The sequence below is a fragment of the Thunnus maccoyii genome, chromosome 15, assembly GCF_910596095.1.
Source record: "Thunnus maccoyii chromosome 15, fThuMac1.1, whole genome shotgun sequence".
Classification (NCBI taxonomy): Eukaryota; Metazoa; Chordata; class Actinopteri; order Scombriformes; family Scombridae; genus Thunnus; species Thunnus maccoyii.
In genome coordinates, this window is record NC_056547.1 from 23193665 (window position 1) to 23337189 (window position 143525).

Sequence of the window (143525 nt, forward strand, 5' to 3'; positions counted from 1 at the left end):
TTGTGTTTGATCAGCAGCGGTGTGTTGTGTCTTGTCATTGTAATTGTGCAAACCTGCATTTCACGACACTTCTCTCACTGCCTCCAACTTCTCTCTGCTTGAGTGCTGAATGAATGCATTGCACAGCAAAAGATGTCCATCAAAATGTGAGCACTGTGTCATTTCAAACAGCTCACATTTTCATCCCATCCTCCTCTTGATCTGATTAAGATAATGCATAAATGTGCCACAGATCTATTGTAAAATAATTAGCCCACGATGTAGCTCACGGGGCGAATGTGAAATGTAGCGCTGCTGACATCAAGTTGTGGAGGCAGGGAACTACAACTGAGTCTGCTCCTGATACACTTAACTGTCCATGTGGGGAAACTTTTCTGGTCAATATTAATCAAACTCCAGCTCACTAAGAACGTGAATCATAAGAGATGCTCAATGGGCCGATTTCACAGAAGACATCTTGAAATGTCACAGAAGGAAAAGCACAGGTGTAAATTATAAAATTAATGATGGCTGAATTCCATTTAGCTGATTCAGTTTCACCATCCTGGTATTGTGCTTGTTGGCTCATTGTCACACTGTCATGCCTCACTTGGACACTCAGAATACAACGGAGCCACTGTTAATATTATTAACACCTTTGCTACTATGACAAGTCAAAATGCCCACTGTGAGAAAGGCCTGCTGTATAAAAGCAGATAATTGCTCTCAAAATAAATTGCATTTTGATATGTCATAGACAGAAGGAAAAGCACAAGTGTAATTAATAACATGTGAAATTGGCCCTTATCACTCATGTGGCTTACTGGGACACGTAAATGGACAGACCTTTTTGTTACACTTGTGAACAATTACATCAGTCTCTCATCAGTTCCAAGTGAAATACATCTCTTCTGTGTTTTGTTTTAGACTTGAACAACCAGACACAGTATGTATAGCATGTTTCTGTCTCAACATTGTCTTTGAGTTGAAAAAACTCTTTCACAAATTCCCACACAGGCCACAAAATGCTGGGGGTTGTTGAAAAGGCTTCCTGTGAAATGTAGGAAATCAGTCACTGCAGTAGTTTGCAAAGCAGACTGAGGTAAAGTGGGCACAGCCAAACACTAAACAACTGATTACAAAATAACTCTGAAGTAACCTCTGATGCACAACGTATTCAAAACCTTTTAATGCATAACATGGGTCAAAAATGACCCACATTCATTTTCAATATTATTTGATATATAGCTAAATGTTTCATTGTAATATCTTTGAAGCAAAATCATGTCATCACCCAGGATTTTAAGAAATAATCTTTATATTCATTTTTAAACTGTCTGGCTATGTAGAGAAATGTTAATATGTTAAATTTGCACACATGGGTAAAAAATGACCCGTCAGGATGGAAGACGACAGTATTGTTTTGGGTTTTTTTTCAAAGAGCATTAAAAAACATAATCATACTTGTTTCAAATTTATTGTTTTTACAATAATTCTGATTATCCAAAACAATTAGTGCTTGAAATGTATTCATTTGTGACTTTCCCTTTACAATACACATCACTATATCACATCACATAATTGATTACAGTGTTATTGATCTGGACAGCAATTTTAATAACCATTAAAGGTTGCAAAGCAGTGTGTAGAATTCAGCGGCATCTAGCTGAATGGACTTGGCATAAAAGGAATATAACATCCATAAGTATGTTTTAATTAGTGTACAATCACCTGAAAATAAGAATTGTTGTGTTCTACAGAGGGAGCAGGTCCGCCATGTTTTTTACAGAAGCCCAGAACAGACAAACCAAACACTGGCTCTAGAGAGGGCCTTTTGTGTTTTCGCAAGTTTAGTGGCCAGATTCTCCTGCACTTGGAAGGGGAGGGGGAGGGGTATTCAGTTGGTTGCAATCTGCAACGTCACCGCTAGATGCCACTAACACTTGTACTTGTCCTGCAAGAAGCACATCTATAACCATGTCGCACAAAAACCTGTCATGATTGCAACCAGCCATGTCAACTGTCATGTCACTGGCTTGTGACAGTTTGATCTGACAGGTCAATGATACTGACATGTGAGGGAGGTCATAAATTCTGACCTATGACTCAGTTTGATTGGACAGTGGGGCATTTACTTTGACCCATGACCTATATTTGCGTAAGTGGCAGGTCGTTTTGTCTCAGACTCAGTATTGCAGGTTAAAAGAAAATACTGCAAAGTTCAACTTTAAAAAACTGGAGCTTCAAAGGAATACTGCTTTGAGTCACACCACCACTGCTTTGAGGCATTAAGTCTTACATTGACAGCACTTTGGATCTTGGTGCTATGACAGTTATTCTTAGTTTGAATAAACATAAGTAATCATAGACATAACCACCACTATGTGCCCGTGATATATACCTTTAACAATGTCTTACAACAGTAAAATGAGACAAAACAGTTAAATAACACTTAGAAACACTAAATGACCCGGTGGGTCATTTTTGACCAATGTCTGCAAATTTAAGTTAGATGTGTAAACAATGTTTTTTTCTCTACATAGCAAGACAGAAAAAATTATATAGTGACTTATAATAAAAACAAAATAATCATTTCTCAGAATCCTGGTGCTGACATGATTTTGCATCAAAGATATTACAGTGAAACATTCAGCTATGTATCAAATAAATTTGAATATTAATGCGGGGCATTTGTTACCCATGTTGTGCATTTATGGGATAGTGATAAAAAATGTTTTTTATGCAAAAATAAAATAAAATAACATCAAAATAAGTAATTGTGATGTTAAAAAATTACTGAGTTGAGGAATTCATTGAATATTGACTAATAAAATGCAAAAAATGCAAAGATATTAAACAAAGTCATTCACTCGGGTCACTTTTGACCCATGCTGTGCATCAGAGGGTTCTGCGCAGGAGCATAATATTCTTATATACCCGGCTAAAGTGAAGTTGAGCAAAAAGCTGAAGTTTGTGTAGCTGACCTCTGACCTCTCTAATGGCATCCAAGAGACTCAACCACATTTTTGAGAAAGGTTTAGTTGCAGCCTTGAAGACTCACCCTAACCCTTTATGACACATCCCCTGATGTTGTCACCCTAACGGCATGTTACATGACACACCCCATCTGACCCCTAACCATCTCCCTCCTCATGCCTAAACCTAACCAACTGGGTGTGTCATGTGGTAAAGTGGGTGTGTTGTATAGATACTGCACGTTCATGCTGCAGCTGGATATACTTGACATTTTTTTGCTTTCTTTCCTGTCGTCTCCACTAGGTGGGGATGATAGCCCACTGTGTGCTTATCCATGTGTACAATATATACATGGGGGTGAACCATTTTGTTTTTGTTAAATGTTTTGAAAAAGTCCTATATATATCAAATTGAAACAGGGGAACCATTTCCTGAGGTCTAGAAGTCCACCACTAAAAGCTTTTGTCAGAGTTAACACGCATTTTAATCATATTATATTTCTGATATTACTAGGTCTATATGTCAAGAATGGTTTATTAGCATTTCACTGAAAGATTTTCAGGTCTTGATTGTTTCTAATTACAGCTTGTATTCATGGTTTATCTTTTGCCATTTTAACAGATCAGATGTTAGAAGGGTTTGAGGTCTGCTGTCTGGAGACTGAAACTGGCCTGAATTCAGGTCAATTAAAGATCCTCAAAGGTTTTTAAACTGGTTCTTCCCTTCCTGTGAAAGTCATCAAATCCATAAAAGAAAAAAAAGAAAAAAAAGAAATCCCTAAACGGTCTTGGGTATTATTGTTTGAATGTAGGTTTTCTGTATTGTTGCACTGACCAAGAGGCTGCTCCTCACACAAACTCAGGATTAACAAAAAGGAGATACTTTGCTGTCTGAATTCTTCTCTAAAATTTTTAGTGCTAAAAGCAGCAACAAAGCATAAGCTGTGTTACTTTATGGTACAACTGCTGCTTGCTTCTCATCCCCCAGTAAAACCACACAGTGACTGTCCCAACTAGTTTCAGACTCACTATGAGGAAACACAGGATGCCTTTGTTTTTCTAACTTGAGCAAATTTATCTGTTTATTGTGTCACTTAGGTGGACTCACACTGTGCGCTCATTACCTCATGTCCCCTTTGCTGGGAAACAATTAACCAGACTGAGAGAAAGGCATCACTCATGTACTGTGAAGATGTTGTGGATCACATGTGACTTATTACCCTAGAGTTCCAGTAAAGCTTTAAGATCTGTGATTTTACGGCTAAATTGTCTGCTAGGTGCAAATATATCACATTCAAAAGGCTGAGAGGGACTGAATGCAGCATTGACACACTTAGAATAATATTTAACATTGTGCAGGGTGTGGGCAAAAAGGAGTCATGAATTGAAGTCAAGAAATACAACTTTATTGAAGTGTAAACAAAAAAACAACAAAAAAACTGCATAGGAAATGTTTAAAGTCCACAGAGTACAGAGAGAGCAGCAGGTGGCCAATATATTATAGTCTCCTCTGCCTTATTTAAACTTAAGACCTGACATCTGCACTTCCACTCAGCACAATGTATGAGTGTGTGTGTTAAGAGGGAGGGAAGGTGTGCTGGCAAACACACATACACAAGGTTAGACTGATAAACACATACATACATACATACACACACACACACACATACATACACACACACACACACACACACACACACACACACACACACACATACAGCGGCCTGGATGAGGAAGCGCCAGCAGCACCCATCTAAACTCAGCTGGCCACGCTGGCTCGCCCTGCCTCTTGGACTGTGAGGAGGATACATTCAGTGGATTTCTGCTCAGACAACACAGATGCAGTGCACAAACACAGCGTCCACTGCGCACAAAACCGGCTGCTGGACAAACAGGACATGACAGAAACTGACTGTTACCCCCTCAAGCCAAACGCCTCCCAACCTTGGAGGATGTTAAAAGCTGCTTTATGGACACAGTGCTGCATGTTCCACTACAACCACATGATTCCACCTAATAGTCTAATAAGGTATTGCTGGTGTGGAACATTTAGCACCAAGAGATGGAGAAAAATGTATTTTCTGTGGTCTCTGTTCTGTCTTGTGTTGCAACCAGCAGCTGGCTCTAGCGAGTGAGCATCAACATGATCCCATTCAACCCTTTTCTTCACAAAATACATTCTAAAAGGGACGATGAGCATCAAGTGGTGTGAAGTATTTGTACTTTTTTTTTTGTAAAAGCAAGAAAAAAAAAAAAGCAAAAACAATAATTAATCAGGGGAAACTAATCAAAAGCATTACTTTTTTCAGATTGAGAAATAATTTGTTTTATAATATGTAAATGGACACACAAAAGAATCAGACTAGTACTGAGAGGTCATAACGGGGGGTGGGGGGGGGATCACTACATCATCACTACGGGACACGTTTCAATGAGACACCTGCAGGGCAGGGCTGCTGAGAACTACCTGAGTTTTATTTTTTTTCCTTTCTAAATTTTCCAACCTTTTTTTTTTCCTTTCTTTATGAATATACAATCATTAAAAGGAGGTCTATGACCTTGCACACGTCACCTGGTGCGGCTTTGCTTTTTCTCTCTCTTTAAGCCGTGAGAGGCCAGAAATAAAATGGTGGACAGAAACCACAGGGGCCCAATAAAATAAAAAACAAACAAAAAAAACCCCAGCCGAACAGGAGTGCAGTCAACCGATCACGTGCTCAGCAGCCATCACCACACTTCCTGGATTCTTGTAAAGATGAGGAGGGAAGCTGATTGCTAGTTTTGTGCTGAAGAAACCTAGCTGCTTCTCACATGACAGTGAGAGAAGAGAGTTCCCGTTACTAGGTCCAACACAAAATGGCCGCCGTATGGATTCATCATTGTTGGAAAGGTAAATCTATGCCGAGTAGGAAGCTTTTACAACTTCCTAAGTCACAGGGTTTGAGCGTGGAAAGGACAATATGTTAATATGTCTACCCATATTATTAATATTAGCAGGAGCTAAAGAAAATTAAGCACTAATGGTCAAGGGGCACACCAGCCTTCTGCATTTATTTGAAAACTCTGCCTCTATTGTTTCTCAGGAATTGAGGCACGGCCGGCTGAACAGGTTGTGCTCTGCAGAGCCTCTAGAGAACAGGAAATACAATCGCAAAGGTCAAAGGTTAATTCCATCCAACGCAATCCTAACACACACATACACATCTTTGGGTATATATTTTGGTAAAAACCATCCCAATAGCCAGCTACCCACCCCATCTGAGTTTTTCAACACCTATCTGAGAGACGTCAGTATAATACAAGGACTTTTTAAAGCATGCAACAAAATGAAAAACAAATAAAGGTTTAAAATACATTTTTCCTCTTGAAGAGTGAAGACCTAAGGATCTTAAAGATAGAATTTTGCAATCTTAATTAAAAAAAAAAAAACTGATGCAGACATGAATGAACATTTCACAGAGTAATACTGAAAAGCAAAAAACAATCTTACAGGTGAAACTAGGTGTTGGGTTCAAAGCAGCAGGGTCTGTGGACTCAAACTGGCTTGCCATCAATGTGCTAATAGCTCCACTTAAATAATAAACCTTTGATGTTTGTCTAAACCACAGTCAGAGTGGTTGAGTGTAGACTTGTTTCGAGGTCCTCCACAACCAACATCAAGCATCCTAAAATCCACACTGAAATATTGGTAATTTGTGCTGAAATTAGAGGTCATTCTTGTGCGTTTAAAAGGCGGACTTGTAAAGTTCTTAATTCTTTAAAAGAGGCTGTTTCCTCTTCCCCTCACCCCTTGCGCACAGTAACAAAGTACAAGTGGAATCTGCATGTTCATCATCATGAGGTAAAGATAATTGGGGCCCAGCCCTCTTAAGTGCATCCAATCAGAGCGCGAGGATTTATCCTGAGGCGCTCTGATTTAACATTTGTATCTCTGATATAATGGTCCAGTGACGTTTGTCGTCTACAACAGCGTGGTCCAGATGCCAACCCTGTTTGGCACAGAACTCTCAGAGATCATTTTGGCACAATGCTTTCATCTGAATATTTGGTTTCTTGGTGATAAAAGGCAAAGTTTACCAGGCAATTTACAGTAGATTCAACAAACCGAAAGCTGTTCAGGGCTGCAAGATGGAAGATGACCATAACACTAATTTTATTTCGGCTTGAAACAGTACCATGATCTTTGGTCCTAGAGTTATGGGACATGTACTGTACTGTAACACAAGAGTCAAAGAATGAGGTATATTTGTGATGTATAAATATCTGATGAGGTATGCTTAAATACAAGAGTAAAAATGAGGTATTCAGAATGAGAGTAACAAGTTGAGGTATTTGAATGTTTAAATGCACAGTAGCTATGAGTGACATACTTGAGGTATTTTGCAGTTGAGGTATACGAGAAAAAAAAAAAAAAAAAGAGGTAAAACGACCATTGAGGTAAAGGATATCTGAGATATGAGGATGTAGATCCTGATCATGTGCAGACGGGCCCTCTCCTCAGAGGTGAGAGCCTGTCGGTGAATCTTTTCATAGGTCCCAAGATTCTTTGCTAGGCTAAGGAAGTGGCTAACAGAACCTTCATGGTCTAGTGCTGCCAGTGGGACACAGATTGAACGAAGGGCAAGGGGATTCAAAACCCCACAATGCTCCCACAATGCTTTCACCACAAAGAATTAGCATCAATTTGCTTCTATAGTAATTAGTTTGGGATACAAAGGATAATTTGAGATGCTACTTTGAGTCTACAGGCCGCCTAATATTAATAAACACGGGGTATTGATCTGGGGCATTGTTTGATAGGATGAGGCAAAAAAAAATGCAAGGGGTAGAAAGGGGTTCTCTTTGGTGCGGGTATCTTCTGTTCTCCACACAAACATCTCCGCAGACAGATGAAAGGATCTTCTTTCAAAACCTGCCTCTCACAGCGAGGGCCTCATCTTAGCAGGATGTGAAAGTACTCATGCACAATAAAACTGTGACCCAAGCACACTAGTTTTAAGCCTGACATGGACAGTGCTATGACCTCTGGAGTTTTGTGAACTTTAGACTTCCCAACAACAATGATTATTTTTAAAAATGTCTTTAAAGGGTTTTTTTTTTTGTTTCTTTAATTGCCAAATCTACTGTTGGCCATTGTGCAGAAATTCTAACTTTGGTTGACTCTAGTAGTTGGTCTAGAGACCTTCATCTTTAGAGTACTGGTCTACTAGCGCTCGATCTGGAGAGGTCTCCTCAACTCCAAGCATCAATATAATAGGGCAGGGCTTTGTGATCGCGCCCTCTCATTGGACTGGACTAAATCCTAGGCCCCAAGAGCCAAAAGATGTGGCTTTCAACCACAATCTACATCCAAAGGATTGTTGAGTTAGGCCTTTAATTTGATGTCATTAATGTCCTCTGGACGGCCAAATTAGGTGTCAACTTCTGAGGCTTTTGTCACACATGCCTCATCGAAAAAGGTGTCATTCAATTCTATGATTAAATCTCTACGTTAAGATCACTAATAGATCCAGATCTTGGAAAATTCATCTCCAATATCCTTTGGTGGGTCCTCCCTTTTGGAGGAGACACAGCTGTTCTTGCATACTAATCTTTGCATCTTAGTTGTTCATGCAACTGACTGGATAGTTATGCCACAGGCTGTCTTATTTTATCAAAAACATTAGTTTTTCCAGTCTTACGAGACACGATTTTGGGGCCGGGGTGTATGGATGATCAAACACTTTGGATAAATTCATTACAGGGTTTACATTGGGGATCATTTTAGGGATTATTTTGGAGATTATTTCCTAAACTTAACATTTTTGCTCATCAGTGAATTTATCAAATCAGCATCCACTATTAATCAATTAGCCAGTAAAGCTAGAGGGAGATTCTGAAAAGTACTGATCATTTTAATCAGTCCTACCATGACCTGAGCTAATGTTGATTCTATCAAGTTTGGCATGGCTTTGCGCTTTCTTCTTAGGCTATCATGATACTACAAACTCTGCAGAGCCACAAAGAGAGAGGGTCAATGCAGAAGCAAAAAACTAACTAGCCTAAAAACATGAAAGGACACTACTTTACCCACGTTTCCTCTCTGAGCAAAGCCTTCTAATGAGAATAAATCATGCAGCCTCTACAGCGGTCTGAGTATTGTCCCAGCAACAACATTCAGGAGGTTCACTTAACTCATATTTCAAAATGCACAGCAAGAATTCCATTAATCCTGTGCAAATATCAACTGAAGAGTCTATTCTTTTTGTCTCTCTTAAATAACAAAGTATAGAGGTAGACTTTTCTTCTTTGTAAAACTTCACGGACTAAACCTCTGCTCATTGACTATGAGTACATTCATAAAGAGCTAAATGAGGTAGGTATGGAGCAGAGGGTACAAGATTTCAAGAAAAGTGAGAAATTCCCTGAGAAGGATACTTGAGGAAAGCTTCCAGAAAGGATTAAGAGCAGCTGAGACTGGGGAAGGGAAAAATGGCTCTTTTTCTACTGATTATCAATTTGTAGAGGTCCCCTTTGTCATACATACCACAGATATCAGATTTGGAGAATATTAATGTAATGAAGAAAAATAATATTTAGTTTTAATTTCCCTTCACATCAACATGCTCTCAATCCTCTAAGAGCTCTCCTCCCGTTGTGTCTGTTTTCTGATTCATTCTCTCTCCTCCGTTTCCTTCATTGAAAAAACTGCAAAAGGGCAAACGGAGGGAGAGAATGCAAAAATACATTTTTAGAACTTGAGGATGCGATTATTTCCAAAGTCAACAACCACAATGACTCCGTCAGGCGTCACAGCCACACCGGAGGGGCGATCCATCTGTCCGAAGCCACTCCCCTGTGTTCCAAATTTGCATAAGAAGTTTCCGTTGGGCTCGAATACTTGGACTCGGTGGTTGCGGGAGTCGGCCACAATGATGCGGTTCTCCTGGTCCACAGCGACGCCCTGGGGCCTCAGAAACTGCCCGTTCCCAGTGCCCTCAGAGCCCAGAAAGCGAGCTGACTGGCAGTCCGGCCGAATGACCAGGAGCCGGTGGTTGTTGAAGTCAGTCACCACCAGGTGGTCTTCGTGGTTAAAGGCCACTCCTCTGGGAGAATCAAAGTGTTTCCACAGAGCCCCTTCAAAGCCGTACTTGTTGAGGAAAGAGCCGTCAGAGGCGAAGAGCTGGACGCGGTGGTTCCTGGTGTCAGAGACCAGGATCTTACCCTCAGAGTTGACAGCCACATCCCAGGGATAGTTGAACTGCCCATTCTTGGTACCCTTTTCCCCAAACTTCAGCAGGAACTGGCCCTCAAAAGTGAACACCTGTCAGACAAAACAAATGTCTTAAGGCCCAACATGTTTACATTTGGAGTAGAGAGAGTAAGCATGAGGAGCTATGTGTTTACACGTGTTATGAGCTTACATGTTTAGAAAAGTCAAGACTTATTTATGCTTTTTATAGCCTTTGGTAAAACTTTCCTGTGGTTTTGGACTTTCTGATACATGTACAAATGTAATGGAATTCCAGCTATTGTGCAAAATAAAAAGGTTGTTCAAATAGGTTTTCATACCTGCACACGGTGATTGTCCTTATCAGCCACGATGATTCGTCTCTGACTGTCACATGCAACCCCAGCTGGACGATCAAACTGACCAGGCCGAGAACCCAGAGAGCCAAACTTATGGTGGAAGGCACCACAGGGCTTGAATATCTGGAGAGGGAAAGAACAAAAACTTCATGTAAGGCGTCTTCTTTAGTATTACAAGATGTACCTGCTCTACAGTGATGCTCACACAATAATGATCAACTTCAGTTATATTGTTCAGTTTTAACAGAATGGTCCACAATGAAGACTCTCTGCTTGCCTCCAACGGACACACAGCTAACATTTTCACTAGTCAAAGCAATACACATGTGAGTATTGCTTAAGTAAATATGTAAGTAGTTAGGACCTTCCTTGTATTGTAAACTTTTTAGGATGTTTGTTCCTTTAAATAAGTGCTTTTTTTAGTTCATCCATTTACACACACAAAAAGCCCTTTCCGGGACAAAACATCACTGTGACTATGATGTATACAAATGTGTGTGTGTGTAAGGGTGAGAGGAAAAGAGGAGGAAGTACGCTTCACTCACTCTTCAACACAAACAGACTTACTGCTACATAAATATTTCTGCCCAAAATCAACAGTGTGAAGTTGGCATTAACTGATGAGTGACTCAGAAGTTAAATATAATCTCTCTACATCTAATTTAAGTGCAGATTTCTTTGGTGCTCATATGTCAGACTGAGTAGAGACTCTACAGACAGAAAGAAGAAAGTGTCGACTGAAGGGCCTCTAATCCAGAAAATAATAGCTTTTTTGACATTTGCTTTATCCACATAAAAAGTTCATTTACTTCCATCATCTTTTAAAGTTTTGTAAATAAAAATGATGTTTGACACTGGCAAGGTACAGAGAAGTAAGGCTTGTAACCACTGATTCAATGACAGCACTGTGGTAACAGGGAATGAAGGACATGCTCTACCTGTATGCGGTTGTTGCTGCGATCAGCCACCACCACATATCCCTCCTTGTCCACGCTGATTCCCCAGGGACGACATAGCTGACCATCTCCCTCGCCTTCGCACCCAAAGGATGACACCTGGGAGCCCAGGGACCCGTAGCTCCGTCCTGACTTCACGATTACCTTGAAGGGGCTGCCTTGGATGTGCTGGTTACACACCAACACTGACACAAGGTGCTCCCCCTCACATTTGGGCAGGTAACTGACGGTGTACGAGCCATTCTGGTGATCCGTTACCTCCGCTGCAGACAGGTCGCCTTCGGCAACGGACATGACTATTGCAGACACCGTGTCCCCGCCAGAAAGACGTGGCTCGCCGTCATGGTCGTATCCAATCACAGTAAAGGAGGCAGGCTTGCCACGAAGCGCACTTTTCAGACCCTCACCATGGGCTTTGGTGACCGGGGCAAAGGCTCCGCTGCTGATCAGGCCCATGGACTGGATGGCTATGTACAGAGCCTATGAGAACCATGATGGAATATGTTCAGTTGCTTTGTATTTCTTAAAAAGTTTACATGTAAACTGAGAATAGATTTATCATCAAGGGGAACCATCATCATCAAGGGGAACCAGGCACATTTATACTCCTAACTACTAACATTAAATCAGACTTAAAAACATAGGAATACTTCTATAATGTGAAAAACCCTTTAGCCTTTATGCCCTGGCCATTTCCACAGTGCCTACCTGGTCTGGAGGAGTGAACATGAAGCGGTCGTCCTCCTGTGGCTGCAGCAGGCCTCTGAGGGCCTTTAGTTCATGGATCTGGGTAAGCATTCGCTCCCTGGCCAGCAGCACGTCTAGGTGGCGGCCCTCATCCAGCACCTGGCTGACAGCAGCGATGGTGCTGTCCAACTTGGTCAGACTCTGGTGCAGTTTTTCCACCTGCAGGTACAGAGACTTGGCCTTCACCTGACGGATTTTCTCCACCTGAAAGGGGAGAGAGAGCAGAAATGCTTAAGGAAGAAAACAACCAGAGCGTATATTTACTATCATTCACGGGAAGTGTGTTAAACAAATAGCAGATTAAGCAGGTGACAAAGACACTTTTTGATCCTCTGTTGAAATGATGATGTTTTCGCAGCAAAGGTACAGTTGGCAGCCAAAACACAAACATGGTTGCACTACACTTTAGTATTTCATTTGGTGTCCTAAGGTATTACTACTGATTGGTCACAGCAAGTCTGCCCACAAGATGGCAGCAATGTGCTGACCATGCCAAGTCTGCCATGCATTCAGGTGGAAGAAGAAGAAAACTGGTTGACATGCAGCTAGTTGCCTGTGCATCTATTTAAATAAGAGTGTCAGTGTGTCAATATTAACCAATCCAGTAGAATTTAGGTTAAGTGAAGGGAAAACAGGTAGGAGAAGACTTCAACTGTCTGAGAGCATTAGATTTATTTGAAGTTGAGTTGTTTAACTTGATGGGCATAGAGGGGAAACAGGACCATAGTGAGTCTAACTCCAACTGTAGATTATTGACAAAATGTTAATTGATTCAGTAATAGATTGTTTTCAATATAAAAGTTCTTCTATTACTTAAAATAACACATATTTCTGTGTAATAATCATGAATGTCATAAAGAAAGAAAGATAGATATTATCTTTACTGGGGAGTTTCCCTTCCAGATTATTATGTTTCCATGATTACATTACATACTTCACATGTGGCAACCCTACAATATTAAATGACTACTATAACTACTACTGGACATCTTACATATTTGCATTTTTCATTGTGATGTAATATTTCATAGAATGGGAGACATTATTTATGGAGATTTTATGAGAGCTATGAGGGTTGCTGTTAGTCTACTTTTCATCACAGGGTTACCTGCCGTAAGCTATGGTTTTGGCTTCTTGCCAAAACAATAAAACAGCAGACAATAAGGAAACAATGTCGCACACAGTACAAATTGACTAAACTAATCTTTTAAAACTACAATAAATAAAAAAAGAGTAATAAAGTCAAATCATCAGCTAATCGTTAAAAAAAAAAGAAAAAAGAAAAGTCAGACCATCACTTAACCGCCACACATTTGTGATACCGTGTGAAGACAGATAAAGTTACAGTACAGTCAGTGAGAATAAAGCATTAAAGAGGGTGGCAGAACCTGAGAAGCAGGGATTGGGCTGTTACTTACCGTCACCTAACAAAAAGAATATAACACAATAGCCTGACTGCCTCTATGGTTAGAAGGACTTTTGATAGTAGGGAGGGACTCTGAAAGAAACAAAAAGTCCAAAAGAGAGGGGTCTTTTGTTAATCCTAAACAAAAAGTGGAACTGAAATTTGCATCTGTGAGACTAGAGTTACACTTTATAGTCACTGAGGACAAAGATTCAAGTTAGGCTTTCTGATGGACAGACAACTCGCTTTAGTTCCTTGGTGGAAAACAGGAGAATGGCAGAGTTGGTGTGTATTTCACAGAGTTACAGGGCAAAAATCCCTGAGACACAGAAATGAAGGGAGACCTTGATGTTCAAAAGTTACAACATCACATTGCCGGCACACCTTCTGCCCAACACATTCATACAACAACATATACAAGACACACCGGACTCATAGCTGTCAAGAGTCTCATGTTTGACCTGAGAGTCACAGTAATGCCTTGAATCTCTATAATTTAGTGACACAATGCTGAGTCACTGTAGCGCAATTCTAGATCCAGTTTCTGTTTTCCTGACAGCGACGTCAGCACGGGTGACCGTCACACTGGCTAGCAGTGCAGGAAGCACCAGCAGAGTAATTTCCAATAACTTGTGTGATTCAGGAGATTTACATCTCACCTTGCAAGCCTTTTGCACCTGTGCTGTTACAGCAGTGGAGCAGAGCGGCATGTAGAAGCAGGTAAAGAAAGTGCATCAGAGCATTGATACAGCTTTCCATCAATGCAACACTATTAGGCTGAAATGACCAAATCCCTTTAAACCGGAAGAGTGGACTCACTATTTACTAGGTTGACCATTAAGCTACAATTCCTCATTAGTCTGTTGATTTAATTTTTTGATTAAATAAGTAATGAAAAATGCAGATCCCAGTTTTCCAGAGCGCAAGGTGCCATTTTCAAATTATTTTACAGACAACAGTCCAAAGCCCAAAAATGTTAATTTTACAATAATATAACAGAGAAAAGCACAAATCCCTACATTTCAGAGGATAGAACTAGCTAATGTTTGGAATTTTGCTTTATGACTCAACTGTCAGCAATCAATTTTTGACGATTAATTTTCTGACTAATTTTTTCAGCCCTATTAACAGGTATGCCCTCCTATTACAAACAAAATTACTTCAATACAAGTAGTAGTGAAACAATATCAAGTAAGCCTCCTACCAACTTTGTAAGTACTAACTGATAATCGTATATAATCCATCAGCACCACCCTACTTTACATGTACTGTAGCTTTCATCTGCCCCCACTGGTATTCCTGAAATTCTCAACATCATTCCTCCAAGTACAGTAAGCTTAGTTGAAGAAAGAAATCAAGCACTGCAAAACGCAAAACTCATCACATAGTTGCATACTCGCATACAAGAGGCAAAGCATCTACATCATTCATTACACGTGTAAAAGTCAGTCAGTCGATCGGGAAAAAAAGATATAAACTGTGTGTGTGTGTGTGTGTGTGTGTGTGTGTGTGTGTGTGTGAGGGTTATGGTTGCCTGTAATGACTTTATCAGGTCAGGGATGAAGACTGAGTTCTGTAGTCGTGTTGGGGGGGATTAAAGCGGGAACATGGGTAAGTGAAAACCTTCTTTGTGACACTTTGACCAGCACACACACACACATACACACGCAAGCAGTAAAATGTGAGGGAGTACGACACAGGTCAGTTTTTACAATGTCACTGAGCCTGCTCTGAGGGGAAGGGGAAAAATAAAAGTGGTGGGTGTTAAGCTAAATTAATTGTTATGCCCTCTCAAAAGAAACTAATATGTACATGTACAAACATTTTACTGGATTCACATTTGCTTTGTTTGTTTGTTTTGTTGTTGTGAATGTGAATTCATGAACATTAGACACACTTGACTGGTACGATGCATGCAATAATACAGCCTCCATTTTATGCCATTTTATATCTGTACTCAGTATATGACCAGAGGGTTGAAAACACTGTTAAGCCAAGGCTGAGGGGCCTCAGGGATGAGGGCTCTTTCTTTTGCCCAGAAACCTTCTTATTCTCTGGGTAACCTTAAACCTGGGAGGCCCTCGCAGATTGTTCCCTAAGTGCAGGCTTCAGGCCAAACAGATCTTTGTTTTTAGTTGGTTTAACCAAGTTTAAATAACCAATGCTGACAAGTGTACTATGTGCTCTGCTGAAAGCACACATCCCTCTCCTTTCTGTCAAGGTACAGTCTCTCTGGGTTAGGAAGCAGCTGCCACTTTATTAGGCACATATAGATAAAACTAATGTAGTGTGATACAACAGCCCTGCAATAAATCCTATCTTCATGAAGGTTATATTGTCCAGTTTTTGTTAATACTGTTCTGTTTCGTTTGAGCTTTACAGCTGTTTTGGAGGCTGTAGTTTGTGGTGTGACGATGTCAATGTTATCCATCTCTCATTATACAGTACATTAAACCTATTGTAAAAAAGCCTCTGTTGCAGGCTACTCAAAAGTGAGTTTAGGTATGGATGTACTGTGGGTGGCTGGGTAAGGGGTTGAGGAGGAGGATGTACAATAATGGTTCATAATATGTATATTCATAAAGCGAGTGTTACATTTGTGCTCAAGTGCGTCTTCTTGAATTTCATTTGACCAGCTTATTATGAACCTCCTATACAGAGAGTCTCCAAATAAAGAGGACAGTCTTCCTTTGTTCTGTGAGTGTAACTGTCACAGATGGTAATGCAATAAACTATTAATAACACATCCAACGTGAGAAGAAGCCGTGTTGTTCTTGAGAGTCAAGGTGCCAAAAACACTTGGGTGAAAAGTAGAGAAAACACTGTTCCTGATAGTTATTGAGCAATAGTGCCAAAATTGGCCACGTTTGGGCTAGAGGCCTCTGACTAACACAACGTTACATTTGTAGTGAAAACTAATACTGCCAAACATAACAAACAGTGACTAAAAGTGGATGAAGATGAAGGTAGCAGCTCACCTTCCACAGTAGTTCACACTCCCTCTCCTCCAGCGCTTTCTTGTGTCTGAGGACAAGGGCCTTCACTTCAGTCTGCACCACCTTAGCCTTGATTTCCACCTGCTCCGCCATGGCCTGGACCTTCTCCATGCTTAGCTGGGGACACAAAACAAACACACTGATATGATCTTGTCTGCTTATTATAGCCAGGATGAGCTGAAGAGAAACAGAAAAGGCTGTAATTTAAAAATTGACCGGTACCAATAAAAAAGGACCAAACAGTGAGACAGAAACACAGAGACACTAGATGTGGAGATGAGTAAAGACAAATAATAAAAGGGATGTCTAACACACCACCACTGCCTGGCCTGTTTTATTACTCAGATGGGATACAGATCACCTCCAGAGACAGGATGCAGAGGATCAGGAAGCATTAAAAGAAAGGACACTCTATGTGACATCTTCCTGGCAAGTGAACAAACACCTGCTGAGTTGTTGTGATCTATGCTTCTCTCACATTTAGCGGCTTCTTTGGAGGGGAAAAGGAAACACGGGTCAGGAATAGGAAGTCACTTCACACTGGACAAAATGATGTAACTTCCTGCCAGGCTGAACCCCTACTCAGTCATCTTTTCAAACTAGGCATCATAAAAATTACGAGCATATCAAAGCGTTAAATTTGAAAGTGTTTTTCCCCTCAGCATGCAGTAAGGCTCAGTAAAGTTTAAAATCACCCAGCCCTACAGAACAGTATATATAATGTGCAAAGATATTACTTTTGGCATCATTTACAGAAAAGACTGTCTTTGTATTGTACAGGAATCACTTTTTCTTAAGTGATATATTTCTAAAGAATATTGTGAAAAGATGATTATAAGTTCATATGTTCTAAACGTATTGTCATAAATATTTCTCTTGTAATTATTGTAACAATTAAGAGTGATGATATTTTGTATCTAATCACTTTGAAGAAAGGGTTGATCATGATGTTTTGCATATATGGTATTTATTGTGATTTGTCGGTCACATGGGGGATCAATTAACTGTATATAAAGGAAACAGAAGCGGCATCAGACACCACCCTGATGAAGGTAAGATGTGTGACATGTTTTCTTTTTGCAGGAATCACTCTACAATTCATGTACAACAAAAAGAAATCATCCTTTTTGTACCTTTGTAAATTCAATCCATAAACAGCAACTGTATGACATAAACTTGAAAATCCCATCTTAGAAGGTTTTAGTTTTTACAGCCCACAATTTGGGCTAAATGCACATTTTTCTCTTTGTCTCTCTCCCTGCCCCCGTGTGTGTTATCTGGCTTTTCCTCTGGCATTTCTGGGAGGTCACAGGGTGAACCGGACCTCACAAGGACGAAGGGGAGGTGGGATAAGGCTTCCTTTGTGATATTGGCCGTAGGGATCAAAGGTCACCCAAACCTTATAGGTCGTGATCTGCAACCCCTGTCTTAAGACACATACCGCCCACCCCCACTGCACCCCTGCAAGAACAAAGCCTGGCAGCAGGGTCCTTTTCTCTTTCGCCTGGCCATTGGGGTGGGTCTAAAGACTCAAGGGTCAACTAAATCAGGCCTCCAGAGAGGGAACAGCAGGGAGGGAATCAAGAAATTTGGGGGAGGGCTGTTATCAATGCGTAATGAGGAAGGAGGCAGGGTGAGATTTCATAGCCACCAGTTTTCTACAGTTGTTTCTGTGTATTTTATAAGATACTCATGTTCCATTTCTAAAGATCATACTAATTTATTGTTCTCCGATTTTTTTTTTCCTTTCTCCTTTGATTCTCTCCCCTTTCTCTCACTCCAGCTCAGTCTTTCTTTTCAACACACTTCTGTCTGCTTCTTGGTCATATGGTCTCCATCTCTGTCTCTGTGTCTCCAGGTTCTCTCTTTCCATCTTTCTTTCCACATTCCCAGAACAGCACAGCTTGGAACACAAAGAGGGTCAAACTGACCAATCAAGCTGCAGAGGGAAAGAGCTCTGGCCAACCAGGAGGTCACAAGCTCAGGGTCAGGGGTCAGGGAAGATAATGGGTGTGGAGTGGGCGGAAATTTCCTACCTCAGGGGACAGGAGTGCGTGTGGTATATGTGTATGTGTGTGTGTGTGTGTTTACATATTATCTGGCGTCAGCATTTACTCCTGTGGTGACCTGGGACAAAGTGGACAAACACACACAAACAGCAGCACAGCAACATATTGCCAGATGGTAGGTGGTGTTTCTTTTGACCCAGCTGCATTCATTAAATAAAATCGGACTTTGTCAATATGATTTGTTGCACATGGCTGAGAGTTTGTCATTTAACTGAGTCAGTCTGTGTTGTGATATTAGGGGTTGGAATTTCAAGAACACCCAGAGTGACATAAGCACCTATCCATTGAGGTACAAAGTGTGACCCAGTCACACAAAGGTCAGCAGAGAAAGGAATAGGTGAGGCACAAGCTTCTCCTGAGGAGATAGTACTTGCCAGCACATCACATGACCTTAGTGGAGCTAGTGTTTCATGTTTTGGGCGAGTCTTTACCAAGGTCGTAACACCTCCCAACCTTCCAGGCAAATTAGACAACACTAGTGTGTGTGACCTAACCATGTTAGCTGCAGTTGTTAGACTAAAAACTCTTAGCCAATCTACACTTTTATCAGTTTTAGAAGTAATGCTGCAGTTGAAGGAGTATTTCATTTCTGATTTTTTTTTTTTTTTGTTCGATCGTAAAATTGACTATAAAAAAATGTTTCACAATTTCAGAGTCCAATGTCTTTACATTGCTTGTTTTGTCTAACCTGTCTAAAAAAGTTGGAAGGAATTAGGACTAACTAGTTTACGTGGGTTGGCGCCTCTTCTGCCTTACTTGACTGACATGCTAACTTTATTGTAACGGCTGTGTTATGCTCAAAAAGAATATGCTCGATAGTCGTTGAAATAGGCGGATAACGTCACATGTTTTCAGACAGTCTTTCCTAGAAGGCACTGTTTTTTTAATTCATTTTTATTTAACTTTTATTTAACCAGGAAAAGTCTCATTGAGATTAAAAATCTCTTTTACAAGACAATCCTGAAAATAAAGAATACATTTCAGAATCATAAAATATTCATCAATATTCATCCCAAGTCATCACCGTCAGGGATCAAACAGGGGCAATATGAATCAGGCTCCAGATTATTCAGGTAATTTTGCAACTGATTCCAAGCAGAGGGAGCTGCATACTTAAACGCCCTTTTTCCCAGTTCAGTACGGGCTTTAGGGACAGATGGTAGGAATAAGTCCTGGGAGTGAAGCACATCAAGAATAGCCTTATAAATAGGAACATGTCAATGGTTGAGTCTTCAGGTGGATAAGACGGATCATCCAACAAGAGTATACAAAGAGCAATGGTGAGTAAAGTAAAATTTGTAATAAATCTCAGTGCTCTATCTAATGGTAGACACTATCCAACGCGTGTAGGCACTGCGCACAAGCATCCATGTATAGAACATCGTCATAGTCCAGCACAGACATAACGGTGGCAGCAAGTCTTCTTTTGGCCTCCAATGAAAAGCTTATAGACTTATTTTTAGAATAAAAGTCCAATTTCAACTTCAGTTTTTTCATCAATTGCTGAATGTAAGGCTTAAAACCAGCTACTGTTTGGCAGTTTTTTCTTAATAACTACATGAATTAATATAATTGCTTATCAAAATAGTTGGCAATTACTTTTGTCTCAATCTACTAATTGTTTCAGCTCATCTAAAAGCGTTCCCTTCAGGACGTGACAGCAGATGCAACTTATCTGGTGCTGTTACACATGGCTGCTGAGTCATTCTCTCTTTACTTGTGCATGTTACACTGAATAAGATTAATCTAAGAGGGGTTTAGGAGGCTTTTACCCAAACTATCATTACGTAAATGAAGAGACATGAAGAGTGTGAGTGTTTGTGTGAGAGTGAGAGCAAGAGGTGGAGGGGAATGAATGAGTGAATGAGTGAATAGGGGGAGGGCAAAGTCTTCCACTTCTTTACAAGAGGAGGGGAGTTTTCTTTTTTCTGAAATCCTTTAAATACCTCATCTACCCTCCCCCATCCTCCTTTCCACTCCTCCTCCCCTTTGACCTTCAGCCCTGCCCCCGCCAGACCTCACCCTATGCGACCCTCCCCCTTTTCAGGGCCAGCTGGACACCTCTTAACCCCAGGCTTCACAGCAGAACAGGACTGGTCACTCTCAAACATATTCAAGCTGATCTCTCTCTCTCTAACAGCCGGTTGCATTACGCAGAGGGACGATGGAAAGACACAGCTGCTCTCTTCAGCTTCTTCTCCGTCTTACCAGGAGATGGATGAGTGTGGATTTGTGTGGTTTGACCTTTGTAAAGATAGTCTTTTTGTCAGACCTAAGAATTGTGCAGGAGAGCGCTTGGCTTTGTTTAGTTAAGACTTATATCAGTTTGACCTATTTAAGTCCTGTGGAGTGACAAGACAATTTTCTTTTGATACAATAAGAACATCTGCCCTTGTTCTCGCTGAGATTAATTGTTTTCTGATTCTACATATTGTACAACAAAAAATAAAACGGTTAGTGTTAATTTATGCAGATTTAATGTGTTGCCTCACGACGACGCAATCAAAAGCATACATGAATGAATGACTGAGCGATATTTTCCTTATTATCCACTTTGAATGCGTCTTCCCGGGTTCCTGTCTCACCTGCACGGCCTGTCGTCCCTGCTGTGCATCTGCCAGCAGCTGGATGGTGATTGCCCTGCAGTCCTGTACAGCGTCTTGCAGGTAAACGAAGGTGTGGCCCATATGACGCCCCATGCTGCACTCTCTACAGATAGGCACGGAGCAGGTTTCACAGAAGAACAGGAACACCTGCGGAAACAGAGAGGTGGATAGACAAATTATTTTTTTATGTGTTCAAAACAGTGCGAAGTGAGTCTGAACCAATTATCAAGGCTGGTCATGCAAAATGTAAATACACCATATATAATAAAATTAGTGTAGACCTCAAGTCCAATTGTGATTTCAGTAGAAGTGTAATGAACTAGATACACAGTCATATCTGACATTATCTCACGTCAAGTCATTTTTTTTACTCTTTATACTCATGAATCACCAACCGTTGATGATGAAATAAGAAGGATAGATGTCTCTCCTTAAACCCAAACTGTACTTTGTGTAACTGCATGGCTGTAAGCAACACACACACACACACGTTGTTCTAGGTAACTTTCGGGGACATTACATAGATTTACATTAATTTCCTACATTCCTTACATTCATTTTTCAAACCATTTAAAGGACCAGTGTGTAAGATTTAGTGTTATCTACCAGTGAGGTGGCAGATTGCATAACTCATAACCCCTCGCACTTCCCTTCCCAGCATGTAGGAAAACCTGCAGTGGCCGTGAAACTTGCGAAAAACACGAAAGGCCCTCTCTAGAGCCAGTGTTCCGGGCTACTGTAGAGACATCGCGGTGCAACATGTCGGGCTCCATGGATGACGAGCCGCTCCTTATGCAGATATAAAAGGGCTCATTCTAAGGTAACGAAAACACAATTCTAATTTTCAGGTGATTATACACTAATGAAAACATATCAAAATTATATTCCATTTTCACCAAGTCTGTTCCGCTAGATGCCACTAAATCTTACACACTGGTCCTTTAACCTTGTAACCAAGTTGGCAACAGTATCAGGCTTGTTCTGCTTGAGAGTTTTACTTAAAAAATACAATTTGCTATATAAAGATAAATTGTACCCATTCTTCCTTTGGTTTTGTTAGATTGAAATATACTAATATGTGTCCCATTCATTACTATTATTCTGGCAGAAATGCTTGATTTACACCTGATGGATGAAGTAAAAGCGGCACTAATCTCAGTTGACAAAAAAAAGTCCCTGTCCCTCGGGATGAGAAGGAAAAAGTCATTTAACCTTTGTTGCTAAAACCTAAGCTTTGCTTCTGAATGCTGATTGGTTGTAATGAAAGGCTAATTAAATATGCACTGGCCATCATATCCCAAAGAGACACCAGATCAATGGCCTCCAGCAGCAGGAGACCTGAGTGGATGGGGAGGGGTCTGCAATCAATCCATCAATAATGCCCCCCCCCTCCACCCTACACCCCCACCAGGGAGCAGCATAATCTAATGAGACACACACACCTCCCCCTTTTTCTGATTTCCTCCTCCTTTCTGCCTTCTCTTTAAGTTCCTGTTGGATTCTTTTCTTCTTGCCCTTTTCTTGCCGTCTCTCCTTCTGCTGAACCCTGTCCTCTACTACAGTCTCTGCACCGCTCTGTCACTCAATACTCTCCTCTTCTCTCCCCTCTTGTCCCATCTCGCCCCCCCCCCCATCGACATCTCCTAAATTCCAAGGGGACGAGACACACAAAAGCAAGGAATGCAGCTGGGCTGGAGTGGAGGAGGAAGGTGGAGATAGACGATGATGGACACAAGGGCTGGAGCAGTTGGGGTGAGGGACAGGCAGATTGATGGAGCACAGACAGGATGGATTCTGGTGAGGGATTGAACCATGGTATCTACAGGGCTGAGATCTGCAGCACTCCGATCATCAAATGAAGCGGTTCCAATATTGGCAATTACATGACCAGTGGTTTATTCAACTATAACTATTTATGGTGACAGGAAAACGGCTCCCGACATGAAAATGCTGACTTGCTTGGTTACCATTTGTGACGTTTGTGGACCTAGCATCTGTTCTTTAGAAGTGGAGCTTCGGCTAATGCAAATGAAAATGCTAATCAGTTTTATTACACACAATCTGCCACACAAAGAGCTGCGCGGCAGGTTGTGTCTAATAAAATTTGTTAATTTACTTAAAGCTCAGCAGAAACAGCTGAGCAACCAATTTAGACAAGTGTCGACCATTTCATCATCAAAAAAACCTTAAAATCCTCAACAAAATCCCCCTCCTTCAGTGTAAATACTGTAAAAACTCAATCAGAAACAGTGAAAGTAAAAGTAGGTGTAGTGTAAGAAAGAAAAAAAAGCTGATAGCGAGGAGAGAGAATCCTAGAAAGACAGCAGGTGCACTACAGACAGTGTTTAGACATGTAAATACAGTAGATTGGGTTCAGAAAACAAAAAGATGTTTATTCTCTCTCATGTTTAAAAATCAGAGATCATTTTCTATCCAGTACTGTACATTACCTCGTTAATGTGCAACCCAAATGTCTCTTTCACAAGTAAAAAACATAAAACTGACATGTACTGTTGAAGTTGTTCCACAATAAATTTCACAATTATCACTATATTTGCTTGGTGTCGTTATTTTTTTACAATGGGAGAATCTTATTGTGAGCGACGCAACAAACTGCAGTACTGAGCTCTTCCATCATCTAATGTTTCCTGTAGCAAACAAACAGCTGACCAGCTACAACCTTCTACCTACTGTTCACCATTTATTTGGATCTGTTAGCTGTAACTCTGGCAAAAACTACTATTTATGAAGCCCATATAATATAATAAACCAACAAATTTTACACTTACACCGCATACTCAATTATCACAACTGTACCAAACACAATAAAATCTAAACGACATACAAAACATTAAATTGAACAATTGACCAATAAAAAAAAACTCACATATTACCCATGGCATTTTATATGATCCATACAGAAATCAATAATATCTTATAATTGTTACTCTTCTTATCTCATGCTTTCAGTCACCATTGGTGAATGTGGAAACAAAATGAAACACAAAAGGATGACGAGCAGCCTGTTATTGAAAACAGAGGAGTCCAATTTCATGGAGCTAGATCTCATGACAAATAGCTGCGAGGAGCCTCAGATATCTTTAATGCTATCTGCTGCTTATGTGTTGTCAACAGCGGTCTTAGAGGTGAAGCACACACACTCATACACACACAAGGTTGTAGATTACATAACACACCTGCCTCTTGGAAAGCTGGTCAATATTATTGACTTACACAGGATACCGGCTCTTCCCAGAGGTCTTCATGGAAGGAGGATGTTCCCTCTCTGCCTGCCTCTGTCTTTATCCGTCTCTCAAACCCATCATTAACAAGCTTTAAGTCGTTTGACAAAAATTTTAAATTCAGCGTACAAGACCCAAAAAAAACCCCCAAAAAACACACAACACATACAAAACAAATTCTTTGCGAGCCAGAAATACAGCTGCTCTGTTACACATGTTCATTTAGAACAGACCAGGCATTTCACAGCCATGCCATACGCTGGACACGCCGGATACCCTCACACATGCAGGAACACACCAGACACTTCCAGCGCACACGTGACGCAGAAATGTGAAAAACAACTTAAAAGATGTGAAATAGGCGTGGTGTCACGCTAAAGTTGTAAATTCCACAGACAACACCCCGGAGGGGAGGCCTGTAAGCAGAGGTGACTCTCCCACAGAATTTATTTTATTAAACATTAACATGCAGCACGCTCAAACAAAAGCACACAAACTGAAAAGCTAACTAAATGCATGCTGGGTGTTTGTTTTTTTTTTGAGAGGGGTTGTAACCAACATGCCACCACCAGCTATAAAGCTCTGTGCAGCAGGCCTCGGCTACATTGGGGGAAGTGAGTTATTGTATTTCATTAGTGCACCGGATGTTGCTCCCTCTCCCTCTCTGCCCATTACACTCCTCCATTATCAATTTACACCCAGACACACCCACAGATATGTTGGAGTGTGGGTTTGACAATGTCATAAACCGAACAGTTACTTCTTAAGGACTATTTTTGTTTATGGCACCACCTTGGATCCCCTAAAAATGTCTGAAGAAGAGAATTAGTCAAGAAATTAATTTGTTTCTTAACATAATTTTTTCAGTTTAAGTCATTTACTGATGATTACTTGATTCTTGATGTTCTTTCTGTTTTATATCATTTCAGATTTAACACCCTTTGGGTTTTGGTCTGTTGGTCGGACAAAACAACCTACTACAAGACATCGCTTCAGCTCTGGGAAATCATAAACTACACAAATAAGCTGTCTATCATAAATACAAATAAGAGAGTCATCAATAATGAAATAATTGTTAGTTGCTATGTTTTAGACTAAAACTGCACAAGCAACGTGTGTTTCAGCAGAAGACTGAATTCTGAAACGTTTCAGTAATTTTTCTTGTCTTAAGACCACCAAATAACAAAAGTAAAATTGTTAAATGATGAGGAGTACAATCATTTCATGGATAATTATAAACTACAGATGACAGGAACATTATATAAAAAGTGTGGGAATTACTCATATTTTTTTAATCTGCTAGTTGCATCTATAATGTGTATGACAGCATCACACAAACAGCTTGACAAGAGCAAAATACTGATATCCTGAGGAAAACAACATTAGAGAAAATGCATGATGACTCTGAGCTGCCTGGCCTTGTGCTCACACAGCAGTAGGATCAGCCCCCTCTCCTCCCTCCCCTTGTAGGCACTGGGAACTGGGGGAGAGGGCACGAGCCCAACTAGCCAGTAAAATCGCTCCATGCAGCATTCGCTGCCTGCGTGCACACCAGAGTGGGGGGAAGGGACAAGGGCCATGTAATGTCACACTGTGGTGCCAGAAAAACCAGGGCTGCTCTGGGAACTGTGAAAGCACGTTCTCTCAAAGAACTAAACCACTTTTCACTGACAGTGAGACGCTTTAACATCTGCAGAGGTCATGTCCAAATGCTATTTTTCAACTCTTTCCGTATTACTCTATACATTGCAGTGTCACATGCAAGAAAAATGTATTTCACATGTACTCAGAATATGTTCTGCAATGCATTTCAGAATCATGGCTTTCGTTGCTTGAAACTTGATCTAGGACAGGAAATAAATAAACCGCACATGTGATTAAAAACAGACTTTCAGAAAACAAAAATGTTGTTGATGTTGGATTTACATGCAAATGCACTATTTAAAGTGATTTTGTGTAAATCTTATTTATCAAATTGAGAAGACACGACTGCCAAACAGTTATTTAGCCATTGTATACTGTATGTAGGTTACACAGTTACTGTTTATTTTTAAAATTATATAACAGCAATTTAATATTTATTTATAATATTATTTTATAAACTGAAATAAATCAATTACATCCCTTTAGAGCGAAAGTACTTTAAGTAACCCAATCTGAAGACAGTAGGAAAGATGCAAGCTTATTTTTAGAGATGAGATCAGACTGTGTGTTTCTGGGATTGTATTTTTCTAGCAGCAGTATGCAGAGGCTATGGTTGGAGGGATCAAAAAACTACTAGATGTAAACCCAAGAAAAAATACAAAAAATAGTTTCTATTAAGGGCTGCACAATTTGAAAATGTGGTCTTAAATTCCACTAAGGACGTCCGTTTCGGTTAAATTTGTTTGCGACAGACCGACACCCATTAACTGCTAACTAACCGGTTTATTTTTAGGAAAAGCTGTGACGTAGCTTTCATTTGTGAGAGCTGTCAAGCAGTAGGTGGTCAGAGCTAGCTTGACTTTTATCTCATCCTGTTTTTCAAAGCGTTTAGTCACAGTAGCTCTCGACGGCATGACATACTTGGGCTCGAGGTACAAATATAAATAATACTGTGAATATAAGGCGACCCTGATTATAAGACCACCTCCCTTTTCTTTTTGAGCTCCTTATCAGTGACGGTGGTATTTGGCAGCTTGACATATTTCGTTTCCACATTAGAGACGTCAGAAGACGCTTTAAAACTCGTTTTCATTCGTCATGAATTTATTTAGTCCGTGGCAAAAAAAACACGTTACACTCACCTCCAGAATCTCCTGCAAGATTAAACTGGACTAACGAAAGACTTTTAGTGCTGACTGACTCTAACACACTCACTATAAACAGACTGAAAGACACTCGCTAGCATAGCAACATTAATGCTACAAACAACCCATAATGTAACACTCTGTGTAGGGGTCAGTTTTACACCGCTACTTTATCCATTCAAAAGGAATATCAGTTGTTGTGAACATGTAATTGTCTAGCTATTAGCAGAGTGTGTATGCAAATTAACCTATAGACCGACAGGTGTAGCTGGTCAAAAATATTCTCAGCGGTTAATAATTTATGGTTAACCGCTGACATCCCTGATATTCACCATTTTATAAGTATGGTTTTTGTTTTTTGTAAGAATGGGGATACTCAATAGACTGTTTTTCATAATCAATGTAAGTGCCTCTGGCCTAGGAGCTCTTTACCGACCTGTCAACAGACAGAAACAAGAAAGGTCAGAAATTTATAAGCCACAAACACTCTGAGTCAACAGACAAGAAGCTGATGTTAGATGTAGGTGTGTTTGCAGCTTGAGACAAACAAAGTTCCTGTTTAAGCAATAAACACATCTTGCTTAATAGAGTCAACATTAAATGTAGTAAACTTATAGACTTCGTGTCTGCCTATGGCTCTTTTAAAGCAACTTTTTCTATCCAGTGTAGGTTTATTGATCATAAATTTTCAGTAGGCTGCTTCCACTCATTTTATTACACACAATCTCACCTGTGAGACTGAAAAGACGGTTGGGCAGTTGGCGGTTGAGTACCTTGCTAAAGGGCAGATCAACGGTCAGTAATGAGGGAGGAGCACGTACTACTCTTGTTATATAAACCCTTCCAGCCCAGAATGATAGTCAAAAACAAATACATGGCCCTCCAATTTATTTAAGGAGCTACTGTACAATCTTTATAACTGACATTAGGATAAAATGTCTAATTATCAGCTTCCAGATTATAATTTTACACCGACTGAAAAGTGTTGGATTATTATAATCTTATCTTATCTTTACTTTACTGAGTCATGATGAGCCAAAAGTGTGAGCTTTCTTTTTACACTTTACTGGGGCTATAAAATTATTTTAATATAATACTGAAATTACAATAATAACTGCAGCCAATTTGAACCACATATCACATCTTAGTCCTCAGTGAGATTTCACGTCAAAGAGTCCACACATATCACATGTATCACAATGTGTTGCACTTTTCAGGCTCATTTTAGTCAATGTTATGATCCTCATTATAAGTAAAAGCCACATCAGGTAAGACTGCTGAGCATTTGAGAGATGTGATGACAGACGCATAACACCGACACGCCTCATTCCAACACATCAGGCAGAGGCAGGTGTCAGGAGGCTGAAAAAAAATGTTCTTCCGCTATGAAAAAATTACTACAGTGATCATATTCTGGACTTAGAAAAAGCTTTACCAACTGCAGCGGAGCATTCCCAGCACAGCAAAATGGATTAGGAAGATTAATAATGTGCAAATAACCAGCGTTCCTCTATGTTTGAGAGGAAACTTGCTTCGACGTGCGTGTGTTATTGTTGGGATGAAGGGTTGAGTGCAATGGAGAAGAAGATAGATTGGCAATTTAACCCCACTTCTAAAAAGGCCAAACATACAGCACCAGCCCTAAACCAGTCTGGTATGTCCAGGCCGGATAATCTGTGGAATACCCAATCCCAACATTCCCAGCAATCCCAGTAAGACCATCTGCCAGCCAAAGCTCCTTTTATGGAAGCCAGAGACACCTAAGCTGAGCCTGAAATCACTCCCTCCTTCACTCCTTCACTGCTCTGTTTATAACAGGCACAACAGAAAGAAGTGTTATGTGCCTACTTTTTCATTCAACTGTGGAGTTTTTTGAGGACACAATATAGTGTATACATATATATTCAGACAGTCAGAGTTCACACGTTTAACATAGTGCACTATATAGTAAGTAGGGAGCAGCCCTACTCTCATCTTTTCCAAGCACCCTCCATATCTTGCTCACATAGTTTTTCCCTTCCCTCTCTGTTCCCTCCATCACTCTCTTTCTCCTCTCTCATTGCAGTTTTCCTTCCTCCTCCGCCGCTGCCCCGCCCTCTCGTGGCAACCCCTGTTGGCTTGTTGCCACGGACACAACATGCACACGGACATGCCTGTAGATGTTTTGAAACACTGCCAGATACGACATGGGGGGCGGTGGCTGTAAGCCGACGATCTGATTGGACGGCCTTAGAGCGGAGAAGGAAAACAAACCACAGTCAGCTGGCCTCCTTACCCAGCGAGCATGTGACTGACTGTCTGTGCTTAATACTTGAGCTGTAAAAAAAAAAAAAAAAAGAAAAGAGAAAAGGAAGTGAAAGGGAGGGAGATGGGGGCAGATAAAAATCAGGGGCAAGAGAAGAAGAAGGAGGTTGACAACAATGAGAAGGTGAAGAAGAGAAAGAGGGGGGAAACATGAGAGGGAGTCGCAGCTTCGAGCAAACAAGGGATGAAATGAAGAAGCGATGTGAATGAAATGTGGAGCAGCTGAAATGTAACAAATGCGGATTTGTGTACAGTCACAAACCAGCTATTCTTAGTTACTGTGACATTAGCGAGCATAATAAACTCCCCACTTACTTAATTCACACTCCCACATCAAGCGCTGGGTGACCACAAATACAGTACATTCGCAGGACAGATTACAAACATCCATTGTTTTGTATGCTGCTCTGTCCTGAGGCCCTCATATATTCATGGTCTGTTTGTCGTGCATATACACACACATGTACATGACAGGCATACCAACTTGACGGCCTAAAGAGCGTGACCTTTACAGGAAATGGTCTGGTTATACAAGCCCATGCAGACATCAACAAAAGCAAATGCCTGTCACATGTAGCATCGCCCATAACACAAAGAAAACAAAGTTCTCTAACAAAAAAGGGACACTGTCTGACAGACAAAATAAAGGAGTAGCCAAAACAATGCATTGGTGGGGCTGTACTGTTTCAGGTACAGGTGAGACAGTTAAATGTCATCTAGGAGGGCAGGTTTGAGTAATAGACCCATGAATTTGAAATACAATTGGCAGGTAAACAACAGAAATATGACACAAAAATTGAGCCAGTTTCCCTTACTTTGATGTATTAAACTTCTCTGGCTGCCTAAAACAGTAAGAAAAATGCATATAAAAATCTAAAACTGCATCCAAAAATGGCTAGCAAAAATGTAGAGCTACTCCTTTAACAGCATCTTGAGTGTAGCAATCTGTCTGAAGCTTGAGTGCACAGCATGGCTAAACTACAGCAAATGTGCAACTGCTCCCGACCAGCATAGTCTTGGTCTAATATTAAAAACACTTAGGATGGATGGATTGTGGCTAGAAGCTGTGGAGTGTCCCCCCAAACAGGGTTGAGAGTTTTTATGTCAAATGTGTTAACAGCACAATCACGTTGAGTGGGGTCAAATAATGGCCAATTAAAAGCCCATTTGTGCACGGCCACGGAGTAGGAAGCGGCAGGTTCCAGCTTTGAATGGGTTTTAAATCCTGTTGCCAAAGAAAATGTGATAAATGCCTTCCTTTCTGTCCATTAAATTTATATGGCTCAAAGTGCTCAAATGGACATCAAAGCTAGGACACACACACATACACACTCCCCCTTAGCCTACATGAAACACATTCACAACACACAGGAAACAGGGAATGCTCTCTAATTACTGGGCACATGGTGCGCATTAAAACCCTGGAAGTCCAACTTCATATAATCCAACTCTGCTGGCTGTGTAGAAACACACACACACACTAAAATCCTCTTCAGAGGATAACTACCTACAGATGGGAGATGCTATTGGAAAAGAAAACGCTGCTGCCACACACTCGCACCGATACTTCCAGGAGTGATGAAAAGTAATCACTTGCCCCTCAACAGCAACAGCTGCTAAATCATGTTGAGGAGACTTTCTGCATCCATAATGTCCATTGTCTCTGACACAGAGCAGACAGAGAGCGCTGATGAGAAAGGCAGGAGCCAGCAGAGGAAATACCCAGTGTGTGTATGTGTGTGTGTGTGTGTGAGTGAGGGAGAGAGAGAGGGAGAAGGGGAAAAGAGAACCCAGGAGGTATAAACTCAAGTTACAGGAATTCCTCTGGCCTTGTATCAGCGTCAGTGTTGGCTTAGGTTTCCTTACAAACATTCTCTGCTAGCGAGCTCCAGAGAGGGGGAGTAAAACTGGTGATCACAAAGCCAGCCCAGCATATGTTTTAAGTGATAGTCTGCCTCTAAAGAACTAGATAATGGAGCAGTAAAGTTCCACAGAAAGTGGAAATGTGGAAATATGTGATAATCTACACAAAAACTGGACCTTCTACTGCAGCTGAACATCCCGCTGTCTTCCTTACGCTAGACAAAAATGATCCCCGAGGAGACAGAAGAGCATTAAACTGATTAGTTCAACTTCACCTCATCCTTATACTATGATGCATTTTAGTCTCTCAGCACCCGGCAACCACTTTCTATCCGCTCTCAGCCTGCTCCAGTGACCCCCACCCCCAAGACTATTTAGTGTGCGAGTGTGTGTGTTTGTTGTTGAGAAGCAACGCACGTGCACAGCCGGACGCGTAGTCACGGTGACGACAATTTAATCTAAAGCACAGAGTGACATTTTGTAGGATTATCATATCATTAGCTGTCTTTCAGAAGGAACTGCGTATGTATTCGTATGTTGGAGGGTGACATCACAGCGAGCAGAGGGCACTCTTTTGATGTAATCCAATTTTCCCTTTCCACTTCACACACAGCGTGGGACACACTCTGACTGCCAGTGCTACAGATGAGTAACAACTGACATTTATGCTGTTGAAGTAGGCCAGCGTATTCGCTCGTGTGTGTGTGTGTGTATGTGTGTGTGCACACCCTGTAAATTCTTGTCAGTGTGCAGCCTACTCCCTTTGTAGGCCAAGGAGGCTTATCTTCTAACTGAAACCTTCAGCTTTACCAGCAATCTGGCCACTTTGCTTCTGTGTCCATCATTTGTGAATCAATGAGGTTGATACTTTTGATTCCCAAATTGTCTTAAATTTAAGTGTGAGATAACTAATTAACAATTAGTTATCTCAAAATTATAGATTATTTGTGTGAACAGAAACGGAAGAAAGCCCAAAGTTTTAGAGGGATAAAAACAATAACTGCTCTCTCCATTAATTAAAAATCAACTGAGGGATTTAGAAATTACTTTTAACAATATCAGTCTTACCAGAACTCCTAACTTTAACAGTGCTATCGATTTCCAAAAACTGAATCATGCAATACATATGTACTTATTAAACAGGACTCCTATTTTTAGCCAGCAACTGCCAATGTCAGCAGTTGTCGTTGGCAAATCTTATCAGCTGTAGTCAATTAACATGATACTGTACATTGGCCAGAGGACAAAATGAAACTCTCAGCTGTTGTCTGGCTAGCATGATCTTTGCAGGCTCCATCACAGATAACTTAGAGAAAGAAACTGTTTTCTCCATAGTTTTGTTACTAAAATGAAAGTGTCTTTGCAGTTCAGATAGACGATGTACAACGTAGCTGACAGACATCAACTGGCTCAATTTCTCATATAAGCTTGCACTTTATTTTCCATAGTGTAATAAAAAGAATAAAACAAGCAACTGAAGACATTGCCAGGACATTTTTTATACGTATTTATGACCTTTTTTAGTTTATAGACCAAATAATCAATCAAGACAATGATCAGCAGATAAATCGATCATGTAAATTAGCAGCCCTCTATTACATCAATATTTTAATATTAACTGGGACTTCTAGGATTCACAGTTGTGAACGTTGGCTCAGACAGCTACAGTGTAGAGCTTCATCAAAAATCATTCAGGGGTCACCGGTCTGACATAATTAGCTTTAACATCATCAGACAAGATCTAAAAGTTATTTGTCAGCATTACCAGAAGCTGCAGCCCACAGCTATCAATACCATCAGCTCGTCAGTCACATATTATTACAATGACATTTTACACTGTCAGAGATGACTTACTGTATGTCATTATAGACTCTTTTCATAGCAAACATTTTTTTCATTGCAGGATGGGCGCAGGTGTAGCTAATATTAGTTAAAACAAACATGCACAACAGCTCACTTTTTTTTTGTACATTGTTTAAATAATTAAGCAACTGGGTTTTAAATGCAAAGTCCTTTTACGTATGTTCAAAAAGAATATTTTACATAACTTCCGCAGGTTATATTTACTACGCTAATGGTAATCAGGCTTTCCTTTATTTGTTGTTGCACCCCTTTACAATCCATGACCATCGCCTCAGACTCCATGTTTGTGGGTCAAACATCCTCAATAAAGAGGGACACAATTAGCCTTTTTATTGGGCCTTTTACTGGCTTTATTCGGATTCTGGTATTCCATTTGGACACAAGGGACTGAACTCTTCATTTTCACATTAACCCAACAAAAAAGATTGTTCGGCTGTCTAGGTGAGCGCAGTGAGCAGCAACCATCATCACCACCATCTCCTGAGAGAGGAGAAAATTCCTCGGCAGGCTTACATAACACTGCAGAGGGGACAGACCCCAGCTCCTGGAAAAGAAAAAAAAAACCTCTGCTCCCTAACTCACACAAGAATGTCTTCTCATATTGGTATGAGGGCCCCGACACACCGAGCCGACCTCAAAGAACTAGCCCAGACAAAAACAAATGCAGCACCTTGTGTCTTCTGTTAAGAGTTGCACTTGAATAAACAGCGAGGCTACAGCTGACGGCCAGCTGACCGCCGACATGCGTGCAAGCTCTGTGCCTGCACGAGAGGAAATACCTGGTCAGTAGTTTATATGTTCTGAATCCAGAACGCAAACCAGCCAACCATTTCTACACAACCGCAAAACTGATTAAATAGCATGACATATAATTAAAATTAGGAATTACACATCGCACTGCAGCAACACTGAGACAGAAAACAGTTGTGCTCAGACCCCTTACTGTGTGCAATTAACCAGCTCTCGCAACAAAACTCTCTGTGGCTTTCTCCAATAACCTGCTCCCACAAGCCATAAAACTAGCAGGCAGAAATATCTGGTTGGAGCTCTGCTGGACAATAGCATTCAAAATAGTAACAAGGTCTTTTCTCTAACTATTCGCACGACTGTTTGAGACAATGTGGGCTAAAACAATACAGTGCCGACACCCGGGGCACGCTCAAACCCAAGGGAATGACACGTTTCTGAATAAACCAGCAGGCTTGTGAGAAAGACAAACTAAGAAACTGTAAGTTGTGTATTTAGGAAATTTGCATGAATCCATGACACATCATTACCAAATATGAAACGACTGAACTGCAAACAGTCTGGTCTTTCTGACAGAGTGACTGGGAGGACCCATTTTAACATATGATGGATGTGGAGCTGGTTGACGGACAATGACTCTGCTTGCTCAGTGCTCACAGGTAAAGAAAGACTAGCCTTCTCCTGTGTCATTCCCTCCCCCAGGGCTGGAGTGAGTGAGTGAGTGAGTGAGGCATTACTGGGAAATGAAGCTCTTACTGGAAAAGTGAACCCACCCACCCATTTACTGGCATTGGATGGGGGGTGTGCATGAGGGAAAAGGAATGGTTGGTGGTGGCGGTGGTGGTGGTGGTGGGGGGGGGGGGATCCACTAAAAAACTAAATTGGAAATCTGAACTGGGCTTTGGTGATTGGGTGCTTAGTGCTGAATTACTCACTTCTTGATGACTGATTATTACTCAGCAAAGTGTTTTCATGCATCGCAGCACGTTAAAGTTATATCGTAGAGAACTAGGAAGCCGTTGACGACGACGATCGGCTTTTCTTTAAAAACCAGCTGGACTGAGGGTTTTTGTGCGAGCGAGTCAGGGTGTATTTGCATAAAGGTGAATGTTTCTCATCATTCACATGTCACACATGTCACAACACACAAAACTTGAATGGCAGTGGCCGGCGCCAGCAAGTTTTTCAAGATTCAGTTCACAACAAATGGCGTCCTGTCAAGTCTCCAGTGTTTGACTCCATGTTTATTAACAGGGTGTCAGGTGTACATGTGCCACTGTAACCTAAAGGACTGCTGTGTAACCCAAGTCTGTTAATTGGTCATGCGAGGAAGTTAATATGACTAACTTTTGCGGTAGCGTTGCACTATTTCATTATAAATGAATTCTTAAGTGTTTAAGCAAACGTTCTGTGTGAAACTGTCAATCTGCACTGAACATTTACTAACTTTACTGGCCACATTTGCAGATATAACAACACCAGAGCTTTTTGATAGGACACTGATTGATATTTTATTCACGCTCTAGGGGCCTAGTAGTGTATTATCCAGTGGCAGGGAAAACTTCCTTGAGCTCCTCAACAGAAACCAGAAGATAAAATTACATTCCAAGACCCCCTACTAATGCTATTTGTTATTCTTCCTGACCATATGACTAAACCAAGAAAAAGCTGGTTTCCTGTTTTATGGGCCTTTGTAGTTTCCTTTTCCCAGATCACATGGTCCGAAAAAAAAAAGAACTTTGGGCCCCGAGTTCCAACTTGTCTTTCCCATTATCAGAGAAAAGCTAGATCTCTATAATACGTCCATGCATAGGACTTCTAACAGTCATAGAAACATGTGTGCAGTTACTACAGGGGCCTCTCTCTGCCCTGAATGGATGGTGTGGTACAGATTAACCAGACTCTGCATGTGTCTATGCATATAAGTGTGTGCGTGCATGCAGTGTGTGTGTGTGTGTGTACATCCAGCTAAGCACACGTGCCTGTTCGTCTCCAGGGAACTAGGTGAAGAGCCACTCAGCTCCCTTTGAACCTAAGGCCATATGGCCCCCAGTATGGTTCTATACTACACACATAATACTATTACACTATAGTGTGTGTGTGAATGTGTGCGTGTGTGTTTTGCACAATAAATATGGTGTTATTAGACTACAAACACCAGAGAACCAGTGGGGTAGGTTTAGATGCCAAGGCACCACTAAATGTGTCAAAATAGATTAAGTACTTGTGTGTGATGTGCCTTTATTTCAACTATTGGTTAATCATATGAATGAGCACATGCAGCTGTGTTTCTATCCTCTCAGGTTATGTGGTTTCAGTGTTATTCTTGTGCTCCACTCACCTCATTGTCATGGTGTTGGCAGAAGCTCATGCGATCCTGGAACAGAGACAACAGGGCGAAGTTGTTCTGCAGGGACTGGGCGAGGGACACCGACACCCCAGGCTGGCCCGGGTTGCTGTTGGCGTTGACCCGACCCAGGTGGAGGTTCTCTCCCAGGCGCTCAATGAAGTGGTCCTTGGTCAGCCGCACCCGCTGGTGTGCCCGCACACAGTTGTCACACAGGTACTCCTGGCAGTCGAGGCAGTGGGAGGTAGCCTGGTTCTCCTCATCACAGGAGCTGCACTGAGGCTCTCCCAGGTGGTGCTGGTGCAGCAGGCCTCCATGGGGGTGATGGAAGCCGGAGGAGCCACCACCTAAGCCTCCCCGGTGGTGATGGTGGCCGTTCTTGTTCTGGATCTGCTCCTCGGAGCTCACCACCACATCTAGCAGGTTGCTGAAGAGGAAGTTGGAGGAAGGCAGGGAGTCCACCCCGGCCTCTGAGATGGACACCTTCTGGTCGCAAGTGGGGCACCGCAGCTTCAGCGGGTCCCCGGGACTGCGCTGGCCCTCTAGGCACTGCCTACAGAAGGCATGGAGGCAGGGCAGGACGTGAAGCCTCCTGGTGGTCTGGCTGGAGGAGGACGAGGTATGTGAGGACGATGAAGAGGTAGAAGAGCTGGAGGAGATGGGAGCAGAGGAGCCGCACAGCTCCTTGCAGAGCGGGCACGTCTGCAGGTCCGAGTCTGGAAACGAAGCCATCTGCAGTGTGACTGAAACACAGGCTCAGTTTACAGTTGAGGTATTCATTTGGGGACACATCGGCCCGTTGTGTTATGTGGAAAACAATCTGGTATTTGAGGTAGATTCATGAGGTATTTAAGTCAGTTCAGTGAAAACGGAGTTCATCGACTTACAGATATTTCTCTGTATTATATAACTCAGATCTGATGTAAAACAAGGAGGTAGCCAGTTCTCCAAAACAGTTATTTAAAGATTGAGGTATAAAGAAGATACTTAGGCTGCTGAGATCATATAAAGGCGTTGTAGCAAGAAGCATCCGCGTCATTCTTACATGACCAACAAGATGACAATGGGTGATGTTGGCGCTTCTGAGGGGGAAAAAGTGTCGGATGGTGTTTTGTTGAGGCTCATAAAATAAACCCGCAACTGGAGTGACACTGGATCGGCGTCGAAGTACTGGGGGCTCCGTCTCTCCTCCCCCACCGGCTCGGCAACATGACTACGGAGCTCCGCGCTTCAAAGCAGCACCCAGACGAGTACTGAAGAATTATTCTTTTTTTTAAAAAAAAAAATCTGCTCTCCAAATTTAAGTCCGTGTTGAGGTTGTGGCTTTTCACTCTAGTCCACCATCGGGGCCCGTTCAGGCGGCGTCAGGCGCAGCCAGCGGACGCTTGGCAGTCGCAGCGAGAGCCTCGGACCGAGAGACCGTAAATTATTCATCAAAGCAACGACCTCATAATGTGCTGTGGGTCATTAGGGCGTCAAAAACAAACACAGAGTCTCAGATAGAGCCAAAACTACCAGACAGCACGTCTGTAACAAGCTGCTGCGGGTGAATTGAGGGGTCCACCGTGTGAAGAGGCCGCTTCCAGCTCTCCTTCCCCGTCCACTCTCTGGCTCTCTGCGTGGAGGAATGCGCACGGGGTTTTTTCCTCCGACAGCGCGGAACAACGGCGCCCTACAACCGGTAAAAAACTCGGTCCAACGACCGTATGGGTCTCTTTTCCACGTCCCTTACTCCGCTGTTGTTGTAGCTGTTTACTCTCGGAGAATTAAACATTCACATAAACATTAAGGTGTGCGCTCTCGTGGGCGCGTGTTGCTCGGGCTGCAGCTCCTCGAGCCGCTCTTATCCGACTGAGAAAAAATGGACCCACTTCCGCCCCAGGGAGGGAGGGAGGGAGGGAGGGGGAGGAGAGGGGCGCTCGTTCCCGATAGTGAGGGATGGGGGGATGCGCGTGCATGCGAAAAGTTCTCAAGCGTAAAGTTAAAGGAAATTAAATAAAGTTCTTCTGCGTAACGTTAAAGGAAATTAAATAACATGAAATGGGATAAAACCAGGAGTCATTAATTGTATTTGATTTAGCGTTCCCTAAGGATATCACCCCTACAGCACACAAAGCTAATTATGATTGATGTTCATACTGTACACGGGGAATACTGAATCCTGACCCTCCAGCTGGTGCATTAAGGTTGGCTAAATATTACTGAAGAGTCTTACTGGAGACTCAGAGTAGGCCTGTTTTCTTAATTTGTAAGCTGTGGTGTTAAGTGACGGATAAAATGATAAAGATATTGTTCCAGGAATGTTCCATATTTTTTCATCTGCATTGGAGGTGACAGGATAGCCATGGAAAAAGTGAAACTTGACTGTCAAACTTGAACTGATCACACTGAAATTAAACCTTATTGTTGGACCTCAGCAAAAATAATTTTCAACAGTGAAAAGAGAGACATTTCAGACAGATTCTATATGAATATTACAGCATAAATAACTATAAATCTCTGTAGGAATATACAGCATACAAACATCACATACGATGCACATATATTTAAAGCATTAAGATCACAATAAACTATCCAGTGAGTCAGATATTATACTTGGCTCTTTTTTTGTTTGTTTGTTGTAAAATAGCTTTTTTTTGCCATTTTAAAACTTGTTTTGGAAACCACCAAGTAGAAATACACATAATGAACATCCATGTTTTTCTCATATTTGATGCTCAACTTGCATCATGGTGGAGTTTTAAATAGCGGTTTCTGAAACAGAGAGTTGTAAAGTATTCATGGACATGTTAGAGTCCTGGGATATGAAAGAGTATCGATCTGTTGCTCATCTCAAAAAGCTTTTAAGTTATTATTCACCAGCAGAGGCCTATAAAACAAGCATTTGAATGAATAAGTTATGAAGCAGGGATGAATTTTGCATCAACACATCTTTCCACCGTGTCACTCCACAAGTTGCATCTGTCTCTGTATTTATCGTCTCACATCTTGAAAGCATATGATTAGGCCACACCATTAGCACGTGTCACGCTTCGTGTTATTTACATCTGGGGACACATCATGTCTGCATTGGCTGGCTGACAATAGGAAAATGAATAAATGGGTGACTCACTTTGCAGAGAGCATTTATTTAGAAACATATTTTACAGGGCTGACTAATCACCTAATTGTGGTGTGTCATATGTACTCACATCCACAGTAAGTGCTCTATATCCTGTCAGTAGTCTTTTTCATAATATCTGTTGCAGTAATGAAAGAGCTGTGAATCACTACAGCCGTTGGCAAAAATTTCCTTTGGACTTGTTTACCAATGCAAAAGCGATCTGACATCCATCCTGTTAATGCCTATGTGACTAAAATGAAAGGCTCTCCTTATGGGAAATAATATAGTCAGACTCTGTTACATACACCCATCTTACATACATTTTTTTTGGACTCATCCATTCTTTCCAGCTGTGGAGAGTTTGTCTTTTCCTTCTTACACACAGATCTCATCTAGAAAAACGGCTATTAAATGGATCTCATGCTGAGATTTTTTAAATCACTTTCTATTTCTAAGGTCAAGAATAAACTCTGAACTTCAGCTTCCAAGCCAACATGGACAAAAAGTCTTTGAAGTGCAAAGAAAACATTTGAACTTCTTGACAACTAGGCAAACTCTAACTCCTGATGAAAATCATGCGGTATGATTGAAAGGTCCCGAACAATTACTAAATTAACATTGTGTTCAGATTGTGTTCTCAATCAATCAATTTGTTTTTTAATTTATTCAACACCCATGCTTTAAAGACTGTCCACTAACTTTAGTTGAAATACTGGGCTGAAGGAATTTGAATAACCTTTGGGCTGTAACTCATAAACACTAATGAGGACGAAGCCGAGGTCAACTACAAAAACACAAGTTACACAAGCGTTTGCAAGAAAGCAACTAGTGCAGCAGAGGAATTAGAAGAAGGGTCAAAGCTGTGGGGTTTGGTAATTATCTAAGTGAGATCATATGAGGCACTTATCAAACTTAATTTGACATAAGGTCACAAGTGTTACCCCATTTATCTCATGGTTAAAGGAAAGAACAACAGAGACTCAGGCAGAGAGGGAGATGGTGGTTGATTTACAGTGACCTCGCAAGGTGATCAAAGTAAGCAAGGGGCGGATAAAAGGATGGATGACTTGCAAACACACTAGAGGTTATGTTGATACGTCAAAGTGAGAAAACACTCCTCCGGATGGAATAGCCTGTGGTGCCTTCTGTTTCACAAAGGCCTTTCATAAAGCCACTGCAGACTGCGCACACAAGCGGATAAATCAGTGTGTTAATTACTATTCTTCAAGTCTGAAGAAGTCATTGTCAGATGACATGTCAGCTCTGAGATGACACAGGCTAAAGTCTGGAGGGTAGTGAAGGTTATTGAGCCTTCAGGCAGGGGTGAATATGATTTAGAGAGCACTGCTTTGAGGAGAAGAAAAAAAAAAAAATCACACAAATGGTTCTGTGTTAGGATTATCTCTATCCCTGGACGACACACACTTTGGCGCCGGTTTGCCCAATATGGTCATTTTCCATTATTTACAGCATATCATCTGACTGAATGGTGCAGGCCCCTTGACAATGTTAACATGAAATAACATCTCAACAGACATTCATGTATCTAGACCACGTGAAGGTCGACCAGGCCTATTTTTACTCTTACTTGCCCCCCAGCTCGCCTCTCAGGACCATCTCACAGATTGTGACGATAGAAGGAAAAACAGATGATCTGCAGTGTTTTGCTAAATGTATGCTGCAGGAGGCTCCAACTAATTGCAATGCTGAATGAGGGTGGGGGAGGGAGGTAACAGTAGAAAGTGATGAACTGTGCAATCATTCAATCCCTCAGTCCATCTGTCTCCCTATCATCCCACTGTCCCTGCGTCTCAAACAGTTGTCTCTCATTTTTCTTGGGTCATCTCAAACTTTGAGGCCTAACTGCTGCCAGAGAAACCCAAATGCAGCAGCTGCGCCATTTTATAAATGACAAAGGAGCTCTTTCTGGTCCATATAAATAGACCTCAAGTTGAAAAGTATCTTGACGTTAAGAAATTGAGAAGTGAGATGATGGGATAGACACTACAGTAAGTTAAATGGCTTGACTTAGATAAAGATCATCCTCTGCTCCAGCTGTTGGAATAAAAGTGTGAGAAAGTGCTAAACAGGAGCTGTCCACTATTACAGCTGTCTTGACAGAGGTCTATTTTCTTCTACTTCCACCAGCATCTTTTAAATTTTATCCACATTTCATTAATTTGCCTGACATCTATATCAAGGAACCATGCCTGCTGATTCATCTCACCATAGTCCAGTACTCCCCCCTGGTGGTTTGGTTGCTCTGTAACACCTTTATATTGGGCTTGTAAAATACATACACATGGCACTGAAACACATATGCGAGGGGCATGATGTCAGCCATATGTAGCTCTTTACCTTTAATATAGATGAAATGAGAAAATGCATTTGTGCCTATGAACAGGACAGATTTTATGTGAAGATGTGTTTGGATATAGTTATTTCAAACACATTTTCTCCCAGCTTTAAAGGCACTGAGGAGCATAGACCTTAAACCAGATAACACTGGCCAGTGACATGTGGTTTCTTAGCTGTCATGGCAGCCGTATCTGTAGATGTTATTACATTTTTAGGCTGTTTCTGATTTGCTCTATGGAATAGGGGGGGAAAAAAGTCTGTGTGCATGCAGCTATTGTAATTTGCATTAAGAGTCTGGAGAGGAGATTTTTCAGGTCAGCTGGACATAAAACAAGAGAAACTTACCATTAAGAAGTCCATCCTTTGTCCAACAAACAGGAACTGCGATGTGTGTAACTTCCATATCAGTCTTAATTATCAGGCCTTTCAGTGTCATGCATCATCAGGCCAGCAGGTCAATTGGTGTCATACTTATAATCCAGCAGGACAAAATGCTTCACCCCTTCAACCTTGATTAATAAGCCAGTAATCAAGCTTCTCAAATCAGTTCCAGGCACTGATAACTGCAGTAGATATGCAGTGATGTTACTTTTTCATGATGACATCCCCCAAAACCAACAGACAGGTGGATATGACTGGAGAGGGTTGCAATATTAAGAGAAACATATCTGGAAAAGGTAAAAGCCACTGGAACTGATTCATGATTTGTACCGCTTACCAGATGGTCAGTTGTCTGGGAACACTATAATGTGATATTGAGTTTCCTGAAACGTGTGTATATGCTCATGGACACCAGGGAAATAATGTTAAGACTACAGGGGAGTAACTGGCGGCATTACATGCATACCATCCTTCTATGAAGAAACAACACAGAGCCAAAGCTTTTGGAGCAGAACAGCGGTTTTATAAAAACGTCATACAAAGGAAATGTAAATTCACAGCTCTTGAACTGGCAACAGTTGAGGTTTTGACAATCACTAATATAATTCAGTAACATAATACTGTCAAAGACTTAACACCATTATAAATATATACCTATTTACACTCAGATGTTATTTACAATTAAGTAAACAAAATCTATAATATTTGTAACAACAACAACAACCCTACAAATATATGCTGGACTTCCCCCACAGACTTTATTTTTTCAAAATAGTAAATCACATAAACACTGAGTGACATAAATGAAAGACAAATGAGCTAAAAGAACTCCTCTGGAAACGACAGGGAATTAACAAAATAACTCCTTTAACATATTTTAAAAGAAATCTGAACAAAGATAAATTATTAGATTTGTAAAAAAACAAACAGTGTAAAGTTCTGGCGTCAGTCTTTGGTGGTGATCTTCTGATTTCTGCTTCTTAGTCAAAAGCTAAATTGAAATAGCACCATTGAGTGTTACAAACGTACAAGCCAACAGAAATGCACATGCGTTCGTTTTCCTGATTTCATTGGTTGTTTTCCCAGAGTCAACTGATGTCTCTGGAACATGAACAGTTTCAGGGTGACTATAGGGGGGAGTAACGGTTTGGTCTAGTGCGTCCACACCTCATTGGCCCACAAATGATTGTGGCGGAGCCAGCGTCGAGCAGAGGGAATGTCAAGTGTGAACACTTGCTCCTGTGAGGAGTTAACTGCTGTGTAGTGAACAATTAGTTTGGGCTGAGGGATACATGCTGCAGAGAGCAGGCGGCTACCAGCAGAGAGGTACTCGCTCTCACAGCTTTGAGTCCTGAAAGAGGAGGAAGCAGGACCATCATGTACATACAGATCACATAACGGAACAAGGGCTTGCTCACACACAAGTACCCATCACACACATACACACGTTACCTTTTCAGAGTGATGCTGAGGCAGGAAGTCGTGGTCTCTGTAAGGTGCACAATGACTGTTGCATTGACAGTGATGAACATTTCAAAGGCGAGAGCCAGCTCAACCTCCCCCAGTCGACAGGGGACGATCAGTGCCATGAAACCAGGGGGAGCTGATACACCTGCGTAGTACCCCACACTCAGAGAGTCTGGTGAACGTACACATTAATTAAGCCGTTGAATCAATAGATGGAACAACTACACTGTTAGAATAACTTGACATTTATTTTGATTGGATAATGTGTTAATGAAGTTGCTGTTTAAGTCCAATAAAGTTAGGGATCTATAACCCAACGTGCGGATGCTTTTTCCTGCATTGTGTTTACGATCCAAGATGAGCAGCCGATAAATTAGAAGGTGATACTTACGTCTGAAGACTTCTCTTGCGCGGAGCCACAAGTTTTGTTTCCCCAGTTTATGTAAAAGTATCTGCAGCACTGCCTGGTCAACTGCCAGGTTTTTCAAGAGCATGAAGTCCACTGTGTCTGAGGCTACAGGAAGTATCTGTCTGTCCATACACACTTGTAGGTGAGAGTTAAACAGGGGACTGTACCTGGAGATATCCACCAGGTCTGAGGAAAACAAAACATACACACAATTACACACAATTGACCTACTGGTGGCACAGGATGAAAAGTCAGGGAATCTGAGCAGCATGAATATATCTGAGGTATTTGACTAAAAAACAAAAATGTCGATTTCATAGTGGCACTAGAGGAAGGGGGGTCATTATCAATAGGATCATGAATATCTGTACAAAATTTCATGGCAACCCATGCAACAGTTGTTGATTTATTTCTCCAAAATGGACGACAGACTGACCAACTGACAGACCAACACTGCCAGCCCTAGAGCCATGCCCTGAAATATGCAGGGTATCAGCTGTTCACAAAATTAAGTTCTGGTTCTGGAGTTAAGTGGCTAAAGGTGACAAAACTGGGAACAGAACTGGTTCTGTTTTCTCACCATTTGGCTCTTTGATTCCAGGGAGATTACGGAGGACCTCCAGCGTGTCTCTGTGAGAGGTTTTCTCAGCCAGACGCATCAGCACACGACTTCTACTCTCCAGATCAGCAGGCTCACATGGCCACAAACACGAACTCAGGAACCATTTGTTTTCTGGATTAACAGATGCATAAATAAACACACAATTTATTGAATCGATTCCTAAAGCATTATTTATTAGCAGTAGAGGTTCACTAACCAAATCTCCACAGCATCAAATGTCCACTAAGGGTGCATTACATGATATTTCAGTACAAAACTCTGTACATGAACAGCATTTCTGTATTAATGAGAGAAGTGACACCTCTGTTGTGTCTCCATGTCCAATCAATAGCACACTGGTGTGTTCATTAGTAAGTCTGCTGCGGTATGAGTTCTTTACTGTATTCATCAATTGATTTTACAATTATGCTGATGTAGGTGATATGACGACTTCAACTGGTTCAATTTTGTGGTTCTTACCTCTGTGTTTCCAGGATAGTTTTGTTCAAAATGGGCATGTATGGTGTTGCAGTGGTGTTTTACGTTACCACTCTTCAATATGGCCACTGTTTCATTGCAAATCACACATGACTTCAGGCAGAATGAAGAACAAGACCAGTCCACTAATGCTTGAATGCACAGTTTTCATGGTCAACCTTTATTTAGTAGTATTGGCTAGTTTTGAGCAAGCCAGAGCGCCAACATCGACTACAACCTTGCTAACTGTCAGCGTCTAGCGAGCAGCTGATTAAAGACAGGTGGGGTGACGTGATAGCGATGTGTCATTCAAAAGCAGTCCAGGTCAGGCTGCAGTGAAATATTGTTCCCAGTCCAGATTAAATTGTTATTTGGTCCAGACTTGGACCAGAGTCCCCCTCTTGAGTATGTATGATTTATAGGGTGTCCTATAAATAAAAAGAACTATGGGGGCTATAATATGGGGTTGTTGATTGGCATTCAAATCAGTAGAGCTTTATTTGTAGCAATGTTTCTAGCTGTGATTGAGCCACATCAGTGTCCAACTCCAGAGTCCTTTTTTAATGAGGTGTTTACTGTCCACAGAAGTAAAAATGTGCCTACTCGCCTGTATTTCAAGTATGCCATAACAATATCTTATGAAAAACAAATTGCTTCATTCCTTTTTCTTTTCCCATAGAGCATCAAGCATACTAGTTACTCTAAATTATGTTTAAAATTTAATTTCTCTGGTTTATATGACAGCCATTTGATGTTTCTGATCATCAAACATAAGTGTTACATATCTTAAAATGAGTGATAACAGCGGTTACCTCGGAGTGTGTTCAGAGCTCCCTCCACGCTGCCACTCAGGAGGAAGAGCTCAGTAGCCACAGTGACCAGGTAGCAGCGTGATGCGCCGTCCTCATTCCCAAACAAACCCTTCAGCATCGAGTAGTTGACCTTTGACAAGGACAGCACCTCCACCACCTTCCGACCCTACATTTACACACACACACACACACACACACACACACACACACACCTAAATACCAGATACATTGCTTAAAATATTATATCTTAAATTGTACAACTTTTTAGTGATAACAAAGATGGGAGTGGCTGCTGTGTTTACATGTTACCATCATATCACAAAGATTCTACATGTCTCACAAAAAGTCCAATTACTGTAACAATTCAATTGTTTGTTTTTGTACAACGTGAGAAATGTCTGAATTGTTTAAGTCAAGTTGATAAAACACAAGGAAACTGTTTCCAGAGGCTACTTTCATTCACAGAGTAACAGATTATAGCTGGCTACATTAGTTTCCTTAAGTGAAGACAGACACATCTAGACAGAAGACAGGCATGTGAAACACACACACATACACACACACACACTGTATTTACCCTGGCCCACTGGTGTGTTTTGTGGTATCTTAACATAAGCGAGACTCCAATTCTGCCTAAGAAACTCCTGATCAGGCTGTCCTCACCTTCACTCTGACACACTAAAAAATGAGAGTAATCAAACCTTCAAGCATCATTATGAATTTTTAAATCACAAAATAATATTAACAGAGAACCATGATTTAGAAACAATGCAGTTAAATAATTTTTATCTGAAGTAAGGAGTTTGGACCTGTCTCAGCCAAGGCAGCAAAGGGCAGTGACAGCTTGTCTTTACTCTCAGACAGGAGCGCTATTGCAACTCGACCGCTGATGTGCTCTACTTGGTTGGGATGTTGGCAGGATTGACAAATGGACTTGAAAACCTCCCCCATCCGCCTCCAGTCCTCTTGCTTCGTACAAAGCTGACCGACACAAAGCATAAAAGCAGGCCTGAGTGCAACGACAGATTAAACACAAAACCATTTCATTCTCGTGGATCAACTGACAAAAGTAATCTACCGAAGAAAAGAACTAACCTCTATCTCCACAATGGCGTGGGCCAAATTCAGGTACTCTGGAAAGGGTGCACTGGTGGACACTGATAACCTTTGATAACAAAGATAGAGTCAGGCAGCTGCTTCTACTGACGGCAAAAAAAAAAAAAACACAGAGAAGAGAGGGTAAATAACCACTTGTATAAAAGTGATGTTCCACTCACTTGTGGTTGCCAGACACTGAAACAGGTGAGTTTGGATGGACTGTCTGCTGGAACTCAGGAGTGTTTTTTACACAGTCAAAGCAATCCAAACTCAGCACTAGCCCAGCAGTGGCCATCTGTCAATACATGAGGAGACATTTATATACACAAAACAACATTCAGATTCTGCTATAATACAGTAAGTTAAGTGAGTAGGAATCCAGATACCTTGAATGTGAGCTGCATGAGTTCAGGTACACAGCCCACCAGACCCTTTTCTCTTACATAGTTGAAAAGAGCTAGCAGGAACTCATGGCCAGGCTACCAAGAGAGGAAAAGGGATAAATGTTCAGAATTTATTTTCAGGCGCAAAAAGTTTACATGCTGTTCATACAAACCAATGTTTTACCATTACAGTCCTTCTCTGGCCATGCAAAATAGAATAAGCCCTGCTTTCTACTGGACTACAAGGTGTACTGTAACTGCACCATGACTTTGTTGTTGACAGATGGATGAAAACCCGACTGACCACTATCTTGTGGGCCAAGCTGACGCTGAGGACTGAGAAGACATCAGACACCATGCCAGCTTTGAGTAGAGCCCAGAGGAGTGACAGAAGCACTGGCATGGAGAAATACACTCCTGGTGGGTTGCTCTGGTAGTAGCCTGTAAACACAGCTCCTGGAGATAAAAATGAAACAGGCAGGAGAGCCAAGTAGAGAGAGAGAGAGAGAGAGAGAGACGTAGAGCAGACAGATGATGTAGCAAAAAGGTAAAAAGATTAAGAATGACAATCAGTTGAGAGAGATAAAGACATTCACACAGACGTGTCACTTAGAAGAAACACATTCACACTGTATGGACTGTGTCTGTTTGAGGTTAAATAATTGTAGACATTGAAATCGTACCTGCTTTCTGGAGGCACATTGGATTTTTGGAGAACCGTGTCACAGTGTCAACACAGAACTGAAAGAGAAAAAAAAAAATGAAATGACTCCACAGTTCTGAAATAAAGTGTGGAGTTACAGATCGGGCACAGCAGAGGGTGATGTTGCCTCTGTGATCAACACCAATCAGAGAGCTTTAGCATGAAGCATTACTCAACTTTACAGGCACCAGCTTTCAATATGACTTCTATGACTGATCTGAAGTGAATTGCTAAATTAAATAAACTGACATTAACTTTTATATTCAAATGTTAATTGTCTACTTAATCTTCTTTACTTGATGAAAGAAAAGGTACAGGTCCGTGCAGTGCACCAGCATATTCATAGTTTAGCGTACTGCTTGCCAAGTCAAGAAAACAGCATAATATCCCTCTGAGCATACCTTCTCATCTCCCTCTACAGGTACATGCTGGAATCGACACATCTTGAACCCGCAGGACAGTGATTCACTGAAGTACTGCCTGCAATACTGAAGGTTGAGAGGAGGAGTTGCTGCATTACTCATTTACCTTACAGTCAACATCATGTTACTGGCAGGAGAATAAACAAATCTCTCTATTGTTTTGGAGGGGGGTGGGGGGGGGGGGGGGTTGTTTGAATCTATCCAAAGTTACAACTAGTATCGTTAATTTCAAACTAAATGTGCTTGTGAGGAAATACACTTAAAATACTTTCACTACTCGTTCTTAAGTACTCTCATATTCTAAGCTCGACAATTTTAGTCTATGGACACTGATTAGGTTAAATTATATGACTGAGAAATAGAAGGTGATTAATGTCATTTATATTCATTTTGATTGTTACATATATCCTAAAGCAGACTTGCATATTTTCTTGTCCTAGTTTTTTTTTTTGTTGTTGTTGTTTTTAATTGGGAAAATCCAAGTCTCACATTGGAAAAGTAGTACAATCAATCACATCAGGAATAAAGAACATTCATTAATATTGCTTTCTTGTTTAAAGTTTAAATTTTTTTAATGCACAAACCTTTTCAACAATAATTCTGTACTAGCATGAATTGTACATATATATTTTGTCTATATCTTATTAGGTTTGGTCAGAGTCTTTAGGATAAGTAGTGGAAAATCTTAGCTAAAGCCCGTAAACATGTTAATAAATGAGGCATTTGTTTTGAGGGAAGACAGTGACTGTTCTTCATTTAATTGAATACTTACAGTGTTGGATTTCTGGCGCCTAAATTCTGTCATGTTTGTTGGGGTTGTGGTCCATGGCCCTGTGTGAAGAGCATCCAACAGAGCACTTATAAGCAACTGTTCAAGATGTTTACTCCACTTTAGAAAACCAAGTGACACCAGTTAAAACTTAAGTCATTATCTATGCTGTTTTCATTTTCTCACCATTTCTTACAGTCATGAATGGAGGGATGTGATTAAGCGTGGAGTTCACTGTCTGGATGGGCTGGTTCCTATTAAGAAGGACGTAAACAGAGTAATTATCACAACACTGGAAGATCTGATTGGGTACAAGAATGTTTTCATCGCGAAATGTGTAAAAACAGGTACCTTTGTGGCCCTCCATTTACATGATTGTTGTTGGCATCACATTGACCCTGTTAAAAAAAACAAGACATATTTAACATTATACAGCGTACCTCTTGATATAGTAACTGAAACTGTTTTTGTCAAGAGAGCTTTGATGCAAGAGAGACCCTGTAAATGCTTTGTTTCTCTACAAATGCAGAGAAGTTATGCTGTTTCCAAGCCTGGTGCCTTGCAGTAAAGTGCTGAAAGATAGTCCTGGGAAGTGTGGTCCACTATATAATACAACGCAGTGTTACTACATTACCATGGTTTTGGTTTGCTTCTCTGTGGCGGGCCACGAGTTGCTTTGCATTTTGAAAGGGGTGCTGCTACACTGAGGTCTCCAGGGCCGGCTTTCACTCTCCTCTGTAAAAAAAAAAAAAAAAACCACATAAAAATACATACAATAAAATTACATGACGATCTTTGGATAAAATATGTTGCATGAAGCAAATTCAAAGCAAGATATATTTCATTGTTCAAAGGACACTTTTTTTTTTTTTTTTTTTTTTTACATATGAGTTTAATATTGGTTGTGGTATTGATGCATGGATATTTTCTGAGTTCTGTCAATCAAAGATGAGGTCTGAGAGTACAATTCAGCATCAAAAATATACAAAAGATGTCTGCTTCTATTGTAGATGATTATAACTTTTTGCATGTCGTGTTGTCGCTTATACTAATTCGCATTATGGCTCTTGGCTGTTCATTTTTGTCTGGTCAGCCACTGGCTCACAGGATTTGAAGCATCGACTAATCTCAAACATCACTTTAAAAATTCTGACTGGTACACTGGGCATACCTTTGATGTCAGGACTGATGCGGTGAAAATCTATATTTATTGCCGTCAATCTGAAACACAAATAACATAACAGAACTTTCATTTACAAAAGATTACACATAATTTCTTTGACTGTAAGGACAGATGCTATCAAATATGAACCCTTACCTTTGTTCAGACTTCACTGATGCTTCATCTGTCCTTGGCAACAGCATTTTCACCACTCCAGTAGGTCTGGTTTTAGGGGCCTCACTAACCCTTGTGGGACCCAGTTTCAGCACACTTTTCTGGGGCAGCTTGTCAAACAGCTCTGGGTCATCCTGGATCACATTCACAAGTAGGATATCTTGTTCATAAGCTGTGAACTCATCCAAAATGTAGGACTGAGTGTCACCAGCTGCCTCTGCTTTAGTTTTATGCCTTTCACCGCCTGCTATTTCAGATACACTTGATCCCTTTTCTCTAGCAGAACGTGGCTGTCCCTCACCATTGAAGGCTCCGCCATCATCTTCTTCACTGCTGGGAGAAGAGCGGGATTCTGTCAGAACACCTGAGGTAATCTTTTCCTTTATTTTAGGATCTGAGGGAACTTGCTCTGATTTACTGCTACCCTGTGCCTCATCATCTTCGTGATCAGTTTCATTCTGATTCTCCTCTTCATTACCATCATCTACATCTTCATCACTGCTGGGAGAAGACTGAAGTACCCTTTGAGTATCATCAGTAAGAGTTTTGAAATGTGACGATACTCCCTTGAATTCAACACCGTGTTCAAGATCATTCTTGCAGCTTTCACTGTTGCCATTCACAATTTGTGGCATGTGATGTCCTTGGAACATTTTTTGTCTGTTGGTGTCTTTGCTCATCTCCTCCTCCCCCTCTTCCTCCTCCTCCTCGTCGGAGCTGCATGGTCTTTGCAACAGGAAGCTTGTCCGTGAGTGCCACTGTGGTGAAGTAACAGGAGAGAGCAGTGGTGGAAGCAACAACATGTTTAAGTCAGTTTCTCTGCACTGTTCAATGGGGACATTGTGCAGTGATCTCTCTTTTCCAACTCCATCATGGTTACAGGGGCTCGTATAATAATAAGGCTCAAGTTTTGGTGGGCTCCTGCTTGTGAGAATGCCTCCATCACTCTCTTGCTCCTCTTGAGGGAGGAGGAGGAAGGAATCACATGAATGAAGGGAGTCGGAGTTGTGTGGAGGAGCGCTAGATGAAGAACTGCATGAAGTCATTCGGGTGTCTTCGCAGCAGAACAATGGGTCTTTTATCATTTTAACAATATATTTGGGTGAGGAGGAAGATGGTGTTGGTGATGCGCATGTAGAATGTGCATCAGGCAACTCAACACCTTTGACTTTGTTCAGCAGAAAAGATGAAGGTGGGAGGGAGGATGGCGTGACCGAGAGGCTGCTCAAACCACCATGTGGGAATCGAGATGACATAGGGGACAAAGTGGCAGTTTCCCAGTCACTCAGGCCAAGCTCTGAGGGGGAAGGGGTAGACATGGAGCTGTCAGTTTCAGGTCCATTAGCAGGCAAAGATGGGGCTGACACTGTTTCAGTACCAAGCTCCCATTGGTGACTAGGGGTGGAAAGTGTAGCAATGTCTGTCAGAGGACTGGCCAGTGATTCTTTCCTAAAGAGAGGTACAAACTCCATGTTTTTGCCGGCCAAAGACTGTGAAGACATATTACCATGTCCTTCCCCCCTTTCTCCATCTTCTTCTCTTCCATGTCTTGCACCACCTTCTCCTTTCTCTTCATTTTGATGAGAGACCTGGTTGGTTGAGCTTACTGTAGCTGCATTTGGGAGCATGACATTGGTTCGGTTGCTGGTTGAAACTGGCTGATTTTGACTTATTGGAAAGTGGGTGTGATCTCTAGTGGATGGATCAATAGGCTCTGCTGGACAGGCTGTGGTACCAGCATGTGCTGCAAGGGTCTGACCACTGTTAGAGAAGGGCCAGGACATGTATGTGCGTGCACAAGAAAAATTTGGTTTTCTGAAATAGACCCTCACTCTCTGGCAGGTTAATGACTCAAGTTCATCTGTGTCCAATTCAGTCCTTTGACAGAACCGCTCTGATGACATATGTGCTGCGTCAGTTTTTCTGAGGTCGCCTATCTCACCACAAGGTTTCTTGAGGACACAGTAATCTTTCACAGCTGAGTCAAAAGCTCTGCAGCTCCTGATGGCAAGTTCTAAACATGACTGGCTGTCAGCAGACATCCCAGAGCATGTTTTCTCTTTGTCTCTAGTTTTTGCTGGGTCATTACAACTAATGCTTTCTAAGTCTGAAGTGAAGGGTAAACTGCCATCTTCAATGCTGTTCCCAAGTTTTACTCTTTTGTCTCTATGCATCTCTTCTCTCATGAGGTCACATCCTGGCCCAGGGTCCTCCTCAACATCTCTGTCCCACATGCCAGTCCTGCACTCCCCCTTGTTTGTATGCTTACCTAGCGAGGAAGAAGCAGAACAAGTTGCAGAGGCTTCACTCGCCCAACCCTTCAGGAAATGACATGAGGTATGAGTGGATAATGTCTCTGCATATGTGTGTTCCTTCAGGTGATACTGGTTTTCAGTCAGACTCTGAGGCTGACAGATGCTCGTCTCAGACTTAACCCTGGGACACAACCCACTATTTTTAGCCAGAGCACTTTCATCATTTCCATGTTTGCTGTGCCCTAAACAACTGGGCCTAAACTGAAATCCAGCTCTCATGTCCCGTTTGAAGCAACGCACAACCTTGTTCTTCAGTACGTCTGGTAACACAATGCCTGAATCGTGATTGGATGCATCATAGTTTTGGGCTACATCACAAAGCGTCACCTTGGGGTACCGGTCTATCCATACAATAATCTTCTTAGGGGTCACAGTGAACATAGGCCGCTCTGCCCCTGGGCTACTGCTTTTCTGCCCTTGCTTACCCAATGTCTTCTGCTGGGGGGAAATGTATTTACAGTCACCACAGAGACTACAGCCAGAGGCTCTGACAGCTCTTCTCAAAGCCTCATCTGAACCAGCCAGTCCAGTGAGGCGTGGATGCACCTTTCGATCAATGTCTGCAAATGGAAACAAAAACGTGTCAAATAGTGCAAAAGTTCCAGTAAAAATTTGCCATTTGGAATTGTTAAACACTAAAAGGACACACCTTATTACCATGGTAATGTGTTGTTTTGTTTTACTTTTTGGTTCATCAGTAATGGATTGTCCCATTCACTGCATGGGAGACAGTCCCAGGCACTTGTTTTGAAAAGGGGCTGTGCACTGCTCTTCATTGGGAGTGGGTAAGTTAACCACACATGCATTTGCCAAACCAACCAGTAAATCTTCATCACTGGAATCGTTTCCCTTGTAAAATCTAAAAATAGGCTATTATTTGAAAAAGACTCTGATAAAGCATAAATTTCACCTTTGTGTAGCTTGTCCAGGCAGGGGCATTCTGATGCACCAAGCTGTAATCAGCTCATTACTGTCCCCTGAGCCTGGCAGTTGGAAAACAGCCACTGCAATGGTTGATGAGAACCACAGTCTTAGTGGTTGTTTTTATCCCCATCAGCCACAAGGAACAACAATGAGCATTTATAAGCCACTCAAAGATGAGATTTATACTTTATTTCAAGTGTTTTCAGACAGCACGTTATATATTATCAGAGAGAAGGTTTCACTAATGAGGATTAGTTTGGCAGATGCACTTTTGTTTAACTTCCATATCTCGATAAAAAGCAGCGCACAGCCACTTTCCTATGGAAGTATCCATGACAATCTCCCATACAGTGACAGTCCCAAACTGGGCAACACTAATGTATACCCAGTACCATTACACAGCATTTTAAATCCATTTTTTAACAGTGCCATATCCCACTGCAGGGGTTTAATGAAGAAACAATGCTGAAGTTAGCTTCCAATTTGCAGCTTCACATTTGGGGTTAAGGGAGACATAAATATTTAGCGGCTGATTCTCCATTTTTGCACCACTTATACTTGTGAAAATGTGTTAGAAATCATAACAAAAGCCTTAACGCTGTTTAGGCAGTGAAAGCAGTGAAATTGCCTTTTTTCTGTTTACATAAGCAAAATAAAACGTTTCACAAATTTGAAAGTGGGTTTAAACAGTGGCTTTTGCTATGATGTCTAACACTTTTCACAAGTGTAAGTGGTGCGAAACCTGAGAATCAGCCGCTAAATATTTAAGTTTGCCTTAACTTTCCCCTCAACCCCAAATCAGAGGCCAACTTCAGAATCCTAATGGAAAATTGGAAAGCAGAGAAGATTACACTATCCCAGTGGAAATATGTAACCCCCCCTACCCATTTTGCGCTTTTTTTAACTAAGCAACCAAATTCATCCAATTAGTAAACCCAGCTCAGTCTATCTGAGTCCCTGCAAACCTCATGTCTAGCACTGCAGCTACTCAAAAGCACACAGTAAGTAGGAACCTCCAAAGGGCCCTGAGCAAGCTGGGGTGATCTGCAGGGCACTTGTGAGCTGATCTAAAAGGGATGCACCCAATGCCATTAGCTACCACATATTTAATTCTGCATCAAAATATATCAAGGGGTCGTTAATGCCAATTTTACATGGTGCTTGGCAATAAATTTTAAGAATCCCCTGCACGTTATTAATTGAAAAAGGTACTTACGGTAGTTAGTAAAGACAGTTTAGCCGCGCTGTTAGCTTAGCATCTGACACGTTTCATCAAACTTAGGCACAAAAAACGCAAGTTAGCTAAAAGCTTTTAAGTACCTAAAAATCGTCAGTTAAAAAAAAAAGTTTGCAGAGGCCCACTGTCACCAACTTCATACGCGTACTGATGGTAAAACTAACCCAACCTTAAGCAAATGATACAGCAAAGTGCGCCTTACTTGAGAGTCCGGTGGGTGTTGACCGTGTTCCGGTCCGCACTTGTCCCGCAAGCTGAGGATCACAGCCAGCTGACTGGGCCTCCACCCTGCTCTGTCTCTGTCCCTGCCTCTGTCCCTCTATCTGTCTCTGTCCCTCTCTGCCTCTGTCGCGGCGGCTTTTAGAAACCAAGGTCACACGAGTTTTACAATTAGTATCCTCTCGTCTCAGTTTGCATCTCCTTCTAGACGGTTTTCCCGCACCATATTTTGGTTTAATTTGGTTATTTGTGGCGTTGTTTACAGCCAAAGGTGCCTCGCTGGACATTTTACCAGACGTTTTGGGGATTTTGCCCTTCGGTTTTACCCGGCGGTGCACCACTGACGGTTTCACTGATGCACTTTCTGAATCATCGCAAAAGCACCGAGTAAACCTGGGTCTGAGTCTGTCCAACCTTGTCTTGCTCCTGGTGTTTGGTTTGCTCTGGTGATACTTGCCTCTAGTGATCGGCCCCTCTTGTTTTAACTCCGTATCTTTCCTTTTGCATGACTGGAAATCATTTCTCCTCTTTGGCTCACACTTCTTCTCTCCAGCATCTCTACTGGCCGTGTCTGGGTCATTTTCTGTGGCCATTTGTTCTGTTAAAAAAGTTTGGACGGGTTCATTGCTGCTATTGTCCTTCACTGACACTATTTCAGAAACGACATGTTTTTCTTCTTGTTTGTTGGAGTCAGCTGTAACGTTATTCAACGGCTTTGAGACTCGTCTCCGTCGCGGCGCCAGTTTTAGCCCAACGACGTCTTTTAATGCGACTCTGTTGAGTTTCACTCTGTGAGAAGATGGAAACATGCTGACATTTTTTAAAATGACTACCGACAGTTACAGAACAATACACTCTTAAACTTTCTGCTGTAGGAAGTCCAGGTAAAGCGCAAACTACATGCAAAACGACGACCCTAACTCAACTTTCCCTGGGGCTGATTAATTAGCTACAGGTCGACATTGGCACCGTGTTGACCTCACTGCGCATGCGCAATGTGTTACCAGCGCAATTAAGCATTTGGTTTGATTTGATTCTTTATTTTAAAATATGAAATAATAAGCTTACTATCTAAACCAACCAACACAGATTGACCATGCTAATTAAGGGAATAGGATGTCAATAGTTTCACTGTTTGTTGATGGTGTTTGTGGTATTTAAGGTTATATGCTATGACACACAGTCTTTACTGTAGATTATTATAATACAGACACACATTCTCATACCACTTATCTCTTCACAAAGTGGGTGAAATGAAAACAAAAACGTGTATGAAAGAATTAATGAATGACCAAATAAATTAACAATATATGAAAAAGAATCTAAATAAGTACAGAAGTCATGGAAGTGTAAAATACAAAACAAAAACAAAAACCCACAAACACACATACAACTAAAAACTAGATAACTAAAATGAGAATATAAACAGACATACAGGTATGGTAACGGGGTTACCTAACATCTTAATCATATTTTAACTGAAAGACTGCATCTATATCATGACTATATCTCATATGGTATATTTTACACCAGCTTTGTGTGTGATTACTTAAATTGCTGAGAATTCCAATTATATTTATCACAGGTATTACAATCTACACATTTTCTGAGATGTACAAAAAAATGATGTATCGATTCCACATTCAGTATTTAAAACTGAGTATGACAGAAACTGAAAATGCAGTCTATTATACTTCATTTAGTATTTTAAGTAGCTAATGTGAATGAACAGAAATGAATGAATCAGTTCTGCTGAATAAAGTGAATACATTCATTCTGAGATGACTGAAAGATATGGCAAACTGGTCAGTTAAGGCTACAACAGGCCAAGAACATAGCTCTGGTTTGAGCATTAGAAGTACTCACTTTTGTCTGATAAGCTAGTGTGCGCATTGAGCACACTGATATGTGTACACACTCGTGCATTCATTTTGTTTTGAAACAAAACCTTTACCTGCTCAAATCTCAAAACAAAGAATATGCTTGTCATCTTTATAATAAAATCAAGTACAGCTGCATATACTTAGGGTCAACAGAAGATGGACAAAATAGCCTGTACAATATATATTAAGAAAATTTACACCTGTGTCAACAAGGATCTGTCTTTTGATGCGTTTTTCAGTCAATCTTACTGACTAAAATTATGAAGTCACTTTTTGTGTGATATGTTTAGTTTGGACTGAAATGTGAGAGTGCTGACAGTGCTAAACATAAAGGAAGGTGAAGATGTCCCATCGGTCATCCCAAAAAAATGATACCTGTAAATGAAACAATTCACTTTGCCAGTGATGGAGATCTTGTTACTTAATTGCATTTTTTAAAGGGAACCAATGATTGGAGTTGGTGGAGGAAAGTATGTTGGGACCACCCAAATATTTTTTGTAAATGTCAATAGACCAGAAAAAACAAATAAACAAAGGTCCAGTAATAGAGCCCAGTGGGACACCACTGTCAACCAATTACAACTAACAGCTGTCTGTTAAGAATGTAACTGTAAAGCCACAAATGTGTGGAGTATTTAGTCCTAATTCATTGTTTGGAAAACAATCTGATCTGTGATCTGTGTAATCTGTGTAAATAAATGCAATAATTTTGAACAAAATACAACGAGTGCAAAGTGACAAACATTTTCAAACAAATGACATCATGAAAACTTTATTTAATTTCCATGTGATTTCATAATATTTTACACACTAGGTATAAAACCACATATATATATTTTTTTTACAATGTAGAGGATTTATTTATTAATACATTTAGGAAAATACTGTGGTAATTATAAATTACTGTCATTAACCTGTTTGTATACTTAGTTAGGAAATTTTCTGTTACATGTTTCCAATTTATATCTTAAAAGGACATGATGCAGAAAAAATATACTACAAAAAGAAGACGATTTGGACAAATAAGTACCAGTATTTCAAATAATTATCAGTACAAACAGATGCAAAAGAGTATAAAATACCAATTTAAAATATTTGCTGACGAATTACATCACACCAAAGATGAAGGTGTGAGAAGATGAAAGATGTGAGAGGTGGTGGTGAGAACCTGGTGTTGGGAAGTAGCCGTTCCCTGGACTGTGGCGGCCTGATTCACAACACCAGCTGTCCCGCCCCACCGAGCCAGCAGATGACGCTCTGATGGTGGAAGTGGTTTTTCGTTAGAGACGCAGGAGACAAGTGGTTCCATCTCATTGCGTTCTCCTCGGGGGTACAGAGTCAGCTCTCCCTCTTCCTCTCTCCCCTAATCTTCGCTACATCTGTGACAGCTGTGAGAAGAGAACATGCAAATTAGAATCCGAGGAAACCATTTGAGGTGAGGAAAGAGACACATAGAGACACGAGGGAACTTTCTCTGGGTTCCTCATGTTGAGCCCTCATCATAAATCCACACGGGAGGGATTCTGGGAGTCTCTGCCCCACCTCTCTACACCTGACAGGCATTAGCCACCCACAACCCCCTGTTTCTGCACTCCACAGCTCCAAAAACATCCTCTATGCAAATTTTATAATCACACCACAGCAATGAGAGATGTGTGTGTACATACAGTGAGGAGGGATATAAGCTTTTACTTAGCATATGAAATGAGTTGGGATTAGAATGAGATAAAGAGCAGAGTGAAGAGCACGGGGAGTGTTATGAGAGAGGTCACTCATAATTTTGCTTCTATGAAGCACTTTTAATCTTCCTGACTGCTCTCACAGGTGCTGGGAGAGCATGCTGGGCTCAACTGAGTGACAAAAGAACAGCGGTGGTTTCACCATTAATTGTGCATTTCATATTAAAATGTTGTAGAATAATCAGCATGATAAAAGGACATAAAAATCAGGAGTATTTATTTATTTATAGAGGATGAAATATCACCTTTCATCCCCATGAGTCCAGACCAGTGTGGTTGATTCCTCCAATTAATTTTTTAGGTATTTACCTGATGTGCATTTCCAGAACATGAAAAGGTTCAGTGTCTTGTTCTGGGACAGATCAATAGGTAGAAGTCTGTTGATGACTGTGAGCATTAAAGTCAGGCTGCAACTAACAATCATTTTCAAAATGGAGTAATCGTGTCATTATTTTCTCAATGAATTTAGTCTATAAAATGTCAGAATGGAGGAAAAATCACAAAAGACAGAGAAAAGCTGCAAATCCTCACATTTGAGAAGCTAGAACTAAGTAATCTTTGACATTTCCGCTTTAAAAAATGACATAAACAGTGAACTGATTAGCAAAGTAGTCACTCATTAATTTTATGTCAATCAACTCAATTAATTGACTAATTGTTTCAGCTCTACATCAAAGCGTTTTGTCATTCTGACTGCCTTGGTGTGTGTCCAAAAGCCTTTCAGTCTAGCAGCAATAAATAAAAATCTACTTGTTTAATCAGGAGAACCAATATGTTTTTAAAAAAAACACTGAGTAAATGTTTGATCTATACCTTAATTTGTTGACTGGGGGAAACCATCTTCTATAACCTGAATACTGTGCTCAAAACAGTAATTACAGTAATTACTTATTGAAGTTTGTTTAAGTTAAAGAGGCTCAGATGACTAGTAAATGCCGCAGAAGGAGGGATGTACTGCCTATCATTGACAGGCTAAATTAAAATACAGCAATTTTCTCAGTAGGTGATGTGAAATTAATGTAAATTTCCTTCAGGTTTACATCTTAAAACCATTGATAATGACAGGGAAATTGTTCCTTTTTTTGCCCTCTCTGCCTCCCTCTCCGTGTTTGGCATGCAAGTCACTGTAGGTGCACAGCAGTCGTTCTTCCTCTCACACTCGTCTCCTCATGTGTTGCTGTCCACTGAGAAATACCTCTCTAGAGAAAAAGTGTGTTTTTTTTTTTTTATCATGAATAATTTGAGACACTACAGTGGCCCTTTCTGCAGATAATTCAAGCACAGGCACATTGCAGTAAAAAAAAAAAAAAAAAAACTACTACCGCACAGAAAGCTTTGGCTATGTCGTTCACATTTGCATATATTTTAACAGGAAAATATTTAAACTAAGTGCTTCAACTTTTTCTTTTTTGATATGGCAGGAAAGCTTGTGCATGCATGTCGATTTTGTGTGAATTGATTTAAGATGTGTGCAGCGTGTTCTCACCAAGATGACAAGATGGTGCATTCACGTGTGTAGCTCTGCTAAGAGAAGATGCTGCAATTAAATCTGATTTATTTAATTGGCACTAGGGGAGGAAGAGATTGTGCTTTGAGAATAGATAAAGAGGATTGGTGTACAAAAAACTAACATGAATTGCATATTGGACATTTTAAACTAGGAGTTAAAGGCAAATGAAAGAAATGTTCAGACTCCAAGCAGATCTTTTGATCTGAGATTAAATTGGGATTAAATGCGTGAGAATCGCTCATCTGGTGGTTGTGTCTTTTACTAAACCCTGTGCAATGTAAGTAACCTTCAATTTAGACTGTTACTAAGGGATTTGTTATTTTATAAGCCAGTCTTAATATCAGACATTAAATTGTAGGATTGGAACTATAATGATCTATATTTGTCTTGCATTCAACTCTGTTTCTTTGTCTTTCACTGGACTGGTGTGAAGCTGACAGGAATGCGAGCAGCAGCTGAATTCCTTTAAATAGCCCTGCCTGCCTCATCATATGGTTGCTATGGCAGCCAGCCCCTCGTTTCAAGATAACGTCCACATGCTCCGAGAGACCTCCTCCACCTGAATGCTATAGATCCGCGCTACTGCTTGCGAACAGAGATTTGTTGAAGCGATGCAGCCACTTAACGGCACGTATGAATAACGTTTTGTGTGTCTCCATGTCCACGGTGTGTGAAATAATCAATATTTGAGTTATGCATTTATGCGTGAGATCAATCCGCTGTCGTTATGGCCTCTCTTATAGGGTGATTAAAGAGAAGCATTTATTGAAAAAAAAATGTGATTGAGGAATATGAGGGAGGGAAGGAGAAAGAAGGGTAAGGACGAAGGAGGAAAAAATATGATGGAAAAAATCTGAGGTTGGAGGAAAAGGAGATCAAAAGTGAGACAGATGAGTGAACAGCTGGTACCAGAAATGGGGTGATATGGAGAGAAATGAGGGGTAAAAAAGGAGGATGAATGATCTGTGACATTTTTTGAGAGACCAAAGAAATTGAGAGATAGCTATAGATAGGACCCAAGCAGAGAGAATAATAGCAGATGCCATCTTTTCAAAGACTTCTCTTTCTTTTCTTAATAACTCCTTCTTCTCCCCGTGTTCTTTTTTACCACCTCTTTCCCATCTCCTCTTCTCATTTCTGCCTCTTCCCAGCCCCCATCCTTTGTCTGCCATCCTGCTTCTGTTCTCATCCTCTCTCTCTCTCTCTCCCTCTCTCTCTCTCTCTCTCTTCAGTTTTTACCCGAGCTCTCAATTAGTCGTATGTTTAGCGGAGGGTCAAACAGGACATTAACAGTGCAGGATTGTAGGCAGCTGGTGTGAGCGTCAGTAGATCTACATGGATGTACCTCTCAAGCTGACTTTGTCCTGAATCTCTCCCCTAAGTGCACTCAGAAAACTATTGTGAGGCTCAAAGGTGTGAAATCAATTACAGGGAGAGAGAGAAGCAGAGGCAGACTTTCAGGGTATCAGCAGGTTTCACAAAGCCAAATTTAAAGAGCTTTTTAATGCTACCTGGAGCTGAATTTAAGATCAATTTAACGACTAACATATAGAAGAAAAAAAAAAACGGTCAAACTGGGTTATTTCTGAAAATACAGTAAATGGACATAAACCAGGTGGACATAGATAAACATGAAAATTGTAAGAATTTAGGTCTAAAGATGTAGATATATTTTGAACTTACCTTAGTAAATTAGTATTTCAATAGCCCCAACAAACATCCTCTTTGCCTTTTTTCATGTCGCCTAAAAGGGAGACAAATGGGTAAAAAGTAGTCATTAAGGGCATCGATATGCAGCTGTGTATGTTTTAAAATTATTTCAGTGGGAAAATGGATCCACAAAAGAGAAGAAGTCAAAAAGAAGTCGATAAAGATGGCACTCTCAATTTCCTCTTAAAACACACAGGCAGGCTGATTGCATTTGAGAGAGTTGGGCGCGCCTCGGCATCTCCTAATGCGTCAGTAAATTGAGTTGGAAAATGACGACGTCTCTTGTCTGCACTTGGGATGGAAGCCAGGACGGTAAAAAGCTTTGCTGTGGAGGGCAGCCACTCCTCTCTGTGTTTTAGACCGACACTATTAACCAGCAGACCTCCACTTGTGTCAAATGCTTCTCTTTGGTCCCACATCACCTCACGCTGAGAAAGACAGACACACAATTTCTCTAGTTTTCTGTACACTTTTTTTTTTTTGCCCTTTGTATGTATTGCCTTTTATCCTCTTTCTCCATCTTCAAAATCAGGATAAATGACTGTTCCTGTATTGTTTTTTGGTCTTAATATTATTTGTAGCAATACTCTGGAAGGCTGAGTGAGTGCATAAATAGAACTGACTCTGTGTTTTGTGTCCATTATTAAGGAGCTGTGGTGGTCAGCTTTGAGAGCAGCGGCGATAAGGATGCTGGCTGAGCATTTACCAAGCATCCATTTCCTCTTTACTCGGGTCTAAAAGGCCCTTTGCCAAACACAGGTACACACACACAGACACACACACACACACACACACACAGACTGTTTTCCTCATGTTCGCTTTAGTCAATAGTGAACATCAATAAGATCAAGATGATGTTTTGTTACTCTAGTCTTTTTACTTTTGTCTCATTTATGGTGTTATTTTTAAATTGTCAGGAGCATCGTGGTGAACACCAAAAGCTCTTTTAAATGGCACACAAAAGACTGTAAATAGGCCTCTGGTTGTTCTGCTCACTCTAGCTTTCTAATCATTTGTGTAATAATTATCAATCAATTCTACTCTTAAGAGTTTATATTTCTTTCATTTTGATGACTACTCCTTACAATTGTCAATATAATGTCAATATAAAATAAAATAAATCATTTAACAAAATCACACTCTGTGCTTTCTTCATTTTTTTGTATTTTGGCATCTAGTTAGTTTTTGCTTGTAACTTGTATTTTAAAAAATGTGCACCTTTAGCTGTGCTTTGAGCTCTAGTCTCCTATATTTACATACATTAAACTGATGACTCCATCTTATCCATATTGAAATAATGTACAGAAAAAGGAGAGAAAAACGCAAGACAGAGAGTGTGAGAGAAAGAAATGGAGACGCATCGTTCACTCCAATCTGAGGTATCTCACATTTGCGTGCGCCCTCTCTCTCAAATACACACCTATATACACACACACACATCCACGGACACACCCTGAAACGGTCCGATGCATTGGACGTACAGCTGTGTATTCCCTCTCGCTGTTTCGCTGTCCTTCCTCTCTGCTGTGTTTCCACCATTCGACAGAACGGTGTGACCACACTCTTGCTTGACAAATGCATTAGAAACAGCGGCAGAGATTTTAATGTGTAAGCCCGACCCTCGGCTGTCACATTCAAGACTCGGTGCGTGCACATTCACACACGTTTCACTCTCTCTCTCTCTCTCCCTCTCTCTCTCTCTCTCTCACACATGAGCACACAAGCCGCACACCCACACAGTTGCGATAAGGCCTGAGCGCTGGTAGTCATTTAGTTCAGCTTTGTCTTTTTACAGCGTCTCCCTGATGAACTGCAGAAAATGCTAGCACTTGCAGTATTTGAATTATTAGCAAAACGGCACAGCTTTAACTTAATCCAGCCATGCTTATAATCTGTGCTCTGTGTGTGTGTGTGTGTGTGTGTGTGTGTGTGTGTGTGTGTGTGTGTGTACGGGTGTGTAGCCTAATAAGAGCAGAAGAAAAAGTGGATATGTAAATGAGAGAATGCTGCTTATCTCGGTACAAAAAGTGTGTGTGTGTGTGTGGCTGCGTTTGTGAGTGTGTGAGAAGGTACTCACCTCTGAAAGCTTTTCTTTCTTTGAGATACTGTATTGGAATAGTGTCATAAGAGAACTGATGTGGAAAAAAAATTGAACTTAGGACCTTGAGGAGTCATTGTTCTCTTTGTGTCACAGCATAAAGAGATATGAGCATAAATCTAACAAACAAAATTGGCATCACTCAATACCTCCTCTAAGATTACAATGAAATATTGGTTTTTGTGCTACAATAAAACTGCTCCGTGTCTCTTGACTTGCCATATTGACGGTTATAAATCAGGAACAGTACAAGTGTTTTATAGATGCCTCTCTCAGCCCCCTCCCTCCCCTCTTTTTCTCTCTTTCTCTTATGAAAGTATATTATTTGATTGTCTGGCCTCTGGTTTAAGTGCAGATCTATAAATTTACAAGTTCCTGCCTGGTGCTTGCAGATGATTTTGGCACAGAGGCGTGCCAAAGGAGCACTAACCCTGATGACTCCTGCAGGTTGCCAGTTCCGGGCAGGGCAGGGCCGGCCTGGCCGACTGGCTGGCTGGGTGGGTGGATGGATGGGTAGATAGCTGGATATCTGGCTGGGCGGCTGGCTGGGTGCTGGGCTGGCGGAGGCAGAGAGCTGTAAAGAAACAACAAGGTCAGCTCTTTGGCAGAACACATTCAGCACCTTAATGTCAGTCTGTGAAAATGCGGACATTCTGACGATGGTGGTCGTGAAGTTGAAAGGACTCTGGCGACTCCCAGCGCCGTCGCTATCCAAAGCGGAGAGCAGAGTTTTATTTTCAAAGCTAAATGTAGGATCTTTTTTATAGGCGCCAGGAAACATAATCGTCAAATATTACAGTAAGGCAGTTTGACATAATGGCTCCTACAGTCTAGGTATATTGAGGTTGGTAATTATGGATTAGCAGAGATCTCGGGTGAGCGGAGACTTCTCCTGACACAAAGCAGTCGGTAAAAAGCAAAAGCAGGATTACTCTCCCATAGACTTACCATAAACACAAAGGCAGAACACACATGTGTACAAACAGACGTACACACACAGACACACGCGCAGCTATACATGCACACACCTCAGACCTACACACTCTTGTCGGCCATCACAGACAGCGTGCCGGCTCGGCAGCCATTTTGCAGGGCTGCTCTGGAATGTTCAATTAGGGTAATTGTTGCGTACGCCATCATTTCTCAGCATTACACACATCATATACGCAACAAAGTACCATTTCAGCCACAGTGCAATTACACTCACCTCATAGTATCCAAAATATAAAAGAGGAATCCTAATTGTGTGTCTGCGATGTCTTTTCTCAGCGCAGAGGCCCCATAGTGTAAACCCGGACGTATATGACGGCCAGCATGTCAGTTTTTGTGCAGCCATGTGTGAACTCCTCATGGCGTGAATGAATGTACGCTACATGGCTCATTGTAACATATATGGCGAGAGGTGGGGGGGGGGGGGGGGTGGGGAGGGGGGGGCACGCCCTACAGCTTGACAGTGTTCACATATGGAGGAGGGGATGAGTGTGTGCATGTGAGCTCAGAGAAAAGAGAGGGGGAAATAGGAAGGGTGAGAAATGGATTAAAATGGAAGAGGAGAGAGAGAGAGAGAGAGAAAAGGAGAGGAGAGAAGGGCAATGAAAGAGAAATGTACAGCTTGTTCTCGTCGCCGCACAGACTATGCAGTTTGGTCACTGTTAATTCCATTTCGGTGAAGCCGTGGGCTAAGAATATAGATTAGTCCGCTATCGTGATGTATACAATGCTCTCAGGATATCAGAATAGAGGATAATGACAGCCATCACCTGTCATGCACCACACTGTTTCATAATAGAAGACTTTCCCTTTTGAACGCGAGGGATACTGTCTTCTTCAAATATCAAATTGTGCTTTTCCAGGTAATATAATGCCCTCCTCTTTGCACACTGTAGGTGAATGCGTGCACTTGCATGTCATGAGTTGAGCCTAGCTGTCCACCCATGTAGACCTTCTCGAACCTAACTTTCCTGTCTCGCCCACACGGTGCTAACCAATAAACGCCACAAAAATTATCTTGAAAAAGATGGAATCGTCACGTCTTACATAAGAGATATTTTTGTCCAAAGAAAATGAGTCTTTCTGTATGCAGAATTGTGTCTTCTTTTAATACAGATTGATGGCATTTAAGAGTTCACCTATTTGATTTGGCTTTTGTTAAACCAAAAGGCTTTGAATAGTCCTAAAACGCTGCTGTACAGTACTACAAACTACACCAGACTACACCCCCTCTACAAAGATCTGCAATCACATGGGCAGGATTTAACAAAGGCCACATAAGGATAAGCGCACATCTATTATAGTAGTTGACACAAAGAGTGGATTGATAGTGTCATATGGACCAGTCCTTGTGAGACGGAGGTTGAGTGAGGCTCTGCTGGTGCCGCATGACGGTGGAGATTCAGGGTGGGATGACAACCAGCTGTCAAACAGGACAGGTTGAATAAGGGCGTCAGGGACTGAGAGGCAGAGAGGACGGAGAACACAGCGGCGCAATGCGCACATGTGATCTTCTGGAGACAAATGCTACTTTTCAGGATTCGCTCAGACATCATGATACTGTACGCACATGCTTACGGAGGCGCCCTGCATCTACATGACCATTCAACATACGAACCCTCCCCCTTCTCCCCCGCTCCCTCACCCACATACACGCTCACTCACACACTCCGAATATGACACGAGACTGCACATATGATCAGCCGCCCTTTGTCTGGGTTCATCGGTCAGTAATGGCCGTCAGTTCGGCACATTATGCTCTTGCTCCCGTTCTTCCTCTTTTCCTCTCACACGCATATGCGCACTCTCTCTCTCTCTCTCTCTGTCACACACACACACATACACATGCACACACTCACACACCAGCAGTCATGTGCATGGCAGATGACCCCCCTCGGACACATGTGTTTTAACCTCATTCTCTATGGCATGTCTGTCATACATTACAGTAGTTCTAGTGTCATGACCGCCAACCACCCCCCCCTCCTCTCAGCCTCCGTGTCCTCAGAACGCCCCCCACCCCCACCCCACCCCCACCCCAACCCCCACCCACCGGGTGATCATCTGCTGTGACCGTGTCCTCCTATCACCGTGAGTCAGGAGTGTTCGACAGCGATGGGTGGGTGGGAAGGTAGGGGGGGGGGTGGGGGATGGGGGTGATGGTGGTGGTGGTGGTGGTGGTGGTGGTGGGGGGGGGGGTTGCACCCTATTTGACTTCTTTCTTTTTCCGATCAGACATGATTGGTGTCAGAGAGAACTTTCCCACCCATCAGCGGCTATGTGAGCAGTGCTACAGCACCAGACAGAGGGGACCCTTTGTCTCCCACCACCACACTGGGAGGGACGGCGTACGTACACACACCCATATATTGTACATTCTGGCATGGCTACAAACGTACACACACGCGCGCACACACTCGCTGACACTGACTACGCACACACTCACACACAACACTGCTACACTCTTAGTACAGTGGTGAAACACACAGGATGCAACAGCGCTTTAGTGACAATCCCGACATCTTGGAGCACATCGGCGACTGCACACCTGTGTATGTAAATCTGTTTAATTCAACACATCCCTATGTGAAAGCAATATGGTATCACATCATTGTGCACATGTACAGCATGTGTGTCAAAGTGTATTTGTGTGAGAGTATGTGTGCGTGTCCTCAGACTCACCTGGCGGTGCCCCTGGAGCTGGTTGTCGTGGTAATGCAGCCTCAACTGGGGTTGCAGAGCTGTGACACCTGATGTCCCTCCCTCTCCCTCTCACTCTCTCTGCTGTAGTATAGGATCAGTAGCTACACCCTAGCACTGACAGAAGAGGGGGAGACAGAGAGGAGGGGTTCTTATCGAGCCTGGCGGATCATACCACCCACCACCTGGAGACGAGGGGACGCGGGGGGCAGAGCTTATAGGGACGGCACTGATAACGCTCTGTCGAACAGCCTCCGAATCACCCTGCTGTCTGCGCTGAGATGGTCTCTCCCTGCTCCCACCGCTCTGATTGGACGACATGCTTCCTCCTTCATCAAAATGTAAAATTCCAAGACAGAGAGAGTAGTGCAGCGTTTGTGTATGTGTGTGTGTGTGTGTGTGTGTGTGTGTGTGTGTGTGTATGTGTGTGTCTGTGTATGTGTGTGTGAGAAAAAGAGAGAGAGAGAGTGTGTGTCTGAGAGAAAGACAGACAATGCAAGAGAAAAAATGTGTGTGTACCTTTTGTGTGTATTTGAGAATTACTTGTCATGCAGACTAGTATGACTGTATGCGAGCATATGAGTGTGCGAGTGTGATTTCCTGAGCATGGATGTAAATGTGTGTGTTTGCGCCTTTGTGTCAGGGAGACGATATACAGGATGCCATTGTCTGTGTGGGCGTGTGATAGAGGAAGAGGTAGTCCAGGGAGAGACACAAGACAAAGAGAGCGAGAGATAGGAAGACATGGTGAGTGTGTGCGTGTGTGTGTGTTAGAGAGAGTAAAAAGAGAGCAGTGTGTACGGCCTGTGAGCTGTCATCATTAGTCGCTCTGCAACGGCTGGTGTTGGGCTGCAAAAGGGCTTGTCAGTCAGTTTCTGTCACAACATGTCACAATGAATGGACACACACACACATACACACACACACACACACACACACACTCCCAGAGGAGATCATGTCAAGATAGGAGCCGGTTGCTCTGACAAGCTGATCCAACCCCCCCCCCCTCACACACACACACACACACACAACCTTTCACCCCCGCTTCTCTGACTCCCCTCCGGTGTCACACACAGGATCAATCCCGATTTGCCCGTTTCACTGGTGCCGCTGTGGACTGAAAATGTTTGACAAAAAAGGGGGCAGGTGATAGAAGACGAGGCGGGAAAGGAGCTCAGTTCTCAGAAAGGCAGTAAAAGGCCGACAGAGTGGCAAGAGGCAGATGGCAGCGAGCGCTCACACACGCCTGTGTCTCCTGAGAACTAACCGGTGAAATACTGCTGACTCACTGTGCTCGTTGCAGGCCCTAAAACACACACACACACACACACACACATCAAACTCTACATCCACATCCGGGATATTCACTAAAAACTATTCAAAACAAAATGGACTCCTCATGAACGTCAATGTAGGGGCGATTACAAAAGAACACACACTAACAGCGAAGGATTCTGTTCAAGTCCAATCAATCCCCTGTAGTTCGCCACAGAGAGGGGCTTCATCCTCACACATAAAACAGACCTTCTCTTTTTCCTGGCTTTTCTCTGTCTCTCTCCTGCTGCCGATTTAATTACCTTCTATATTTATCAGAGCTCAAGATGCTATTTTGGTTTCGAGACTCTTGTCACTGATATCGGGAGGCTACATTATTCAGAGTGAGAGCACCGAGGGCCGTCAGACACAGAACAAGAGCGCTGTTGTTAACCCTATAGAGAAGGACGGAGGATATGTCACACTTACAAAATGGCTGCATCTCTACTGTTCATTTCATGTGTAACACACGGTGATACGATCGTGTGTGTGTGTGCGCTGTGATATGCTTTTTGTGTACGCTTCGGAGCTGCGAAATTCGTGTTGTGTGTTTATAGCAGTGGTCGAAGGTGTGGTCTGTCTTTCTTGTGTCTCCATTTTCTGTCTGCTCCGTCTCAAATCTCAGCTCCAAAGCATCCGGAGAACGACAAAGACAGTTATAGGGAGTACACACACACACACACAAATACCCACATACACAGATACAAACGGGTTATCACAAACGACCAAAACCTAGAGGTGCGTATACGCTCATGCTCACACACACACACACACAAAGCGACACACACACACACAGCCGTATAGATCGGTGTCCTCCATATTTGGTTGTGATTTATGATTGCTCTTCAGTAGAGGCCACAGTCATCTGAGAGATGATGGCCATATTGATCTGATAAACAGTTTCATTTACTGCCAAAGCCCCACCATTCATACTCATTCTCGCACGCACACACACTGTGGCGTGTGCACATTCGCGCATACACACACCCGCAAACGCACGAAAACACACACAGAAAAGACACATATATTCACAGCAGGAATAACCCAGCTTTCTGCTTCATCAATTCCCCACCTCCTCCACGTCTGCTTTTCTGTTTCTCTGCTCTTTCTCTTCTCCTCCCCCCAGGCCACCTCGCCCTCTCCTCTGCTCTCAACACGCTTTAACCCGTTCCTCTTCTGCCCTCGTTCTCATTCTTTTCCACCAGCATCCTCTGCCAGTCACCTGTTCCTCCACCGATATTCTCCCCCACGCACCGTGGCCTCTTTGTTACTACGTTTAGCTCCACGCGGCTTCATGCTAAGGTTGCATCTCGCTTTGCCAATATTTTTCCCAGCAAGCATTTGACATTTGAGTTTAACCTTACCCCGAGTGAAATTTTGTGCAATATGATATCATGTTGTGTTCCAAAAACATATTACAGAATAAGGTTGGATTTTTTTTTATTGGTTGCTGTAATCATTCCTCCGGTCTATGCCGGCTCAGAAGTGATGCTTTCATCGTGAGACTATTATGTAGGGGAATGGGGAGATGAGGGGGGGGGGGGGGGGGGGGGACATCCACAGTCCTAGTTTAGCCGAAGCTAATATGAGACTTCTGTAGTTAGACAAATCTTCGTTCTGGTAGTCACGTTCAGGTTTATAGCCGTAACTCGGACTGCTGAAGCCTCATATCTCATATTAGCTTCAGATGGACTTTGGAAAGCATCTTTGCAAAGATTGAGGACTGTGGATTTTGTTTCCTCTTTCAAAAGGTGGCTCAAACTGAAGTGCTTGTCGAATGGTTGAACAGCATTTGAAAACCCCTCCCTCAACACTTTCCTATGTCAGAATTGGGGAGGCTGCATCTCATCGTTTTCTGTAACTTTCCGAATCCAACAATCCTACATTCACACCACCTTCACACAGTGATTGGCCAGGTGTGTGGAGGTGAGAAAGTAGGAACTGTTTGAACTTTTCTCTAAAGATCTCTGTTTTCATTCTTTACACAACTATTTCTGTCACTTCATATGTAGGAAAGAGTGCAACACTATGAATGCCTTCAAGGAAAGATGTGTGCTGTTAGCCCCATATTTTAACAACTGTTGTGTCTCGCTCCTCTCCGTGATGGCCTCCACTTTCACTTTGTCATACAAACTAGTTCTTTTCAAGTATACTCCCTCCATTACAGTGTCAATACGCTACAAATGTATCGCTTCATGGCCAGTATGGAGAGGAGGGATGATTATAACAACCAATAACTCTTTCAATGTACATATGACATCTGAGTATAGTATTAAAATCTTTAAAAGACCTCTGAAAGCTGTTGGGATATGAGAAAGATTTGAGTTAGCAAAATGTAACAGTGATGTCCAATGTTAAACTCTACATTTGTTCATGTTTTCAGTGTTAGCATGGGTAAATCTATCAACACTGATGCAAAGTCTACATGTTTGCTGGGGCTGCACTTTACCACAACTGCACATCTGCACAGCAGCTTTTATCAGTAACTGACTTTGCTGAAACATAGCAAAATAGTGAGCTATGACAGTTTCCATAGACCCAGTGTGCCAACAGACAAGGTCAAAATTGTGCTCCTCCAATGTTGTAACATGGTGCTCTACCACAGTAGCCAAAGAGTCAGTGTCTGTTACCGAGAAGCAGTTTATCGCCACAATCAGTAGGAAAAAAAGCTTGGTTATGTGTTAAATGTTGCACACTGTTACTCAGTGACGTCCACCTCAGTAATGATGGACCACACTCACTTTATTTCATTAGTCCATTATATTTATTCATTTAACTTTTTAATATTGATGTCAGGAATTAATCTGGAATTAGAAGGACTAATATTTGCCAGAGTTTCACTGCTGTTTAATTGGTGTGATGGGTCAAACTGCTTTAATTAGCCCTACAGCTAACTCTAAAATTAGTAAGAGCGTTTTAGTGTCTGATGATGGTCTAAACATTTATTCAATGGCTTTTACACTCTGACGAGAATAATATTCTAGATCAAAATTCTGTGTACTTCTACATTTCTGGAATGAAAATGGCCAAATATAAATGTTAATATGGGAAATATTAAATATTGAATATCAATCTTCAAAATTGATTGAACTTCCGACATATATGTCTTATGTGTCTTACTGTGTGTGTGCGCCATTTGTGAGTAAATAGATAATGTTAGTGGAGTGGAATGGGGAAAAATATACACCAGTGAGCGCACAACATATTCATACACACACACACACACAGTAGAAGGCTTTCAGTTTCTAAATCAATCCCACATCCGTAGCTAATGCAGTGCTGGGCCCTCTTCAGGAAGCATTAGGCCTATTAGTCAAAGTGCGTACGCATTCCTGAATGTGTGTGTGTGTGTGTGTGTCTGAGTGTGTGTAGAAGCCGCACACTCAGCAGTAGCCGATCTCAGTGGACCCTGTGGGGTCAGCAGGTGCAACAGGGAATGAGGGACCATCTTATTGTGTGTGTGTGTGTGTGTGTGTGTGTATGTGTGTTTGTGTGTGTGTGTTTGTCTGTGTGTGTGTGTGTGTGTGTGTGTGTGCGCGCGCATGCATGCGTGCACGCTCCCTCCCCTCGATATCCTCTGGGCTCTTTATCGCTCTATTATTATCCTCCATTTACTGGAAGACACTGGACAGACTGAAAGGGAAAGAGAAATATGGACACTCTTGTTTGAATGTCTTCCTGGATCACTTATGGGTGCAGAACTAAGAGACAAACAGACATCTTGCTTTGTTAAATAATCTAATAAGTGCGGATAAGTTAAGGAGTCTGATAATTAGGGTAAAATGACAACAAGCTGAAACTATAATCACAGTTTGTGTTGCTACTAAGCAAACCATTAAATCCTTCTTCACCAGTCAACTGATGATGCTTCAGCTAACTAGAGGACAAATGTTTGTATTGCAGAACAACACACAACCTCTGGGAAGCTCATGTGACATTAGCTATGAGTATTTAGACTCATGTGTGTTTAGACACACAACCTAAACCAATATATCAGCTTGCAGATACGGAGAGCCCATATTGGGCTTGTATTAAAGGGTCAGTTCACTAATATTACAACCAAACATACTGCATTTTTCCACTTACAGTGCTTCCATATCTGAGCTTTCATCGCAACACAGTGGGAGGTGATTGGAATTTCATTCATGGTGCTCACAGAATTGGACAAATTACACGAAAAAATGTCAACAGCAATGCTTCATTTATGAAACAATGTGCCCATTCCTGTGGATAATACACAGACCTTGCAGTGAATACTGCATCAGAACTATTTCTTTGTTAGTTAGTTGTTAGTTTGGAAGATGTGTGGATTATCCAGAGTAACAGATACTGTTTCTGTTGATTTTTTTTGATTGTCTGAATACTGCTGCGAGAAAAATCTCCAGCCAAACACATAAAGGACATTCTCAAAGAAATTCTATAAAAGGAATTCAAGTGCGGGCATTGGTCCTCAGACCCATCAACCCATCTTCATCAAACACTACAGTGTACATCACTACATCTTTGTGTGACATCCTTTCATCTTACATACGGCCCTCCATTTCCCTTTGTCTCCTCCACTCACATGCTTTCCTCCTCCTCACGCTGTATTTGTCCCTAAGGATTTTCACATCCCAAGGTGGATCAAGTCTCTGCAAATCAATATCATCCATTCATGTGGGTGAAGCTCATGGATGATCATGTGAACATCCACACTCGCACATACACACTTAAAAGTTGCTGCACTCTACACGCACGACCCACGAGACTGAAGGAGATGGACTCAAAATTAGTTTTGTCGTTATTGCCAAATCAACGGAAGTTGCTTGAAATTTATCTCAGCGTGCTCATGATGGACACAGGAGAGAATATCAGGAACACCCATATAAATAATAGCCTTTACTAATGCCAGCAGTAAGTAGTCAGATCAGTCAGACAGGGCCAGTTAATAGATCCGTAGAGATGCTGAGGATAGAAATTAGGGTAGAGGATGGAGAGAGCCAGTGGAAAAGTGAGAGGGAGGAGAGGAAGGAGGAAACTAGCAGAGAAAGCGAGACAGTGAGACTGGCCATTATAAATCATATCCGCTGTTGGCGCCGGCCACGTATCCTAGCAACCACACAGACCGTCCGCCTCTCCTCCATCCCCTTTCTATCTTCTGCTAACAGCCTGGTCACTCTTATTACCCATACTGCACTGGGCCATGCCCCAAAAACTCACACGACAGAGTGTGGATTGTGCTTACGGCTAGCTGAGTGATCGACAGTGGGCTCGTATTGTCCTCGTGCTAATCAGAGCTAACAGGAGCTGACCCTAGAATGGTGCACTATGAACAGATAATGGACATAATGCAGACCCTGGTCACACACACACACACAATATTGACAATATATATGGTGTTTGCATACTCACAAATAAAGCAACACCCATCCCTCTCACTCACATACACATACATTCACCATAAAAGATGATTTTAAGGAATAAATATAGTTTATAAAAGTCCTTCTGTTACAGTCTGGTGGACAAATTCAGCCAAATTACAGTACATGTAGCAAGCCCCAATATCACTCACATGACAGTGGACATTACCCATGTCATGCTGAACCTGTGTACTATGACATCGGCACCATATACTGCAACTTGATTTTGTTATCATTAAGTCCCTGCACACCTTCATAGCTGTTTTCAATTACTAATTAGACCTCCTATATAGGTTTAAGTTGATCAGGGCTGTGCTGTAATTATTAGGACACCAAACTTCATGTACTAATAATAATGGTGGGAAAAAAGTCAGTCAAACACAGTCTGTGCACACAAACACAGTCCTCATAGGAGTTTGAATGTGGGCAATAAGTGAAAACACCTGTGTGGATTGACTATAGTTGTCTGAGGCCTTTAGTGTATGTGAAATGACAAGTTTAATGCAAAAAATGTTAAATTCAATAAATGTGTAATATGTAAAAATAATTGTGTTTGTTCCTATCTTCATCTTATCTTCTTTGTATTTTAAGGAGGAAACAGCTGTTCAACCGTGTGATGGGTTGAGGTCAGCTGAACTTTCTCATCACACACTGCAGCTCTAGTCAGGTGCATAGAAAGCTTTTGCTGTGTCAGAATTTCATATTATATATTTCTGTGTCCCAAATCCATACAGCATACTAATTATGTACAGTACGTACTCCATCCTAATCAACATAGTATACTGTTTTAATACTTTATTTACAAAAAATCTACATACTTAACTAATACAAACAGGTTATGTATAAAGGATATACAATACATGCAATGTCGACGTGACTTCAAAATGTGACTTTAGAATGTCATTAACTTTCACCATCATCCACAAATCATTTTACTTTACTTTATTTTCTTTGTGCAATGTCATCAACAGTACATATCATAGTAAAGTGGGTTTTTTTTTTTAGTATGCATACTGACCTTTTTTGAGTATTTCATCGTTTCATTCATCAAGTCACATTTCCAGAGAGAACACACTACACACTTAAAACCTGCTTAGAATCAGTCTGTGGTTTTGAACTGGGACACTGCTTTACTGTTGTCAGCTCCCTGAAATAACTTGAAATGCAAACACAGTTTTTTTTTAGGTTTTGTGACCACATATGCCTCATTAATTTCAATAAATAAAAAGTAAATAAAACAAAAGAAACTGCGTACTTTGGCAAATTTTCAAATGCCATCAAGTTGAAAAGACAATGACGTAAACATGACTATGTAATTTTTAAAAGATGCAACAAATACATTTGTTCTCATCAACACTAGATAGATTTCTGAACAATAAATGCATTGCACCCACTCTAACGTTCATGCATCTTGAGTATTATCATCATTGAATAAAAGCCTAATTCTGTACTACATGTGAGTGTTTTTGTCATATTTCTACACAGTTCTACATGCAGGACCTCTACAGGATGCCTGCCCCCACTACAGTAAAGTGCTTAGTAAGTAGACACTATCCACACCTTCAAGGACAATCAGGTAAATTACACAATCACACAGTTTAGATGCAATGCCTTTTTCCCTGTTCAGTGAAATTTCCTCCTGATTGTCTCAGGACTGATGAGACTGAACAGACTCTTTGTATGAGTCAATTTACTGCCAGACCACGGGTTACTGATAAAGATAAAACAAGAGGATGCAGATGTACTGTATAACCGCTAGCTAGCATGACCAGCATTTAGTTGTGAGACACACTGCGCAGGCCAGCACCATGCTGCAGCTTTATGCCGTCTCCTCACTAAAAGCTTCACCCAGTTACTGGTCTCCAGACAGCTACTGTCTTATACTACCTCTGTTGCTCTACGGGCTGGGGCTACAGCCTCATTGTCTGCTGGCTTATGAAATTTTGAGTGCTCAGCAGAGTGAACGGACAGTAACACAGAGAGAAGATGAGTGTGTGTGTGCATATGTGAGAGCAAAGGAAATTAACCACTCAGGAACCACTCAGTCAGCCCATAGTCCGAGAGCCACCAGAAGTGGGTGGTATGAGAGGAAAATTGTGTTTGAGGAATGAAGGACAAGGTAGCCAGTATGTGTGTGTGTGTGTATGGGAGTGTGTGTGTGTGTGTGTGTGTGTGTGTGTGTGTGTGTGTGTGTGTGTGTGTGTGTGTGTGTAAAAAGTAGAACACTATTACGCCACCTTGTGGACCAGGACAGGCACAGCTCTACTCAAGTTGTCCTTCGCCTGAAAGAGAGAAAATCCCAAATCATTTATGAGAAAGGGTGTCCATTTTGCAGCTCATCATGTGTTTGAAAAGTGATGTTATACAAGGAGTCCTCACTATGTTGGAGGAATGACAACGTGAGTAAAGCTTGAAAATGTTTATTTTTGGTCACATAATGTACATATTATAAATATATATACTGTATATAAAATGTATAGTATGTTGTATGTTGCTTGTAGATACATTTAAATCCCATACCACCCTGCTGAAATTCATTGGGTGGCTCCCACCTCCTCAGGTCTCCACAATACATTAGTGAATCTGACACTGAGTGAAAACTGACTATAGAATCAATTCTTGAAGGGTGTTTCCGAGCTTTTCAAGGATAACGCGCCTATTAATCTATAAGATAAAACCCCTTTTAAGGTTTAATGAGATTCACAGTAAGAGTAAATGTTAAAAAAAGGAAAAACTAAGATAGCGAACGTGCTATTCCTGAAGCACCAGGATCGTACTGTACACTCAAATCCTCCAGGATAATGAATTAAATTAACTTTTCCTTTAATCTCTGACCTTATCTTATATTATAAGAAGACATTTATGCAGATAAGCAAAGGTTTAATCTCTATGTGAGCAATTGTGATTTTTTTGTGTCTATTTTTAGCCTAGATATTAGTGTGGAGGCCAAAATCCTCTCCTTTGGTTTGTCATTGCACAAGGTGGACTGACACTATTGTCCAAGAAACTATTTCCAGGAAATGTTGGGACACTGGCTGTTGGTACACACATTTAGATTAACCCCCACTAACACTACTGTATTAACTTTCACCTAACAATAACACTGTGATGAAATCATGTCCTCATTTTAACTGGTACAAAATATGTACAAAAATATCCTTTACAATTTTTTCTTTCTTCTTTTAAAATAGTCTGAGCAAACAAAAAGCATCACAGTGAAAGAAAACTCTCACCAATTGTTTTTGACAAGAAAAAGAACATTCCAGTGAAGACTTAATACTGAGAAAGGGCTCAGTTTCACAACGCATATGATACCTAACATACAAAAACTAGCTAGAATGCTATATGTATGCATTGAAATTAAACATAATGCGTGTGTAAAAATGGCATTTACTCAATTAGCTACAGGCTACATTCGACATTTTCTACCATTATTAGCATGATAGGCTGTGTAGCTTTATGTTTAGCATATACAAAAGTTATCTTGAAAGAATGTCACTGTGGGTTTTGCTTAATTGATATGTCGTATAGGTTTATATATCTCATAATTTTAGTTTTTAATGTGTATTACCTCTGTTATGAAGCCAGTGGAGGTTGCCTAGAGAATAAACGCCTCTTCAAGTTTAATAAACCCTGTAAAATACAACGTTATGGCTTAAATTAAGGCCAAATTGAGGCTAACTAATAAAGGTTATGAGAGTCATTTCTCCCAATCAACTTTTACAAGAAAAGGAGATGGAGCTCACTTGTGCTGTGTGCCGTTCAGAGAAGTTGGATATACAACAATCATTGAGGTCTCTAAAGGTCTCCACAAGTGGCAAGAAATTCACTAAATGGTAAAAGTACGAGGGAATCGCTATTTACAACGTTACATTCCAAGGTTACGGCTAATAAATGCTCTGAATTCAATATGTTTTTGTTGTAAATTTTCCCTCTGATTTCCAGCTTTGTACTTTACGAGATATACTTGAATGCACCATAACAAATTGTGACAGACTTTTCTCTCACATGGTGGCGACACCATCCATACACCATGCGAAGGATGGCGGAGGAGATCCAACCTTCCAAAGAGCAGAGGTGAGTTTTCTCTCCGAAAGCATTAATTAACACATTTTCTTTCTAAGTTTCTGTCATACATCGGTTGGTGTTGTAAGTTTGTCTGTTGTTTTAGCCCATAACGCGATTGCTGTTTTGTGATGACTTCGCTCCTCTTTGGACAAATAAACAGAACCTCCAATCAAAAATCTGTTGTTTTAATGTGCAGCCGGTTATTATCAAATATATAATATATCAAATCTCCTAGAATCCGATTTAAGATCTAAGACTGTGTTCTGATTAATTCGGCGGACAAAATGATCCACTGGGTTAGATTTTATTGTAACAAAACTAACTTGTTCATGCTTTTCTCTGCCTGCTGTCAATTCCAAGAATTTATGCTGTATTTCAGTAAATGCCACTTGGTTTATTTCAGGGACCTCTGCAAGTTCTTAAAACATATTTTACTAAGTAAACATGTCTGCTGGCAAGCAAGTTAATATTAAATTGACATATTTTCAATGGCATTGACATAAAGTATATGGGCAACTCTCAACATTGTTTGCGTTCTGTCAAGTTTTTCTGTAGGGGACATTGAGGAAAGTTCTGTATAGATTGCATACCTGCAGCACTGATAACAGAAATGTCATATGGTCAAAGTTCAATTTATCATTTACCAGATTTTTCATGTACTTTTCTGTGTTCTGTCTGCCTGCTCTGGTGCATGTTTGCTGTCTGAATCACAGCTCCTGGATATTGCGTTGGCTTCCCTCTTGGTGCCCCACGTCTCCCTCTCAGCTGAAAGATGCAGAAGAAAAAATGCTCAAGAGTAAGTGTGATCAAAGGAGCTGTTGAACCACCTATAGAAACCTGACCTGACCTAAATGCTGAGAGAGTTTGGTGTTTTCAATTTCTTCTGTAACTTTTGTGGTATGAAAAGAATTAAAAATACTACCTCTCCTCCCTCCATCCTTGCCCCATTATCTCTCCCACCTACTGCAGGTGTAAAGCAGCCTTTCTCCAGGCAGCACATTCGGATATCCAATGACAACTATCTGTGGACCATAGCTTTTTCCACTCAGTTGCAACCAAGCTCCCCCTCTGAGCCCCAGCTCCAGGCCCAACCTAAGCCTCCTCTGGTTCTGCTGCACGGCTTTGGTGGCGGAGTTGCCCTCTGGGCCCAAAACCTGGATGTTCTCTCCAGCAGTGGACCGGTCTACGCTCTAGACCTGCTGGGATTCGGCCGAAGCAGCCATCCCCAGTTCAGCACCGACCCCGAGGGAGCTGAGGAGCAGTTTTTGGCAGCTCTGGAGGAGTGGAGGGAGAAGGTGGGACTGGAGGAAATGGTGCTGCTGGGACACAACCTGGGAGGATACCTGTCTGCTGCCTACACACTCAAATACCCACACAGGTGCTTCAGCGTGTGTGTGTGTGTGGGTGTCTGTGGGTGGTTGAGTAAGTGCATGGCTGGTCATGCAAGTGTGTTTCACAGCTTGGAAAAAAAATCTTTTAAAAAAGTCTTAAAGTTTCACTTGTACAAACAAATGCAAACATTTTACCTGCACAAACATCTAATAATATTCTTTCTGCAATGCAGAGGAACAGTCAGCCCCCTTTGATTATACATCTCACCTACATGACAGTAATTTCAGGTGTCGTTTTTGGGATGCCAGTCTGAAATAAGGAAGTAAAAGTCGAGTGCAAATAAAATTTGGTGCTCAACAGCAGCAAACAGAAAGCTGGATGGACCAAAGGTGCAGTAAAAATGATTTAACCCTTATCAATGAGGAACAGAGGACTTCACTGATATCCTAATACATGATATCTGGGAAACAAAAACCTGCAGACTTTAAATATAAAGCTGTCTGCCAGCGCTACATGAGGTTACCAAACTGCCAAGTGTCCATATGCAGCTTTAAGTTTTTTAATTTAAATGTAGGTCCTCAAAAGTCTTTTTTAATATTGTCAAATATATCATGTTATTGTTTAAGATATCTTTCAAAATGTTGTCTTTTGTTGGTACATTTTATCTGGTGAATAACCAGTCATATTGTCCCAAATAGTGTTTTGTGTTTAAATATTTATTCCAGCTGTGAACTTGGTCTTCTTTGTGTTTAAAATCTTAAGACTCTTGTGTAATAGTTGTGTTCAATGTCTTCTATCCACATTGGTCTGTTTTACCCTTTGCTATATATCCTGCAAACTCACACACACGTAAAGGTAGCTATTTATAGTAGAAATGTAACATTTAGTGTGCACATTATATTATTATTTATGTTTGTTTGTGTGTGCGCGCAGGGTAAAACATCTGCTGCTGGTGGAGCCGTGGGGCTTCCCGGCTCGTCCCGAGAACCCCAACCACAGCTCCATCCCTGTGTGGATCAGAGCCATGGGGGCCGTCATGAGCCCCTTCAACCCTCTGGCTGGACTCAGACTGGCTGGGCCTCTAGGTCAGCACACACACACACACACACACACACACACACACACACACATTTGTTTGGATTGTTAAAGATGATTTTTAAACATCTAAATTCTGTATAACTGTTAACTGCAAAACCTGGATTTACAATAATTAGTGTAAAAAAAAAATAAAGAGCATGATTGAAAAAAATCATGCCAGTGATATCGTAAGATGTTTTTATGGTTATCCACACAAAAATAAGCCCTTTTTTCGTCTAACACAAACAAAAAATTTGCTTCTTGTCTCCCTGCTTCCTCTTTTGTCATCACTCTGTCATCACCGACTGACATCACTCTGATGTGAAATGCAATATAGAGATCATTACAATACACGTTCTGTGTAGTGTTTTTGTTTTTTTTACAGTTATCATACAAAGATCTGAAAGTTAATTTTCTTTGAATTTTAAATTTCCTCTTCTGTCTTCACTCAGGTCCAATGCTGGTCCAGACAATAAGGTCGGACTTCAAGCAGAAATACTCCTCTGTGTTTGACGACAACACTGTATCTGACTACATCTACCACCTGAACGCCCAGACTCCAAGGTGATATGCACAGATAACATTATGTTTCTGACAAAACATCGTACAAGATTTAACATGACTTTTTCCTGTTTCAGTGGAGAAACAGCTTTTAAGAACATGACCATTCCCTACGGTTGGGCCAGGAGGCCCATGCTGGAGAGGATCGGCCAGGTCCGAGCCGACATTCCCATTTCTTTCATTTATGGATCCCGCTCCAGCATTGACAGTGACTCTGGATATGCCTTTAAGAAAACCAGGCCAGATGTGGAAATCACAGTAGGTGTTTTACTTTGCTTTTTGTAACTCCAGTTTCATATCAGTCTCTTCAGATGTGACACATTCTCAATTTAAATTCTTTTAGTAGCTCCAATATGTAAAAGGATGCGGAGATGTTATTTTTAAATGTGTAAAATTCTATATTGGCTTGTTGTGTCAGTTGTTTAATGGTGGGTACACACTCATTTTCCATATAGACAAATGAGATGAATCCACTTTTCACACATGATTCACTTCAAAATGCATACATTTTTTTGAGTGTAGAGCAGTTGTTGTGATCCCTACAGCTTCACTCAAACAGCTGACTCTTTCTGTGAAACTGTGTGTTTGTGTTTGTCAGGTGATAAGAGGGGCAGGCCACTACGTTTTCGCTGACCAACCAGATGACTTCAACCAGACAATCCTACATATCCTCGCCAGGACAGAGAAGAAAAGCCAAGATGAGGACATGAATCAATGAGAGCTCCCTCATTTAGCCGACACACAGGAGGCACAGGGGTTAAGTAACCCAAACCCCGTTACACAACCGGGACAGTTTAACTGTAAGCCTCTTTATCATGCACTTTACTCTTAGGAGAGACCCATCACTGACTGATACTGACACTCATCATTCCACAGGCTGATGCTTTCTAAGGCCTTGTGTAAATAACTTTTGTAAATAAATGTGAGATGCAGTCTATGTTGCTCACTGTGTTTTTACTGATATTTAATGTGGTTAGAACGGGCTGGCATCCATTTCGAAATATGAAAAGAGAAACTGTTGGGCAATCTGTAAAAAAAGACAAATCATCTCTCAAGAGAGTATCTTGTTTTGGGTGGAGGTCTAGGCAAAGTACACATAATGTTCCTTTTCTGACCCCTAACCCACTCTCAGACAGATATGAGGGAAAAGTAAGTAGGGCAAAGGGCTGATGTGTTTTTCAGGAAACTTCCTCATTTTTCCCCGAGGCTCCCTGACTGAGAGCTGCCAGCAGGTGGCAGCACAGTAACAGCATGTGCTCTTCACCTCTCCTCTGGTACAAGGGTAAGAGCGATTCCCACACAAATGTGCTCTCACATGCATATTGAGTTGAGTGACCTACTCAGGAGACCTGGACAGTGATGCTCTAAGAGCAGTACGACACACGGCTCTCGCTAAGTCACAACTGTAGTGACAGAATAGGGTCAGAGACGTGTGTTCGACTAAAAATAGACCTTCTGTTTCAAAAGGCATCGTCAGGAGTTAAACAACTTAGCCCTTTACTGGGAGACCCTAATTTTGTGAATGCATGAGTCTGCAAAAATAGTGGGACCAAGGAAACCATTGCTTTAATTGGACTTTTTTTTCATTTTGTAAGGCATTGAATTGTTAGTTGCATTATAGACTCCATTCAGTATATTAATATTTACACAACAGGGGGAAAAGGAAGTCACTATATGGCCTTTCTTAACCTCTTAACATCCACCGTTTTTTTGGAATTTTCGCCTATTTGGCATATGATAAAAGAACTTTGAGGCCAAAATGCATGTATTAGACTTCATTTGAAAGATAACATCTCCTAGTTTCTGGAAATGTGCTTGTTTAGCATGTGGCTGAATAACAATAACTCATGCAAATCACCACATACCTTCTACATCTTGTCCACCACACCTGTATAATATATATTCCAGACCTCTAGACCTAACCTTATTGGATCTAGGTAGTTTTTAGTTTGTGGTGTCACTGGTGTCCGTGAACCTCTCCAAAACATCTCCAAGTGGCCAAATTGTGTGAATTGCTTTTAGGTATGTACGTTTTAATTAGTGTATAATCACCTGAAAATAAGAGTTGCTGTGTTTTTTGTTACCTTAGAATGAGTCCTTTATATCTACATAGGGAGCGGGTACTCTTCTACGTAGCCCGCCATGTTGCATTGTCATGTTTCTACAGTAGCCCAGAACAGACAAACCAAACACTGGCTATAGAGAGGGCCTTTCGTGTTTTTTGCAAGTTTCACAGCCTCCGTAGGTTCTCCTATTCCTACCGCCTGGAAGGGTAGGGAAGGGATATTCCGTTGGTTGCATTCTGCAACCTCACCGCTAGATGCCACAAAATCCTACACACTGGTCCATAATTACAAGGGGCTTTATTGCAATAGACCACCTAATTTCTCCCTTGATTGTCATTGTTGCCTCAACCTGAAGGTACACTGTGGGGTTTTTAGCCACTTGTAACACTATAGAGCAATGATTTTACAAGTGGGCCCCAATCTTGTTTGTATCAAGGATGCACAAGCACGCTAGCAACAAGATACACATTCCTGCTGTCAGATTCACACTATTCCACTGATTGTTGACACGAAAACGTGTGGCAATGTGTCAACAAAGGCAAAGTAGATGAAGCTAGCAAACATGGATGTAAACATTACATGATTTAAAATATTCAATCAGCTTTGCAAGTGTTTTCTGAGTAAGGAAATACATTCAGCACTGAGTTGCCCAACAGTTTCTCAGACCTCAAGGACACACAAACTGCATTTTGGTGAGAAACATTAATGTAAACAAACATAGCATTAGCCTGTTTACAGGAAAACTCCACAGGACACCATTAATACCTTGACTTTATATTTCCAGTAAATGTCTCTAACAGCAGGATGCTGAAGGTGAAACATGGTTGCAGTTTAGCAAACTAATCAAGGAGAGAGTTGGACCTGGAGATATATTATTCTTGAGCACCGAGCCCCCTGGCCTTTAACAGTGCAGCCCCTCTGTTACCTCTGCCTGTCTCTGTCATTTCCGAGACATCAACCTGGCCCACCCAAACTGTCTCCTGGCAACAGGGTAGCCACGGAGACCAAGCCTTTTGGATCGTCGACCTGCAGGAAGTTATGCCGCGGTTGGACGGGGTAATTATGGGTTGTTTGTTTTCTTGAGGATTGCTGGCTGGCTGCTTATCAAGGCAGCGAAGAACATTCAGCAGGAGCTCCGTGTGCACAGCCCCTTGGGGTTGGAAACGTGCACACACAATGTGCATGACGCCCAGGCTTGTGTCCATAATACTTAATAAGCCTGCAGGCTTATTCATCGTGTCTCTATCTCTGTCACCCACTCAGTCACATGGGCACAAAATCATTTCATTAGGAGAAGTGAGAAAAGTGACAGGAGCTTTCATACTGTGTTTTGATATAATTGAAAGCTTGCAGGCCTGAAATAGCTGCAGATAAAAGGTGTGTGCACATAGAAACACACACTGTTGCACTGCTGATGGCAGCCTATCAGCTCTCTCAGTTTATCCTTAATCAACACCACCACATACAGTTTTGTGCAGCCAAAGCACCAGGAGCTCAATTTTAAAAGCTAACAGTGATACCTCTCTCTCATATTTGCAAGACTGAACTGACATTTCTCACTGTTTATTCTGGCTCATTTTGGTCTCCTACACCATAGCCTTGCAGACTATCCTGGACAAACAGCACTCTGACACTCAACACCAAACTGCTCTATATTAGAGGCATCCATCAACACAGTGCAGAAGCCCCAAACAATTGAATTCATTTTTCATGTGACAGTCCACTAGTGTAATGAGATGCATGCATCACCCAGAGGCAGCTCCACTCCCTTCTCGTCTGAACTGAACAATTATAGTCTGCTTATGAGTGACGGATGATATTTACAGTCCAGAGATGTATTTTTACCACAAAGTTGGCAGCCAGACTGAGATTTGCACATTAAAAAAGGCAATAATTCAATGAAGTCTGTGCAACACCACTGACTAAGTTGCTAAATTACTATCTATCTATCTATCTATCTATCTATCTATCTATCTATCTATCTATCTAGTTTATTTATTATCATGCCAAAGATCTGGAAGATACAGCAGTAATTGCCCCTCAACTTCCCAAATGAGTGAGAGCACTTCACAGCACCTCACAGCTCTCACATTAGTGAGTCTAATGATCACAGCATTTCAATTCTGACTGAGTGCATCAGGAAGGCCTAACAGAACCAGAGCTGAGTTCACCAGCTGGTTGGTTATCGTCTACAGACACAGCACAGGAAAAGCTGTCGATGTGATGACTTCTTTTCACTTCACGGAGGGAATGAAAAGAGGCATTGAGACTCTCACATCTAGACTCATGTCCGTGACGTCACTATGAAGTGCCACTGATTCATAAAGTCCTTTAAAGCTGGTAATTTTTCTCTCTTCACTGAATCTATTGATCCTGCAGGACTAAATCAGGTCTCTGATGCACTGCCAGTCACCAAACAAATTTCCATACTTATCCCCCTTTTTTACATTGGTCCTCATCCACTTACAACTTAAACAAATTATTCAAAGTATGTACTGACTACATCTATCATTACCTCATACTGAAGCTCTAAACACAGTATACAGTACCATCACACATGCTTGACACCTTCCTGGATCCATATTCTTCATATATGTTTGCACTCTATTAACCTAATTATGTTATTCTGCTGTTTCTCTGCTGTTTCTCTATTGAAATGTAATTTTACTATTGTTATTTCAGAATCAGAATCATCTTTATTGGCCAAGTATGTTTACACATACAAGGAATTCAACTCCGGTTTAGTGGCTCTCAATGTAGTTACACACAACACAACATCTTCAGAAAGATACACAAGGAATGACTATAAACAGGTGAAACAGTTTCTGTGAACTGTAAACAGGATACAAATAGTGCAAAGGTGTGAAGAGTGCAAGGAGTGCTGAGATAAATATTAGATGTTTTAAAAAAAGTGACAAGTTACTTTATATACATACAGTTGGTATTTCTGTCTACTCTGAACATATATATCTATTACATGTCTGTTCTTGTAGGGATCCTTCTTCTGTTGCTCTTTCTGAGGTTTCTCCCTTTTTTCCTGTTGAAGGGTCTTTTGTGGAGTTTGTCCTTATCTGAATAATGATATAGAGTGTCATATGTTGTACACATTGTAAAGCTGCTTAGTGAATTTGTGATTTTGGGCTATACAAATAAAACTGACTTGACTTGACTTGATTTGGTGTTGCACTTCCACAAAGTTAGGGGCTCACAAGAGACAGATTCAAAAACGAATAGTCAAAATTGATGCGGCAGAGGTCTAAATACCCTTATTTTAAAGCAGCTATAAGAGATGATTTTAGGTTTACAATGACATTGGATGACATTACAAGTCTTAAAGCCACATATAATTACAGTATCACCCAACTCTGCAGTTCCCCTCAGAGCATTTCAGCATCTTTAAGTTTTCTGGCACGCAGCTTTTTTGAGCCTAGCATATTTTGTTAGACCCTCATGCATATGCCTGGGCCCCAGTTTGTAACAGGCTTTCTGTTAGACATTTATAGTCTCCAAGTCTGACTGATAAGTACTCCCTGTGACGAGTAAGCTGACTTTGGCTTCTAAAAACAATGAACAATAAATGTTCATTGTCACGCTACAGACCATTTTACCTAATTTGGACAAAGACCGGAGGCTACAATTGTTAATTATTTCAGAAACAAAGGGGAATTTCTACTCCCAGGTTGAGGAGCCCCTGTGGGTTCTTAATAAAACAAGTGGGTAACATCCGACAGGCCCTTCTTACGTTTAAGGAGATCATTAAAAGCAGGTGTCCTGCAGTACCAACAGGATGTGGCCATGGAGGAAGGCTGTCATCGCTGCTAATGTCCTTGCAACTGTCTCTCTCAACCCAACCACAATTTGTTTCACTATGGAAGTGAGTACAATGTTCTAAAATTGGCTGATTTGATCCCTATCTCTTCTTTCATTATGTGAGGAATTCTCATATTCCTAAAGCTGCAACTTTAAAGGTAACCTGCGGTCATCTCTGCCTCTGTGCTGCTTTATGATTTCCTGTCTGCCTGTTATAGCTGCGATGCCCACTGTTCTCCAGCTGTGTCCTGCCTCCTTCACAGTGCAGGAGTTTTTCATATGCAGCCCGCTGCTGTTTTCTCCTTCTGTTCCTGGTTATATAGTTTGTGTGCCACAACTTTATTTGTTGTTAAATTGCCATGGCTTCTGTTATCTTTTATGTAATATCTGTAATAACTGGTCTTTTTTTGATACCCTTCCACTCCTCCACTGTTTGCCTTTGCCCAGGCTGTCACGGCTAATGAAAATTTGCCTTTAATTGACTTGCTGTCCTCTCTCTCTCTCTCTCTCTATCTCTCTCTCTCGTGCGTTTGCTCTCTCTGGCAGTCCTTGGTTTCACATTGTGTGAGATGGGCAAACACACTGTTTTAGTAACACTCTGAACAAGTCTACAGTGAAATTAAATGTACACACACACACACACACACACACATACACACACACACATATAGATACACATAACATCTCACACTGCTCAATGTCAGATAAAAAAAGCTTCAGATGGCCAGTGTCTGTGTACTCAGAGACCCACCGTGTGTGTGTTTGTATGTGTGTGTGTGTGGTGCTGGTTGGGCACAGTCACAAAGAAATGCAGTTTTAAAATAACAGAGGAGTGCTGTAGGCAGGCTGTATTTAGTCTACGAGGTGTGGGATCCATCTGGCTTGCTGAAAGTGTGTTGTGTCGTGTGTGTGTGTGTGTGTGTATGTGTGTGTGTGTGTGTGTGTGTGTATGTGTGTGTGTGTGTGTATGTGTGTTTTTGTGTGTGTGTGTGTGTGTGTGCGCGTGCACTTCAGGGCTTTGTTCCTTACAGCAGTTTTATCAGCAGCTCCACTGACAGCCTGGTGGCAGGAGTTCAGCCTTAACATTCAGCTCTACTGACGGTCAGATTAAATGCTCTGTTGACAGACACATCCTTCAATCTGCAGATGAAACCACACAAAGACCATACCTTGTAAATACTGGGCCATATATACTATGAACATATTTCTCAGGAACTGAATACAGTAATAACTGGTGGCTGACCTGATTTTATTCAACATAACATATTCAAAATACTGTAATGTAATTGTATTGTTGGGTCTGGCATGTAAGAAAATATCTTGTTATTTTTGGCTTGATCCTTGCTCTACACTACAGTGATGACAGTGATTTAAAGCTAAACACTGATCAATATTTGCATGTGAACGGTGTCAAATGACTTCATGATGGCAGGCAGCTGCTGTTACCAAAAAAAAGTTAGAGATAGTGGTGACTGTGTGTTTGTTAGCTGCTTTTGACGTTTTTCTGCCTCCTAGTGGCCAAAAATTGATTCCTGCAGCTTTAAGTACAACTTTAAAGTACTGTATAGAGTTATTTCCACTTTATACTAATTTATAATTCTACATTTTGAAAGGGAAATATGGTAGTTTTTGTACCAATGCATTTATTTGACAGTTGTGGCTCTAAAATAGAGATTATTTGAGAATCTTATAAATGATGATGTATTGTTGTGAGTGGTTAAAATTAGCGTCACATAGACTAGCTAATGTTAAAATGCTGCTCGTAAATTAAAGCATCAGTGATAATCAAATGAATAATCTATTTAATATGTTTAGAACGCAAAACAGAAATGTTAATCTTAGCCGAAAGCCGAAATATACATCAGAAACTAAAGTGTCTTTTGAGAAACATAGCATTTGTACTAATAATGTGTAATTCATCCTACCAATCATCAAAACTCTGAGCTGTGACTTTTCCATGGGCATCAATACATGTAACTCCTCATGTATATTGGGCACAAAGAGATTTGCAAATGGGACTAAGTGATAAATACTGCACTAAAAAATACTGGTCTTCATCCGTACAAATGACAGTAAAAGGATTAACTTTAACAGACCGTTACTGTTAATACATGCTGACCTGCCAGAACCAGATATTCTGCTGGCTGCTGTGAACGTGGTGTAGATGGTGTTTCTTTGTCAGTCTGACAGATTGATCCTCTGTGTATCACACAGCATCAGCTGTAAAAACTACAGAATCTAATTTGGACTAACAGGGTTGCCTACACCTTGTCATATGTTACATATTCTAGGTATTTGGTGTCTTGAAATGTATGAAGCAATAAAGAGAGCTGCACAGAGGGAAGCAGAGATGGATCAGATAGGAGAGATGTTTCTCGCTGCAGCGAAAGGATTGTGGTTAGATGGTAGGATCTGATTCCAGCACGTGCTTCGGTGCACACATGACATCGTCTCTCTGACACACTATCCTCAGTGGTCCATTCACTTTTTGAAACCCACATGACGACCTTGTCACCTGCTCGTTTGTCTGTGTGTTATCTTATACGGCTTATGTATTCCTCCTTGTTTGTGTGTAGCTGTCAGTGCACTTGCATCACTATGTCTGAGTGTGTGTTTGCATGTGTGCGTAAGTCTGTGGGTCACACGGGTTCATCTGTCAACCCCAGAGCTCATCTGGTCTGATCTGATTTTCTCCCAGCTGGCTGATGTGGAACAGTAGCCCAGATGTTGCGGAGATTACAACTCCCTGCAGTGTTTGGAAGGGGAGTTTCGAGACCATTCAGGAAAATAAACACAATGGGAGAATTTGTACAGCACACAGGCCCATTCTGCTCCATCAACTTTCCTCCACAGAGATAATCCCTGTTTTTTCTGCCTACAGATATCACAGATGACAAACAAAAACTCAGGTTTTGGGGCCATTGGCAACTTTACTGTTAATAGTAATTGTGTCTTCAACTGCTACCTGTTAGCATGTATGTTAAGCAGCAGCTAGCCATGTCAGCAGCTAAAAATGTCAAAATTAGAGTTTAATTAAAAGGTTAAAGGATATTTAACTAAGTCTGGAAATTCGGGCAAAATAAAGTTATGTAATTCATACCAAAAATAAAAAATAAAAAAAGCTCCCCTGACTTTTCATCTAGTGCCATCATCTGGTCAAAATTTCAGTTTTTGCTTTTGGTTTATGCCTAATACATGAAAAATTAATGACATTCCCATCAGCCTCGACGGTACTTTGTGTGTATAGTGCTAATTAGAAAATCTTAGCATGATAACAGACCAAACTAAGATAATAAACATGGTTAACATTATGCCTGCTAAATATTAGCATGTTGTCATTGTGACCATGTTGCCAATGCTAGTGTTAGCATTTAGCTCAATGCACCGTTGAGTACAGCTAAGTACAACCTGACAGAGCTGGCTATAGACTCTGTCTTGTTTGCCTAAAAATAGTCACATTTTAAGATATTCACACCAAGAAAAATTCAACATTTACATTAGATAAACATATTTAACATGGGTGTAATTATAGAATGTAAACTCCTCTTCCCAAATTCCCCCTGGTCAGACATTACAGTAAGTGGCTATTCCTCTACTCTACAAAAGGTGAGATTTAATCTTTTTTCCCTCTGATTGCCTCATGGTGAACATTGTTAATATGACTGCAGATGTCTTTTCATGGTTCTTCAAATACCTCACCCTATTATAAAAGGTGGACTGGTAAAAGGAAATGGAGGTGCACATCAACTTTCATTCCACAAAAGAAACAGAGAAACAGCACCAGACTTCATTCATGTCCGTTTATTTTAATATATCTCTATCATATACATACAGTACAATATGCTCAAGACAGATTTTATGGCACATCCATTTTTGTTGTACATTTTGCAGTCGTTGGTATTGCTGTGAGGCTACAGTAAAGTGACCATTTGAATCTGTTACTTAGGTAGATACAGCAGGTGGATTGACCTCAGTGGGTAGGAGTAAGGTTGCTACAGCAAAAACACATGCACTGTCAAGTTATATATTCCACTAGGGGTGGGTCACACATCCAGTTACACAGACCGATACTTGAAGGGGCGGTGTTGTTATGTTCTATTGAAACCCCTTGGTTGTTTTCGTCTTGGAATACGCTACAACAGTGGCTACCGTGATCCTGGCAAGCTACGGGATGTACATGGTTTCGGTTCCACCCAGTATTCATTCACTTTTAATTTAGAGAGCTGCCGTTTCATGTATGATAAATTACTCTGTTTTTTTTTCAGCGTAGACATTAAATTTATTTCAGTGTTCTTTTCCAGCCTGCTAACAAAGCATTTCTAGCTCTGGGTTCAATCAAAACCTTGAATATCCAGTAGGAGTGAAGAACAATGGTGTATAAGGCTCTAGTATTCAGGTTTCTACTGCAATACAACTTTACCGTCAATACTACAGGTACAGAGTACTGCTAGGAGTCTTAGAGGTTATTCACATATGTACAAACTCTGCTGTGTAATTGCACAGACACCTGACAAGTGAGTGTGCATTTTCTTGCAGCACATGTTCAAGATAGAAAAATAAAACAGTGATAGACTACAAAATACCGTGTGCCACCATCATACTTAAGTGCTGCTGTCCATATAAGGTTTTCCCTCTTTTATTTGTCCTCATTTTAATGAAAACATAGTCATAACTTTCGGTCAGAATTAAAAAAGGATAAAATGATTGTCTCAAAAAATAATTTAAAAATTATGATAAAAAAACAGCATCAAAGTGCAACAAAAGACAATATGTAACAGGAGAATAAAACTCAGCTTTCCCTTTCATCAGCTTATCAGAGTGATGTAGGTGTGTGTGGATGTGCACGTTGTGTTCATACAGGATGTATGTATACATGATGTGAGCAAAAAATGTTACTGAGCACGTCCTATATCTGTTTCCATACTTAATGTCTCTTATTTAAACACACCAAAGAGCTAAAACTGACTTTTTGTGTCTCTAAATGTGCAAGGTTAGCATTTGAACTCCCAGTAATTCCACCATAAGTGTTAAACAAAAGAAAACAGCAATAAATGCAAAAAATTTGTGAACTCATGAGCCAATGGTGACAACTAAATAAAAAGCGCAATGAAGTGGGATGTACGGAAGAGTGGAGGAGTGTTGAGGTGCAGCAGCTCATGGAGTGGCTATCTGCACTCTAGATGACCTGGCAGCAGCTGTGGGGTGTAGGGGTGCAGAGCAGACCCTCCTTGGGGCTCCGGTGGATGTTGACGGACAGAGTCTTGTCGCTCAGAGGCATTTGCAGCACCCGGTTCTTCATGTTTCTGTGGTTCTCTCTGGCCAGGTCCAGCTCTCCCAACCTCAGCGTACCCGAGCAGGGACCCTCCAGCAGCGGGTCTGCCAGCGCATCTCCCAGTGGGGGCTGGTGGTGATAGAGGTTTCCCCTGGGTGAGGGGCCACCCAAGAGCGAGACCTTATCCAGGCTGCCAGTGGAGCCGCCCATGCACATCCTCCACATGGGACGGTCCTGAGTGTCCCCCCCAACACCACCTCCGCTGCCACCACCTCCTCCTCCTCCTCCCCCCGTCAGGTTGTGGAACTGAGAGCTCAGGCACAAGCTCATCAGCTTTAGGCTTTCCACCAGGCCGCTGGCAGCTTTGGCTGTGCCCTTGCCTTGGCCTGATCCAGGACTGGCACAGTTGGAAGGACTGCCCTGCCCTGCCTCTCTTTTCTCTCCATCCTCTTTTCTCCCTTCTCTGTCGTCCCCTTGTCCACCTACAGTTGCTGTGTCTGGTTTGTGGTGACTTTCTGTATCATCATCACTAGTCTCTGAGCTGGGGGTCAGTGTGGCAACGGGTGCCGTTAGACCGCTTGTTTTAGGTGATATGAGTGTTGATGGTGATGGTATTCTAGAGTTCAGATTGAGGCTGAGGCTGGGTTTGGGTGGGCCAAGTCCATGCAGCTCCCTCCTCTCCTCCTCTTCCTCATCCTCTTTCTCCTCCTCGTGGATCTGGTTAAGAACTGGAGCGCTCATACGGGATGTCAACCGATTACCAGATGAGGAGGCTTTGCAACGAAGCACCACTTGAGCAGGTAGTGTAGAGGGGTGCAAATATTTGCTCCCATCACCTTCTTCTTCCTCATCCTCTTCCACACTGAAAAGACTGGGACTACGGGGTTTGCAAGGGCCCACTGAGGCCAGAGAGCCCAGCCTAAGGGGGTTGGAGTGTGGCTTTGCCAGAGGCCTGAGCCCCCTCTCCTGGTTCTGGTGTGCAGGCTGCTGGCTGGATGTTGGCACATGGTTCTCCTGACGCTGGCTGAGATCCAATAGAGCTGTTTTAGGCCTGGGGCCTTTGTGGAGGCTCTCAGCACTGCGGGCTGGGGACTGGGGCCCCCCGGGGTGGGAGATAGCGGGACCCCCCAAGCCATCACTGACATCCTGGTGAACATCCACTCTTGTGGGCCAGGACTGCCTGTGAAGGGTTAAACACACACAGAACACAAGGTTTAGTGGATTGACCAAAATCAGCTATACTATATGTTTACTCTTGCGAAAAATACTTAAGTTATTTAGTTGAAGGCTGACTTAAAGATATAGTATATAATAACATTTCGGGAAAAGGCACTTTTTTGCTTTTCCCCCTACAGTTAAATGAGTAGATTGATATTACTCTGATGTCTGTGCGTCAAGTACGAAGCTGGAGTCAAGATGGGTTTAGCCTAGCTTAGCATAAAGACTGGAAGTAGAGGGAAACAGTTAGCCTGTACAAAGTTAAAAAACACAGCTACCAACACCACTAAAGCTAACTAAATGACATGTTGTATTGCCAAGAAATAATTACAGTGCGTAAAATTGTATACATCTATCTATGTATGGATTCAACAGAAAAGATATGTGTTAATTTGTAAGCTTTAGAGGTGGTGGTACATGTGTTTTTGAACTTTGGAGAGAGCCTGGCTAGCTTCCCCTGTTTCCCCTCTTTATGCTAAGCTGAGCTAATCACCTCCTGACTGCAACTCTATACTACCAAAGTGTAAAAACACTGTGTTTAGTATGAATTTGTGAGCTTTAGAGGTGCTGGTAGGCAGATTTTGTTACCTTCCAACAGAGCAAGGCAAGCTTTTTCCTCCTGTTTCCAGTCTTTGTGCTAAGCTAAGCTAACTGGCTGCATCTAACTCTCATCAAGAAAGCGAATAAGCGTATTTCCCAGAATGTTGAATTATTCCTTCACCTGACAGAAACAGTCCCATGTTATTTCCTATTTTTAAATCCTACACTTGAACAAGGATATTAAATGAAGACACTGTTAGTATTCAATTCTTTTTGATTGGTTGAATTTAAGATCTATTCTTTGTTACAAGCAACTTCAGACTAATGAGATGGTCACATTACATTTTTGTGTTCCAATATCTGTAAGCACATTATAAACATTTTAAGATCTGAACCAAAAAAGAGGTCTCGTGGTCCACTTTGAGGTCTTTGTGTTACAGAATGTGGAGCTGAAAAAAGTTATTTTATTCTGTCATCTTTACTTTAGCATCAGCCTCTTCACAGCTATCTGGTTGGCTGTTAGTCTCCCTGGGTAAAAGCTAACAATCACTGTGTCATAATTGCTTTTCACAACATCAGAGTGTTTATAATAGATCAATTTGAACATGTGGATCTGTTGTGTTGCATCATAACACCCATATTCATTGTGACAATGAACAATAGTGTTTACACTAGAAAGCCTTCACCTCACCTTCACAGCCTGATTTATGAATATTCACAAACTCAATTCTAGGGAAAATAAAAGAGGTTTTTGATCTGCAGCCTCTGTTTTATTCTCAGTCTGTCCTTCGCTCTCTGGTGAAAAAAAAGGCTCCGTCTGTCCATCTGCTGTCAAACACATCTTTGGAGACTGACAGTAGGCAGCACTGCAGAGGCAGCACTCTGTCTATCTCAAGAAATGTCTGTGCGTGTGGGTGTTTGTGTGTGTGCTTGTATGCCTATCTAAGTGAGGACATTTTGGACAGACCTTCAAAGGGCTGTTTGAGGGATAAGATACGGTTAAGTTTAGAACTGGTTTAGGTTCAACTTTAGAGTAAGGGTGCGAGTGTGTGTACCTGAACTGGGCCTTGCTGGGACTGGGTGATCGTGTCTGGCTGTGTTGTTCCTTCTCTTGCTTGTCCCTCAGCATCCTCTCAGCCAGCAGAAAGTAGGTAGCTGTGATATGGTTGTACTGATTTGACTCCAGAGCCCTGAGAAGATGAAGAGAGAAACCAATTTGAATTCCAAAACACACACACTAAATCCAGACTTTGGAGGTGACAAGGTTTGAGATTTAATTTGACACGACAACAGCTCAGGATTGACTGCCAGCTGGTTGTTAATGGCAATTAAAGTGTTGATGACACTCAATTAAGCTTTAGTTGGACTGGTGAACTGTGGCAAATATCTGGAGATTACACAGAAAAGAATAGCTGCCCGCTAATTTATGCGAGTGTGTGAGACAGGGACACATACTCAGTTATGGTGTCTCTGTCTGCGATGGCCCCCAGCACCATGCGTTGGATGATGGAACTGTGCTCGTCTTCTAACAAGCTGCGATGGGACACCAGAGGGGTGGACAGCTTGGTGGCCGGGGAGGGGTCGACACCTTGAAGCCATTCATGTCCCTCGATCTGCTCTAGGGTCGCTCGTTTCCTGGGGTCCCTCTGCAACATATGGCCTATAAGACTGAAGGAAGTCACAGGGGAGATCAGTATTACAGAGGAACTACTGTGCAGAAACATCTAGTCAAAACTCTAGATATATTACATAAAAAGTAATATTTATCTCATATTTATATATGAATAGATGTTACTAGCAGTTGAAGCTAATAAACTAAAGCAAGACTTCAGTGCTCTGCTTGAGTTAATACTATGATCCATAAATGATGACCAAAACTACAAGATCCAAATTATAATAAACAAGAAGTGCCTTCTACCTCCAACAGGAGTTTAAATATAACGCACAAAATATCACCTGTCTGCAGCTAAAATACAAGAATATCATGAATGTTATCAGTATTTCCCTTAAAAAACTCAGAATAGTCAAACTCTACCTGCAACAACAAGAATTGTGTTTTTGTAATTAGGCTAAGCTAGACGTACCAACTTCCCTGACTAAATCATACACAGAAACAGGAAGAAATGCTATTTCCTCAAGGCCACATGGGCGAGCAATTTGTTTAAGGATGCAAACAAAGAACACATGAACTAGAATGTGTGTTCAAGTCAACATAACCAAATAAAGTCATGTCCAAAAACAATATATGTTTTCAAAGCTACAGCTATTTCAAATGTATTCAGCACCTATTTTGCTCTGCTCTGCTTTGACGCATCCTTAAACCCTCACAATGTTAAAAATAGAGGGCTGATTTTTAAGGGTGCATTAGATACACTTAACGCAGCACTGCATCTCTGGTGGAGCAGCTGACTGCAGCAGCGAGTGAAAGCAGGACAACGAGGAGCAGCAGAAGAGAGACCGCTCCTCTCTCTCCGCTCTGTCTTTTCTTCACACGTCTATAAACATGAAATATGCAGCACCTGCAGAGTACCCTGTCCATCTGTGCGGGGATGTGTGCGTGTGCGTTACTCACTCTCTGCATGCATGGGAGATGTGCGGAGGTACTGTGTATTTACAGTCCATGATCATAGTGAGCGTCTCGCTGTCGTTAGCCTCCTGGAAGGGGGGCTGACCACAGACCAGCATGAAGAGGATCACCCCCAGACTCCAGATATCTGCAGAGACAGTGACAGAGAGAGTTGTCTTTCAATACCAAAACTGTGAATCTTTCAAGGATGGTGAAAGAAAAGAGAGGAGACTAATAAAAATAAGGATTGACAGACAAACAAAGTGAAGCACGTATGTCCTTTCTGCTTAGTGACCTAGATAGAAAAAACAAACGTTGTCTCACCCCCCCCCCCCCCATTTGAAATGAAGCATGAATCATATTCGATCAGAGCCATTTCCATAAATATGTACTAGCTTAGGACACATCTGTCTAACCAAGGATAAGGCTCTGCACTGCTGCCTGCGGCCGGCATCATGCTCACACATACACACACGCATGCATGTGCTCCTACACAAACACACAGTCCCTTGGAAAGTGGGTTAACGTGTTCATCCCTCAAAGCTTCATACAAATGCTAATTTTATGGAACAGTTCTCTTAGTCCGATTAGCCATTTCAAAAGAGCAATGTTTTGCTCCAGGCTTTCACCACTGCTCCGGTCAGCTGGATGGTCCACTGACACACATTCTGCAGTAATATACTGTCTATGGAGGAGAGAGATAGCGATATGAAAGCATACAGTTTTTTAGGCAGTATGTAAACCACTTTTTCACAACCACTTTGGAAGGAGAGATACAAGATTTTGGGCTTTGCATCATTTCTTCTTCTTTATGAGCAGCATGAATATCAGAAAAAGTCAAGTCAATTTGTGTCTTTCTTCTTTTTTAAAGCTGCGTTAATTGATTTTTTTGATACTTGGGCACAACACACAAGCTGTAAACACAATACTGACATACTATATTATCACCTTGTAAAGTTTTTGTGGCGAATGTGTTAGCAAACAGTTGCCTATTTACACATCCAGCAGACATGGAGCAACATTAGCATTCATTTGGAGTCTTGTTTCTGGTACTTGCCAATTTAAGCCCAATATTCACTCTCCTTGTAGCTCTGTTTTGGTCTCCACCAACTCCTGAGAAAAATACCTGGCTCTTTAGCTGCTAAATGCTCCACTATGTTCACCAGCTAGTTGCTAACTGTGTCTGTTAGCCATTTGGTGCTGCTCAGGCAGCATACGGCTAGTTTATCAGCACTTATTTTTAACTTCAAACAGCTGCCTCCTGTGGTTGGAAACAAGGTTGATGAGAGCCTTGAGAGCAAACCAAACAGTATAGTTACGAGCAGTAAAACCGAAACAATGAGCTGAAAACTGCTCTGTATAGCTGGGGGAACGGCAAAGTCGGTTGATAATTCTCTGTAGGTTCGTCACTACAAGCCATTCTGTTCACATCACACATACCCATTTGACTCATTATTAATATAAAAATATTTAGTAGTGCAGCTTTAAAGTACTAATCTCTAGGTTCCTATGTATTTTTGTGGGCTTTTTTTAGTATTGTGTGCCTATTACTGTGGATTCTTTGCACTACATTTTGCAGAGTGCACTAAAAACAGAAATGTAGCATGCCTCACTACCTGGGCGCCAGATGACTTTTTTCTCCAACAGCAGATGTATGAATTATTACCTGAACGGACCTTGTGCTCATATAACATACTGTATATATAACATCAGTTTTACAATATATTTTATGAAAGATTTATCCTACAAAAAAGGGGGTAAACTGAGCCTGAGTGGGTTTATTCTCCTTAACATCCTGAGTGATATGTCTTCAGTTTGCCAGGATACGCCAGTTTACTGTGGGGGGGTGGGGGGTGGGGAGTATTTATTGCTCTGAGGCTGTGAAGGAGCATCTCATACTGCTGATGGAGAGAGCAAACACTGCTGCAGTCCCCATCACCATCTTACCCCTAGCCAACGTATCCTAGCAACCGTGACCCTTCTCCCTCATTACTTGCGTCAGCGGTCCGCCAAACTTCCTTCCTCGATAACTTTATTTATAAACCAGATGGCTGACACATCTCTGGATAACACCGTTCACATCACTGCACATTAGCATCACCGGCGCTAACTATGCCGGCTACTTAGCAGTGACAGCTGGGAGTGTAAACATCCCTTTTCGCTGCCCTGCTTTGCAATTTAACACCAATTGCTTCCCTGAGATAACCAACAACCATTTCCTTGTGTCTTGACACAGCTAACCTCCAGGCTGAGTGGGCCAAGTTCAGCATCCTGTCCTGCTAATCTCCATTGTGCATCATTGTATCTTTTTCTAAAAAAAATCTCCCCACTTGTGCATGTTCATTATCATGCACAGCTATTTCCTGAATTATGCATGTGCCCAGGATATGTTCTTTGTAATTGCTATTAGGTAAGTTAATTTTTTTGAAGTGCGGCTTGTGCTTCTTGAGCTGGAAGCAGAAATCTATATTTAACTTTCCATTTACTGAAGACAAAAAGGAGGGAGCCCACACACTGCATAACATCGAAAGGAAAAAAAAAGGAGGCAGGCATATTTTCATAGCCCTTATTAGTCCATAATCTGCTCTGAAAAATGCACAAACATGCCTGCAATGTGTTAAACCTTCAAATTTTCTGCATAACAATAATATGTCATGTACTTTTGTTTGATTGTTCTGTCCTAAACTTTCTTTTTATTCACTTTCAACATTCTTTCTATTAATCAGAGGCTGGAGTCCCATTGGGAATGACAAGACAGATCACCAGTTCCTCATTGTGCCTTATGACTGTGCATTCACAAGTACCTGAACATGTGAGAGAGTGCTGAGGAAGTCAAATTTGTCTGCTAGGAAAAACACCTTGGATTAATAGATACAAGGAGCTTTTTTCTCTGGGTTTTTTTTTTGCAGTTTGGAGTGTTCAGTTCCTGCTAATTGGCGCCTTCTGTACGCTCAGTAGGACTGAATACTGGTGCGACGTTATCTCTATTTTGGATCACTTTTCATCTCAAATTATTTTCAGCACTTCCTCAAAAGAGCAACAAACTCCAAACCGGCCCAACTTGCGCGAGCAGGGTGAGGACAGCCTCTTTATCTCTGCAATAAACCGGGCTCGTCGCCACCTGGCACGTCACCAGCAAAACTCAGCACCCTGCAGACCGTCGGCAGGTACTTTGGCAGCGATGTAATCCCAGGCCAGGTTACCTCAAAGCCATGAACGTCAGGAGTGCTGGCCTCCATTCAGCCCGTTCCACATCAAACTGCACTGCTGATAGAATCACACAATATTACATCCTGGCTGGATGGATAATCCCCACAATCAAAACATCCTCATCTCAGCTGAATGAACAATAGCGCACAGGCGGTATGAACATTGCACACACATGCGCTAAAAACGTCTGATTTATCATCTGGGTCAAGTGTTCAGACAGGTTTTTACAGGACAGTTGACCTCACATTTCTAGCCACTCACAACATCATACACAAAAACACACATAGAGTCAAATTACAATGACTTTTTATTACTCCGCTTTCAATATTCGGGACTAGCTCATCTGCCTGGCACAAAAGAGAGTGAGAAGGAGCGACAGAAGAAAATAGCCACTGCAAATCCACTCAAAAATAGAAAATGCTTTTCTCTTGCTTCTGCAGGGCTTTTTTTCCCCTCCCATGCTCTGACGCAGTGGCCTCTGGGTAGACACAGAGACTACTGATGCCTTTTCTCGCTCTGTCTGTTTTCCTCGTTTCTCTCTGCCCCTCTCTGCCACTTTTTTCTCCTCCTGCGTTTCTTCCCTCCCCCTTCCCCCCCGTTTTCCTCCAATCTGCACGCTTCTGTTTCATTTCTTTTCCATTACATTTTAATGTAATATCTAAGCCGTGGCTCAGCAAGGTACCACTATTGATAGGAGCGATGGACAGGTGGTGATGATGGTGAGGAAACCTATTTCAGTCTAATCTGATAACAGATTTTATTATACACAGAAAGACTTTCAATCAAAATAAACTGCAATGCTGTGGATTATTTTAAAATCGAATCAGCCTGATTTCCAGCAACTGATTTCCACTATCAACCTCTGAACTTTGAGCAGCTCCTCTCCGTATATCAGCTGGCTGATAAAGCTGTCAGTGTGCCAAGTTGTCTGTACAGTCCATCCACAAGTACTGTAGGTTAAACAGCACAGTCAAAGTCTGTGTTCAGTAGGTCATATCAGCAGAGGGAGTGTGTGAATGCGAAAGCGTTAAGGCTGATATACAGTGGAGGACAGCGTGTACCATGTTCTGCTGATAATAACTACCTGACTTTAGTAAGTCAGCATAGATACTGTATATCCTCACTGCTTGCGCTGGAACTCGCTCTCTGTCAGTTCTTTAAACTTACCCACAGCAGGAGCGTCATACTCGTCCCCCAGCAGTATTTCAGGAGCAGAGTAGGCCAGCGAGCCGCAGGACGTGTTGAGCTTTTTCCCAGGCTGAAACCTGTTGCTGAAGCCGAAGTCGGTGAGCTTGACAACACCCTGCTTCTCGAAGAACACCACGTTCTCCGGCTTCAGGTCCCTGTGCACCACATGTAGCCGGTGGCAGTAGGAGATGGCGTGGACAATCTGGGCGAAGTAACACTTGGCCACCTTGAGGAGGAGAGACAGAAATGGGATCAAGCAATAATAATGCATCTCAGAATTATAATTATGTCAGTTTGTGAGTTAGCAAGAGGGCAAACACAACAAGACACATAACCCCTCACCCTCATATTCACATCTATAGAAAATTTAGACTCTTCATTTGAATTACATGCGGTTGGACTGTGGGAGGAAACCCACATGAACATAAAGAGAACATGCAAACTAAATAGTGCTGAACAACAACTACTGTATGTTCCACTGTAGCAAAGCCTTTATAGACACTTAAAAGCAATAGTTTGACGTTTTGAGAGATTTAGTCTCTTTCTTGCCCAGACTCAGGTGAGAAGATTAATACAACTCTCATGTCTTAAACAGGAAGCTACAGCTAGCAGACGATTAGCTTAGCTTAGCAATAAACACTGTAAGCAGGGAGAAACAGCTAGCCTGACTAACAGTTAGGTGAAATTTCAACTTCTCATTTTTATGTGTTTTGGTGTATTTTTTGCCTTCGGACAAAGCCAGGCTAGCTGTCTCCCCATGCTAAGCGAAGCTAACCATTTTCTGACTCTAGCTCCAAACTTAACGGACAGAAATAAAAATGGTATCGACCTTCTTATCTAACTCTGAACAATAAAGTGAATAAGCCTATTTCCCCAAATCCTCTATTCCTTCAAAGTCGCAAAAAATAAAAGAACTTTCAATTTCTCAACTTATTCTACACAGTATAACATACATCAAGCTAACAAAACATGCCCACTTTTATTTCTACATATTTTTTTATAGCAAAACCCAACTTTAACCCGCTTTTTGCCTCCGTCATTGTAAGTGTACATAAAAAGTCAACATAGAGAAGAGAGTTTGAGAACATCTCGTCCCTTTTCCCTCCTTATCTTGCGATGTAACAACTTTCAATATTACATAAGTACCACCATCACAGTTGCCTCCTGGTGTCTGGAATTTATTAACTTTGAAGACACTGTATGCACAATGCATTGGTGAGTTTCTAACTACCTTTGAATTGTCCTTCACTGCATTTCCACTAAAGAGACTCCACTAGAAATAAAGAAAAGAACTACCAAACCAGAGTTAAAGGAATAGTGTGTAGAATTTAGTGGCATCTAGCAGTGAGGTTGCAGATTGCAACCAACTAAACACCCCTCCCCCTCCAAGCGTAGGAGAACCTACAGTGGCCGCAAAACTCACGAAAAATGCAAAAGGTCTTCTCTAGAGCCAGTGTTTGGTTTGTCTGTTCTGGGCTACTGTAGAAACATGGCAGTGCAACATAATGGGCTCTGTGGAAGAGGACCCGGTCCCTATGTAGATATAGAGGGCTCATTTTAAACTAACGAAAAGACAACTATTCTTATTTTCAGGTGATTATACACTATTTAAAACATACATACTTATATTCCATCTCTGCCAATAGATACCTCTAAATCTTCCACACTGGTCCTTTAAACTCCAGTGATTCTGATCCATTGCCAGGAGAAATAATATTAACATGATATTTAATTGATCTCCTTTCTCTTCAAGTTCAAAGTCAGGTACAGCTATAAAAAAGCACATTATAAGATACTATCAAGGACACTTCTGCAGATCAGATAGACCTTCATCTACCATGGAAAGACAGTCTATGCAAGTGAATGGCCACTCTACTGCCCACTCACCTCTTCACTGAGGCCTCCGTCACGCTTCATGATGCAGTCGTACATGTCTCCTCCGTCTCCCAGCTCCAGGATGAGGTAGAGCTTGGTGGCAGTGTCAATGACCTCATAGAGGCGCACCACGTTGGGGTGCTGCACCAGCTTCATGCATCGCACTTCCTGGAAAAGGTGACCACGTGCCACTGGGTCCAGTTTAGTCTTATCTATCACCTTCACTGCAACCTGGAAGAGCAACGTTTGCATACAAGTTGTTGATACTTTTGGACTGAAAGTTCTAATTGCTGATGTGTAGCGCAGATACTAGAAATATTTTGATGATTATCAAGCAAAAACGTTACAAATATTTAGTGTTTTCTCATACCATCAAGTGATACTAGAACACACACAAAAGCCAAGATCAACACAATATGTTGGCAAATCAACGCACACTTTTACCCTTAGACACAAATCTCTACAAGTGTTCCTCTTCACCCTTTTTTTGTATGTCTGTCTCTAAGGGTGAGGCTGGCATCAAAGCATTGCATTTGCACATACAAATTGTGGGCGGACGCACCTTTTCTCCAGTGAACACATGTCGGGCCAATTTAACCACAGCAAAGTGTCCCCGACCCAACGTCTTGTCCAGGTCGTACAGCCCGGCGATCTTCCCATCATGATGACGTTTGAGCCCCGCCATGGCTGCTGGTGAACGGGGAGGGAGGAGCTGCCTTCTGTCGCCCGCTGGTCGTCAGTTCTCCATCTCCTCCTGATTAGGTTGAAGTTAGTGCAGGTTTGTGTTGGTGGTAGTGGTTGGATTGTAGACGGCTACAGAGGCTGATCCTGGACCAGCTGTGGGGCTTCTCACTAAAGTAGCTTCAGGGATTTGAAGCTGCAGCACAGTAACAGCAAATGCTCTCCGGGATTTGCACTAACTGCACTCCTTTCGCTTCAATCCCATCTTCTCATGATCTAAGGGGCAAAATGATACAAAAGAAAAGTAAATTAATCCATTAAAAATATAACAATGATGAATAAACTGAGTCAGTGCTTTGAGGAAATCCCTCTAAACCCTGAGTCATGAACCCGTCTGATGAACGGTTATCCTCCAGACTGCATTCTCTCACCATTACTGTTCTGGCACTGACTGGAGGAGGCCAAATGTTCTGCACACAATGTAATAACAATGAGAGTTGCAACTGCAGACAACTAGCGAAAATGACATGAGGGTGCATTTTAGCATGTCATGTAACAATTAAATTAGTAGTGATAGTGGAATCGAAGACTTTACGTTCTTCATTTGCTACTAAAACAAACAAAAAACAAGACTAAGAACCTACACCCTGCTAGTGGCTCTGTGAGGCTGTACTTGGTGGTGTTTTGGAGCTAAACACCAACATCAGTATGTTTAGCAGGTAATGTTAACTATGGTCAACATCTTAGTTTAGCATGTGGTAATCAGCAGATGGTAATTAGCACTAAATGCAAAGTACAGCTATACGGTTGATGGAAATGTCATTATTCTTGCAAGTTTTTGGTCATAAACCAAAGTATTCAACACACCCGATGACGGCACTAGATTAACAGTCAAGGGTTCACCAAAGTTATTACAATTCATACTGAGGGGCGTGCCAAATTTGATGGCAATCCATCACATAGATATTGATAGACATTAGACATAGACATTTCACTAAAAAAAGTTCTTGTTACCTAAGGCGACGTCTTCAAATGTCTTGTTTGTCATACCAACAGTCCACAACCCAGATATTCAGTTTAACAGAGAAAAGCAGATAACACTCACATCTGAGAACCTGGAACCAGAAAATACTGCATTTTTTCTTCATAAAATGACTTCAATAATTTGATTGCTAAAAGTGTTGCAGATTATTTTTCTGTCCATTCACTAATCATTTAATCAGGTAATTGTTTCTGTAGCTAATATCATTTACATATAAGCTTGCTCCATATTTCTCCTCTATGTTTTGAATGTTTTCATAGTCCATGGTCACACTATTTGATGTTTTTTGCCCCTAAGGCATGGCAAACTCTACTTTTCCAAACTAAGTCATCTCAAATACCACTGTGCTCACATGTCTGACCTCTCCTCTGTTCACCAGAGGCTACTGTCGTCATACAGTATGTTGCTTCACAGCCCTGGTTATGAAACAACGCCTCTAGGGAGGCATGGCATTCCTCTTCCAGGAATCTACCTGCGTGCCAAGAGCACGGAGGCGGCAAAAAACACACAATGTACAGGCAAAGAACATTCCTGCGCGGTTATCCTCGCCTAGGTGTGTCACCTGGATTCACAGAGATAACAGGAAGCCAAATAACTGTTGCCAGGGAACATGCCTATCAACATGACTACATATAGTAGGATTAAAAAAATAAAAAATGTCTCTAACCCAACCAGCAGTCTGTGGTTGCTCAAACGAAACTATGAAAGCCTAAAACGCTCTTTGGGGTTTTTATGTGCTCCTCAGTTGGAGGATTGTACTTGTGAGAAAAGAGTGAGTCATTTTTCTTATAATAGGAGGCTGACATCTCTATCTGCCTCTGCTCTGTCTCGCTCTCTCTCACACTCACACACACACAAATCTCAACTGCGCTGAACTCTTTGCCTCCCCGACACTGACAAAATGTAAGTGTTGATGTTTCAAAAAGCTGAAGCCATGAAAGGTGACACACACACACACACACACACACACACAAACACACACACACACACACACACATTTGTGACTGCTTTCGTGTCACACACACACACACTCACTGGTCAGGCTGACAGTGCAGGTTCAGTGGGATCAGTGCAGGCTGTGGTGTGGTGATGAGCTGGTGTGTTTTGGCCTCACTTAAACCAGAGTATTAACGTTAACTCGCCAGTGAATGACTGATCTGCCAGTCTAAATCTAGACCTCTTACTTACCTCATGAGGGAGTGTGTGTAATCCTTTGATCAGTTTAAAGCTGGTGATGGATAAAAATACAAGTTGAGAAGATCCTAAAATGCACTTAGTGTGAGATACAGTTTGGTATTTTTGATGAAAAAGCCTGTCTTTCTGACATGTCAACATACTGTACCAATCCTGCATGCTTTGAGGTCAGTTGTATAACTGTTCAAGTTGCTGGCGGTGTATTGATTTACAAGGTATTAATGTGCATGTGTGCGCACAAACGCATACCAACACACACATGAGGTCAAGGACCTGTTATTATAACTGTTCCACTCATATAAACTGTGAGATTAAAGATATCAACTGGGGGCTATCAGGTCTGGTTAACTGGAAAATCAGTTTCCTGGTGCATTTAAATATATCAATATGTAAAAGATACCCAACTTAGTTCACAAGCAAACCATTTTACACTGCAGATGTTTATCTGTTAAAGATCAAATATTATATAGTACTTTAGGGTCAAATACTTGGTAGCCAGTTGTGCTATAATACATTGGTTCAACTTTTTTGGGTTGTGACCATTCAACACAAACCAATGTCTACCTGTGACCCCCAACACATCACTGGTTAGACAGGTTTACCAGTTGTGTCCAGTTCAATGGATGACTGATTTTTTTCCCCCCTCGTTTTATTTGAAACCGTTTTTTAAAACTCCTAAAATGATACCACAAAAAATTAAAGATTAGAGGAAAGTTTGAAAAAAGTGAACACAATTTTGAGTGGCAGGAATATGTTGTTTGTTGTTTTCTTGTCCTGTTGATAATCTCTGGACCCCTCAGATTTAATACTAAATACTGCAATGCACTGCAATAATGCATAGTAATACTATGCATAATACTGTACATATCTGGAGGAATATCATTGTGACACCAGAGGAGTTATGACTGTACCATAGAGACATAGTAGGTCCCTATAAAAATAACAGAAGGGGCACAACAGTGATTTTTTATGCACACTGTATATGTGCAGCCTTCAAGCTTGTTCTGTACAGATAGAAAGATTTCTTCAGTAGTTTATGTTACATTACAGTGTTTTCTCCATATGTGGTTATTATAGGACTACCATAAAGACACCATGAAGAAGTCACTGTAAACTAACTACAGGGACACTTAAAGTGCCCAGAGGGATGTCACAAATTCACTGCACTGTCAACTAACTGGAATATTAATGGACTGTTATGTTCAAGCTGTTAGCCTGTATCAGTAATATTTTTTTTACTGCATATGTGCTACTGCCCATATGGGACCCTCCAACCCCCCTCACCTGTCAACATGCCTGCTGGCTGCATCCACAATAACATGACAGCGCAGAGCAGCCTGCACCAGCAGCACACATATGAAAGCTGTGAAACACGGGCAGCATGCGAAAAATGCGCCTCCAGGATGCGCACCATGGAAAAGTCCTCCATCGAAACCCAACTGGAGCCCGGCGAACTTGACACATATTACTATACGGGCCCGCACCGTCAGCCTGCATGCACTACCACACAGTCCTACTCACCACACAGGAATCTGAAGCAGCGCCAGCCGTCCTGTCCGTGCCGTTTAAAACTGCGGGACCCTGCGGGGCTCCGAGCGGTGAGCTGCGCTTTAACGAGGCTGAAATCCGACGCCGTTCACTCGGTACTGACTGACAGTGAACCGGACAGCGATTATTCCAGTGAGTCCCCGTGTGTATCTGTCACACAGTCCACTCAACCTTTCTGTTTCTCTCTCCCTCCCCCAGCTGCGTCAAGCACGCACAGTCAGCAGGCTAACAGGAAATACATGACTTAGAGATTAATGTTTGTTGTGTATGGTCCTTGTTTAATAATAATAATAATAATAGTGGTAGTAGTAGTAGTAAAAGGCACTTATCAATTTGATTAGTTTATGTACCAATGTACCTGTTTTTTAACAGCTTATCATTATTAAAATATGAATACTGTCTGATATGTGACACAGCTTTTAACAGAAAATGAATCTTGCTCTGGCCTGTGTGCTTAATTTGTGGTCATCTGTAAGACGTTGTTATTCAAATATAACATACTGTACTTTGGAAACATGCTATGAGAATAGTTAACATGATTAAGTATAGGAAATCACATTTTATTGGATACATTTATGTGTTTAAGATGATAATTAAAGTCTCCCTCCACTCAAAAATGTCTTTTGCTTTTTATTCCTACAGTTGGATGTTTGAGCTTCACGGTGCAGAATGATGTATGTTAAAGAGTTTTGACACTTGAAGTCTGTCGTCACGTTAATCTGTTGAAAGTGGAAAGTTTCTCCTGTTAACTGACAATCCAATTTTAATGGGTGGGCCTATGAGCAGGATTTGTGACATCAGAACTAGTCTGGAGCCAATCGTGGTCCAGTATGCAATTTACATAAGTATGATGTAGAAACTTGAAGCCTCCAGTGCACAAACACCGAGAATGGACATTCATCAAGTTGACATCTTGTGTCCAGTAGTTAAACTTTTGAAATGAACAATATTTGCTTATTCATATTCTATCATTTGTCATGAGGGAGAAGGAGCAGATGTAATTTTAAAGCTATAGTGTGGGACTTTTACATATAAATGAATGTCTGTTACATTCAAGCCCTTGCCAAACGAGTTCACACAATGCTGATTAAGCCTATCACCGCCAGATAAATGCCTCTGTAATTCACAGTATAAATAGTTTTTAAATCTGGTGTCAGTGGTGACATTATCCACTGTTTTACAGCCGCAACAGTAGTGACGGAGTAGGCTACTGCGGAACCCATGACGTAAGCACGTGTCGACAGTGTTTTTGTAATTACTCTCACTCCTAGAAGGGGGAGAAAAAAGTCCAGCATTCCATCTTTAAGAATTTTAAAATGGGATTTTGATATAAAAACATTAAAATACATATTTACATATATGTTAATTAGATTAGTACAGGCAAAGGAAATAACTTCAAAACATGTGAATAACAAACCACTTTAACTGTTTGAAGATCAATCTGTAAAGTAAAAATAGGAAATGGCCTTAATGTGTGTCTGTTTTTTCCCAAGATCGTTGAAAACATCAAGATCAATTCAACTTTTTACAATGTCCTACAGCAGCAGTTCTTAACCTGGGGTCCAAGCACCCCCAGGGGTCCATGAGGGGTTCCAGGAGGTCACCAGAAAAATGGGAAATATTTTAATTTCACTATTATTTCATTGACTGGAAGTTAGCCCAGTGAGACAATGTATAAGAATGATTACTGTGTTCATAGTTTTTACAGTCTTCATTGTTAATCTGCCGTTCTACAGTCTAGACAGTTATGGAATAGCTCAGTCTTATCAGATAGGGATCCCTGAGAGTACATCTTATCAAATACGGGTCCGCGGCCTGATGTGTATCTGTGTGGGGGTCCTTGACACCACAAAGTTTGACAACCACTGCCCTACAAGATATTTAATGTATTGAGCTTTTATTTTGAAGGAAATATACACCGTTTTCCGGTGTCGTTATTTGTGAATGACAGCTCTATCATTACTGCGCACTGGTACCATTCATCTCTGACGTCAGAAGTACGCTCGCAGAAAAACGTGTTTATCAGGCACCACGAGAAAAACACAAAATATACTTTTGTCTTTTGACTGCTCTTTGCCTGACACGTGTTCATGTTTGAATCATAACTTGATGAATACAACATAAATGAGCTGCGAGGATAAAATGAGCATTTATTGGACTACAAAAAGGACAATGGGTCATTATCAGCTTGTGTACGTCTCATATAGAGACCAGACCACTGAGTGAGGGCCTGCAAAGCTACCAGGGAGGACTCACACCTGGTGGTGGATGGTGAGAGGGGAGGTGTGCTGACATGTGTGTCCCTGTTCTCTGCACTGTACCAGCTGGGCAATGTTCAAGTGTGTTGTTATGTAAGAGTTACACGCATGGGATCTATTAGATTATCATCTGCTTCACGTCAAAGCCAGTGCGGAGTTTAGATTAGGCGACACTAGAGCAACCGCAACACTAGAAGAAGCTGGCAGCAAACAGCTTCTCCCAATATTTACTTTGAACAGGCCAGAGCTTCGTATTCAGGAGATTCAAACCAACTTACAGGCATCATTACCTGTTTTATCTGCTACTTTCAGTGGTGGAAGAAGTATTCAGATCCTTTACTTAAGGACAAGTACTAATACAGCAATGCAGCAATGTAAAAATACCGCATTACAAGTAAAATTCCTGCATGAAAAAGTAAGTAAAACTACACAAGTATTATGAGCTTGATGTAGTTAAAGTATTGCAGTAAAAGTAGTGGCTTGGTCCCTCTGACTGATATATTATTATATATGACATCATTAGATTAGCTGTTGTAGCTGCTGGAGGTGGAGCTAGTTTGAACTACTTTATATACAGTTAGCTAGTTTAGTCCAGTGGTTCCCAACCTAGCGGTCAGGCCCCTCCAAAGGGTCACCAGATAAGTCTGAGGGGTCGTGAGATGATTAATGGGAGCGGAAAGAAGAAAAAATACACATCTGTTTTCAGTTTTTGGACCTTTTCTCTAATCTTTGATTTTTGGTGAAATATTTGATCATTTGAACATTTATTTACATGAAACCATGTGAGAAGTTTAGAAGGAAAATCACTATTTGGTAGAGCTGTTAACAACTGATAGACATCTGAAATGTGACCCCGACTACACACTGCTTTTTGTAAGATGTCTGGTTTCATCTTTAACAATTCGTTGTATTTTAAAAACTTGTTATATTATTCATTGTGTCAAATCTTCATCTGAATAATTCCTAAAGCTGTCAAATAAATGTAGGGGAGAAGAAAGTACAATATTTCCCTCTGAAATGTAGTGGAGTGGAAGTATAAAGTAGCATCAAATGTTAATACTCAAGGAAAGTACAAGTACCTAAAAAATATTTTACTTAAGTACAGTACTTGAGTAAATGTACTTAGTTATTTTCCACCGCTGCTTATTTTTAACTAAGTTGAAATGGAGACAAAGGAGTCGAGCTTCAGTATTAGACTGCCATCTAGTGGGTGTTGGAGGAAAGGACATTTTGTACAAACACACTAGAAACATTTTTTTTTTTTTTGCCTCATCTTATCATACAGCTACCAGAGCTGTAGAGAAAACTCAAACAAAGTCCTGATCAAACTGAGTCACACACAAAGAGTAAGAACAGAGGGGTAATAAACAGAACATGTCAGTATAAAAGTTCATAAAACTGAAGGTCAACAGCTAAGTAGATATTTCTGCAGGAACTCTGTTATGCATAAGTTCAAACAATCCAAACATTTTCAGTTCTATGTTCTTCTTACACAATTCACTGGGTTTCTAGGTGAGAAATATTATTGTATGTACTCCTGCTGGGAAAAACAAACACACATTTTTTTTTTAGCTGAGACCACAGTCTGAAGTCTCTTCCACTGAGAAACTCTTCCCACAGCACAGGAAAAAATGCCACATACTGGAAGAAAGCTGTTGTCACAGACATTCAAATATAACTGGACAACTTAATACTCTGCATTTCAGGAAGATTCAAAAAGCTTTAAAGGACAAGCCCTTTCAAGTTGAATTTGACTGCTCCTAATTAACAACCTTGTAGCTCGAAGTTAAAACTCATTTGAGTGAAAACATACTGTGAATTAGTGAGACTAAGTTCCTTTTTGCCTTTTCTCCAGTGTCATTATTGCTCTTCCTGTTTTTAACTTACTGACTGAACATCAGTGGGCACTTTAGGAACATGCCTTTTGGCTTTTTGAGCAGCTGAATCATTGATCTGTAGGAGGCTCACTACTCAATATAAAGGACTTTAGACTGCATTTAACACACTGCATACAGCTGAGTATTTCATGTCAATTATGCTAATACCAAGTCCACAAAGGATGTGTATGCCACAAAATAACACCTGTCATACATAAATATTTTGTGAATGAGTTCAGTTCACGAGTGCATTCACCAGCACCCTTCTTGTTTAAAGGCATTTTCATTAGTTATGAATTCAAACTAGTTTCAGCACTGAGGAGATTTTAACTAAAAAAAAACAAAAAAACCTATTAAACACTTTGCTGTGAAAAGAACACTCCTTTTTCAAAGCATTTACCAAAATCATTAAATTCAGATTTTATATCATTTTTTCCATTACAGGCAACACTTCTGAAGTTCTTTCATAAAGTTGATTACAAATAAATGACCCACCGAAGTGGAAAAATCTCTAATGAGCCACAACAAGCTCTGCCAACTGGGCAAAAGAAGAAGACGGGACACAGATGAACAATTGAACAGGAAATTTATTTTGTGAAAACTGTTCACTTCTTTGCTGCTTCCTTCTGGAGCTTCTTCACCTCATGCTTGATGATCTTGTTCCTCTGCAGAAACAAAGAGCAAGTCCATGATTAAAATATACTCCATAACTGCTGTAGGAACACACATTTGTCTACACTTAGAGCAAAGGACCCTTTACATAGACGAGACACTGCAGCAGCTCGAGCTGCAGCTTTTAAAATTAATGAGCACTTTTGATTTGCCTGCCAATGAGCGACCATTAACAATACTAGCTATTGTCAATGCTTACTCACTGGCACAATTACATCAAACTGACCCATCATTAATTTTACTAGTTGCAGCTGTTTATTCAGCCACTTCAACAGGCTGTGACAGTGATCACATGTAACGCAGTTGTATATAATACCAGTATAACAAGGCCTGGCCCATAATAATCCCAGTCTATCTGAGAGCTGGCCTCACGAAAACAAACCATACTCATCAGTATCATGAAGGTGGGTATGAACTATGTGAATCAAGAATTCATGCTTAACCTTAAGGGTATTAAAATGGAAGGAATTGCATCAAGTCACATGTAGCATGAACAGACACAGTGAGTGTTAAGGGCCAAAAAAAAAATCAAACTATCAGCCAATGGAGGACATTCACCTCAGAGAATGAATTTATCTAGAATATTAATAGAATGAGGACATATTGCTAACAATTTCAACACAGTAAAGAAATGCACAACACATTTAAATGTTTAAATTTTGAGGAGCAACAACAAATACAGTAAAGAAACAGGCAGCACTAGGGATGCATGAATAACTCTCAGCCTTATAACTGCCCTCTTATTAATCATGAACAATGAAAATACTATTTCACCACACTGAAAACAATCTACAACATATTTTACTCTCTCGAATTTTGTTTCTTTAAGTTTTAACTTTTGGTGAACAGGATACTTTTGCAGTAAAACCAAAATTACTTTGCATGCTGACACCAGCCTATACAGCTGATTTGTCTTTCTGCTTTACTTACCATCCTCTTGGCCTTCATCACCTTGTAGCGGTCAAAGTCAGACATTTTGGCCCTCTGCAAAGAAAATGAGGATGATAAATCAGTGATATGTTTATATACTTATATTTTTAAGTGGACACTGGAGCCCTGAAGTGTGCGAGCTGTTTATTTCAACATTCGCTCACTTTCAGCCCAGCACTCTTGCCCTCTTGGGTTTGGATGTGTGTGCATACTCCTAGCAAGTCAGTGATACAGCCTGAGCGGTTTACTGTTTTGAACCATAAGAAGTTCTTTGATTGCTTCAAACCCTGAAGCTGGTGTGGATTCTGTTCTGAACTCATCACTGCTATGATGACGCTTCTTATTGAGAATTAGTTGTATGGAGGTTTAGTTTAATGATTTTACACTTACAGATAAATATCAGGTAGAAAAACTGTCTGTTCTGGTGTATGTTACATCATTCAGGCAAACTTCCTATAGCTGTTGAAGAGGTGGGCCGCCTCCACTAAAATAATCTCTGCCAACATCAACATAAATGCACATATAGGAAATAAAAACTTGACTTTCCAGGGGGAAACACAGCTAGTATTTTAAAACAGTAAGGGTCCTGTTTCATGAGTTGATACGGCCATTTAGTACCTAAATTGATCACTGTGAGAGAAAGTGACTGATCAGCTTTGCATGCCATATCATTATCAGAGTCACAGTTCAGCTGCACATCTTACATTAGTACTTGATTAAAATCAGTTTGAATTTTAATTATTAGTACCACACTGTTGGTATATGTGGCATTTTGTCTTATTGCACAAGCAGCATGTGCCGTTTTGTGCGTTGTATGAAATTACATGTACGCTCCACTATCAGGTACAAACCACCACACTCCTACTGGCACCCAACCGGAACATCTCAATATCCTAGATACCCCCCAGCTGGTCAGACAAGTGACTCAATGCTGTATGGATTCCTGCTACAGTGAAATAAGAAAACTGTAAGCTGGCAGATGTTAACCTACTGTTCACAAAATAATTCTGTTCAGCTTTAGTTAAAAAAAAGGAAAACTACAACAGGGCCACTTGCATGGTAATTACGGCCACAACTTATTTTCATTATTGATTAATATCTGATCAGAAGAACACTTCGCACATCTTTTTCATGAGACAGGTACGTAGGAGAGGGGTGAACAGATCAAAGAGTTGCAAACAAACTCTCACACACTGTCTGACTTGCAAGTTAATTTGCAAATTATTTAATTTTTAAATATTAACTTGCAAGTAAAACAGTGTGAGTTTGTTTTCAACTTTTTGATTATCGGTTTATCTGCTAATTATTTTCTTGATTAATTGTTTAGTCTATGAAATGTTAAAAATAGTAAAAAAAAAAATGGCATTCGCAATGTCTCAGAGGTCACAGTGATGTCTTCAATTAACTTGTTTTGTCTGACTACAAGTAAAATGCTAAGATATTCAATTTAGGGTCACATGTCAAGGAAAAACAGCAAATTTTCACATTCAAAAAGCTGGAACCATCAAATGTTTGACATGTTTGCTTGAAAAATGGCTGAAACAAATAGTTGCCAATTGATTTTCAGAAAATCGACTAATCGTTGCAGCTCTAATGGCAATACCCCTTTTGGCCAAATAACCAAACCTACTATTTGCTTAACAACCAATTTATAATTCTAAAACCACAATCTAGACATCATCAACATCAGAGCTGTATTGTGTTGCAGTACCCGCTGCCATGGAAGCCAAGAAATCCAACAGCAGAACCACAAGAAAACTAGTATTTGTGTGCCTTAATCAACCACTTCCTAAAAATCAAAATGTTGTTCATGTGTCAATATTGGAATTGATATTATAATATTGGATGAATATTATTCACTAATAGTTTTGACACAGACAAGTAACTGAGAAAAAAAAGCAAAATCATAGCCTTTACCTTCTCTTTTGCCTCAATCTTCTTGGCCCAGCTGCTTTGTTCCCACTTCTCGTTGACTTGAGCCTTTTCCCAGGCTTTCCTCACAAACTTCTGACGGGCACTGTGAAACATCACACATATCAATTACTATCACTTGAGACACACATTGACGTATCATCACTTAAAACTACATTAATGTAATATTTCTAGAAAATAAGGCCATATCCAAAGTGATTTTAAAATGATCTTGTGTGATGGAGATTACATTATAAATATATTGAGGACACACTGGTATCTGATCACTCAAGATGTATTGGAAGGTGGTCACATGGGAGCCACACATATGCAGCAGCTAGTCCATTCATAAATAAACCCATTTGTATTAAGCTCAACTTCATGTGTCTTAAGTGACCAACAAACACACAAAAGTGACTGTATCTCTACAAGTCTTAATACAGGATTTTTGGTATCCAGGATTTGACCGGTGTTTCCGCTCACCTGTGTGGTACTTTGATGACATAGTCTGTGAGCTGCATGCACTTGAAGGGCATGGACTGCCTCTTCACGCCTGTGCAGGGACCATCAACAAGAGCCTGGAAAGCACAGCACAAGTGCATTTAACACACCAAACGAGCCAAAGTCAAGTTTTCACACTGATCAATCCACTATCCTCATGAGCACTCACCCTATTTTGATCGATGACATCGACGATGGCCACCAGTTTGCCGGCATGGGGTCCGAAAGAGACGTAGGCAACACGGCCAATCTCAACAAAGCGCTTGAACACCTGAGAACAAAACAGATTCACAACTCAGCGATGACTGAAATTCAAAATGGACCGGGCAGGTAGGAGAGTAGTGTGTGAGGTAGAGAAAGTGCTGTGTTGGGTAAGTGTTACTGCAACTTTCTACTTATTGGACAACCCAACAGGTCAATGTTGAAGTCATTATTGAAATGGATTAGACTTGTATCTTGTACGTTAGCTAACTAGCCCGTGTTACAGCTAACGACTCGTTACGTTCGCATTGCGCCGTTCACAAGATGGGACCATGTTTGACAATAGGTACAATGTGTATTAAAATGAAACAATTTCGTAAGCGCACGATATAAGTCAATGTTCTTGAGATAAAACAGGGCATCTGTTAGCTTCGCCGAGCAATTTTCGGCCCTGCCTGCCTGCTGGACCACGTTGTACAGCGGCCGATATCCGACATTTTACCGATAGGTCCTTAAAACGTACAATAAACCAACCCGTCAGTTTCAAGCACTCAATAAATATGCGTATGAGTGTGTTAGGAACACACATGGCTATTTTTTGTTGCAGGACAATGATATATTTAGAAAGAAATTAGACTTTGAAACGCTAAAACACTCATGGCGAACTCACCATGATGGCAGTCTGGGTACAGAAAGGACGTTACAGCTTCCGGCTCGCGCACAAACGGCTTCCGCCACACATGCGCAGTCTGTTCTACTGTTTACGCGAATTTATTATTATACACAAATGTCTTTGTAAAGCCACTCGGCGTTGAAATTAACTAATATTTGGAATTCTTAAACAAATTGATCTCAGTCTGATGCGAAATCCGTGTCAAATGTGCTCTGGACCGATAAATTAAAACATCTGCGTCACATTATCTTGTTGCCTTCACGGACACAGTCAAATATCGGAATTTACTTTGAAAAAACATCAGAAATAAATGATTTACCGTTGTTGTGGCAAGGACGACGAAGAAAGTCATGGTTTTTGATGTCACGAAACGTTTCCCATACGTGTTGTTATTGGAAATGGAGAATGATGTAAACAAAACTGCATTAAAGTCAGTGAAACATCGGGAGGCCTGCCTTTTTCCTTTTACTTGCCCAATTTTACATGAAGAATCTCTATAACACTGATTCGTAAAAAAGGGGAAAGACACAAAACTGCCAGTACGACAGAGTATGTAATTCTGCCTGAGGGATGAAAACTAATCCATAAAAAATTGTGAAGTTTCAGTAAAACGTAGCGTTTGATGAGTACTTGAAGGCAGCATGGGAGGGACCGCATGACGGCCAAATTTCCGTGAAGACAGTACAAGCGAGTACGGTCCACCCTACAGCTGTGGTAACTACTTTTATGCTGTTTGTTTGATGTACGTTAATGATTTTGGACACACTTTTTGTGCCTCTTACGTAGCTTACACATTGATTTCTTAAATTAGATTTTTTTTATAAGTGAGTATAGGTCATACTTTTCACATTTGAGATGATTATTGTTATTCGTTTATGGTTCCCGCTGTTGTTGAGACAGGAAAGAACAAAAGCTGAAGGTGGTTTACCATTTGAAGGGTAAATAGGAAAATACAAGGAAAGCTAATTGTTATGTTACGAGTAACTAATAGGCTACACCCTGATAGCCTAAACCTTTTACTCAACATTTAGTAGAGATACAATTTTATGAAACTTTTGTGAAAACGTAGAAGGGGATCGACGTCATCCTGTGTACAACATGGCCGCATAAGTTGAAAAAATATTTTGACTTGAAAGTCTCAATAATTATAGACTTAATTTTCGGAAATGATCACTTTAAATGTGGGCTACATTTAAGTTGCTAGAAATTACAAAATGTAGCTAAATGATTATTAAAATGATGCAATATGAAAAATATTTACATGAGAGCATTTTGAAATTATCGTTAATGATGAATGATTCTGGCCTTAAATCATAAAAACGTTAATTTGAAAAATTATTCTTACGTCAAGTACTTATAAAAGTGTTTTTTAAATAGTACTTTTTGTTGTCCCATTTGCTAATCATCTCACAACTCACAACAAAAAGTCTCTTTTTGTTTTTTTCTATTTCAAAGACTGCTGCCAGTGTGTTACAGGGATAGTCAGTGGTAGTGTCTATTATGTGAATTCCTGGATATTAAATGTTCATCTGCAATTTTCTGTAGTGGTTGCAGTAATAATTACTGAAGTAGCATATCACATGACGTGCTTAAGCTACGTTTGAGTCAAAAAATGTTATAAATGCAGTTGCAAGAACAATATTTTCCACTCATAGGCTATCTTCGGATGTTTGATATGAAAAAGAACTTATTTTAATTGTAATTATAACTATTCTAATTATGTGTTATCTACCCCTGCTCTTTCATCAGTTTCTATTAGCTGATGTCTCTCGTTTTTCTAAGACTCAAGGTGTGGCCCCACTGTACGCGAACGGACTGTCGACATAATCCGCATATGTGGTCTATGGGAAGCGAGTAATTCGCTGCACAAAGCATGCTGGGATACCTGGTGACGCGGACTAAACTGCTGGTGCGACGAGTAGGGGTCACAAATTCAAAAATTTAAACGGTGCTCATATCAAGGCAGCCAATCGAGCTGCAGCACCAGCGACTTTCTGTTTTTATACAAATTGGTCACGAACAATGCCTCCACACGCTCCTCCGACATTCGTGCAGTCATGTCGTCGGAGTCCAGATGCAGACTGAGCTGCAGTTAGTGGAACTGCTATAAACGCCCCCTGAAGATGTAATAGAAAACGGTTTGCGCCGATTAATTTTGAAAGAGCAACGGTCAATATGGAAACTCCAACACTCGGCTGGCCGACCAATGGCGTAACTTCATCATTCCGTCAGTCACTGATGGACAGACACATATAACTAACACCCCTGAAATACAGTATTACATTGTCTTTTGAGCTGGCATTTGTCTAGTTCCTTTCTATTGATGCAGTTCATTAAATAATTGTGAAAAAGGCACATACTCTGTGGCATCGTATTATTTTATTCCTTTGTAGTATTAATACTTTCAATATTTGAGTCAAGTGTTTGAGTACTTTCCCCACTACTACTTTTAACAATAAAAATGTTGTTTTCCAGGTGACAAGCAGCCATCATGGAGAATGGTACAGTGAAGAACTGCCTGTAAGAACCAGTTTTCTATTCTGTTCAGGGGGGTTTAAATGAGTAATGACATATAATAAGATAACTGAGAAGAGAGGTGGACTGCAGTTCATAGTGACTTGTTTGAACACAAGGAGTTTAAATGTAAAGCAATTACAAAATGCTTCCAACATCATAGATAATAGAAAAATTTGACCTGAGAATGTGGAAATAAACTGATGGTTGCATAAACATAATTTGTTCATATGTTTTTAAAGTGTCAGTTGACACACAAATCACAAAAAACATTTTCTCCTTTTCCTTAGTTGTACTGAGCCAAACAAAGTTTCATTTTGTGGTAAAGTTTTGAGATATTACTCAGAAATGTCAAATGCCTCCACCCCATTACAATAGAGGTGCTGCTCAGGATTGAGAAAAGAACATTTTGAGGAAATTTAACGGTTAAATTTTATTAATACAGCTCACTTTTACAAACCACAAATTTGCATTAGAGGACTTTAAAATTTGAACAATTTATGACACCCTTTATCATTAGACCCTCAATTTAAAGAAGGAAAGACTCTAAACTGTAATCCTTAATGGGGAAATTATAACATAGAAGAACAGGATTTCTATTAAATGAATAACAAACATATAATAAGTAAATATGAAGTGTAATAAGTTGAAGTTTAATTAAAATTTTAATTGAAATACAAAGTTCCAGACATTGTGTTAAAGTGTTTGGAGTGAAGACAATGGATCAAAGAAGATGTTGAGCAATTTCCTGGTGCTGCCAAACACACAAAACCACAAAAACTAGAATGAGGACACAGACTGCACATACACACATGAGAGAAAACTAAAGGAAACCATTCATACAGACACAGAAGAGGCGCAAAGAAGCAGGATGAAGATGGTAACTACAAACATATTGTAGGATGTTCAGAGCAACGAAGAAAATTCTGGCTGCATCTCCTGGAGGACGAAGACCTGAATCAATCAATAAAATTTAGTTGGATAATCTAACTTAATTTCTAGAGTTTTGCCTTTGAATCAGAATGACCTGAATCTCTATGTTGTGAGTTACAGCATGTAATTATTTCAGCTTTTGAGGTATTGGTGGCAACCACATGAGGTTAGTATCAGCGCTGCTCAGTACAGTTCTTACAGTATGAGTGCATTAAGTAGAAAGAGTACAGGTAGTGGTTGAAGTGCATAACTATTCATCATGGTTTAATATTGATCAGAGAGAAGACCATGTGACTCATCTGAGACAGCATACAAAAAGGACACAGACCAATCAGGTTAAGTTGTTGAAATTGAGAATTTGAATCCAAATACAATGCATGATGGGATACCTCGCGCTATTGAGCCATTCTTGATCCACAGCCACAATACAACAAATGGAAGTTGGTTTGTTCAGCTCAAAGAACTGAAAAATGACATTTGAGAAATTCAGCAGTCGAGACAACTTTATTTATATATTTCTAAATCACAAACTTTAAAATGGGAACACATATACAAATAAGTTGAAATGAATGTAATGAATTGAAGTGAAAAGTTTCAGTGTTTGGAGTGAAGGCAGTGAAGATGATTTCCTGGACCTCCAAACCTCCTTTGGACCCACCAAGACCTGGAGAGAAGACTCAAGGATGCCATTCGTACTGAGGGAGAAGAAACAAAATGAAGCAGGTAATTTCAGACAACATATAACGTAGGCTGTGTCTCCTGGAAGATGAAGAAGACTTGAATCCGAGATGCGTGGACAAATACAGACCGGAGCCATGAACCAAACCGACACACAGTCCTGAGGAAAGGAAGGGAAGAGAAAGAGAGAGAAGGTCCCAAGATGGTACAAGACACAAGATTTAATTACTTTGGCATTAAGTGTTTTACATTGACACTGAGGCCGACCCACTGGAAGGTTAATGGTAACATGGGGGCACCAGAGTGACCATAAGAATAATTAACAAACTAAAAAGATGAGTTACGTTTCAATTTAAAGGATTCAACTGAGTCAGACTGTCCGATGTCAGCAGGGAGACTATTAATATACTGAGCCGAGTCACTATTTTGACACTTGCATATATTTTTTGTCCTACAGTCATCATCACTACAGTATGTTATTCTTACGGTACAATAGTCTGGTCTGTTTTTTAAAATTCTGTTTTTGTAAAATTTATCAAGATCGTCATCTTTTCTACCTTTCAGGTCTGCAGGTCAGCAGTTCGATGAGCATAGCTTCCTGCAGTGCAATGGAAAAAAAGGTTGACCACATACATCTTTGCTTCACATATCATTAAGATCTTGCTATAAACATTTTCTATACTCCATTAAACTCCTCTTGTCTGACGTGTTGCAGGTGCAGATTACCTCGCCTGGGTGTCACAGTTTGTGTCCACATATAAACACAAGAGTTTAACCTTAAAGAATCCAGCTGGCGCAACATTGAGGATAGGAGGGCTTGACGACACCATTTACAAAGACGCAGATGCCAAGGTGAACGGATGGGGCAAATTCTACCTTCCAGATATAGTGCACATGCAGGTTGTAGGTGTAGTGGAGGACACTTCCTGCCCGTGTGACCCTGTTCTGATGACCTGTGAGGACAAAAATCTGTACGCCTACGATGGAGAGGAGCTGCATTTGGTGGCTTCAAGCTTGAAGCGACTATGTGACAAAGAAATTGAGTATCCGGCATCCAAGAGATATTACAAGGGGGAGGCCTTCAAAGATATGGTGAGAAGTTACAGTCATTTACTGAGAACAAGCAAGGTTTTGTGATGGTTGACCCTGGTGATTGATCACCTGTGGGCACTGACAGTGATTTTAATATTGTCTGTTGTATGTAGACAGAGGAGGACTGGGCAAAAGTGAAGAGTGGGCCTGTGGGTAGGAGGTTGGCCCAAGAGCATCATACACGGGTGATAGCAGATAAGTCCAGATTCCTGGAGAATCTCAAAATGGCCAGACAAAGGAGAGGTGGGTATCTTAATATTTGGTGCAGGTGAAGATGAATAATATAATATAATATAATATAATATAATATAATATAATATAATATAATATAATATAAGAAAGGTTTGCTTTTTAAAGCCCAAACTGATTTGAATCTTTGAATGTAGCTTAGTGAAGACAAGATTAATGGATTCACAGAACCAGGGGTCTGTCTTACAAAACAAGTTCAACTTACTCAGGCTCTCTTTGAGGCAGGCCTATCTGTGAGTTTATGCATGTGAACGAAGCAGGGATTGTAACAAACATACAATCATATGTTACATCAATACAGCCAGAGTAGCATATTAACTCTTATTGTAAATGTAAGTTTACTTAAAGGATTGTTTGGCTTAGTTATGTGTCACATTTATATTGTACTGAGATCGTAATTGTGTCTTCTCTCTCTCTGTCTCGCTTATCTTTTCTCTAGGAGTCATCAGCTGACATCTTTTGTATCTTATTTGGTTTGTGTCTTGTGTTGGTTATGTTTGGTTGTTGAGTGGGTGTACAAAATGTGTAAATAATGATTTGAATCATTTTTTCATTTCATTTTCATTTTTTAGGTTGATTTTACAACCATTTCTAAAGACTGAAATAAACTGTCTGTGGTCCTTTAATAAATACACCTCAAAGCCATCCAATATGTCTGTTTTGATATTATTACATAATGACTCCATGGTTACCAATCTAAGCACAAAGTTCCCTGCTTTTTGTTGACTTGAATTTTATGGAATCATACAGTCAGATGACAGATTGAAGGAAACACCTGAATAAACTCTCAGATGAATGCACATGCTGACATATTTTCAGTAAAAGTGAATAGTTTTATGAAAATGATGTAAATCACATGCTGTAGCCTTCACACTCACCAGATCTCAGTCCAGCTGAACACCTGTCATCATGGGGCAGGTGTGGTTTCGTCCTAATGACAAAACCACACCTGCTCAATCTGTTTGAGATTTTTTAAACATTAACCTGGTGACTATAGAAAACACAACTTTTTTCCAGTTTTTACATCTCTTATGTTGTTTACTTTAATTTGCTTGTAGAGCAAAAAGACTGATAATATTACTATCACATTATTCCATTGTGGTAGTGAAACCTTTAATAAATTCAGTAGTTTGTCCACCACTGCTTTTAACAAGAAATATATTTTTCCAGGTGAAAGCATGGAGGGCACATTTACATATTTGTTCGTGCAGAGTCAGTACTGAAAACTGGGACTGAGGAAATATGTAGCTTCATGTGGCAAGATTTTGAGATAGCCATTTATGAAACTTTACTTTACTTTACTGGTGATGTTTAAAAATACACCTTCATAAAATAAACTCTCCATAAAATGAATTTTATTCCCAACTGGTGAGAAACAATCATAAATAAACAAAATACCACCACAGGTTTATACAGATTCTTATGTAACTGTGGCCAAAAGTCCATCATGACTATAACATTTCATAAAAGTGTATCTCTAGAATCCTGTACTGTTGACCAGTCTGTGCTTGTGTGTGTTGTTTTGGATTGCCAATTTCTCATTTCTAAATCATAAGGCTTGGAAACTATTCTTCATGAAAGCTTTAACACTGGCCACAGTGCTGGTGAGTTATGAACCCACATTACAATCACTAAACACGTGATGCAGGTAAGTTTCTTTCTCTTCACCAATGGTTGTACAACTGAATGAGCGGAATTTTCCGTTGCTGTTTTCAGTTCAGGTTAACAACTACACCAAGTTATATAGAGTCATACGGGAGCTAATAAAGAGTTGCTGTTGGCACTCCTTGTGCCATTACATGCCTACAAAACTTCCTGCTGTCTTCATTACTGAGCAAACCAGCACTATGACGTTTCAGCAGAAACAAAACTGATGAACAATCTTTCACCATTCTGGGTGTGGATGAACAGTAAACATAAAGTTGGAACAAGTCTGTCTGTTCTGTGCTTTGCTTTACCTCTTATGTTGTTTACTTTAATTTGCTTGTAGAGCAAAAAGACTGATAATATTACTGTCACATTATTCCATTGTGGTAGTGACACCTTTAATAAATGAATATGAGTAGTTTTTCCACCACTGCTTTTAACAAGGAATATATTTTTCTAGGTGAAAGCATGGAGGGTACATTTACATATTTTGTTCATGCAGAGTCCGTTCTGAAAACAGGAATTGAGGGAATATGTAGCTTCATGTGACAAGGGTTTAAGATAGCTGTTTATGAAAATTGTGCTACCACTCCCATACAGTAGGGCTAAATGGAACTTTATTGGTGCTGTTTAAACATACACTTTCATAAAATAAATTCTCCATGTTTAAAATGAATTGGTCCCAAAGCAAAAAGGGATGAGATCTTTAAAAGACTTGGCAACCTGACTCCCTTAATCAAATCAGAGGAAACAAGCCTAGGAGTCATTTTAGATTCTGACTTGAGCTTTAAGTCCCATATAAACAAAGTGACTAAAACAGCACTCTTTCATCTCAGAAATATTGCCAAGGCTCAACCATTCCTAACTCAGCAAGATGTTGAAAAACTAATTCATGCTTTTATTTCAAGTAGATTAGACTATTGCAATGCACTTTTTATGGGTCTTTCCAAAAGGTTGATTGAAAAACTACAGCTTATTCAAAACTCCAGTCCAGCCAGACTATTAACAAAAACAAAAAAGAGAGAGCACATCACTCCAGTCTTGGCTAGCCTACACTGGCTCCCAGTGTCTTCCAGAATTGATTTCAAAGTCCTGTTACTCATTTATAAAGCTCTCAATGGCTCACGGCCGAGCTACATCACAGACTCTCTGATACCTTATGCTCCCTCACGAGCCCTTAGATCTTCCTCTGCAGGACTGCTTGAGATCCATTAGGCTACCCAAAAGAAAACTGGAGATGCAGCTTTTTTCAATTATGCTCCCAAACTCTGCAATGCCTTACCTAAACAGTCTCCGTTGAAAGCTTTAAACAACACTTAAAAACATATCTTTTTAACCTAGCCTTTCTATAGTATTACTTTTACACCATATCATATACTAAAACATTTTAATCCATTTTAAGGCATTTGTATTCTTATTCATGAATGAGTATATCTTTTACTTAAGATTTTTAGCTGTGTCTCCTCTGTTTTAATGCAAAGCACTATCTCTCATTTTTCTTGTTTGCCTCTTTTTATTCTTCCTTTTAATGTTCTCAATTATTTATTTATTTATTCATCAATTAATTTTTTTTAAAATGTATTATTATCTTTTTAATGTGAAGCTGTCATGAAGGTGAGTGGAGCAGGCGGACCCAAACGCAGATGACGACAGGCAGGCAGGATCAGATGCAGAAATATTTAATGAAATAATACAACAAAAAGTCACAGGAGACACTGAAACACAGGAACATCGACCATGGCCCAATGAACAAACACAGGAAAAAACTCGGAACATACACAACACGACAGCAGAAACTGGACTATAAATACACAGGGTGTGATTGCAAACTAGACATAGAAAAGGGAAATGAGACACAAGTGAAACGCATGAGGTAATCAAACACAGGAAGTAAAGGTGACAAGACACAAGCAGAAAATATTTCAAAATAAAACAAACTAAAGTAGACAGACAACAGGTGACACAACATGCGGGCAGACTGGGAGCAGATAAACTGGGGAAGACACTAGTAGCAGGGCTGGGCCAACCAGGGTGATGCAGGGCAGGTGAGAGGAGGTGCACATGAACACAGGAGGAACACACAAGGGAAACAGAGAAAAGACCAAAACCAGGCAACATAAATGCAGCTCTGAAACTCAAGAGAACAAAATACACAAAGAGTTCAAAAACCACAGAAAAAGCTCCGGTAGGACGTGACAGAAGCACTTTGAGCTGCATTTTCTATGAAAGGTGAGGGAGGAAAAGTCCAACATGACTATAACACTTCATAAAAGTTTATCTCTAGAATCTTGTATTGTTGACCAGTCTGTGCTTGTGTGTGTTGTTTTGTGTTGCCAATTTTTCTCATTTCTAAATCACAAGTCTTGAAAACTATTCTTCATGAAAGCTTTAACATCGGCCATGGTGCTGGTGAGTTATGAACCCACATTATAATCACAAAACATGTGATGCAGGTAAGTTTCTTTCTCGGCATCCATGATTGTATAACTTGTCACTGCATGAGTGGGATTATCCATTGTGGTTTTCAGTTCAGGTGAACAACTTACTTCCTGCTTCACTTGTAGCACCACAACTTATTACAAAGACATATTGTCACTCATACAGGAGAAAAATCATCCTCTAGCTAATAAAGAGTTGCTGTATTTTGCATTCACATTGGTGTCTATTGTATTTTCTTTTTATCAGTTCTTGGTGTAAACAGCTTTAATTTCAGAGAGCCACACTCCACTCAGGATATGAGTGAGGGATTATCATCTGACATTTGTGTCTATGTTCTTCCTCCTTGTAACATGATACACCTACAAAAACTTCCTGTTTTTTTTCAGTAGTGCACCGACCAGCACTAAAACGGCAGAAATAAAACTGCTGAACAATCTCTCACCATTTTGGATGTGGATGATTACAATTGATGCTATGAAGTATTCATATTTCATTATAACTGTCATCATACTGTGAGTTCTGCAGTTTGGTTTTATGTTACATCAGAAAACTAATGGCGGAGTTTTAGAAAGAGGAAGTAGACATTGTAGAACAAAGGGCGGGATATTTGATTCTGGCAACTTCTTTTTTTCATTCCCTCGGAATCACTTACTGTATAATGGTGAGTAGCTGCTTTTACATGGTTTCCTTTGCTAATACTTGATATTATTATGATTCAATTCTGCATTGCTAAATTCATTTCTGTTGTCAGTGGAAAGTTTGATTTTAATGTGTCATGTATGTTTTTCAATTTATGTCAGAATGCTGAGCAGATGGAGACGAGGTGAGTCTACCGATTTACTGAAATACATACAGTTATTGTTACATTCTGCTTCTTAATTCCCTAAAAATTATGTGTCTTTATTACTCTAGAAAGGGAGAATTACTGAAGGAGGAATATTTTTTCATAAGGAATGCTGACATTATTATCAAGAAAATGGTGGAGCTGAACGTCCATGCTGATTCAAATCATGCTACACTGTTAGTGGATGAGGTATGTCTGATGGTGACTGTTTTTGGACCTAATCTTTTGCCCTTTCACGCTGTATTTTGCACAGTTACAAACAACACAGAAGGTGATATGTCTTTGAATGTGTTTTGACCTTACAGATTCTTCACAGTATCTTCTTTTTGGGAAAGATCAAGACTCCACCACTTACCCCTAAAGATATTGTGACTGATGATGAGATGTATGATGCGCTGAAGTACGACTACCCTCGGCCTTTTGACCTTTATTCTTCTCAACTGCCCAGGCGGAGTCCATTTTCGTGTGTGCTAGACATGGTAAGATTATAGTTTGTCAGAAGACAATACATGTCTTCCTTGTGAAGTTATATAGAATTGTTCTGTCACCTAAACATCCTCAAATATTACAGTTTGTGATTAATGTACAGTAATGTGCAAAAGTTTTAGGCATTAAAAGTAAAGTGAGGATGCTTTCAAAAATGATGCCATGAATAGTATTTATTCATCAATTAACATCATACAAAGTTCAGTAAACAGAAGAAACCTAAATGAAAACAATATTTGGTGTGAGCATGCTCTGCTTTTAAAACAGCAGCAGTTCTCTCTGTACACCTGCACACAGTTATTGAAGATATGTGACAGGCAGGTTGTTCTGCATCTTGGAGAAGTTGCTACAGTTCTTCTGTGGATTTAGGTGTCTCAGTTGCCTCTGTCTCTTCATGTAATACCAGACTGAGTCCATGATGTTGAGATCAGGACTCTGTGGGGGCCAAACCATCTGTTGCAGGACTCCTTATTCTTCTTGTGGCTGAAGATAGTTCTTTATGACTCTGGCTGTATATTTGGGGTCATTGTCATGCTAAATTTGGGACCAATCAGATGCTTTCCTGATGATATTGCATCTAAACATCAAAAGTACCTAAAATTTGCACAGTAGTGTATATCATTCCATTTCACAAAGACAAAGCATGACCCAGTTCATATTACCTGATTTGTGGGCATGAGAACAGCTTCATAATATTTTTGATTTCTTGCAGATTGTCCACCTGGAAGGACAAGAGAATAAAGACATGATAATAAAGAAACTGCAACAGCTCATCCATCGACTGAAGGAGGGTAATACAGATGAACTGGTCCCATCCACCATCTGCATCTCTCAGAACACCAACATCCTGAATGCAGTCAGACACTATGGAGTCTCCATGTCCACTTCTGGCGCAAATCCCGGGCAAATTATGATTGCTGCCTCCTGTTTTGGCATCTGGGATGATTATGTAGCTGGTGCAGTGATGACCTACTATCCAAACAAGGTCAAGAAGTCATATTTTGATGGAACAATCATACTTCCAAAGAATATCAGGTGTGAGGCGTTTAATCTCAATACAGGAGAGCAAAAGCCTTCTTGCATATCATGTGTGAATTTGTTTGGTTTAAACTTACAAGTGGCTTACAAGGAGTGGCCTTATGGTAACTGTGCTGAAGCTGAGAGTGTGAGCAACTTGCTCAAAAACGAGGAAGATGTTAAATTGCAAGCACAACCAACATCTGAGACATGCACAGAGAAGAACAGGCTGATAGCTAAAGAAGATGTTTTGAAACATCTTAAAAGTGTGCTGCGCATGATGAAATTTAAATGGGATAATAATTTCTACACCCCACAAGTGGAAATATTGAATATTTAACAAATTACATGGTTATGGTCATTTATCACATGTGGTGGCTTTAAAAATATATTACTTAATGGTTCATGTGCTGATCTTGTTGTTTTAATAAAATCAAACTGATTTTAACCAACTTGTGTTTATTTTAATTCCTGCAACTCCATCTAAAGAGATGATAATGGGATAACTTGCCAGTATATACAGGTACTCTACACATATGACAGGTCCAGTTCTAAGACAAGTCAGTGGTGGACTTTGGGGGGCCAGAGAGAGGATCATGATCAAGTATCTTAATCAGAAGAAGGTTTAGCACATTAAACTGTTTAACAATAAGCAGCACAGTTTTAAACTGTAAGAACAAGATAGTAATTAAGGTCTATGTGTGGGACCACATGATGTTAATTGGATCACATCTACATATTCATTAAAAGCAGAGTAAACATAAAGTTGCAACAAGTCTGTTTGTTCTGTGCTTTGCAGAGACTGATCAGGCAATACATCCAGTATTAAACAACAACCCTGTATTCATACACTGCATGTTGTAGTATGGACAACATACAAGTACATATTTCAACATTTATATACTCAACAAATTAGTTAATGGAGTCACATGTTTATACAGATTCCTGGGATTGATAATCATGAAAGAAAAAGAACATAAGATTTCATTTGCTATTATAATGCAGTTTTAACAGATGATAAAGTATTTCTCCTCCTCTGGGTTTGAACTCACTGACACAGATACACCACTAGATGGCAGCAGTTAAAAGTTCAGTCTACCAAGTCTATCAAGTATAGTGGTTTTTATGCTAGATCTGGTCTAATATGGTCTGGATGGGGAAAAACAGCAAATCAACCTATTTTCTGTTTTCACATATGTAATGAGGGTTTCACAAATCTGAAAGATTGTTTTAAACAGGCTCTGGAGTCTACTTGTTAATACAGTTTGGCACAAGTGTAAATATAGGGGTTTTCATGCTAGACCTGATCTAATGTCTGTATGGAGAAAAAGCAATGAAATCACTTTTTGTTTTGTGTACAGAAATAATACAAAAATGTTTCACAAATTTGAAAGTGGGTGTTAGACTTTAGATAATTTTACTGCTTTTTCTGCATCCAGACCATGTCTAGATCAAAAACTTGCCAAATCCTGACTAGATTCATTTAGAGCAGCTAATGATTGTTTAAAACACACTTGAGTTGTAAAATCCATATTGCATATGTGAAGAGAGAAAATAGGTCGATATTGTTGCTTTTTTCCCCAACCACACTACATTAGACCAGATCTAACATAAACAGGTCACTATACTTTGACAGTGGGACACAACACAGTGGAGGAAAAAAAACAATAACATTACCTGTCAAAGTATGTTAAAAATCAGGTTATGGTTATAAGGTTATAAGGTTATAATCAGGTTAAAATAAAGAGGAATCAGTGTTTTGACAAACAACTTTACAGCTTTCTAATATGTATTGAAAGCTTTAAGATATACTGATAGACCACAATCATTACTTTGTTCCATACAGTGGAAACTGTTGCAGTCCTTGATGGCATCCTGGAGCTTGTTGTTTAGGGTAAACAGTTTCATCCTCTCAGCTTTCTTCTGTTTAAGATACTTCTTGATGATTTTAATGTGACTCTCTCTGATGTGTCTCTCTAAAGCTGCTTGTTCACCTCCCCAAAGTCCACCTTTGATTTAGAGTTGGACTTGTCACCCCAAAAAGTATTTGTATATACATTTAGATTTAAATTTAACATTTAGATTTAAATGTAATATTCACACTTAACGTTAAAACTTTTTTAAACATATAAACATATTGTCAACAATTACATATAATGTTGTTTTTACATGAATTTATGTCTCAAATGTGAGGAAAGTGAGCTAAATGTTCAAAACATATAAGCTAGAAAATTATAACCGAATTTTTACATTCGGTGCCCGATAGGAATTTAACCTGAGCGAGGAACGCTCTTCAACCACTGACAAAAATAGGAACTGACACTTGAGCAGATATCACTCAAAACCACTCAAGCTCGCTCAAATTCGCTCTGTGCCGCTCACGATGTTGCATTGCCAAAGCAGCACCCTTTCCCAGATAGTTAGATATATCTGGCATATTCCTTGGTATTTGGTATAAAATGTTCAAATCCCCACTTATACCACCTGTTGTGATTTTATTAATTAAAGTAGGCTATTGTACAGAGTTTCACTGTCGACATGATTCCTTCCTTTCCCACGTCCTAAAGAGCACATGTCACTCCGCTGTTCATATCCCTCCACTGGCTCCCAGTTGCTGCCCGCATCAAATTCAAAACCCTGACACTCGCTTACAAAACAGCAACTAAAACGGCTCCTGCCTCCCTGAACTCCCACATCCAGGTCTAGACTCCCTCCCGCTCACTATGCTCTGCCAATGAAAGGCGCCTGGTACCACCACCAGTACAGGGCTCTAAGTCGCTTGCTAGACTCTTTTCTGCAGTTCCCCAGTGGTGGAACAAGTTACCATAGTTCCTCTCAATCTTTAAGAAAAGACCCAGTTCTTTCGCGAACACTGCACTTAATGGACGGAAGGTAGAGAAAAAACAAACAAACAAAAAAATTCTGCTTCTATGCAATCTATGTACTCTATGCATTGCCTCTGTGCACCACCTGTTGGCATCTACGTCCTATCGGACTCAAACTTAGCTTTATGGCACTTACTCGTGTTATTCTCTCCTGATTAGAGAGAGAGAGAGAGAGAGAGAGAGAGAGAGAGAGAGAGATAGCAGCTGTGGTCGAGCGAGCTAGAGAGTAAATGAAGAGAGGGAGCGCTGGTAGTGAGAAGGCCGGTGAATCAGATCAATAAAACATGATTTACTGATTGTTTCACAGCGGTTACATTGTAGAGCACAAATAAACACGCCCACAAACCCACACACCTCCGCTCGACCCTGCGGGTCCTTAGACTCCTGATTTGGTGTAAATGCAGCCTTAGGGTGATAACCTAGTTAGCCCAATATTTTTGTTTTCCTTCAGTAGGCTAATTGTCCCTATAAAACACAGTTTTTTCTTTAGACGTGTGCGTTACACACGCCTTTGAGTATTTTTTTGGATTCTTTGTTATTTAAATCTAAAATAGAGACTTTCTATAATTTGTGGATAACAATCCCTTTGTTGAATGTTTGTAACAATAGCACTCCTTTAGGTTATCATCTTTTCCTGTTGTGTAGCATGAGCTGTCCAGATTATTGAAATAATTTGATTCAATACACTACAGTTGTTTTTTTTTTGGCTGATTATCAGAAAAAAGAAGCGAGTTTTTTCCTCCTGGGAGCAGGGACCAGTGATGGAGCAGAGCGAAGCAGAGCACACGCCCAGCTGTGTAGCTGGGGAGCGGATTGTCTTTTCACTCAACTCCGCTCACACCCACGAATCACACCGGACTCGGGATGAACATATTTTCAGAAATAGGGAGGATGTTTTTAGTCTGAAAGAATAAATGAAAACCAACAGTGATTTTGCTGGTCTTCAGTGACTTCACTGATATTCTCTTATCTGGGTGTAACTGCCAATCAGAGTATCCTAAAATAATGATACATTTTCTAAATAATTCAATTTAAAATCAATAAACTATCAGAATTCCAATGAGCATGATATGCATTTAGGATTTAATGATGCAGGTTGTAAATTACTGGATAGGATTAGGGCCACATGTGAACAATGTATTTGAGTTCTGAGTTTGAAGTGGGAGGTGGGTAGGGTCAGCTTTGGAAAAGGCCCATAGATTGGGAGCCAAGACGGCGTCCGTGTAACACTTTTTTTCCTTTATTGAACAACATTTGTCAAACAATACATATTATCATATCATGAGTTTTCATGGAATGTACCCCAGCATAACACAGTGACACATTATAAACAAAGAATTAAAACTGAAATAAAAACAAATGTGTTTAGTTCCATGACAGAGAGATGCAAGAATAGGTAGAACAATAAAAGAACAAAAAAAATATGAACACACCCATGTCAAATTTGGCTAAATAATGAGCAAATTGATGACATATTGTTAATAGCTTGAAAAATTAGGATTGTTGAATATTAATAACAAATCATGTTTTTTTAAGTAAAATTTCCTCACCAAATATGTTTTTAGATCCAACTGAAAATCAGTCCAAAACAGTGTCACATGTACACACTGAATAAACACATGTTCTAGCATTTCCACCATATAATTACAAAAAGAACTATCTATGTATGATTTTAAATAAAAGTTCTTTGATTTTGTTAGGCAACACATATTTGTAGGGGAGAGTAAATACAGCGTCCCATGTTCTACCATCAAGAGCTCGGTCTGTTCATTCATGTTTAACAGGCATTAAGTGTGTTTCTGATGAAAGCGTTGTTAAATTAAAATTCAAATGAAAATTGTCAAAAATGGAAATGGAATCAACAGTAATGATGTAATTTGCCAAAGTAACAATGTCATATGTATGTCATATAATGCCAGTTGATAGTACATGAATTACTGTATTATGCTCACTTTGGGAGACAGGAACACTGCATTTTTTCTATAAAATCTTCATGTGAGTACAGAAACCCTTCCAGTTAAATAGCTGTTTTACAAGTAAAATGTTGTTGTTAAACCAATTTTCAAAAGATAAGGATTTGTTTCTGTTTTGTTTACAAAAGTAATACAAAAATGTCTCACAAATTTGAAAGTGGGTGTTGGACTTTAGATGATTTTACTGCTTTTTCTGCATCCAGACCATGTCTAGATCAAAAACTTGCCAAACCCTGACTAGATTCATTTAGAGCAGCGAAAGATTGTTTAAAACACAGTTGATTTGTAAAACCCATATTGCATATGTGACAAGAGAAAAGAATTCGATATTGCTGCTTTTTTCCCATCCACTCTACATTAGACCAGGTCTAACATAAAACATTACTATATTTTGGTTTGTCAAATCTGGACTTTTAACTGAACATGTAATGCTGCCATCTAGTGGTGCATCTGTGTTTACATCTTTCTCATTTTTGAGCAAGTTGCTCACACTCTCAGCTTCAGCACAGTTGCCATAGGCCCACTCCTTTGTGTCAGTCGTGCGCAAACCAAACAAATTCCCACAGGATCTACAAGGAGGCATTCTCTCTTCTTTACAGAGGCTAAACGCCTCGCACCTGACATACTCTGGAAGTTTGATGGTTCCATCAAAATATGAGTTCTTGACCTTCTTTGGATAGTAGGTCATCACTGCACCAGCTACATAATCATCCCAAATGCTGCAACAGGAGGCAGCAATCATGATTTTCCCGGGATTCACGCCAGAAGTGGACATGGTGACTCCATAGCATCTGACTGCATTGACTGACTTCTGAGAGACGCAGATAGTGGAGGGGACCAGAAACTTTGGTTTCAGTGTTTTGATGAGAGCTTTCAGACTCTGTATTATTTGGTTTTCATTCTCTTGACCTTTCTGCAGGACAATCTGGAAGTAGTTACAAACATTATCAAGCTGTTGTCCCTAAAACTGAGTCATTTGTAAAAATGCAACAGTGGAAATTAATCATAAGCTGTAACATTTGAGGTGAAGGAGCATTTCAGCTTTCATTTGAAAAACATTTGGGAACGTAATTTTGGTTCTTGTTAAATGATTCTATCTTAATATCATTCATATTTAATTTTATGTTGAAATAATAATATAAAACAATACATAAATCATAAATAAAACAGAATAATGATGAGTGTGAAGATGTTTAATCCACAGATTATACTGTATCTTACCATGTCCAGCACACAGGAGAATGGACTCCTCCTGGGGAGGGTATTCCTTCTTCAAGGCATTCAACATCTCATCAGGAAAAATCATTTCTGGGGGATACGGAGGAATGTTGATATTTCCCAGAAAGAAGATGCTGTGAAGCAGCTGTTGAAGCAAAGCATATAAAAATTATTATTATCACATGACGAATGAGATTATAGGACACGATTACGTGTTAAAAAAACTCCAAACTTCATTACCTCATCCACAAACTGTCTACTTCCTGCTGTCTTCTTCCACCAAACCAACATCTTCATGATAATTTTGAAGGCATTTGTTCTGAATCCTTCTTGACTTCTCAGAAATTCATCTAATCTAAAATAGTATTGATCAAATATTAGTCAATTAAAAACACAATATACGATTGAGCACTTGCAGCACCTCTCCCTTTCATCCTTTTTCAATCACAAGGGGAAAAACATGACAACAATTAAACATTTCGCTGTTAAATGAATTCAAATAAGGCTTGTAATGCAAAATTTAAAGATTATACAATTAAACAAAAAACGATGCCACCAAAAAGCTGCTACTCACCATTGCTGCTGTGTGAGAAGGAAACAGAAAGTGAGTAAAACCCTGCCTCCTTTATCGGACAGCGCCTCAAATATTTCTATCATGTGATTTACGATAAATCCACTTTCATCCTTTCACTTGAGACAAAGGACTGTGAACTGCAAGCATCATTAACAGTAATTTACAAGTAATTTAGACTCATGATAATGATTTACATTTCTATTTCCTGGACCAGACTATCAATAATACAGAAAGATCAGGTGTGTGAGAGTTAGATTGATGGTTTACTTTGCAACTAAAATAGAAATGCACATTCAGCATAATTCAGTTCTTAAAGCCCATCCGTGTATCTGTAGTAAGGGCTCACCTACAGTAATCATATGATTACATATGGTGATCTAAAGTAGTATTACAGATATAGTCAAATTGTATAATAGTCTTAAGATACGCATTATTCTATTACTACATGTATTATTGTATTACTGTATTATTAAAATAATTTCACATGGAGATATTTCACAATCGTTACAATGACACAAGAACAGACACAGATAGGAAATCTAATAAGATCATGTTATTATGCTACTGCTGAATAATGTAGAAAGTCTTTGTTGCAATATTTCGGATTCATGAGGTCAGAAGCTAAGCTGCAGATTAGAATGAATAAAAGGTTGTATATACCAAGAAAAGAAAATACAATAGACATCGACACGAATAAGTCTTTATTAAGTTCAGTTTAATTACTGTATGTTTGTATAATTGAATGTGATGCATGAAATGATAACACAAAATAAGCAACAGAGCAAGTGCTGAACTGCACTGACAGCAGGAACTAAAACTCGAGTGTCTGATGAAACCTGTATTATTTACATGACAGTTGCAGCAATGACAGATGTATCCATGGGTAACAATCTTTCAGCTATTATTCATATTTACAATGACTATCATGTGAGATGTGGCAGCCTGGTGGCTCACTAGTTAACACTGACTGATTGAGACATTTGCATAAGAAATTGTCCTGCTCTCCCTGTGGTCCGAGTACTCCAGTTTTCTCCCACAATCCAAACAGATGCATGTAAGCTGAATTCAGATTCATGCTGTGTTCAGGTACATTTGCTGCTGCATCTACAAATCTAGATTTCCCACTGATTTTACAATATAACGATATAAAATGTTCCTGTGACAATTTTGTGTCAGAAAACTTGTATCGATCATAAATCTAGCATCACATGTAAATGAGTATGATGTACAGTAAGCAGTATCATATTATGCATCCAGCTCCAGCTTTAGCATCGCTATTTAAGTTGTGGTCAGAAGTGCAACATGCTTAAAGATTTCATGCCATAGAGAGCAGAGCAGCAGAACGTTTCTTTTTGATTATGATCACTTTTAAAATGATGAATCTGGGATTTTTGCAGTGTGGCTTTTCCTCTGGGAAAACACCAACATCATTATTAAAAGTCATTATTAAGAGTATGTCAGGTATTCCATGATCAGATCATAACAAATCTGATAACTACATGACAATGAAATGACATGTTTATTCCTCCCAGTGAGAAACCTCAGTATTTTATATAAAGACAACAGTGACACTGAAAGAAGTTACAACCATTGAAGCTGTTTCATGAGTTGTCAAGAAACCTATACTGTCCATGTCCTGTCTGAATCTGGCTTTTAATATGCTCCACTTTTGCAACATTGCAGCTGGAGTTGAGTGTGAAGCTTCAGTACAGGAGCTCTATATCTATATCTATATCTATATCTATATCTATATCTATATACACACACACACACACACACACACACACACACACACACACATATATATATATATATATATATATAAATTTTAAGGCAAGAGGGAGATCAAAATATAAAAACATAATATTTGGTTGAAATAAACCATTACCAAATGTCAGTATTATTTATAAAATACAGGAGGAGAAAGAGCAGTGTGTGTGAAGTGGTGGTGGGGAGTAGTGGAGAAGGAGTGGGGGACAGAGGAGGACGGGCTCCTGCTGTCCTCCACAGGGCGGGATCTCCTTCATCAATTTAATGTACTTCATTTTTTTCCATGCTAATCTATGATTGACCAAGACATGTAAAATGAGCTCCAAGGGAGGACGTCCTCCCTAACCAATCAACAACCAGAATACAATATTGACATCATGTTGGTCCAATGATAGTTTCCAGATTTCATCTTCAATTCTCTCCACTGTAAAGTATGTGAGTGTGACAAACTGTTCAGAGAAGAAGACCTGAAAGATATAGATAAATTACGTTTCACTTCTTTTATGGAGCAGTAGATAGCTGCTTGCGTTAGCCGACAGTTAGCTTGTTGTAGCAGCCTGAAGGACTCTTTATACATACATGGAAGGACTGTTAAGGACTGTTGTTAAGCTAACAGAAGAATGGATCTGGACTGTGCAGCGCAGCAGCACCAGGACGTGGGAGGTTGGAGAGAGAAGCACCCGGAGAAACAACCAGGAGAGTTAGCTTGTTTGTCAGTGTTGCTAATGATATCAGACCGGTTAACCAGCAGCCACAAAGTTCTGTTAACTAACATACAAGATGACCAACAGCCACAAATGGATGTTATGACATGAATACTTCATCTCCATGAAGGAAAGAAGAAGATGTCAGATAACATGAGTCAGATACAGCTTCTCTCTCTCTGTCTCTTTGGTCGCTAGTTTCATCTCTGATGGTTAAATGTCTCTCTGTGGCTGTTATGTGAATTTATCTCCTTAACCAGAATGCAGCAGAGATCATATAATGTGCTGTAGGTAGTTTGCTTGTTAAAGTTACAGTGAGCTGTCTGGACTCACTCATTCATTTGGAATTGATCCAGTTTTTAATTGAGTGGTTGTTCAATCACCTGTTGATGTTGTGTGATTAGTGAATGAGTGTGCAGGAGGTCTGGTTACTTGCTTGTGACAATTTCGTCAGTTGGTTTTTAAGCTGAGTCATATATTGAGTAATAAGCTTAAAGTAACTAGAATAACGTGTTAACATGTCAGCTTTGTAGACTATATAGACTGAATATAGATAAGAGTGTGTAAATCATGTATTTGATACATGCATTAATTCTTTCTGATGTGAACCTACAATTTTAGATCTGTGAATGTTTTTGTGTTCAATCTTTCTTGTATTCAGCACTGATCTGTCCCTGTATCAGATAATAAGCTTTGTGGTACTTTATATATTTCTGTATACTAAGAAAATACACAGGAAACGTGTGAATCATGTGATATGTTGTCTATTTTTGATGACAACATAAATCTGTTGTCACAATAGAACAATACTATAAATCTGAGTTTCACTTTGTTGGTAAAATGTCACATCCTGAACCACTGCACGGCTAAAATGAGCACTTCTTAGTTTAGAAACAATATGTATATGCTAAATGTCTTTAAAGAAGCAGCATTTTCACCACTCAGGGGGTTTTGTTTTTCAAAGCAAATTGTTTTATTGGCATATAAAACCATACCCCACCCCTCCGATTTCATCGGGTGGGGGACAACGATATAGTTTGATGCGGTTTGTTGTAAGATTCCACTTTGGTTTTCCTCCCGTCCTCCCCAATGTTTTGAGTCACCAGCCGCCACATATATACATATATATATATATATTTATTGTTATTCTTCTTGTTATTTCGCTTGTCCAGTGCGCTTTTGAAAACGAAACTTAAATAGTATATCACAATTTTTGCGTCACTGCAGCACGGCGGGAGGGGTAAGAGCGCAGATAAAATCTAACAACAGCTATTTTTTCACATGAGAGCAGCAGTGGCGTCAGTCTGTCTCAGTGGTAACTACTCTCTTTTGAATGTATTTGATAAACGTTGATGTTAATGGTTTTTCTTTCACGCTCTTCTCTTCATGAATCTCCGCGGGTTTGTTACAGGATCTGCAGTCGTTTTTGTTATGTGACGCTTACAACAGTTGACGCAGTGAGTTACCTTATATGTAGCCATTTTCTCCAATATGATGAAGAGGTTAGTACTGCATTTATTATTCTTTTTTTGATTCAGAATGTGTTAATAATGTTAAATGACATCATCATCTACAATACTAGCCCAAGTATGTGACAGTCAGGAAGTTATGTATTTATGTATTGATTTATTTATAGGTATTTACGTTGTGGTAGACTTCATGTGTTGCAAACTGAATAACAACAGGTAAAAGTATAATTGAAAAATATTTGGCATTATAATACAATAACATTTTCCTAAGTACTACAAATTTGAGTTTCCTCCCTTCAAGTAAATCCGTTTTGTGGGATTTCATTCTGTTAATCCACTACGTACCTTTCAGAGGGAAATATTTTGGCGTTGCATTTATTTGGCAGTTTCTAGTTACCTTTTTATTTTACACCCTAAAGATAGTTTAAATCAGGAAAATAGCGTTCAGTAATTAGGCGTGAGACAAATAATTGATACAACCATTTATCCTGTTGAGATACCTAATGTTTTTCAAACAGACTGTAATGTATTCTTGTGTGTTATTGATAATTGTACTGCTTTGTTTTCTAGGGGACAAAGAGTCAGGATGGCGGCTGAAGTAATGAGGTACCTGCAAGAGCAAGTTTCTCGTCTGTTCATGGGGGCTGAAATAAACACTATCACAGGATACCTGAGAAGAAGGTTTAGGTTTGGTGATAGAAAACAGAACACAATTACTTACAGACATATATAAAAGCAAAATTGGGTCTAACAGAGTCGGAAATATTGAACTCAAATTGGGAGTCATATTTATTTATTTTGTTCATGGCTCAAATTACCCATATCACAAAAAAAAACACATTTTCGTACTTTATGTGACTGTGAAAAAAGAAAATCTACTCATGCTTGAAGTTTTCATTTCCATGTTTTACACACGACTGAATGGGCTCCCATGGTCACTATCACCACAGTATATTATTCTGACAATACTGATACTGCTGTGATCATCATGGCTTGTTTAATTGTATCCTCCTCATCTTTTCTATCTTCCAGTGAGGCAAGTCTGCTTGATTTTCTTGATTTGCGGCAGTACGACAAAAAAAAAGGTTAACTACACGTATTTCCCCTAGATACCATGATAACCTTGTTCTCTAGTCTTTCCCATAGTCTTTCATACTCATGTTGTGTTGCAGGTGCAGATTACCTGGCATGGGTGTCACAATCTGTGTCGACATCTGAAAACAAGAGTTTCCTCTTAAAGAATCCAGCTGGTGCCACGTTGAGGATAGCAGGGCTTGGAGACACCATTTACAAAGACGCAGATGACGAGGTGAATGCATGGGGGAAATTCTACCTTCCCAAGATAGCACACATGCAGGTCATAGGTGTGGTGGAGGGCACCTCATGCCCGTGTGACCAGCTTATTCTGATGACCTGTGAGGACAAAAAGCTGTACGCCTACGATGGAGAGGAGCTGCATTTGGTGGCTTCAAGTTGGAAGCAGCTATGTGACAAGGGAATTGAGTATCCAGCATCCAAGAGCTATTTCAATGGGGAGGCCTTCCAATATATGGTGAGAAGAGAACAAGCAGAACTTTGTGATTCCTGAGAGTAATGACTGATCATCTTTTGGTACTGACAAGGTTTTTATAATGTGGTGTGTTGTGTGTAGACTGAGGATGACTGGGCAGGTGTGAGGAAGGGTGACGTGGGGAGGAGACTTGACCACGAGCATCAAAAACTGGTGCAAGGAAATACATCTGCATTCTTGAAGTGTCTGAAATCTTCAGGGCACACATAGGTGAGTGTTCTCTCCCAACGTTATCTTGGATGCAGAGTGAATGCTAAGGTCTAAATATCCAATATAGTGACTTCTTGTTTTTTTTCCAGATGCTGGTGTTTCCCCAGAAGAAAAGCCTCACTGCAAAAGAACTCATCATAATCAAAAAAAAAACGTCCTGCTGCTCTGCTCTCTATGGCATGAAATCTTTAAGCATGTTGCACTTCTGACCACAACTTAAATAGCGATGCTGAAGCTGGAGCTGGATGCATAATATGATACTGCTTACTGTACATCATACTCATTTACATGTGATGCTAGATTTATGATCAATACAAGTTTTCTGACACATAATTGTCACAGGAACATTTTATATCGTTATATTGTAAAACCAGTGGGAAATCTAGATTTGTAGATGCAGCAGCAAATGTACCTGAACACAGCATGAATCTGAATTCAGCTTACATGCATCTGTTTGGATTGTGGGAGAAAACTGGAGTACTCGGACCACAGGGAGAGCAGGACAATTTCTTATGCAAATAATACAGGTTTCATCAGACACTAAAGTTTTAGTTCCTGCTGTCAGTGCAGTTCAGTACTTGCTCTGTTGCTTATTTTGTGTTATCATTTCATGCATCACATTCAATTATACAAACATACAGTAATTAAACTGAACTTAATAAAGACTTATTTGTGTCGATGTCTATTGTATTTTCTTTTCTTGGTATATACAACCTTTTATTCATTCCAATCTGCAGTTTAGCTTCTGACCTCATGAATCCAAAATATTGTAGCAAAGACTTTCTACATTATTCAGTAGAAGCATAATAACATGATCTTATTAGATTTCCTATCTGTGTCTGTTCTGGTGTCATTGTAACGTTTGTGAAATATCTCCATGGGAAATTACTTTAATAATACACTAATACAAGAATTCATATCATTAGACTATTGTACAATTTGATTGCATCTTATCATAAAACGATCATATGATTACTGTAGGTGAGCCCTTACTACAGATACACGGATTAGTTGCAAAGTAAACCATCAATCTAACTCTCACACAGCCGATATTTCTGTATTATTGATAGTCTGGTCCAGGAAATAGAAATGTAAATCATTATCATGAGTATAAATTACTTGTAAATTACTGTTAATGATGCTTGCAGTTCACAGTCCTTTGTCTCAAGTGAAAGGATGAAAGTGGATCTATCGTAAATTGCATGATAAACATTAAAGGCGTTGTCCGATAAAGGAGGCAAGGTTTTACTTACTTTCTGTTTCCTTCTCGCACGGCAGCAATGGTGAGTAGCAGCTTTCTGGTGGCGTACTGTGTTGTTTAATTATATAATCTTTAAATTTTGCATTACAAGCCTTATTTGAATTCATTTAACAGCGAAATGTTTAATTGTTGTCATGTTTTTCCCCTTGTGATTGAAAAAGGATGAAAAGAAACAGAGGTGAGTGATCTGATTCTGCTGATCTGCAAGTGCTCAATCGTATATTGTGTTTTTAATTGACTAATATTTGATCAATACTATTTTAGATTAGATGAATTTCTGAGAAGTCAAGAAGGATTCAGAACCAATGCCTTCAATATTATCATGAAGATGTTGGTTTGGTGGAAGAAGACAGCAGGAAGTAGACAGTTTGTGGATGAGGTAATGAAGTTTGGAGTTTTTTTAACACTTAATCGTGTCCTATAATCTCATTCGTAATGTAATAATAATAATTTTTATATGCTTTGCTTCAACAGCTGCTTCACAGCATCTTCTTTCTGGGAAATATCAACATTCCTCCGTATCCCCCAGAAATGATTTTTCCTGATGAGATGTTGAATGCCTTGAAGAAGGAATACCCTCAACCTTTTCTTCTCTATTCCACTCACCTCCCCAGGAGGAGTCCATTCTCCTGTGTGCTGGACATGGTAAGATACAGTATAATCTGTGGATTAAACATCTTCACACTCATCATTATTCTGTTTTATTTATGATTTATGTATTGTTTTATATTATTATTTCAACATAAAATTAAATATGAATGATATTAAGATAGAATCATTTAACAAGAACCAAAATTATAATTGTATACATTTCATTCATATACAGCATTGATTTTTTTACATTTAATTTTCACCACTTTTTAATATTTCTAGTGATACGTTCCCAAATGTTTTTCAAATGAAAGCT

The 143525-nt window shown here is 40.5% G+C and overlaps 9 protein-coding genes and 2 long non-coding RNA genes across 18 annotated transcripts in view; 5 read left to right on the forward strand and 6 right to left on the reverse strand.

Annotated features, from left to right (window-relative positions):
- Window positions 1–5471: 5471 nt before the first annotated feature.
- On the reverse strand, window positions 5472–38314 carry trim71 (tripartite motif containing 71, E3 ubiquitin protein ligase). Its single transcript, XM_042434570.1, has 7 exons — window positions 36452–38314; window positions 21282–21449; window positions 16610–16744; window positions 12188–12430; window positions 11462–11959; window positions 10506–10646; window positions 5472–10257 (listed from the first exon to the last, which is right to left on the reverse strand). Exons 1-7 carry the CDS (start codon window positions 37187–37189, stop codon window positions 9685–9687), a joined length of 2496 nt encoding a protein of 831 aa, XP_042290504.1. The 5' UTR covers window positions 37190–38314; the 3' UTR covers window positions 5472–9684.
- A 4486-nt stretch (window positions 38315–42800) lies between these two features.
- Window positions 42801–56455, reverse strand: topaz1 (testis and ovary specific TOPAZ 1). Of its 4 annotated transcripts, none has more exons than XM_042434568.1 (21): window positions 55929–56455; window positions 53517–53651; window positions 50759–53045; window positions 50612–50661; window positions 50075–50175; window positions 49792–49838; window positions 49627–49694; window positions 49444–49502; window positions 48651–48737; window positions 48230–48287; window positions 47851–48002; window positions 47550–47642; window positions 47343–47458; window positions 47161–47230; window positions 46875–47046; window positions 46643–46743; window positions 46066–46231; window positions 44756–44908; window positions 44158–44361; window positions 43752–43938; window positions 42801–43650 (listed from the first exon to the last, which is right to left on the reverse strand). In XM_042434568.1, the coding sequence occupies exons 1-21, from the start codon at window positions 56278–56280 to the stop codon at window positions 43452–43454; spliced, it is 4857 nt and encodes a 1618-aa protein (XP_042290502.1). In that variant the 5' UTR covers window positions 56281–56455; the 3' UTR covers window positions 42801–43451. The 4 variants fall into 4 exon arrangements, with proteins under 4 accessions (XP_042290502.1, XP_042290503.1, XP_042290500.1 ...); XM_042434569.1 differs by lacking the exon at window positions 55929–56455 and adding an exon at window positions 55232–55448; XM_042434566.1 differs by having other exon boundaries at window positions 50759–53651.
- A 1249-nt stretch (window positions 56456–57704) lies between these two features.
- LOC121913787 lies at window positions 57705–78698 on the reverse strand. Its single transcript, XR_006100378.1, has 6 exons — window positions 78386–78698; window positions 77052–77096; window positions 68084–68218; window positions 64842–64985; window positions 62287–62347; window positions 57705–58742 (listed from the first exon to the last, which is right to left on the reverse strand). It is a non-coding gene; the product is annotated as an uncharacterized LOC121913787 (long non-coding RNA).
- Window positions 78699–78786: 88 nt separating this feature from the next.
- LOC121913786 (1-acylglycerol-3-phosphate O-acyltransferase ABHD5-like) lies at window positions 78787–82789 on the forward strand. The gene is made up of 7 exons (XM_042436589.1): window positions 78787–78891; window positions 79596–79678; window positions 79852–80260; window positions 81148–81299; window positions 81744–81855; window positions 81930–82110; window positions 82451–82789. Exons 1-7 carry the CDS (start codon window positions 78848–78850, stop codon window positions 82568–82570), a joined length of 1101 nt encoding a protein of 366 aa, XP_042292523.1. The 5' UTR covers window positions 78787–78847; the 3' UTR covers window positions 82571–82789.
- Window positions 82790–91514: 8725 nt separating this feature from the next.
- Window positions 91515–108322, reverse strand: LOC121913664 (SNF-related serine/threonine-protein kinase-like). Its single transcript, XM_042436389.1, has 8 exons — window positions 108036–108322; window positions 104160–104554; window positions 103610–103828; window positions 101702–101948; window positions 97331–97472; window positions 96214–96426; window positions 95814–95948; window positions 91515–94180 (listed from the first exon to the last, which is right to left on the reverse strand). The coding sequence occupies exons 2-8, from the start codon at window positions 104280–104282 to the stop codon at window positions 92905–92907; spliced, it is 2355 nt and encodes a 784-aa protein (XP_042292323.1). The 5' UTR covers window positions 104283–104554; window positions 108036–108322; the 3' UTR covers window positions 91515–92904.
- Window positions 108323–112766: 4444 nt separating this feature from the next.
- rpl14 (ribosomal protein L14) lies at window positions 112767–117237 on the reverse strand. The gene is made up of 6 exons (XM_042435789.1): window positions 117083–117237; window positions 116381–116482; window positions 116194–116288; window positions 115717–115816; window positions 113800–113853; window positions 112767–112862 (listed from the first exon to the last, which is right to left on the reverse strand). Exons 1-6 carry the CDS (start codon window positions 117083–117085, stop codon window positions 112803–112805), a joined length of 414 nt encoding a protein of 137 aa, XP_042291723.1. The 5' UTR covers window positions 117086–117237; the 3' UTR covers window positions 112767–112802.
- Window positions 117238–117734: 497 nt separating this feature from the next.
- Window positions 117735–123196, forward strand: LOC121913114. 2 transcript variants are annotated; one of them, XM_042435787.1, is made up of 6 exons: window positions 117735–117799; window positions 119561–119605; window positions 121775–121830; window positions 121926–122302; window positions 122416–122545; window positions 122991–123196. In XM_042435787.1, the coding sequence occupies exons 2-6, from the start codon at window positions 119577–119579 to the stop codon at window positions 123002–123004; spliced, it is 606 nt and encodes a 201-aa protein (XP_042291721.1). In that variant the 5' UTR covers window positions 117735–117799; window positions 119561–119576; the 3' UTR covers window positions 123005–123196. The 2 variants fall into 2 exon arrangements, with proteins under 2 accessions (XP_042291721.1, XP_042291722.1); XM_042435788.1 differs by having other exon boundaries at window positions 117764–117827.
- Window positions 123197–126578: 3382 nt separating this feature from the next.
- LOC121913509 lies at window positions 126579–129462 on the forward strand. Of its 2 annotated transcripts, none has more exons than XM_042436171.1 (5): window positions 126579–126651; window positions 127450–127460; window positions 127550–127670; window positions 127787–127960; window positions 128680–129462. In XM_042436171.1, the coding sequence occupies exons 1-5, from the start codon at window positions 126646–126648 to the stop codon at window positions 129322–129324; spliced, it is 957 nt and encodes a 318-aa protein (XP_042292105.1). In that variant the 5' UTR covers window positions 126579–126645; the 3' UTR covers window positions 129325–129462. The 2 variants fall into 2 exon arrangements, with proteins under 2 accessions (XP_042292105.1, XP_042292104.1); XM_042436170.1 differs by having other exon boundaries at window positions 126619–127298; window positions 127438–127460.
- Window positions 129463–133098: 3636 nt separating this feature from the next.
- Window positions 133099–135477, reverse strand: LOC121913492. Its single transcript, XR_006100316.1, has 3 exons — window positions 135301–135477; window positions 135064–135205; window positions 133099–134767 (listed from the first exon to the last, which is right to left on the reverse strand). It is a non-coding gene; the product is annotated as an uncharacterized LOC121913492 (long non-coding RNA).
- A 3789-nt stretch (window positions 135478–139266) lies between these two features.
- Window positions 139267–141499, forward strand: LOC121912948. Of its 3 annotated transcripts, XM_042435528.1 has the most exons (7): window positions 139267–139423; window positions 139520–139610; window positions 140148–140183; window positions 140610–140662; window positions 140750–141129; window positions 141229–141357; window positions 141447–141499. In XM_042435528.1, exons 2-6 carry the CDS (start codon window positions 139600–139602, stop codon window positions 141355–141357), a joined length of 609 nt encoding a protein of 202 aa, XP_042291462.1. In that variant the 5' UTR covers window positions 139267–139423; window positions 139520–139599; the 3' UTR covers window positions 141447–141499. The 3 variants fall into 3 exon arrangements, with proteins under 3 accessions (XP_042291462.1, XP_042291463.1, XP_042291461.1); XM_042435529.1 differs by having other exon boundaries at window positions 139267–139610; XM_042435527.1 differs by lacking the exons at window positions 139267–139423; window positions 139520–139610 and having other exon boundaries at window positions 140183–140264.
- A 99-nt stretch (window positions 141500–141598) lies between these two features.
- LOC121912947 overlaps window positions 141599–143525 on the forward strand; it is a 2913-nt gene continuing 986 nt past the window's right edge. Inside the window, exons 1-4 of the mRNA XM_042435526.1 lie at window positions 141599–142640; window positions 142780–142796; window positions 142883–142997; window positions 143093–143263. Of these exons, the coding sequence (XP_042291460.1) occupies window positions 142638–142640; window positions 142780–142796; window positions 142883–142997; window positions 143093–143263 (306 nt within the window). The 5' untranslated portion in view covers window positions 141599–142637. The remainder of the gene's footprint in view (window positions 142641–142779; window positions 142797–142882; window positions 142998–143092; window positions 143264–143525) is intronic.

Bases quoted from the DNA above. Each gene is read 5' to 3' on its own strand.
- trim71 (XM_042434570.1), bottom strand. From the start codon at position 37,189: ATGGCTTCGTTTCCAGACTCGGACCTGCAGACGTGCCCGCTCTGCAAG. The intron at 21,450-36,451 runs GTGAGTGGAGCA...CTGTTTCCGCAG, and splicing joins GCCAACACCATGACAATGAG to GTGTTCCTGTTCTTCTGTGA. The intron at 16,745-21,281 runs GTGAGACAGGAA...TTGTGTCCCCAG, and splicing joins AGGGACGACAGGCCGTGCAG to CTAAGCATGGAGAAGGTCCA.
- topaz1 (XM_042434566.1), bottom strand. From the start codon at position 56,280: ATGTTTCCATCTTCTCACAGAGTGAAACTCAACAGAGTCGCATTAAAA. The intron at 49,503-49,626 runs GTGAGAAAATGA...CTCTTCACACAG, and splicing joins ATTCATGACTGTAAGAAATG to GGCCATGGACCACAACCCCA. The intron at 46,744-46,874 runs GTCCAAACTCCT...CTCATTTTTTAG, and splicing joins TGCTGCCTTGGCTGAGACAG to TGTGTCAGAGTGAAGGTGAG.
- LOC121913786 (XM_042436589.1), top strand. From the start codon at position 78,848: ATGCGAAGGATGGCGGAGGAGATCCAACCTTCCAAAGAGCAGAG. The intron at 79,679-79,851 runs GTAAGTGTGATC...CACCTACTGCAG, and splicing joins AGAAGAAAAAATGCTCAAGA to GTGTAAAGCAGCCTTTCTCC. The intron at 81,856-81,929 runs GTGATATGCACA...TTCCTGTTTCAG, and splicing joins CTGAACGCCCAGACTCCAAG to TGGAGAAACAGCTTTTAAGA.
- LOC121913664 (XM_042436389.1), bottom strand. From the start codon at position 104,282: ATGGCGGGGCTCAAACGTCATCATGATGGGAAGATCGCCGGGCTGTAC. The intron at 103,829-104,159 runs GTGCGTCCGCCC...TTGCTCTTCCAG, and splicing joins ATGTGTTCACTGGAGAAAAG to GTTGCAGTGAAGGTGATAGA. The intron at 96,427-97,330 runs GTGAGTAACGCA...GACTTCCTTCAG, and splicing joins ATCTCCCATGCATGCAGAGA to TCTTATAGGCCATATGTTGC.
- rpl14 (XM_042435789.1), bottom strand. The intron at 116,289-116,380 runs GTGAGTGCTCAT...TGTGCTTTCCAG, and splicing joins ATGTCATCGATCAAAATAGG to GCTCTTGTTGATGGTCCCTG. The intron at 112,863-113,799 runs GTAAGTAAAGCA...TTGTTTCTGCAG, and splicing joins TGATGAAGGCCAAGAGGATG to AGGAACAAGATCATCAAGCA.
- LOC121913114 (XM_042435787.1), top strand. From the start codon at position 119,577: ATGGAGAATGGTACAGTGAAGAACTGCCT. The intron at 119,606-121,774 runs GTAAGAACCAGT...TCTACCTTTCAG, and splicing joins GGTACAGTGAAGAACTGCCT to GTCTGCAGGTCAGCAGTTCG. The intron at 122,303-122,415 runs GTGAGAAGTTAC...TGTTGTATGTAG, and splicing joins GGGAGGCCTTCAAAGATATG to ACAGAGGAGGACTGGGCAAA.
- LOC121913509 (XM_042436170.1), top strand. The intron at 127,461-127,549 runs GTGAGTCTACCG...TTATTACTCTAG, and splicing joins GCTGAGCAGATGGAGACGAG to AAAGGGAGAATTACTGAAGG. The intron at 127,961-128,679 runs GTAAGATTATAG...GATTTCTTGCAG, and splicing joins TTTCGTGTGTGCTAGACATG to ATTGTCCACCTGGAAGGACA.
- LOC121912948 (XM_042435527.1), top strand. From the start codon at position 140,215: ATGGGGGCTGAAATAAACACTATCACAGGATACCTGAGAAGAAGGTTT. The intron at 140,663-140,749 runs GTTAACTACACG...GTTGTGTTGCAG, and splicing joins GCAGTACGACAAAAAAAAAG to GTGCAGATTACCTGGCATGG. The intron at 141,130-141,228 runs GTGAGAAGAGAA...TGTTGTGTGTAG, and splicing joins GGGAGGCCTTCCAATATATG to ACTGAGGATGACTGGGCAGG.